Source organism: Urocitellus parryii, chromosome 5 (genome assembly GCF_045843805.1).
Source record: "Urocitellus parryii isolate mUroPar1 chromosome 5, mUroPar1.hap1, whole genome shotgun sequence".
Lineage (NCBI taxonomy): Eukaryota > Metazoa > Chordata > Mammalia > Rodentia > Sciuridae > Urocitellus > Urocitellus parryii.
The window spans coordinates 90,500,334-90,644,512 of NC_135535.1; the positions used below are offsets into that span (position 1 = coordinate 90,500,334).

The 144,179-nt window shown below is 37.3% G+C and overlaps 1 non-coding gene and 2 pseudogenes across 1 annotated transcript; 1 reads left to right on the top strand and 2 right to left on the bottom strand.

Moving 5' to 3' along the window:
• Positions 1–18,631: 18,631 nt before the first annotated feature.
• On the bottom strand, positions 18,632–18,738 carry LOC144255199 (U6 spliceosomal RNA). The gene has a single exon (XR_013343687.1). It is a non-coding gene; the product is annotated as a U6 spliceosomal RNA (small nuclear RNA).
• A 9,647-nt stretch (positions 18,739–28,385) lies between these two features.
• On the top strand, positions 28,386–115,120 carry LOC113185011 (alpha-1,6-mannosyl-glycoprotein 2-beta-N-acetylglucosaminyltransferase-like; annotated as a pseudogene).
• A 27,440-nt stretch (positions 115,121–142,560) lies between these two features.
• On the bottom strand, positions 142,561–143,092 carry LOC113185032 (stathmin-2 pseudogene; annotated as a pseudogene).
• Positions 143,093–144,179: the final 1,087 nt, after the last annotated feature.

A 144,179-nucleotide genomic window follows, 5' to 3' on the forward strand; every position in this document is an offset into this window, starting at 1 on the left:
CTAAATAAAAAAAAGTGCATGATCAAATCAATAAATGCAGAAAAAGCATTGACAAAACTAAATATCAATCAACTCTTCAAACTAGAAATAAAAGGGAACTTCCTCAACTGGACAAAGAATATCTGTAAAAATCCTACAGTTGACAACATGTTTAGTGGTAAAAACCTAGAAACTTTCAAACTAAGATCAGAAACAAGGCAATGATTTCACCTCTCATCACCCTTCTTCAATATCATATTGAAAGTACTAGCTAATGAAATAAGACAAGAAAACAAAAGGAATATATAAAAGCTGTGTGTGTTTGTGTGTGTATGTATGTATTTATGTGTATAAAGGGTGTGTGTGTGTGTGTGTATTATATATATATGTGTGTGTATTTTATATATATATATATATATATATATATATATATATATATATATATCCCTAAAGGAAGAAATAAAACTGTCCACAGATGACAGGATTATCTATGTAGAAAATCTGAAAGAATCAACAAAAATACTCATGGAGCTAATAAGTAATTACAGCAAGGTTGTAGGATACAAGTTAATATATAAAATCAATTGCTTTCTTACAGAAGCAATGAACAAGGGGAATTTAAAATTTGAAATGTAAAACATATTATTTACATTAGCACACACACAAAAGAAATGCTAGGTTTATCATTGTTGTAAACATGCACTGTGGTGCGGGATATTGATTAGAAAGGCTGTGCATGTTTACAGCAAGTGATACATGGAAATTCTCTCCCACTCAATTACTTTCCACTCAATTATGCACAAACCTAAAACTGACTTTAAAAAGAAGGTCTATTAAATGTAATAATTTTATTTAAAATGGCATCAAAAAGGGAAAATGCTTATAAATGTACATTTGTACACCAAAATGTAGAAAATATTTCTGAGAGAAAATAAAGAATTATTTAAAGAAAACTTAAATAAATGTGGAGAGACCATGCTAATGGATAAGAAGACTCTATGTTGTAAAGTCATTTTTCCCTAGTTAATCTAGATATTCAAGTCAATCCAAATCAAAATCCCCCACAGGTTTTCAAAAAAAGAAAAAAAAACAGCAATAAACTCATTCTAAAATTTTTAAGAAAATTTGAAAGAATAAGTATGGCCTAAAAAACCTTGAAAATATAATGATACTGAAGAACTCACTACTTGACTTTAATATTTATTCTAAAGATAAAATTATTAAGACAAAGGGGTATTGACATAAAGATGAATCAGCGGTTCCCAGTGTTTTTATTTGTCTCAGGACTCCTATACATTCTTGCAAATTATTAAAATAAAAAAGACCTTTTATTTTTATAGTTAAAATTATCAATATTTAGCATATTAGCAACTAAAAGTTTTCAAAGTCTTTTTAATTCATTAAATATAACAAACTATTTTTATGAAAAGTAACTAAAGACTCCAAAACAAAGAAAAATTCATAAGTAGCATTTACATTTTTTATAATCACTTTATTTTGCCAATCATTTTTTCAAGTAGTGATGGTATTTCATGGATGGGAGCATTTACCTCAGCTTACAAGTCACACAACTGCAAAAGAGCGTTTCCTCTGTTCTAGAGTTCTACAAATTACCTAATACCAGACTATCCCAAATCCCACCTTATATCCATTCTATTAAATCAAGTCCTATTAGAACACAGCCATGCTTGTTCATTTACATATTGTCTTTGGCTGCTTCATGCCCTGGTGGCAGGGATAAGGAGTCGTAACAGGTACTATGTGTTGTGCAAAGCTGCCTATCTGGTTTGCCACTGCTGCTCTAGACAGCCATCAGAGCTTCAGCATGTAATGGGTGTGCTTTATGCATACTTCCCATCTCATCAAATGGAAAATTTAAAAATTTAATGTACTGAAGATTCAGTTTCAATTCAATGAATAGTTTTCCTTGTCTCATTGTGGACTGCAGTGTGTGGTAGGAAGAAAAGGAAAATGAGCACAGATTAGGGCCAATTCCTGAATTCATGTGAAGGTACCACAACTTTACCCTCCATTGCTTTTACATCCCCAGGACAAATACTATCTGAAAAAAAAGCCAATAGTATCTTAGTGTTATTATGAAAATAGTTTATGCCTCACATAATCTCTGGAAGAATCTCAAGGACTTCCCACAAGTCTGTGGCCCATACTTTAAAAACCACTTTCATGGGCAAATAGATCAAACAAAATAAAAAATTAAGAAAGTTAAACACATTCAATTGATTTTCAAAGTACCAATGCAATTGTTAGAGGATAAGAAAGGTTTTTTTTAGTTTTGTTTTAAAACAATAAACCAATACAACCAGATACACACATAGGGGAAAAAATGACCTTTGGTCTTAACCTCATACCATAAACAAATAATTAATTTGACATAAATCATAAACCTGAATATAAAAGCTGATACTATAAAACTTCTAGAAGTGTCTGGGGTTGTAGCTCAGTGGAAGAGCATTCGATTCTCAGCACCACATATAAATAAATATAGGTCCATCGACAATTAAAAAACATTTTAAAAAAAACTTCTAGAAGAAAAATGGAATACCTTTATGATTGTTGACTAGTGACGATTTCTTAAAGAAAACCAAGAGAACCAATCATGAGAGAGTTATCCAGTCTTTTCTATAAAAATGTATATGCCATAACCTTCCTTTCTTCTCAGACATTGTAAGATACAACTGCGAAAATTAGCAGGGACCTAATTGAATGACCTGTGTGTCAGCAACTTATACTGAATCACCACCTAAAAGAATGGACCATTCTTCTCCACTGTCACCACCTCACCACAAGCTCGCAAGTCATAACAAGTCAGATCTAAAGCATGTCCCCTGTTACATTTAAAGAAACATATTTGAAGTTTCATTTTTAAACTTTAGACCAGAATCTTTACTTCTGATTTTAAGCAGATTGTATTCAAGAGTAGATCAATGACATGACCCGCTACATGGTGATAGTGATACATTGGAATAACTAATGTGAGAAGGGAGAGATGAAGTCACCAAAAAGGAAGCTGTAAATAAAATTATCACCAGAAGTATCTTACCACACACTAACAGCTACAGATAAAAAGCAATCCCTCTCCAGCATCGCTGTTAGTCTCACTGCCAACAGCACACATGCACACCACATGAGCAGGTGCAAGGATGATTCCCTGAGTCGCGTGATGGCTGTTTAGAACAGTAGTGAGCCCATTCCACACTGGAATTGCACATCTGTTATATACCTAGCATTTTATTATGGAAAATCTTTGCATTCATTTAACCCTTTTGGTGATGCATTCACTTAGTTAATGAATAATTTATGAATATTCATTAGTGACCTTATTTACATAGTGACTAAGCTATTACATACTACCGCCAATATTAAAAACCAGAACTCTCGATTAGCCATCACTCCTGTGTAACCATACTACCACAATGATTGATGTTCATAATATTCTAAAGTTACATGATTTCAAAGTTGCTTCTAGATTAAAGGAAGTAAATTCATCTCCAAATTAAATCTCAACTGAAAATTAAAATGGTAATGAGATAGCATCCTGGCCTATTAAGCTGGCAAAGATTAAGAGAAATGATGGAGGTATGAGGAAATGGGCCCCCTTATACACTGGTTAAGGAAACATAAATTAGTACAAACTTTTTAGAAAGTAGTTTGCCAAAATATATTAAAAGGTTCACAAAAAAATAAGCGCCAATATTTATACTGTGCTTATTATAAATTATAATTTATAAACTACTCTAAATGCTTTGCATCTATTAATTTATTGATACTTTAAAAATCCCTATGAGATAGGGATTACCATTAGCCCCATTTTCCAGATGAAGAAATAGCCTCTCAGAGATTAATTAACCTGTGCCAAGTCACAGCTGGCAAATGGTAGAGCCAGGATTTTAACACAGAAAAACAGCTTTCAAGATTTTGTGCATACCTATAATCCCAGTGGCTCTGGAGGCTGAGGCAGGAGGTTTCCAAGTTGAAAGCTGGCCTCAACAAAAGTGAGGTGCTAAGCAACTCAGTGAGACCCTATCTATAAATAAAATACAAAATAGGGATGGGGATGTGGCTCAGTGATTGAGTGCCTCTGAGTTCAATCTCTGGTACCAAAAAAAAAAAAAAAAAAAAAAAGGTTTTGCACTTGATAGTTACATTATATTGCATTTCAAAATGTGCAGATCTTCTAACTCCGATTTCTCTTCCAGGAATTTATTCTAAGGATATGATAAAAGATATGTACAAAAAAATGGTATCTAAAGGGATATTTATTATAGCATTAATATGAATAATAATAAATTTACAAATGTTCTAAATATTCTATTGTAAAGGTTTAAGGCCATTTTTAATACTTAATTGTCATAAAACAGAAAATGATTATGTATAAGCTCTTGTGCAGGTGTTTCAACATTTGCACTTCCCCATATTTCCCTCCTCTCTACACTTCTTTGCCTTTACTCTGTGCCAGAGATGCTAACGTCTATGGAAAGCATTACCTGAGCTTGCACCCGGGCCAACTGGATTCTACCAATTAGAAGACCAAGGGGACACTAGAAGGGAAGGAGAGAGAAAAAGAGCTGGAGGTCTGGCAATTTGCTTTCCTGTCTTACCCTGAGATTGTTGCAGCAGTAGGAGCCATTTTGGATTACAGTTCTGAGGTTGGGGATGGGGTGTCCAATGGCATTATTATTTCCCCAGACCCCCCAGGCTAAGGAGATAATAGGCCCCTACAATTAGTTTCCAAGCCTCTCAATTTCTCCGGTTGGCTCCTGTATCCCTGCCCACACTTACAAAAATCCCTTCATTGAGGTCTTCAGTGAACCTTCTGAATGGAATTTTGTTGCTCACAGAGGCTTTGTGAGGGGAGGGAGAGAGTAAGACAGAAAATATATTGTAGTTTAGAAAAAAAAAAAACATATGATAGAATATATAAGAAAAAATCTTCCAGTGTTTACCTTTGTGTAGTGACACTACATTTACTTTTAGTTTTTTCATAAACTTTGGGGAATGAGAGGACATTATTCAAATACTGGTTCAAAAACTTTGTGTTGATCTTATCAGACAAATCACACAGTGATTTATAACACAAAAATAATGTCTATCTCTTCAGGTTTTTATAGATATTAACTAAGATAATACACCTAAAGTACTCAGTGTATAGTAAGTGTTTGTGTGATGTCTTCTATTTATGATAGGATCATTTGTATGATAAAATTATATAATATATGTCAAAAGTACTGAAAATGCTGAAAAATTATCTAAGACTATGTAAATGTATAATTTGAAATTGTAATAAAAGAAAATAATTTCCCCACATAGTAAATAGTGATCTGAAATATTTTTTGGTAATTTGTTGAAATGACCATGAATCTTTGACTTACAATCATTTAGCATTTAGCATCTATGTGTATATATATATATATAATGAAGAGTAAGCCATTCTTAGCTTACCTAGTCAAGAACTAGAGCCATAGAAAACGGAATTTCTTCCAAGTACTGCAAAAGCAAGAAACTCGTGTGTTTTTGATGGATGTTAACTTGTAAGATTGTCACAATGGGGGTGATCACAAAGCACATTTCAATGCATTGGCAGAGATACAGTTGCTCTTTGGATAAGATATGAAATTTTAACTTCTCTTTGGAGCCCTTTACAATCAGACTTGCAAACTGCAAGAATTACAGATTCATGACATCTACCACCGAGATTTCAAAAGGACACCTGAAATCCCAGGTACTATGTGTCAGGGTTGGAATCCCTGCAGGCAGCCCTGAGAGGGAGAAATGTAAGCTGTGAGAGTGAAGCCAAAGCTGCAGAGGAGACCGCAGGGCGTTAGGGATGCCAGAAACATGGAATGTCTGCTTAGGAAAGCTGCAGGTAGTGAGGAGAGCCACCCAAGAGAGAGGCCATGTGGACCATGACTGGCAAGGCCACAGGACAGGGCTGCCTGAGCCCTCTGAGGCTCACCCCTCACCATTGCCACCACATGCCCAGATGCTAGACATGGAGCTACAGAATTTAATGTTTGTCCTGCTGGATTTCCATCTTGCTTTCATGACAGCCCATCTTTCTATACTCTTATTCCCTCCTTTTGGAATAAGAATGTTTCACTCTATGACATTTATGTTAGAAGTACGTAATTTGCTTCTTTATTTTTATAGGGGCTTTCAGCTAAGAGTTTGCTGGACGTCTCAGAGAAGACTTTGGACTTGGACATTTAGAAATACTAGAACTGTTAAGACTCTGGGGGACTCCTGGGACTGAATGCATTTTACGTTGTGAGATGGGCATGAGCCTTTGAGGGGCAGGGGTGGAATGCTATGGCATCATTTAGCCAAGAAAGGCCAACTCTGTGAATGGTAATTTTCTCCATTTATCTCACCAAAAATGAGCAACTGGGTGAAAGACTTTCAAAAAACCATAAGAAAAACAAATAAAATTAATAAGAATTCTTCCAAGCTGAAAGTCTGAAAAGAGCCAACACTATTGAAATGCCTGAAGCCAGACAGGGCCCAAGGAGTTCACAAGTTCATTCACTATAGGAAGCTGAAGGAAATGCAGCCAGACCTGCTGTCAGTTTAAAGAATATCACTGAAGCTTTGCAAAAATGATATATGTTCCCATTCAAACACTCCGAAAGCTATTGAACTTAATTTCCTTTTTAAACATGTACTTTGCTCTCCTCAGTTGCTGATGGATGAGGAAATGCTTTAACCCAGAGGCCATTTTTGGTTCAGTGACAAAGGTATTCACAAGCCGCAGACTTTTCCCACAAACATGAACTTACGTGTAAGATCTCAAAAGCCATTTTAAAAGTCTTCTCTTCTTTACTCATTTTCCTGTTCAAGAATCCAGCCATCTTCCCACTCTGTGAATTTCCTTCTTTATCAGGTGTCAGCTTTGTGCTGTTCTCATAAAATCTTTTAGATTATTATATAGCTCATCAAGACTGTGATACATTATTACTCTCCTTGAATCTCTTCATGAGAGTGCCTTGATTTTGCAGTCATTTCCAGCCTTCACATGCAACTGATTTATTACACAAACTTGAATTCATTCTGCAATATCAACCAAGCTCAATTCAGCAGGACACCCAAGACCTTCACACTTCACTTAATTTTCTGTCGTGGGAACCTCTTATCCAAAAATTAAAAAGTCATAGTTGCTTCAGGGCTGATTCTAAAAAAAATCTACTAGGGAAAAATAAAAATCAGCTTCCACTTTTGTATCTAGTAACTGGTAAAAACTAAATACTTCATCTTTCCCAGGGTAAGATGGTGAATCTCTTTGCATTATTTTCCTTGCTTAATGCTAGTTCAAGCAAGGTAGGTTAAAATGGAAAATTTCCATAAGTACTAAAATATTTTGAATGAACCCATGAGCACATATGCAGATACATACACAATGTCCAAGTGCATCATAGCATCTTCATTACAAACTACAGCAGAAGATAACGTAGCACATGGTCATTAATGACTTGTAAGAAAAATATCAGTTGAATGGAACCATTCTTCTCTAATTAGCTGTTAATGTGCTTTGGAGACCATTAGGATAAAGAAGCTCCTGGACTGAATATGAATATAATTTGATGAATTCTAATTATTGTTGTCATGATTGATTATTTTTCCTCCAGTTATATAAGCTGATTCATAGCTAGTTTCTGTTACTTCTTAACTGTATGTGATAATATGGCATGAACACCAACAAGAGGCCAGGCACATGACAGCCAACTATAAGAACAAAGAACTCTTGCCCTAATACAGAAATAAATAAGCAAATAAATAAATAAATAAGAGATTTCATTGCTTGTGCTCAAGGAGAATTTTTTCTTTCTAAAAGTTGTAAGCTGTAAAATATAAATTCAGCTTTCTTCAATTCCTAGCATAAATGCAAATACTTTAACTCCAAGGCATACTGACAAAAGGATTACCTTTTCACCATCATTTCTACCTCTCTGTAATACTAGGTTGCAATAAGCCAAAAAGAAATATTGACAATTTGGGTGCCAATTCACTTACTCCTTTTTGTGGTATTTGCTTAGACCATGCTCACATCCTGCTTCCATTACTCTCCTACCTGGTTGTTTAATCCAATTTTAAATGACTTGGGATAGTGTAAAATCCCACAGATACACTTGGTGAGTGAATGAATGAATGAACAGATCACAAATTATTAAGTAAAGAAAAATTGGATGGAAACTATTTAATATTTCACAGAACCAATCCCAGTAACTCATTACCTATCTAAACACTTTTAGTTTCTTTTTAACACTCCATGTTCAGTTATTAAAACACTGCTCTCTCTCTCTTAATAAGTTTAGGAACATCCAGAACACTCTACTTATTTTCTATACGATGTCCCTAGATTCATTTCTACTGCTTTATCCTAAGGGCCATGTTGAAACTAAGAGGAAAAAAATACTCAGTGTTTTAGCTACCTTTAACATCTCTACTTCAACATGATCTTGTATATTCATATTCCCTGGAAGCTGCTGCCCACACAGACTTCAGATTCTTATAGTGCAGCCAAGTGAGGAAGTGAATACGTGAGATAGAAAATCTTACTCTGAAAGCATTCATTGAGAAAAGCTTTCTACTGTGCCATGTATTATTAAGGTTCTGTTTTTAACTTCTGACTGCATTTAAAAAGCTTCTAAAAATCCTATCGTTTATTTTTATCTTTTCCATCTCAAGAAGATTTCATATAGAGAGCCAGTTGCTACAGCAATTTAAAAAAATGGGAACATGTTTCAAAAAGCTGAATCTGTGTACACATCCAATACTGAGAGTACTCTCCCATTCTCAGGTCTTTCCCATAGAGTACCACACAGACTGGGCCCTCACACCTGACTGCATTCTGTTACATGCCCCCACGCTTAGGAGGTAAGTTACCATGGTCTCAAATGCCAATTATTTTAAATCAAACTTGAATATAAATATTTCCAAATTACAAGGAGCAAGTAAGACCTGATTGGAGCCAAGATTAGTCCAGTGTTATACAACTAAGAGAACATTTTGCCAAGTCTAAAAAAGTGATATATATAAAGGGGTGTGTTTTCAGGCACACAGACATGCATACACATGCAGAAAATGCCTATGGAAAATCTATGCAAACAAAATGCCACTAGATTCTGAAAACTATTTTTTTAAAGTGATATCTTGATCAGTATCAGTTTCAAATGAGTTCTCTAAGATGTTGGAGATTATCAAGTTCTTTCTCTCAATGATGCCTGTGAGTATGCACATTCTAGCAAAATTGGCATCCTCTATGCACTCTGAAATGTCCAGTACCTGATCTGTTAATTTCAAGTATTGCACCTCTGACCCTACCAGGGAATTTAGGATAATAAAGAATCTGCTATATTTACTCCCATAACTACTTCAATGCAATTAAGCGATTTAAATGTACACATTATGTCATCTAAATGTGAAAACCCTACTTCCATGAAATGAGTGTTTTGAAAGATGTGATAAAGAAAAACTGATTTTAAAAATTAATAAGAATTTGGATTGAGACAAATACAAGTAAAGCAACACTAAAAATTTAGGAAAAATAAAAATTTAAAAAGATCTTGAACTCATATAACTCCAAAAAATGTGCTTAAGAGCTCACTATAAGGAATACAAAAGTAGAAACTATGGGCTATGAAAAATTACTTATCAAAAAATTTGAACTCCAATCAATAGATGCACATGGGCAGAAAAAGTTTGATACAACAAAATATCATTCATTGAACAAATGTCTACACTTGTGGATAGGCAGGTGGGGTAACAGAATGAGGTATTTATTATTTCTTTGGGTATACCTAGCTTTTTTTTTTTTTTTTGGTCATTTAGTCAACTTTGGGCCTTTATAGCTTTGGTAAGAGGGCTCTACTTCATGTAAAAGATATTTTAGAATTATACAACACCTATTGGTTTTAATAGCCACCCCCTATACCCTTCTTTTCAATAAAGATTATAGGTCTCATATAAAGTATTCCTCTGAAATTCTAATCTGGGCCAACCAAAGGCAGATCAATCTGTTTTGTTTTGTTTTTTTTTTTTGGGGGGGGGGTTCAGTTTGTTTGTTTGTTTGTACGAGGGATTGAACCCAGCAGTGTTTAACCATGGAGATACATCCCTAGCCTAGTCCTTTTTATATTTTTACTTTGAGACAGGGTAAGATGCTTAGGGCCTTGCTAAATTGCTGAGGCTGGGTTTGAACTTGTGATCCTCCTGCCTCAGCCTCCTGAGCCACTGGGATTACAGGAGAAGACCACCACCCCTGGCCAGATCAATCTCTTCACCATTGCTCTAGAGGGTGGAGGTACCACCAAGTTAGATTTATACACTTATGAAAGCAATGTAGACTGTTTCTTTAGATGGTTTTCCTTCTAGAAATTCTGTTAACTAAGACAAAGCTCTTGGTTTTCATCAGAACAAGCCCATGTCTCCTATCACTGTCTTACCACAGTAAGACTCCACTACACACACAACAGAAAAAAAAATTAATCTATCAATATCAAAGACTGGTAAGGATATGGAACAACAGGAATCCTCATATATGACAGAGGAAACATAAATTGGCATAATCATCATGAAAAAAACATGTAGCGGTATTTCTAAAACCTCACATATTCATTTTTTGATCTAGGAATTCCATTCCTACCAAAAATGTGTACATATGCTTATGTGTAAGAGTATTCACAGCAAAGAAGTCAAACTCAGGACGTCATAAGCATATGTTTTCTCGGATATGCAGAAGCTAGAGAGGAAAAAGGAAAAGAAAGGTGGGGGCAGATCTCCTAAAAATCCAAGGGAGATCCATAGAGAAAAGGAACCAAGGGGCAGGAGGAGGGGAGGAAGGGGAAGACGTGCTAGGAAGTGATATTGGCCAATTTATATTGTTACATTTTGTGCTTGTACAAATATGTAACAATGAATCCTATCATTGTCTATAGCTATCACACACCAATAAAAAAATGTGGAGAAAAAAAGAGGAAGCATAGCTGTGCTATCTGTCAGAACCCCAAACAGGATTCCCATAAATAGCACAAGGAATAAGTATATTGCACACTCACACAAGACAATGAGCAGGACTTGGCAGGCTCAGGTAATGAATGTTTTAGGCTTTGTGGGTCATATATGGTCTCTATGGCATGACTATCTAAAACCCGCATATATGTGAATTACATACATATTTTAGAATCCTTGAGAAATGTCAAAATTATCCTTGGCTTACAGGTTATACAAAACAGGTATGACTTCAGGGAGGAAAGTGCTGGTCCCTGTCCTAGAGTAACAAAGCAAATTATGTGACTCTGTGCAGGAATGTCATCACCGTAATGCTACGCAACAGAAAAGAAACACACAAAAAAGAGCAAACCCTGATGCCACTTACACAAAGTTCAAAGATAAAACCCATTTATCATGAAGGTGGCCTGAGCAGGGTGGTAGACATGGAGGAGGCTTGGAGAGGTGGGATACTCTTCCGTTTGATCTAGACTGTGAATATACTACCCAAATTTCGTTCACTTTGTAAAAATTCATAGATCTGCACACTTAATATCAATGTACTTTAAAATACTTATGTTTCCTTCAGTAAGAACTTACCAAAAACCCTAACAATTATCTTTACTATGGGACACTAAGAGGCATTTTGAAGTTTCTAAAAGAGTACAAAAATACATTTCCCAAAAGTTTAATCGCAGAATGTCTTCCCCCATAATGGCTCTCAAAACTAGTATGATTCTTTAAGAGAAAGAAAAAACTTGGGCTAGAACATAGAGTATGCAAAAGTACACCTGGAAGACAGGAAACAAAGTAATAGGCTGGGATCATGGAAGACCTTAAAAGCCATGTCTAATTTTAATTTGGATCTTGAGGGCAGCCCTAAAGGATTTTATGTGGGAGTGGGACCAGATCAGAGCCATGGGTTTAAAAGTAACACTGGCAGTTGTGTGGGAAGCAACTGGATGGTGGAGGAGAGGCATCCTGGAAAGGAAATGAGAAAATGAGGTCGAGGATTGGTGAGTGACTGCAGTCATCCCAGGAGGCCCAGGAAAGCCTGAATCAGAGCAGCAACCATGAAAATGAGACAACTGAAGAGGTTCAAGAAAAAAATACATGCACTGATTGGACAACAATGTCACTGACAAGGAATACACGTCACATGTTTTAAGAAATGTCCTTTCATTCTATAGTACCTATTGCCATTTGCTTCAAATCTGCAATTCTCCATTAACAGTAAATATAAAACACTGAAAGAAAGTTCGGGACATTCTACAAGGAGAGTTTAAAGAGGTAACTCAGTGGAAAATGGCCCTTGAGGGCTGGTCTCACAGTTACATGCATGCATAGCAATGTCTTTTCTTTTCTTTTCTTTCTTTTTTTTTTTATGGAAATGATGTTGACCTGAAACTACATTTGCAGAATGAGAATTGTTTCAACCTAGAATGCGTGTTGATCTGAGGGTGGTTAAGGAAGAGGCTGATAATGATTTGGGAGAAGACAAAATCTCCCCATTTGATCATCTCCAAGGCCTCAGCATTGCAATTAATTTGTAATGTAATAACAATACTTTGTGAAATCAGCAACTTTTCACATTTGTTATGTGTCACCTATGTGTGAAAGACAGTATTATCCATATGTAAATGTTTTAAAATGTTCCATTGGCTTTATTTAGAAAAAGAAGCTTGTACACACACACACACACACAAAAAAGGGGCAGGTGAAAAAAATCATGCATTATGCATGACTCTCTGTGATTGAAACTCATTTACATCTATGGTTTCTAGGCGAGATGTTAGCATGCATTCTGTGGCAAATTGAGGAATTGCCCCCCACACACACACACACCAGATGTATCTACTTGTAATCCCAGGCACTGTGAATGTTATTGTATGTATCAAAAGGGACTTTGTAGATAAGATCAAGATAAGGATCTTTAAGATGAAATGCTCCTAGATTTTCTGAGTGGATTCAATGTAATCACAATGTTCCTTACAAGAGGGTGATAGATGTGAGAATCAGGGAAGATGATGTGATGACAGTAGCAGAGATGGGAGTGATGTGCTCTGAGGATGACAAAAGGGGCCACAAATTAAGGACTACAGACAGCCAGTAAAAGCCAAAAAAAGCAAGGAAATGGATCTTTCCCTCCCAGCACCCAAAAGGAACCAGTGCTGTTGATACATTGGTTTTAGCCCACTATCACTAATTTTGGACTTCTGACCTCCCGATCTATAATGAAATTAATTTCTGTTGATTTAAGCTATGAAATGCGCAGTAATTTCTTATAACAGAATTAGAAAATTAATAGAGCATACTAGTGAAATGGTTATCAAACTTGGTAACGTTTTCGGGCAGCCTGTTAGAACTACAGGTCCTTGGACTTCAATTCCTAAAAATTCTAGTTCTCTAAGTCTGTGGTGAAACCCAGTAATCCAATTTCTTAAGGAGTTTTTCAGATAACCATGGTGCTGCAAGCCAGAGTACAAGTCAGAAGAAAGGTAATTGGAACAACTCACTGCCTGAAATTAGTTTGCCATGACAAACTACCCCAAACATGAAATCCGGAGGCCACAGAAACACATTCTCCTGCATTCAGGAGACCATGAGCCTGAGGTCAGTTTCACTGAGTCAAAACTAAGATGTGTGTGGGCCTCATTGCCCCCTGAGGCTCCAGGCGAGACTTTGTTCCTTGTCTCTCCTAGTTTCTGATGGCTGCCCACCCTCCCTAACTCTTTTGGGGATAAAGACAGTAGAGCTGAAGCACACTTTCCAAAGCACCCAAAACTAAAATCTTTTATATTCATATCCCTTTGTGACCCTTTGTGAATTATAATTAAACTATTAAAAAAAAAAAACAACCAGTCTCACTGAACTGTTCTGATGAATAATAGGACTATCTATGATAAGCAGGTAATTTGGGGATTATTGGAAGAAGTAAGTCCCTAGAACTCGGTAGCATTTTGATTATGAGATTATATGCTTCTTTTTAAAAACTGACTTCTCACGAGGGTGCTTCTGAATAAAAAAGTATTGCCAGCCAGGGGATCTTTATTAAATCTTTATTACCGCATGTAACCACACAGATTACAAGAGATGTTGGGTAGAAAGTTATTTTTTATGCAAAAGCATATTTCCAACTTAAATATATCCAAGATTCCTTTGTCCTTGTTTTTACCTCTAGGCAATCAAGAAATTTAGATCCCATAGTTCACTGATAAGAGTATTCTTGTCCTGTTTGGATATTTTAAAGCACTTCACCTATATAATCTGAAAGAGATCACAAGGAACATACAGAATTCAGACACTGGCCTAAGAAATGTATGTAGTGTGGTGATTATCCACAGAAATAATAACAAATGAAATAGATTAAAGAAAATAAGAGGGCAGATATTCCTATACAATGGGGCATAAGATCTGCCCAATTACTGATCCTTCGCCTTATCTCATACATTTTTATAACCCATTCCTTAAAAAAAAAAAATCAGATAGCTTCACTTCCTCTTACTATCCCTACTTCAAAATCTAAATAACCATCCTTTTAAAATAATCCATAACTTGGTTCTCAACAATCTAATTTTCATTTAGCAGGTCATAATTCCACCTGAATATCTTTCAAGCAGAAACACATCCACCCTTGACTACGACCACACTTTTAGTCTCCTCTGTCCCTTCAATATTAAGGTATTCTACAGCAGGACTATAAGGTATTATTCACTTATTTAACTTCAATCTGTACTGGCTTCAAATTGTGCCCCAAGCTACCAGCCCATGTTCTTTACAATCCACTGAGCAACAGAGAACAATGTTGACTAAGAACCACCTCATCGGAACCACCAAAGAAGCTTGCTGAAATGCAAATTCCAGGACCCCATCTCAGACCACTAAATATAATTTCTGGGAAAATAACCCAGGGATTTGCACTTTTCCTAAACATTTCAAATCATCTATTATCATATTAGTAAATTGGAATATGACTAGAAAGCCCTAACACTTAGAAAGACCCACTTTATGCATTCTCTTCTGCCCATAAATACCCCGGTTCTGAAGAGTTGAGGGCACTGTTTTGAAGGAATAAAGTAATTTCGGTTGGCACCCCACAGCTAAGCATCATCCACAGACCCCTATAACTCACACATATCTGTAGTAGACCCTTAAACACGGACTCCATTTGTTTTCTTAAATCCTATCCCATTTCATTCTTCCTTTTTCAATTACCATAACTCCCTTGTTTCTGGGAGAAACACCCTTGCAATTCATGGTTTGAGTTTTCCATTCCATTTCCTAGAGACTTCTTCATAATATCCGTATTCCAGTCCAGAAACCCCTTCCAGAAAGGCCAAGAGAGTGGTTCAGCAAAGAAAAATCAAATTTCTAAAGGATATATTATTTGCAAACATTTTTTTTGACAAATGGAACAAGGAAAAGTAGCAATTAACCTGCTGTGAAAATATTTTGGACCACAAAACGTACCAGCAGGACCTGATTTCCCCTTGGTTAGCACAGTAGAGAAGACTAGAAGGGGATTTTTCTTAGGGGATGAAAACTTGAGTTCAGTGTGGTGGGACCTTCTATCTGTAGAGATTTCCAGTTAATGTAACATGAGGACAATTGCATCTTGTTCTTTTGACTGAGAAAAATAGAGGTTTTTTCTTTTTCTCCCCCCACCCTCAAAAGGAGTTGAGTTTGTCCACCGCAGACAGCAACTCTACACAAACTGTCATTGACGGGAGGGTTGCTCTCCAGGCCCTTCATTCAGTGCCTTCTGAGCAAGACGCTGAGAAAGAAAACCCACTTGTAACTGGGACAGAGAAGCATTTTTCCTTAACACTGTGTAAAACTCCTGCGTTCAAGCTGTCTTAGTAAAGTGCTTCATGGCAGAACGTTGTCGGCCAACTTACATGGCATTTGGATTTGAAGTTATATGCCATTTGGGGAAGATTACTATAATTAGAAAAATGGCCTAATTACTTTTCTGGCAACGGCGAAGAGAGAGAACAGACTTTTCAGCTTATAGAGACAAGTCCTTGAGAAACCTCAAAAGGTTTTGGGATCCTGTTTGACAGGAAAGAACATCTCATCTGAACCTCTTGGATCTACTGAAAACCCGAGCTGGAAAGCCAAAACCACAAAAGAGGGAGAAGGAACAAGAAAAGAAAAAAAAACAGAAATAAAGAAAAAAATATGCCTTCCTATTTTTGAGTTTTGAAACAGAGATGACAGCGACGGTGCTTGTCACAGGGCAGGGCTGCATCTGCCCGTCCCTGTAGGAAGCACATATAGGAAACAGCAGAGTTGGGGGGAAACTTGGGCTTGGAGCCTGTTGATGGCTTTGTCTGTTTCAACTGTAAATAATACGACAACATTGCAACCACAGAGACCGGGGACAGCAGCTCCTGTTATTTTAGGTCTCAAGTTAACATTTATAATATAAAATCATACTAAGTCCCTCTTTTTCCTGTGTCGAGGAGGGAGACACCGCTGCACTGAATCAAACACCCCTTCTCCAGGCCTGGGTCTCACAGGACACTGCCTTTACCCAGAAGTAAAGGGGGAACAGCGAGCACTCTGTTCGAGAAAAATGACCCAGGACTTTCCCTAGTTAGCTTCTATTTCCTGAATTTAGCAATTGGAACACCTGCAGTAGATCAAATATGTCTTCACAAAAATACAATTTTAAACTGTCATGAATTTTATACATATATTATTTTAGATGGACGTAATTTTATTTATTTATTTTTTTATGCGGTGCTAAGGATTGAACCCAGTGCCTCACATGTGCTAGGCAGGCACTCTACCAGTAAGCCACCACCTCAGCCCTCGGTCATGAATTTTTAAAGGATATGAGGGTAAAGCCAGGATAGGGAAGCACCTTCAGATGGCATGGAGCAGGGAGAGGGGTGGGAGATGGCAGGGGACAAGTAAGAAGAATCAGTGACCACTGCTTTCAAGTCATGAGCTAATGAAAGTATTCCCTTGGTAAATGTGACTCTTGTTATGTTTCCTGTCACTAGTGATTGCTAACATATGCCCTCCCCTTCCGAGGTACTTTATCTAGCACAGAAAGGACAAGTTGGACTTTGGGCACACTAAGAATTAAACAGCAGCAAAGTCCTTCACCAGCCCCAGAGTCACGGTACAAAGGCCCCTTAGATGGAGAATTCCCAGGGTTTGCTTCCCATGTGATAGCCCTAAATGGACAATGCAAGCACCAATGTACATATATACATTTGTAAATAAATACTGATCAATATATACTCCCCCAAATAGTGACATTTGTATCCTTTTCCAATTTCAGCCTTCCCTTCAAAAATCATTGATCAAATTATCTCCTGCTTTATATCAACCAATTCACGTGATAATTTTAAGGCATGGCTGTTGTTCCAACCAGATTCTCATTGACTTTATTTTTTCTCCAGAGAAAAGGATTTTGCATATTATATAAAAAATATTAACTAAGTAAAGCCACTGCTCTTCCTTTGGTAATCATGAATTCCTCTGAAAGAAAGGGAAAATCTTCTGTAATTATAATGTCCTAGGTTTATCTTTCAAGTGTGTTATAAATGGTATCTGACTGAAATACAATATTTTTATGCAATTGTGAGATATAAAAGCATTGGTTAAGATTTATTTTTTTAATTTGCTCTAATTAGTTATACATGACAGTAGAATGCATTTTGACACGTGTACAAATGGAGCCCAAATTCTTCCTCTGTCTGAATATGGTACAGAGTCACACCATGTATAATTATACATGTATATAGGGTAATAATATCCATCTCATTCCACCATCCTTCCCATCCCCATATACCCCACATCCCCATACTCTCCTCACTCTCCTTTGGAAAATCCAAAATTCCTTTATTCTTATCTATCCCTCCCCCAGTGTGGATCAGCATCTGCTTATTAGAGAAAATATTTGGCCTTTGATTTTTTGGAATTGGCTTATTTTGCTTAGCATGATATTCTCCAGCTCCATCTATTTAATGGCAAATACCATAATTTCATTCTTCTTTATGGCTGAGTAATATTCCATTGTGTATATATACCACCTTTTCTTTATCCAGTCATCTGTTGAAGGGCACCTAGGTAGATTCCATAGTTTAGCTATTGTGAACTGAGCTGCTAGATACATTGATGTAGCTGTGTCACTATAGTATGCTGATTTTAAGTTCTTTGGGTATAAACCAAGGAGCAGGATAACAGGGTCAAATAGTGGTGCCAGTCCAAGTTTTCTGAGTGATCCCCATACTGCTTTCCATAGTGGTTGCACCAATTAGCAATCCCACCAGCAATGAGTTTACCTTTTTCTCCACATCTCTCCAACAATTATTGTTGCTTATATTCTTGATAACTGCCATTTTTTTTTGCTGGAGTGAGAGGCCATCTTAGAGAAGTTTTGATTTGCATTTCTCTAATTGCTAGAGATGATGAACATTTTTTTATATGTTTGGTGATTGATCATAGTTCTTCTTCTGTGAAGTGTCTATTCAGTTCCTTAATCCATTTATTGATTGGGTTATTTGTTTTTTTGGTGTTAAGTGTTTTGAGTACTTTATATATCCTGGAGATTAGAGCTCTTTCTGAGGTCTCTGTGGTAAAGATTTTCTCCCATTCTGTAGGCTCTCTCTTCACGTTATTGATTATTTCCTTTAAAAATATGGAACACTTCACAAATCTACACGTCCTCCTTGTACAGGGGCCATGCTAATCTTCCCTGTATGGTTCCAATTTTAAAATATGTGCTGCCAAAGCAAGCACAAGATTTATTTTCAATGGCAAGAATATAGACTTTGGTCTGGGGTTATGGCTCAGTGGTAGAGCACTTGCCTAGCACATGTGAAGCACTGGGTTTGATCCTTCGCATCATATAAGAATAAATAAAATAAAGTGATTCTGTTCATCTACAACTAAAAAAAATTAAAATAAAAGAATATAGACCTTTTTAATTGAGCCAATATAAAAAGATGGGTTATCATCCTGAGTCAATAATTTTGAAAACAAATTGTTATGGGCTGAATTGTGTCTCCTCGAAATTCATATGTTGAAGTCCTAACCTCTAGTCCTTCAGAATGTGACTGTATTTGGAGAGAAGGTCTTTCAGGAGGTGATTCAGTTAAAATGCGGCTGTTAGCATGGGCTCTAATCCAGTCCGACCGGTGTCCTTCTAAGAGAAGAACATTTGGACACACTGGACACAAAAGAGATACCGGGGTGCTTATCTCAGTGAGGACACAGTGAGAAAGCAGCCGTCTGATAGCCAGGAATAAAGACCTCAGGAGAAACCAAGCCTGCCATCACCAGAATCTCAGCCTTCTGAACTGTGAAAAAATTTCATTTCTGTTGTCACCTGGCCTGCAGCATTTTGTTATAGCAGCCACACTGATGCATAAATCATCCAGTAAGGGTAGTGATCTGGAAGCCAGACCCACAGTAAGAGCTGATGTAAAAGAGACAGTGAGTAATGAGGTCAGGAACACAAGAGTCAGGTTTTTGAGTCAAAGACAGACAAAGAAAATAAACATCCTGACTTCCCAGCTACGAATATTTCCTCCCTTGGACATGGATTCTGTTGAATGGAATGCCAGAGCCTATCAGCTTCATGGGGTGAAGGAAAGTTAAAAAAAAAAAAAAAAGCCATCAGGCCTGAAATTTACAAGATGTTGGCAGATGAGAGTATGATCTCTTGGTCTTTCAGGAGATTAGGTCAAAGGTGAGACAAGTTCTATTTAAGGTAGGACTAGAGACCTCACAATGATTGCACCAGGGACAGAAGCTGACAGAACTCACCTGGGAAGGAGAGAGAGGAAACCAAGAAGGAAAGTAAGTAAATACAAACCTGAGTAGACTGAAAAATACATAAACTTGACTGAGTTTGCTTCAAAGTTCATAGACTTCTTCAGCATCCGGAAAGAGAGCTCTCAGAAATTAAGGTGACTATAGAGACCTAACATGACATTTTCTCACTCTTGGGTCTATAACTGGGAAGTCTCTCACCTTGGCTAACCCTGAGCCTTACATGCAATGTTCACTCCACAAACACAAGTAATATGAGTGAATGTGTGAAGGATAAGTAAGAAACACCAATCTAGGATCTTTGCCAGTCACAGAGATGTTCAGACTAAAGAAAAATGAACTCAAATGAGTTGACGCTCTGTTTCTGATGTTATTCCTGCATTTTTTTTTTGAAAAGCATCCAATGACAGGCAGCAGACAAGACACGTGTTTGAAAGTTCAATCTCAGGCCGACACAGTCACCTGATACAGTAAGGTGATCACATATGTATTTGGGAAATAAATTAAAGATATCTTTATGTTGACATAAGTGTATGCAGATGTGTTCAGCAGAATTAGGACCTGTAGAACTAGTCTATGCAGCGACTGTGTCCAGCTTCCCTCCCCTTCTTACTCCCTCCCTCCCACCATCATTCCTACAATCCTGGTAGACTCTCCTCAGGCTGCATGCTCCCTTCAAATCATTGGGACCATCCTCTTATGTAGCTGGATCTTCAGATTGCAATTATTCTTAGACTCTGATACTTTGCTAGACTGAAAAAACTCCCCCCGACCCTCCAGGAAGCTATTTTTTGTATCAGTTGACATGATTTTTTCATTGTTCAAAGAACCAGACACTACTTGGCAAAGTATATAAGAAAGAAGAAAAGGTATGTTAACAAAGAAGCGAATAGGAAACATTCATTCGCTCCACACAGAGCCTCAGGTGCTAGTAACACCAGCTGTGTTACTTAGAATGTATGTTTCTGTGACAGGTGAAGAATTACTCCAAATATCCCAACAGAGCAACTTCTCTGAGCAAGAAAGTAGTCCAGGGATAGAGAGGGAATAGAAAGATAGACAAGACATGGCCTCTTTCCTTCAGGGCTCACAATCAAGAAAGATGACAAAGACACAATACTGTTAATACCAATCAGATGGTGACAGACGCCAGTCTAAGGCAGCCAAGTGTGCAGAGAGTTGAAGGAGGTAATAGATTGATTCCAAATGAGGATGAAGGAAAGGCTTTCCTGAGAAAATTGTATCCAAGTTTGTGAATCTTGCTTGATAGGACAAAACTCAATTTCCCTGAGAGACCTATTTTCACACTGGTGGTCTGAGATTCCTTGACCAGGCTGGTGAAAAGAACAAACAAGGCTTGTTGTCGGAGAAAATGCCCGTTTATTGAGGAACAGCTCTGCATATTTATAGAGCTGGACGTGGTTTGACAGTTATGACAGTTTAATGGTGGAAGGGCTTGACAGTTGGCATGGGGTGCTTTCTGATTGGTGGGTAAGGATCATGTGAGTCAGCAGGGCTAGTCTGATTGGTGGGTAAGGATCATGTGAGCCAGCAGGGCTCACCATTGGATGGCTCTTCTTTGGGGGGGGGATGGGGAAGTTAGTCTTTGGAGCCAGGGTGACTCCCAACACTGGTCAAACCAGAAAGTCTTCAGTTACAAAGGAAAAAAGCAGGATTGTCATGTTAACTTATCTTGATGCCTAATTCTTCTGAAATTAAAAACTCAGAAAGGCTTACACATCCAGGTTTATTACAAAGAAAGCCTCGGTGACTCATGAACAGTTTCCTTCCACTTATTTTTGAAAGTCAATTTTAACGGAAATATTACAAGATAAATACGAAGAGATGGCTTCAGGGCAGCATGCCTCAGAAGTCTGAAGCTGCCACTCTCAATCTGTCAGACATTGCCCACTGTCATTCCAAAGCCACCATTGACTTTTTATTTTATTTTATTTTGGTACCAGTTATGTACTATACTGTCACAGTTCATTGATTGTCATATGACACCGTGCTCACGCATGCACGCACACTGATGCAAGATTTAGATCTGAATGGAAAACAATGAACTTTAAATAATCATCCCAAGGATAGGTAACAGGTCTAATAAAGAATAGTCTTATTCTTCTTGCCTTGGGAATACACTGTAACTGTGAAATTACATAGGGATCCAGAGGATTCAGCTCCTGAAACTAAATACGCATATTTGGAATTGTTTGTGGAAGTCACCATGGCTACTCCTGGAGTTGCCTCGTCTTCCCAGAACCCTGTTTTCACACATGAAGGAGCACAACCACACCACCCACTGATTCCAAAATTTACACTGGCTCCCCATTCACTTACACATCTTCCCTAAATCACCTTCCTTGTTATTTTGAATTTTCTTTCTTGGAATTCCTCCAGTTCCCCTGAGATGCCTTCACCTCTGTCAGCTCATTCCTCACGCTGTGCCTTCGATATCAACCATCAAGATGTGGAAAGGACTGGTTTCCTGTTCTACCAGTAAGTCCCTGCAGTCAAGGCGGGTGCCATTTTCCTCAGACCAGTCCTTCCTGAATATCCCTGCCAAGATACTTTTCTCCCAAAGAGGTTCTTATGATGTCCCTGCTCCAAATCCATTTACAGTGAATTCATCACTGATTTAAACCCCCTCCAACTCTAGCATTTAAGCTTTTTCTACTACAATTGCTCCTGAGCCTTGATTTCAGTGTGTCTATACTCTGTTCTTCACACAACCATTAATTTTCCCAGCTCTGTTCTTTTGTTCATGCTATTCTCCAGCAATATCCTCCAAACTTTTTTTTTTTTGCTCCATTTAATTACAGTTAATTCTTGGTATTTGCAGCAGTTATTTTCTATATGTTACCTTGGACATCAAACTGGTGAATAATAAACCTTTGCTCTTAGGTAAATAAATATAGGGTTAGATTCATTCTAGCCTCTGATCAGAACATTTTTGTTGAGTTTTCAATAATATCCTTGTTCTATGTGTGTTCCTTTTTAAAGACAGTTTAATTTATTTTGTTGGTTCATTAATGTTGAATTCACAACCAGCATCACTATATCTGATGCCTAAGTGAAACATATCTGACACATTTTCTCCACATTGCATTTCCTAGCTTTCTTGTACTTAGGAACACTAGATAGCACTTCAATACTACACATGCAGGATGTTTTAAAACAAGAAAATCATCCATCAGCCAAGTACTGTGGTGCTCACCTGCAATCCCAGTGACTCAGGAGGCTGAGGCAGAAGGATTGCAAATTCAAAGGCAGCTTCAGCAACATAGTGAGGCCCTAAGCAACCGAGCAAGACTCTGTCTCAAAAAATAAAAAAAAAAGGGATGGGGATGTGGCTCAGTGGCTAAACACCTCTGGGTTCAATCCTTGGTACCAAAAAGAAATTATCACCAATAAAATGTACAGAAGTGCTAAACACATGGTGATAAGCAGGTTGCAAAGTGGATGCTTGTTTACAGTAGGACAGCAGTAGTGAGAAGGAAGAGAGTCATCTTGTTCCTCCCCAGCTGGGAATGTGTATAGGGTGAGGGGAAAACTTTCACCACTCTGCATGTGCCCACAAATGACTGCAAGTGTGTCGCAAGTATTGATATTGGTGTGATGAGTAAATGTTAGCAAATAGGAAATCACCAAATCATAAGGATTAACTGTATTATCCATTTGTTAAGAAAGCCATAGATTAGCAGAACTGGTTTCAAACTGGATGTGAGGCCTCCTTACTACTTGGATAAAAGTTATCCATCCCTCCAGGCCATACCATCCTCAGCTGGAAAAGGTAGTAATAATGTGAGACTCAAATAAGAGTTGATGTATATAAAATCCAACGGTTTCAATGAAGTTCTGTGTGAACAGGAGAGGATATGGAAGTCCATCATATTCTGCAACCATGTTATTGATCAGTTCATCTGATCACTCACTTCTCTGAATGTCTCTTTGCCACTTGATAGTCTCTTTCATATTTCATACTTCCTCAGTTGATACTGTTATTTGAAGTTTGGCTTCTCAACTACAGAAGGACAGAGACTGGCTATGAGTATCTTTGTCTCACTACCCGGCATCTGGAGCAGCTCTCCTTCCTAAATGAATGCATGAATGCAAAATCCACAAAGTCATCCCACCAATTTCTCTCACGACCCTGAGCAGGGGCATGTGGCTTACCCATGACAGCATTCCTCATCATGCCAGCCTACGGCTCTTAGCATCTGGCTGGCAGGCAATCTGACCAGCCAAGTTTTGAGACCTGCTTGTAAAAGAGCTAATCTCCCTGTAGATAAACCATCTGGCACTAAACCAAAGCCACTTATATACAAGCTAAGAAAGTTCACTCGACTGATAGCTTCTGTGCTTCCACTTTTGATGGAGACCAGCCCCAGTCATGCTAACCTCGGAAGAGCAAATCTTCTCACAGGGCACATGACCTGGAAAGACAAGCCAGATTTTGCCCCTTGTGAAATTGCTATGCAGTATTTTTGTTTTTGATTGCAGATATTTGATTTTATTAAACTGCCTCTGATTTAACACCCAAACATCCTGATATTCTTCTCTTTCCTAATAACTTATGCTGTTTTCATTCTCTTCCAACTCCCACTCACTGCAGCCCACAGTTTCACGTGATTCCATTATGGAAATAACCGGGGAGAGGAGAAAGGAGAAGTGATATTCAAAGGAAAGCCGTCTGTCTGGTGTTATAGGAGAGAATCACATCACACGGATAACTTGTGACGTGCTCTTGGCTGTTGGTCTATCCTTATACTTTCTTCATGATTTATTCAAGGGGCTCTGCTTTGTTTCACTTGCAAACTATTTTAACTTTGCTCTGGGTAAACAGAGTGTCACCAGATTTCCCGTCTTTCCTGGGTCATTTTTCCTGGTTATATAAATGTTTGTCTTAATCCTACTTCTTCCTCTGTACTTTTCAAAAAAAAAATTATGCTTCCAGTCTGCACAGGGTCAGTGTGCTAATTACCAAGTGAGGTGAAGACAAAAGAGCGTCCATATTCAGGGGCCAAATATCCAGGCTGCAATCTCCAAGCAATATCATCTTCTTTTTTTTTTTCCCTAACATTCACAGTTATCCATCCAGGCCCCTTTTACCCTCAAATGCCATTTCAGATTATTAACTGTCAGTTCCAAATGGGCTCAGAACAGAAAACGCTCCATGTTAAAGATTCCATAATGGCTGCTTCTGCTTTGTGGTTTTCAGAAGTGGGGGAGAGGGCAGTCAGGGGTGCTGATTTTTCAGCATGTTTTCTTCAGCCCCAAACTCATACATTAGGGGGAGAAGTCTAGGTTTGGTGTGAACGCACTACAGTTTTCCCACCATCCCCACTGTGTTGTATTTGGCAAGTGGTGTTCTGGAAGGGGAACAAGCGTTAAGCTCTGGCCATGACATAGTTTGTGATAAGCTTAACTGAATTCAAGAAGGAACCATCTATGCCAACTGTTCTTACACTCTTAACAATTCTCATGCACTCAAAGGAGGAAAAACTAACCCAAAGCCTACGTATTTCAATAGCAATTGGACATATAAACCATACTAATTAATTCTGCTACTATTCTGAAGTGATTTTAAAATTATAAACAATCCTCTGATAGTTTCCAGAGAGAAATATTTAGACTCAAATATTAACAATCAAAACAGGACAAAAAATTCCATTAAGGTTTTTTTTTTAATATCCCCATTTAACCCCAAAGTGAATAGAGAAACAGATTTTTTTTTTGCTGTAATCCAGTGTAGCTGAAATAAATCAGATATTAAATATTCTGTTTCTTTATAAGAACTGCTCAGGTTTTTCCTGAGCTTTACCACCAGAACTTTTCTGTTGGAAACACTTGATGGTAAAGACTCAAAATTCTATATCCTCAAATGTAGAGGCTTCCAAGTTTTCCTCAATAAGCACAGCCTACCTTTTGCTAAGGGAATAACTCCAGCTGTAAGGAGATGATTCATTCATGAGCAAGCAACCTACACATTCCATTTTATCTACAGTGGGGCTGACACATGGGGAAAAGAGAAAATGCCCAGAGAACCCGTCAGGATCATAGCAATGATATTTCAAATGACTTTAGAACATCTTAGAGCTAAGGCCAAATATCAAAAGAACTGGTAGAGCCCAACACCTACATAAAGTTAGTCATTCTACTTTTCATTTAGCACTGTAGTCACATGACTGGTTGCATATCTAAGAAATCCTCTTAGATGTAGGTAAGCAGACAGATCCTAACTCAAGTAGGACTTAATGGCTATAAGAAAGGTTGTGACTGGTCCTTAGATTGATCTCTAAGGCCCACTCCAGGTATCTTCAGAGTGATATTGGGAGGGACCCAACTGAAGTAAGTATGAAGGCAGAATGTCTTTGAGAACCTAATAACAATTATCAATCTGTTTCATTTTTTAGAAAATGGCAAGGATTATACTCACAATTTGGCAAACAATAAGAAGGCTTTTGAGTTCTATGGAATTCATCAGCAGAATCATAAAGATATATAAACCTCATAATAAGAATCCAAGAATAAAGGCATTTTCCCCAAGTAAACAGCACATATCATGGAATAAAGTAACTTCAAATTGTTTGAATCATTCATACACATTGCTTATTCTCTAACAATAAATTCTTGTTAAGTTCCTACTCTCAAAATGCCCTTAGTGGTATCAGGAGAATCTCAAAATTCAAGAGCAGGTTGGATAAGGGGCAACATATCACTTCACAGTAATAGTATTCTCAGAAACAAAGGATTTTGTTATTGATGTTCTGCTCAAATTTAACTTTTTATTCTAACTTTTTAAAGAAAGATTTATTTGAAATCTTCACAACCTCTGAAAGTTAGAAACGGACTAGCTCAGAAAAAGTAAGATTTGCTCAAAATCATATAGGTTACAAATCAGGGAGACTGAATGGAAACTAAATCTCTCAATCGCTTGTCAGCAAGCAATCAGACACATATAATTCAGATGCACACAGGCATATTCAAAGTGTGCTAAACCTTGCAGATGCAGAAATAAGGTGGGGTCTCCGTTTTCAAGATGCAGTGGACTCTAGTGAGAGAAACCTCAGACATAGACATATTCAAATATATGAGGTGATTCTCTACCAGGTAAAACAAACCTATGGGTCACCAGGATAGATCATGTCAGGGGCAAAGTCAGCCGTGGTTTTCTACCAAAAGTGACTTTTAATCTGGGCATTGAGCTATAGAGAAAACATTTACAGTCAGAACCAGGATAAAATTACTTTAACTACTCAGAAGCAATAAGACTGAATAACTACCTTAATATGTTCTAAACTACAGTTTTTCTCATGTGGAAAGTAGAAGTAATAATATCCACTTCACAGAATTGTGTGAGGATTGTTGATCCTTAAGAGAAACTGAGGCATATGGTGATTAAGAAACTGAGTTTATTTGGGCTGACCACATAAACTACAGTCTGCTGCACAGTTTCCAGTTTATTTGGAGGTAGCTGTAACTGTAGCCTGGTCTCTTGTGTCCTCTTGGCCTACTCTTTTGGGGTGCCTCAATTTGTCTTTATTTTAGTTTTTCCAAAAAACAAGATCTAACAGCATAATATTTGTAGACTTTCTTATCATAATATAACTGATCATTTGAATCAGGATACTTTGAGAATATAAATTATACTATTAAAAAATCCCACCAAGTGGGACTGCAAATTGGTGCAGCCAATTTGGAAGGCAGTATGGAGATTCCTTGGATATCTGGGAATGGAACCACCATTTGACCTAGCTATTCCTCTCCTCAGTCTATACCCAAAGGACTACAGCATACTACAGGGACACAGCCACATCAATGTTTATAGCTGCACAATTCACAATACCTAAAATGTGGAGCCAACGTAGATGTCCTTCAGTGGATGAATGGATAAAAAAACGTGGCATATATACATAATGGAATTTTACTCAGCATTAAAAAAAAGAACAAAATCATGGCATTTGCAGGTAAATGGATGGCGTTGGAGAAGATAATGCTAAGTGAAGTTAGCCAATCCCAGAAAAACAAATGCCAAATGTTTTCTCTGATATAAGGAGGCTGACTCATATGGGGCAGGAAGGGGGAGCATGGGAGGATTAGACAAATTCTAGATAGGGAAGAGGGATGGAAGGGAAAGGAGGGGGAAGGGGATTAGCAAGGATGGTGGAATGTGATGGACATCATTATACAAAGTACATGTATGAAGACTTGAATTGGTTGTCAACATACCTTATATACAAACAGAGATATAAAAAATTGTGGTATATATGTGTATTAAGAATTATAATGCAAAAAAGTACACATATAAAGGCATAGATTGGCGTGAACATACTTTATATACAGAGATATGAAAAATTGTGCTCTATATGTGTAATAAGAATTGTAATGCATTCCACTGCTGTCGTGTATTTAAAAAAATAAAATCAATAAAAGATTTTTTAAAAGATGACAATATTGGACAAAAAATTCACCTAAAAATATACATTACAGTGATATAAAAAAAATCCCACCAAGATTGCTACTGCTCTCTGATTCCACTGTTGCCAGGCTGAGATCACCTGGAGGTCTTCTTCCAGGTGCTGCTGCCACAGAAGACACCGCTGCCCTGGATGGAACTAAAGCTGACACTGCTGCTGACCCCTGGAGATGGCCTGGAGACAAAGCCGCCACAGCTCCAGTTGCAGCTGCCTGCCGCGGCAGCCACCACTACTGCTGACCTGCTGCCTGCTGCCAACAACCAACCACCACCACCACTACCACTGCTACCACAGCCAGAGAATTGTTTGGGGGGAGATTCCAGGTATGGTTTCACATGGCTGCACCCATATGGGGACACCAGCCAGGGTCTGGGGCCCAGGTTCCAGAAGGTTTACCACCACAAGAGCCTCTGTCTGGGGACTCCAGCTGGGACCTGCAGGTCCAGTGTGGGGGTGACTGTGGGTTTGCAGGAGCCTGGGGTCTTCCTGCTGAGAGTGCTGGTGGTCCTTGTCTTGCTGCTGCACCTCGGGTGCTCCTTTGCATGAGTGTATCCCTGGTGGTCTCTCTGCAAGTAGGAGCAGCATTGAAATATTGGGACTGCAGCATGGCTGAGCCTCAGGTATCTAAAGCCCAGATTGATGGGATAGAGACTGGGTTTGTGAGGGCTGATCTGGGTTTAGTGATCCTGAAAGATGTCGGAGACAGGGCTGAGAAACTGTTGAACACTGACAAAGACAGTTCAACTTTCCAGAATGATTTATTTTATTTTATTTCAATTTGCTAATCTCTCTACCATATTTGGAACAGGATGTTTTTTACACATCAGTGTGTGGAGGACAATGATATATGAATGGTGTTTTGCATTTTTATTGTTTTCTTATATCTTTAATTTTTTCTCTTTGTTTGTATTCTTCCTCTCTCTTGTCCATTTTCTTGGATTTTCTTTCCAACATTTCTCCAACCAATAGCCAATCTTTGTTGGCTCCTCTTCCACTCTTCCTATGAATTTTTACTCCTAGCTTCTCTCTTCCTCCCTTGCGAATACTGCATACTATACTACCTCTGTTCTCTCATCCACCATTTGAAATCGTAAATTGTTTTAACAAATATTCTGTTTGTACTATAGGTAGTTATTGAACTCCACTTTGGTTTAATACAAGAAAGCAGTAGGCACCTTAGTGGGAGCTATTAGGTACAAGACTATTGTTTACACTGGGTACTGTTGATATTGGTCTCACCATTAAAGGTGAAGTGCTGAAAACCTTCAGGGACGCTATAGGTCTACCGGGTAGAATTTATGCTGCCTTAGATCCATACTTCTAGATGGGAAAACACACTAACAACATGAAAAAAAGGGAATAAAGCACCCCAAACAAACCAAGATGCTTCAACAACAGAAGCCACTGATAACATACTAGAAGAAATGTCCAAGGAGGAGTTCAGATTGTACATAGTTAAATTGATATGTGAAGTAAAGGATAGTATAAGGAGTGAAATCAAAGAAAAAAATATAGGAAGTGAAAGACCACGTCAATAAAGAGTTAGAAATTGTGAAAAAAAAAACCCAGAAATTCTCGAAATGAAGGAATTAGTAAACCAAATTGTAAATTCAATAGAAAGTACCACCAACATACTAGACTACTTGGAAGACAGAAAATCAGACAATAAAGACAAATATATAATCTTGAAAGTAGAGTTGACCATGCAGAGAAGATGGTAAGAAACTTTGAACAGAATATCCAAAAATTATGGGATAACATGAAAAGACCAAATTTAAGAATTATCAGAATAGATGAATTATATCTTTTCAATGATATAATAGTAGAAAATTTCCCAAACCTAAAGAATGGAATGGAAAATCAAATACAAGAGGCTTACAGGACCCCAAATGTACAAAATTACAGCAGACCCACACCAAGACACATTAACTAACACACAGAATAAAGATAAAATCTTAAAGGCTATGAGAGAAAAAAACATCAAATTATGTACGGGGGAACCCAATTTGGATCTTCAATAACATAGCATCAATGCTATGTTATTGATTTCTCAACCCAGACCCTCAAAGCTAGGAGGTCCTGGAATAATACATTTCAAGCTCTAAAAGAAAATGATTCCAATCAAGAATTTTATATCCAGTAAAATTAAGTTTCAGATTTGAAGATGAAATTAAAACCTTCCAAGATAAACAAAAATTAAAAGAATTCACAACTAGAAAGCCTACACTACAGAGCATCCTCAACAAAAATATTCCATGAGAATTAAGTGGAAAAAAAAGTAAAAACCAGAAGAGGGAGGATCTACACTAAAGGGACATTCAACCAAATAAGAAACTAAGACCAATCAAAACCCAGAAATAAATCAAAATGACAGGGAATATAAATCATATCTCAATAATAACCTTGAATGTTAATGGCCTAAACTCATCAATCAAAAGACATAGATTGGCAGATTGGATTAAAAAGCAAGACCCAAGAATATGCTGTCTTCAAGAGACACACCTCATGGGCAAAGACATCCACAGGCTGAAGGTGAAAGTATGGGGAAAAACTTATGACTCAAGCAGGGGTTTCCACTCTCATCTCAGATAAAGTAGACTTTAAACCAAAGTTAATCAGAAGAGACAAAGAAGGACATTTCATACTTCTTAAGGGAAGTATATATAAGCAGGTATAACAATTATAAATATTTATGCCCCAAACAATGAAGCATCTATGTATATCAAACAAACTCTTCTCAATTTCAAGAGTCAAACAGACCACAATACAATAATACTGGGTGACTTTAACATACCTCTCTCACTACTGGACAGATCTTCCAAATAAAAACTAAATAAGAAAACTATAGAACTAAATAATACAATCAAAATTTAGACTTAACAGACATATATACAATACTTCATCCATCAATGAGCAAATATACTTTCTTCTCAGCAGCACAACAGCTCCTTCTCTAAAACAGACCATACCTTATGCCACAAAGCATCTCTTAGTAATTACAAAAAACAGAGTTAACACCCTACATTCTATCAGACTACAATGGAGTGAAATTAAAAATCAATGATAAAATAAAAAATAACAAATGGAGGCTAAATAATACAGTATTGAATGATGAATGGATAGTAGAAGAAATCAAGGATGAAATTTAAAAATTCTTAGAGGTAAATGAGAACACTGATACAACATAACAAAATCTCTGGAACACTATGAAGGCAGTACTAAGAGAAAAGTTTATTGCATTGAATGCATTCATTAAAAGAATAAAAAGTCAACAAATAAATGGCCTAACACTATATCTCAAAGCCCTAGAAAAAGAACAAATCAATACCAAAAGCAGTAGAAGATGGGAAAATCAGAGCTGAAATCAATGAAATCGAAACAAAACAAACAATTGATAAAAATTGACAAAACAAAAAGTTGGTTCTTTGAAAAAGTGAATAAAATAGATAAAGCCCTGGCCATGCTTATGAAGAGAAAATTCAAATTACTAAAATACAAGGTGAAGAAGGAAATACCACAACAGATATGTCTGAAATAAAGAAGATTAGAATTAGAAACTATTTTGAAAATTTATAATCCAATAAAATAGAAAATATCAAAGATATTGACAAATTTCTTGAGACATATGAACTACCCAAACTGAATGAGGAGGTCATACATGATTTAAACAGATCAATTACAAGTAATGAAATAGAAAATGACATCAAAAGTCTACCAACCAAGAAAAGCCCAGGACCAGATGGATTCTCAGCCAAGTCCAACAAAACTTTAAAAGAAGAACACCAAAAGTTCTCAAAGTATTCCATGAAATAGAAAAGGAGAGAACCCTTCCAAATTCATTCTATGAGGCTAGCTAGCATCACCCTGATACCAAAACCAGACAAAGACACATCATGGAAAGAAAACTTCAGACCAATATCTCTGATGATTATAGATGCAAAAATTATCAATAAAATTCTGGCAAATCACATGCAAAAACATATTTAAAAGAAAGTGCACCACAATCTAGTGGGGTTCATCCCAGGGATGCAGGGTTGGTTCAACATATGGAAATCAATAAACATAATTCATCATATTAATAGACTTAAAAACAAGAATCATATGATTATCTCAATAGAAGCAGAAAAAGCATTTGGCAAAATTCAGCACCTCTTCAAGTTCAAACACTAGAAAAACTAGGGATAGCAGGAACATACCTCAACATTGTAACAGCTATATATGTAAAACCCAAGGCCAGCATCATTTTAAATGGAGGAAAAATTGAAAGAATTCCCTCTAAAAACTGGAACAAGACAAGGTTGTCCTCTTTCACCACTTCTATTCAACATCATCCTTGAAACTCTAGCCAGAGCAATTAGACAAAAGAGAGAAATTAAGGGGATACAAATAGGTAAAGAAGAACTTAAACTATCGCTACTTACTGATGACATGATTCTATATCTATATAGAATATTCTATATTCTAGAATAAATGAATTCAGCAACGTAGCAGGATATAAAATCAACACCCATAAATCAAACACATTCTTATACATCAACAATGAATCCACTCAAAGAGAAATTAGGAAAACTATTCCTTCACAATAGCCTCAAAAAATAAAATAAAATACCTGGGAATCAATCTAACAAAAGAGGTGAAAGAGATCTACAATGAAAACTATAGAACACTAAAGAAAGAAATTGAGGAAAACCTTTGAAGATGAAAAGATCTCCCATGCTCCTGGATAGGCAGAATTAATATTGTCAAAATGGCCATACTATCAAAAGTGTTATACAGATTTAATGCAATTCCTATTAAAATCCCAATGACATTCTTCATAGAAATAGAAAAAACAATCATTAAATTTATTTGGAAAAATAAGAGACCCAGAATAGGTAAAGCAATCCTTAGCAAGAAAAGTGAAGTAGGAGGCATCACAATATCAGACTATACTACAGAGCTATAGTAACAAAAATAGCATGATATTGGCACCAACATAGACTTGTAGACCAATGGTACAGAATAGAGGACACAGAGAAAAACCCATATAAATACAGTTTTGTCATACTAGACAGAGGTGCCAAAAACATTCACTGGAGAAAAGATAGCCTATTCAACAAATGGTGCTGGCAAAACTGGAAATCCATATGTAGCAAAATAAAATTAAACCTCGATCTCCCACCCTGCACAAATATCAACTCAAAGTAGTTCAAAGACTTGGGCACTAGAACAGAGACCCTGTGCCTAATAGAAGAAAAAAATAGGCCTAGATCTTCACAATGTTGGCCCAGGATCTGACTTCCTTAACAAGACTCCTAAAGTGCAAGAAGTAAAATCAAGAATCAATAAATGAGATGGATTAAAATTAAAAAGCTGCTTCTCAGCAAAGGAAACAATCAATAATATGAGAAGAGAGCCTACAGATTGGGAGAAACTTTTTGCAACATGCACCTCAGATAGAGCATTAATTCCCAGGATATACAAAGAACACAAAAAACTTAACACCAAAAAAACTAATAACTCAATCAATAAATGGGCTAAGGAAATGAACAGACATTTCACAAAAGAAGAAATATAATCAATCAACAAATATATGAAAAAATGTCCAACATCTCCAGCAATTAAAGAAATGCAAATAAAAATTAGGATTTCCTCTCACTCCAGTTAGAATGGTAATTATCAAGAATACAAGCAACAATAAACGTTGGCGAGGATGTGGAGAAAAAGGTATACTTGTACATTGCTGGTGGGACTACAAATTGGTGCAACTACAGTATGATGATTCCTCAGAAAACTGGGAATGGAACCACCATTTGACCCAGCTATCCCACTCCTTGGTTTATACCCAAAGGACTTAAAATCAGCATACTACAATAATGCAGCCACATCAATGTTTCTAGTAGCTCAATTCATAATAGCTAAACTATGGAACCAACCTAGGTGTCCCTCAATAGATGAATGGATAAAGAAACTGTGGTATATATACTCAATGGAACATTACTCAGCTTAAAGAAGAGTGAAATTATGGCATTCGCCAGTAAATGGTTGGAGTTGGAGAATATTGTGCTAAGCAAAATAAGCCAATCCCACAAAACAAAAGTGCAAATTTTTTCTCTAATATGTGGATGTTAATTCACAATAAGATGGGGGGGGCACCAGAGAAGAACAGCATTACCTTAGATTAGGTAGAGGGAAGTGATGGGAGGGCAGGTAAGGAGATGTGGGTATAGGAAAGATAGAAGAATGAAACAGACATTATTACTTTATGTATATACGTGACTACTACATGACTAACATGATTCTCTAACAGATACACTCAGAAAAATAAAAAATTATATCCCACCCATGTATAATATATCAAAGTACATAAATGCATTCTACTGTCATGTATAACTAATTAAAAGAAATTTAAAAATTGATAATTAAAAAATCATACCAAGCCAGGTGTAATCCTAATGGCACACACCTGTAATCCTAATGGCTAGTGAGGCTGAGGCAGAAGGATCGCAAGTTCAAAACCAACCTCAGCCATGTAGTGACGAGGCCCTAAGCAATTCAGTGAGACCTTTCTCTAAATAAAATACAAAATAGGGCTGGGGATGTGGCTCGGTGGTCAAGTGCTCCTGAGTTGAATCCCTGGCACACACACAAAAAAATATTACACCCAAGACTAGAAGCATACACCTTGACTTTTGGTCAGTACCTTGCACATAGATAACATTCAAAATCTATAAGTACTTTCTTAGTTCCTTGATCTTGAAAAATGAACATTAATTTCCCAGACAAAGGAGAGGGGTAAAATCCTGTAACAGGCAAAGATAACTATGAACTAAAGAACAGTCCAATGTAAAATGGCATAAACAGGTGTGATATCACATAATTATAAAATGTTATGACCAGAAGAAACTGGATATCTTTAAATCCAAACATTTTTATTACTACATTGCAGTGATACATAATACTGGGGTTCATTTTGACATAATCATAAATGCAGATAACACAGTTTGCTCACTTTCAATCACTAGTACTTCTCCTTTCTGATCCCCTTCCTCCACTCTACTGATCTTCCTTCTATTTAATTTTTTTAGTTGGTGCATTCTAGTTATACACAAAGGTAGAATTCATTGTGGTGTATTAACATTTTATTTTATAGTGAAGCAAATGAATCTCCAAATGGTTAAATGACAGGGATATTTAGTTTCAATGTCAATACCAGCACCTGGGCTTCCTGAATGCTCACCCAGGGACCTCAACACTGTGATACCTACCCCTCATTTTAATAAAGATTTCTCCTAAATCAGAGCTGTCACAGAAACTTTAGAAAATCCATGACTCCCTCAACGGCTTTTCTCACAGTTCCTATGTTCTTACTATCTCAATCAGTAACGAATCAGTACCATCTTCAGGGAAGAGGAGTATAATTAGCAGATCCTTGAACACAAAGAGAAATTCTACTCTGTCATATGTTATTTATTGCTAAGTCAAGAAATGGATTATTCCTCATTTATTTATATAACACATTTCTTTGTATTTGGAGGTGTCATTCACAATAGATATGTTTTACAGAGAAAATAATTTAAGAATAGGTTTTTATGAATAATATACTTCATATAATGTTACTTCTCCCAATTGACAAAAATAACTCTCCAGTGCAGAAATTACCAATATTTTTTTCTGCATAGCACAAATTAACTAACTGAGATATATTCTAACATTAACAATAGAAAAATCTTTGGAAGATTTGTATTATTTTTTTCTCCAGAGTCTCCAAATTATTTGCATACTCTCCTGACATCACTCCCCAAATCTATATGTGTGCACTTGCATGCATGCACGCATACACACACATACAATCACACCATATTTTTCATAGCTCTGGGAATAAGTAAACTATGGAGAATGACTCTTCCTGAGAAATAAGCTGGATAAAGAGAGATTCCCATCTTTGTTTTCTTGTATGGTTGAGAACTTGCTCAAGAGTTTTCTCTCTACAAGTTTTACAGTCTCATGCCTGAAGAAGAGTTAGTGACTCAGTTCTTTGTGATTCTACAGTATTTGCACCTATCATTACCCTTAGCCTCGCCGTCTATTATAAATTGCTAAGGTCTCTGGTCAATATACTGTTCTCAGAGATGGTAGTAGGCTTTTTAGTGATCTGTAAACCTCATATTCTGGCACATAGTAGGGTTCAAGTAATCCCCCATGGAATGAATTACTTGAGGTACTTAAGGAACAACATATTAATACAAAATTATATCAAGAAATGTTTTTAGGACAAAGGAGATGATCCATATAAAAGCACATTTGAGTACTTTGGAAGAAAGGTGCTATAAAACCACAAGGCACTATCCTCCTTTATTGCACAGCAAATTTCTACAGTGCTTTCCTTAAATGGGACATGGTGGTCTGGAGTCCTAATGTGCCGGAAGCACTTGAGTTATTTGGTTTCCTGAATTCATCTTATTTTTTAAGGTCCTACACACAAGAATTTCTTATCTTACCTAGCTTGTTATTTTTAACCAAAGGAAAAAATATTTTAAAACTCAGGATAGAAAAAATGAGAGACATAAAAAAGCTAAGGACTGTAAAAGAAAATATTTAAGAGGTAAGATGGGATTGGGGAACTACCCAAATCAAGCCTCCTTTTAAAGGAACCACATGAAGATTCTAGGCTGTTGGATCTTGAAAGAATGCATGATATTCAAGAGAAATTTGCCTAAATACACGGTTTTAGGCTTTCACAAACATGACTCTGGTTGAAAGAAGAGACAAGTAATTGCCAGATGATGAGGGCAAAGAAGAATTGTGATGCAGACACGAGAGTTTAAATTTTACCTCCCATGATTTTTTACAAGTTATAAAAGCTGTCAGATTCAGTAAAACAATTGCTAGAGTTTATGTTCTTCAGCTGTTTTAATTTTTTATAGTCAAGTTGAATTTCACCTCTTGATCTACATATATTTTTTTTAATTCTTTATTACTGTGTTGTGCCAAAATACATAGCAAATTTCCCTGCACTAACAGTGGCCATTTAAATCCAAAAGCCTGTTCCTTAGAGCACCAATTATGATCACTGACTTCACAAATTCATAAAAAGATTTTACTGGCCATCTGTAATACTACTGCCACCCTATAAAAATTTTAAAAAATCACAATTCCAGCCTGTTGGTTGATTCATACACCAATATTAATTGATCATTAAATGCATTTGTTCTAAACCATCTCTCATGGTTTTATGAATTCCAAAATACACACTGAGATATTCAGAATAAATTATAAATATTAAACATTATACTCATATATTATTCATTTCTTATTATGGAGATAACTGAGGAGCACCCTGAGATGAGCAATGACTTCCAACGACAGATACCTTCAGCAAACATTTATTGAATCTCTATTACAGCTAATGTTAACTATTAACCACTAAAAGCAGCTTGTAAACTTGATTTTGGCCTCAAAGAGTTTCCATCACTGTACACCTTAAAGGATGTAGGCAGGGGGATCGAAACAGTTAAAATTCTCTGTCCCAAGAAGGAATCTTTGTTTTTATGTTAACATGTTTAAATAATGGCCAGCTTCCCCGATGGAGTATATTATGAGTTTACTTTTTACCCTCTTTTTGAAACAATTTGGCGATTGTCATATAAATGTGATTTCAGTGACCTTTTGCATGCAAACTTCTACTACACATAATGAAGGGCACCCCAGGGAACTGAGCATGGATACAAACATCTTCAGGCTGAAGAACATGGGACATGTGTTCTATTGGCTGGGGGCGGGGGGGAGAGAAAGAGAGAGAGAGAGAGAGAGAGAGAGAGAGAGAGAGAGATTGATTGATTTTGCCTTTCAAACTCTGGATTTTTTTTAATAGAGTAAACATTGCTATAGTTTGGATTTTAAATATCTCTCAAAGACCCATATGGTCAAAGGTTATTCCCTGAGTCAGCATCGTTGGGAGGTGATGGAAACTTAGAAGTGGGGCCTCCTGGGAGATCTTTCAGTCACTAGGGCCTGCCTTTGAAGGGGTAGTAGGACCCCAGATCCTTTCCCTTCCTCTCTTTATTTCCTAAGGGGAATGAATTTGCTCCACCGTGCACTCCCACTATGATGGGCTACCACAGGTCCTAAGTAATGGGCCGGCCATGGGCTGAAATCTCTAAAATTGTGAGCCAAAATAAACCTTTTCTCTTTATACATTGACTTATCAAGGTATTTGTTACAAACATTGTGGCATACCTACCTATCTACCATGTGCCCAATAAACCATAGCAAACACTCAAGACAAAATAATCAATGGAGTTGGAGCTGCAATTTAGTGGTAAATTGCATGCCCAGCATGCATGAGACCCCGGATTCTATTCCCAACACATACATACATACATATATACACACATACATACATACATGAAATAAGGGGCTGGGGAGATAGCTCAGTTGGTAGAGTGCTTGCCTTGCATACACAAGGCCCTGGGTTCAATTCCCAGCACCACACTAAATAAATAAATAAATGAATGAATGAATAAATAAATAAATAAATAAATAAATAAATAAATAAAATATGCCCTCAAGAAAATCTAGACTTCAGAGGGCTTATAAATAATAAAAGTCTAAAGAAGTTTCCAAAAACTGAATTGCCTGCATTTTTGTACTTGTCCTCTATCTCTTTCAGGGAACAGCCCCATTAACTACCTAGTCATTACAAGGATTATTATGGATTCATTCTTCTCCCTTAATCCAAACATTAAGTAGAGTGCAAGCTCTTTTGATTCCACCTTCTAAATTCCTTGCCACTAATTACCACTACTTCCACTAGGTCTCAAATCAGTTTTACTTTCCACCTGGAATGGTGTCATAATCTCTGTATTTGTCAGAACTACTATTTTAGCAGAAGGGATAGAAACCTAACTTAGTCTAGCCTAAGCAGAAGAAAAGAATGAGGAAGTGCAGATATTTTCTGAAAAAAAAAGGAAATTTGGGCATACCGTAAAATACAAAAAAAAAAAAAAATCATTGTGGGACCGAGTGCAATTAAGCATTTAAAAACCAGAAACTAGAAGTCCTTATCTGCTAATACCCTGTCTACCTGTTGTCTCTGTTTCAAATGTGCTATGGCCTTTTTCTGTCCCAGTGCACTGAGATTACCCAGATATCAGGAAAGAAGGCTCTATGGAGTTACATGTTGCCACCCCCACAAAAATGCATGTTCATCCAGAACTTGTAAATGTGACTTTAATTAGAAACAGTGTCTTTACAGATGTAATCCAATTAAGATGAGATCATTCTGAGTTAGGGTAGGCTCTATAATTTATTGACAAGCATCTGAATAAGAAGAGGACAATTTGGGTGCAGAGACCTAAAGGGAAAAGATGGTCAAGGGACAACAGGTAAATACTGGCTGATGGATCCAGCCAAGGAGTGCCAAGAATCACCAGCAGCTACACAAAACAAAGAAGGATGCAGCCCTCACACCTGCAGAGCACTGCCTCACCGAAACCTTGACTGGTGGTACTTTTGTACAAGAACCCTATGAGACTAATATCCAGGCTTCTATCACTTTCATTTAGGAATCCTAAAAGAGAAGGAATGACTTAGTCTTCCATGTCGGCATATTTAAAATTCTAACCCCAGAAACCGGTTGACATCAATTAAGTCACATGTGTGTTCCTGGGCCAGATCAGAATGCCTGGGGACAAGCAGGAATGGATACCAGCATCATTTAGGCCTAAGAAATACGTGCACCTACACAACCGAGGAGAAGAGGCAGGAAACAGTGGAACTTCCCCAAACACATATGGAGTAGGAGAGAAGCAGTTACTCAGAGAAAGAGGGAAAAATGCTGACCCCAAACAGGGGGAGGGATACTGAGCAAACATCTGACATCAACCTGGCCCTAAGTCATCTCTCTGCATCTTACCTTGTCTCTCCACCAATCCTCCCTCCACACCTCTTCTGACTAGTCTTCCCAAAGGTGTCTCTATTTGGGATCCCCAAATCCCTTCAATGTGCTGTTTAATTTTCATAGTAACACATATCATCACCAGGCTCCTGCCTCCAGTGTCACCTCCACCTGCCCCACACTTCATCCAGACAAAACCTCCTCCAGTTCTCTCCTCACTCTAGATCCTTCAAAGGCCCATCTCCTTGCTCTTCCTTGGAATGTTCTTTCCTCTTGTCTCCATTTCGTTGATCCTTTCATCCTTTAAGCTCACATTCAAGTGTCATCAGTAACCTGCTTCCCTACACATCACCTCAGTGCTCCAGCCTCAGCTCTGTAGCCTCAGCTCTCTCACCTGCAACACAAGGACTGGCCATTATTATTAACTTCCAGGGGAAATCTCTTCCAACCTTATTGTGCCTCCTGGCAACTGAAGGGTAAGTCTCTGATTTATATGGGGCTGACAAAACCATAGACATACATCAAATGACTCCTGACAAATTTCTATCTAACAATACAATGTTACAAAACTCTGAAATCTTAGCTTTGCCATAAATTAAAAATTAAGAAGTTAAGAGGAGTATTTATGCCACCGATAAAGGGGATATTGCAGAAGATCAAATAAAAAAAATCATGGAAAGAGGAAAGGAAGCTGCAATTTGCTGATGTGAGTGGAGGGCTCACATGTGCAAAGACCTGAGGACCCCCAGGAAACCTTCCCTTGGCCTCATTCTAGGACCTGGAGATCCCATACAACTCAATCCCTGGGCATCATCATTCAAATCCAGCTGTGACTGGAGAGGAAAATACAGTAAGCTAGGGCCATTCACTTATAGCACGGCACTGTTGTGATGTTTAACACGAGAGTGTATTTATTAACATAAGCTCTAGACTCAGACTGGCTTGGCTCAAATCTATGCTCTGCCATTACAATATGTGGTCTTGGGGAACTTATTTAAACTTCCAAAATTTCTCACCTGTAAAATTGGGATAATACCAGTACCTCATTCATAGGGTCAATAGGATTTAATGGTCTAAGACATACAAAACATGTAGACCAGAAGTTGACATATAATAAGTGTTAAGTAAACGTTTTAATGATGCTGTCTCTTGAATTTTAAGAGGACCACAGAGGACTAAAGGAAAGCTGAGAGTGAAGACACAAAGAACATGGGGCAGATCCCATGTAAGAGAGAGGCTGGCAGGATACCTAATGGAGAAGAGGGGTATGGATTCTAAACCTGGGCTCTGGGGCTGGCATCCATTGGGAACAAGCTGAATGACGGAAGTCTTGGTTATGTATTCAGAGTAGTCATTTTTCTGTTGTGGTCTTTTCTCAATATGGGAGTTCCTTTGGCCAAGTCTGAAAGTAGGATCTCACCTTCAATTTTTTTTTTAACTATTTCTTCATGTTAACTTGTAACAGGAAGGGGAAACTTTCAATGATACAACTCACAGATCCCCTATAATCCAGCAAAGAACAAATAAAACTTTCCTGCTGGGATGTGGTAATCCACCTCAATCCCCTGCACAGGATGGTGTGAGGGCCAACTCAATATGTCAGGGTTTCAATGACATTTCTGAAAACACAACCACACACACGATAAGAGATATCATTTTAGATGTGCTTATTACATTTGGGTTCTCCAGAGAAAAAGAATCAACAGGCTGTGTGTGTGAGAGAGGGAGAGAGAAAGTGGGGGGAGACAGACAGATTTTAAAGAGTTGGCTCATTAATTTGTGGGGACTAGCAAGTCCAAATTCTACTGGGTAAACCAGCTGGCTGGAGCCCCAGGGAAGAGTTGATATTTCATCTTGAGTCCAAAGGCAGTCTGCTGCCAGAATTCCGTCTTCCATGGGGAAGGTCAGTTTTTTTTTAAACTCAAGACTGTCCACAGACTAGATGAAGCACACCTGCATTACAGATGGCAAGCTGCTTTACTCAAAATATATTAAATGTTAATCTCAAGTAAAAAATACATATATCTTCACAGCAACTCCAGATCAGTGTTTGACCAAATATCTGGGGAGTATGACAGAGCCAAGTTGACATATAAAATTAATCATCACAGTTATCAATTAAATTTTTTTTCCAATTTCCAAGGAAATGTCATCACTTTAACCAACACATACTACAAATACTAGTTAGGTTAGAGTCTCTCTCCCTCTGAAACGTATACATAATAACTATTTCAGTTATAAATTTTTGTGTACTTTCTTCTTCTCTTTGTAAAATCAAGACCCACAATCCTAAATTCTCTAAGACCAGCATCAAAGGGCTCCAAACTCCATGTGCATGTAGAGATGTGTTATAGAGAACCCTTCCCCAGAGTCAGCTCCTAATTTGGTGTGGATTTATTTCTAAAATTAATTTAAAATAAATCCAAATGATGCAAATGGAATTCAAGACTTTATCGCTCTTAATCCATATTGAACTTAATATGCTGTGACTGAGGCACAAAATTTTAAGTACTAAGAACATAACAGATTCAATAAAATTAAAATCAGTCAAAATGATATTAATATCAAGGTGAGCAATGCACTGTATTTGTTTTTATATTACATATAAAACCATCTGGATATATCAGCACAAATTTAGAAATCACTGTTATACAAACTCAGAGAAGGTCCTCTAAAGTCTTTCATAATTTCAGATTTTCTATGTCAACAGCACCAACTAGCCCAAGCCCCTGAATTCTGTTGGTGTCAAATGCTTCTCACCTTTGTGTAGATACTATATATGTGACCTTTTCCCAAAGGGTTCTAATCATTTTAGGAAGACAAGAAAGAGATTGTAGTTCATCATTCCATGAAGTATATGAACTGTTCATCTGTCCATCCATTCAGCAACTATTTATTGGTATCTGCATACTGCCAGGTGCCAGAATTCACTGATGGATAGAACACATCTAAATTCTTCAAGCCCATATGGTAGTGGGGAAGAAAAGCCCTCCAGACCTACAGACTAACAGGAAAAGAAAATCAAGTATTAATTATTGTTTGGTGTGCTTCTTGGGAAATATACAAGTCATTGCTTTTCCTGACATATACAGGTCATTTTGGGAGTGACCAAGGAGGAGCAGAGAGAGAGAGAGGTAGACTAGAGAATCAGTCCATGTTTCCCTGAGGAAGTGTTGAGGCTGAGACTGAGGCTGAAAATGGGAAAAGAGGGAGCATTTCATAGCAGTGCAAGGCCTTTACCTTGGAAGCAATTTTGAAGCACAGAGAGTAGGCATGAAGCACAGCACATGGGTGGGAAGAGACAGGGTCCACCATTCCCGGCCTCACTGGGCCATCTTAACTTTGGAAAGGCAACTGAGGTCTAAAAGAGCCATGTAAGCTGGAACATATAAAAGACTTCTTTCCTCCACTCATTTAGGAGATTCAATCACTTGGGAAAATACTTATCTTCAAATATGGATACATTATATCCAACTTCTCTCCTTTATACTAATGTCCCAGATTTACAGAGATACTCTAAGTATCTGTAAATTATTGAAAACACATTTATAAAACATGATTTTTAAAAAAAAAAAACTAAGTATTCTCTCTGAACTATACTTACCATATAGGAAACCTTGAGAAAAGGAGAAAAGGGGCACAGAAGTTTTCAAATGCAACAGAATGCATTTCAACAAAAATCTTAAAGGTAGGATGAGATGCAAGACCAAACAAATTAAACAGTATCAATGGGCTCAACCACAGAAACACCTTTCCAGGATTTCTAAATGCACATTTTAGTTTAAAATAATATAAAGAACACTATTTTTTTCAATTAAGGCTTATTAGATACAACAAAATGAATCTACAGACATAATTATCAGGTATAAAATGCATGTGATATTCTGGAGGAGTCACAGACTACAGTACCAGTGAGCACATGGGACATATGTTAGGAACACTGAACACATTTGCATAAGAGTTTATGGGTATAGGGTCCAAACCATAATGCTATCAGAAGGAACTTGGTACAATAAACATGTGCTCCTTAGTTGTGAACTGGGTGATAGATCTTTTATTTTTGTTTTTGTTCCAGGGATTGAACTAAGGGACGCAACCACTAAGCCGCATTCCTAGCCCCTTTTAATTTTTATTTTGAGACAGGGTCTTTCTATGTTGCTTAGGGCCTCATTAAATTACTGAGGCTAGTTTTGAATTTGTAATCCTCCTGCCTCAGCCTCCCAAGGCACTGGGATTACAGATGTATACCACTGCATTGGCTCAGTGATTCATCTTTAGAAGAGAAAAGATGCCAGATTTTTTGGGTGTCTGCTCTTTTCTTCCCTATATCTTTCAGAATCCAGGAGCCAGAGCTCTGCATCTGAATATAAATAATTAGTTGGTATTTATTCCCATTGACTTGGATGTGAATGTCTCCATTTTTCTGTTGAGACAGAATACGAAATGTACTTTATGAGCTGACATTTGCAAGATGCATTGAAATCCTAAAACTAGGAATGTGGAGTGAGGGTTAGTTTCTCACCAGAAAATGACCTCTGAGGTCTCTTTGAGTACTGAGAGGCTTTGACGTGATCCATTTGTTGCACATCTATCATAACCAAGGACTAAGGTCAAGGCTGCAAGAGCAGGAAGCACTGGAATAGGTCAGACACCAAAATGGTGGGAAAGGAATGTGCTTTCAGCATCTTAAGTTAACAGTCAGTAAAATTCCACATATGTCTTAGGAGCAGAAAATAAAAATGGAAAGAAATTCATTTTCAAACACAAAATTGAATTGGAACAAGGCAGGGGGAGATCCATTTTGGGAGAAAAGACAGTCAACCCTGACTTTCAAGGGACCATAAATTAGTGAAGAAGAAAGAGGAAACAAGTTACTTTTTTACCATGAAAAGAATTGAATAGCCACAATTTCCTTCAAATCAAGAACAGATTTGCAGAGCCATCATTTGCCAGGAAGAGAGGACCACCTAAACTATCTAATTAGATGAGGGTCATTCAATCAGAGTAACTGATATTGCCTTAACTCTACATAATTCTCCAACCAAAACAAATCAATCCACAGAAACTTTCAGTGTTCTTAATTGATGGCAGCATTGTTGGCCTCGAACACACTTTTTTCTTTAGCACTTGAAAATGTTACTGAAGACTTTATTCGTTTTTAGATCTTTTTTAAACATACAAAATCTCCAAGCCAGACAATGTGAGAAGTAAAATTAAAAGATATACCGTCTGTAGCATTCTAAAAATACAGAAGATGTGTTTAAAGACCTTTGCTATTCTAAATTAAATCAATAGCAACAGATTTTTGAAGGAAAAAAATATAACAAAATTTAGGGCAGTAGCCCATAAAAATACACATACACACACACACACACACACACACACAAACACACATGCACACTACTATAGTTATTAAGCAAATTTTGCAAAGTTTCAGGGTATAAGATCAACCTGCAAACATCAGTTTTGTTTCTATACAGCAGCAATGAACAATACAAAGAGGAAATTAAGAACGAAATTTCACCAACAATGATCAAAATGACATTTGAGGTCCGACCAAAACGAGGTCCACTACTAATTGTGGAATTTTATGCAAATCATCTAATTACCCTTGTCCTCCATTTCCTCATCTATAAAAATGGGAATAAGTCGACACCTACTTACTTCATAGGATTATTGAGAATAAATCCATTAATGCATATCAATTGCTTAAAACAGTCACATGCATAGCGATCGCTTAACAAGTGTCAGCTACATACAATAAATTCTAAAATAAACAAGTACATAGAACAGTCATCTAAAAGCCCCCAAAGACTACATTATTCATCAATGTTTTCAGAGTTGGCTTTGGCATTTGGTGGATTTGTTTGGCTTTCATTATTTAGCTGTATTATTTCAGATCCCCATTGCTTCTGTACAGCGTGCTAGATTTTCTGAAGCCTGCCTTTGTCTCAATCACTTCCACATCTAGTCCTGTGATGTCCACCTTCTGAACAGCTCTCCAAACCAATCTCCCTTCCTCCGATCTTACCTCTAAGTATCCACTGGGGAGGATGTGTCAAATCAGATCATTCCCTGCCCTGACAGTCTCTCAAGCCTTCTGTACTAGATCTCTGCTCCCTCTCCAGTCCCATCACAAAATGGCTTTCAAAAAAACTGCTCTTCTTGCTGGTTCTCCCTCCCTAACCTCCATTCATGGAATTTTCTAAAGAATGCCTCTCTCAAATACTCGCCCTGTTTAATTAGTCCACATCGAATCTTTCTTTAAAATTTACGTCAGGAAACCTCTCCAGAATCATTTGACTCAAACCTACACTTTCCTGAAATGGCTATCTTTAGTTAAATAACACCCTCCAAACATCTCCAGAAAAATCACTTGCTATCACATTTTAAAGTTGTATGTGCTGTTTCCCCCACACTGTGATTTCCCTGGAAACAGCCTTGCTTGTTTATATTTGCATCACCCAGGATTGCATACTGCCTGGTACACAGTGCAAACAAGGATCCAGCTATTCTGAATAGCCATGGTGTCTCCAGGATAGAGTATGGCACATACCAGACAATAAATATTAAAAGGGAAGGAAGCAAGAAAGGAAAGGAGGAAGCAAAGAAGAACAGAGGGTATGGGAAAGTTTCTCAGAATAAATGCTCCTTCCATGGAGTCAGAAAGGACTCAGTCAAATGTATCCAGACATTTCAAGAAAAATGTTGCAGACACAAAATCATGGAGATAAGTGAGAATGGTTTAATTTGAGAAACTGCAAATATTTTGTCATAGCTGGAGAGCCAGGTAATAGGAGGTGACAAGCCTAGATAGGGAGCTCAGGGCTGTATTAGAGCCATATCACACTTGGGTATGATCCCATGGTCAGCCTAAGTCTTCTCCATTAGGTGGTAAACTCTATAGATCAAGGGCAAAGGTCGTATTGTTTCTTATCATACATAACACTGCTGTTATAAAACAAAGTTAATACTCGAAAATCATTTGACTTTTAGGTGTCTTAACTGCCATTCATGTGGTCGCTTCACTCTGACACATAGTCACTGATCTATTTATATAAGAGATTGGCATGATCATGTTTAAAACAAGTCACACTGGCAGCAGTACCAAAAACAAAGACGAAAAGGACTGGACTGGAACCAAGGACAGACAATGAATTGTATCCATACAAGCATTTTATAAGCATTTTCATTGTAGTCATAGTATTTCATTCAAAAGATATCAAAAACAAATATAAAATGTCAAACAACAGAACATTTTTTTAAAAGAAACTCTGTCCTTCCTTACTTTCTATCACATATAACATTTACTCTATCCAGAGTGGGGAAAAAAACACCCTATTCATTCCCTAAGATAGTCAATCTATATTTAGAGATACTGAAAAAAAAACCACCTTGCTGAATAGTTATTATTCATATTAATCATGTACATGTAAAGAGATGAGGGACCCTGTGGAAGACTTCTACTATTTTTAAAACTATTTAGAATGCCATGAAAAGTAAAGTAGCATGCTATAAGTTTGCAAGTAGACATACAAGCCACTGGAACAGAATGGAAAGTCCAAAAATTGGCCCAAATACATACTGCATTTCTACTAGTGGGCAAAAGATAGCTTTTTAAAAATACATGGTGCTATGAAAAGAAATCACTATTTGGAAGATGATGGAATTGGATCCAAGAAATTTAAATATATAAAATTTAAATATGCAAAAAATCTAAATTAAATATATAAAAGATCAAACCATAAAATTACTAGAAGAAAACATGGACAGAATCCTTTATAACTTTCAGCAGAGAAAAGGCTTTCTAATCAGCTGTCAAAATTCAAAATCCATTAAAGGAAAGTTGACAAATTTATTTCATAAAAAATAATAAGCTTCTACTAGATACTTTAAGAAAAAAAAAAAACAAGTAACAAAATGGAAACAAAATTATGTGACATCCCAGACAAAAATCTAATTTCTTTGATATATAAACAACTGGAAATTCCGAGGAAAGAACTAATATCTTTAAAACTATACAAAGATACTTGATATCATTCATACAAAATAAAAAACTTAAATTACAATAATATACTAATTCTCACCTATGAGAGGGTCAAAAGCCTGGCATTTGTTAACAAATGCTCCCAAAGCCAAGGGGAAAGAGGCACCCCCTACTTTGCTAATCAGCACATAATGATGCTCTTCAGAGACCCATTTGGTCATAACTATCACACTACCAAATGCATTTTCCCTCTACCCAGCCATCTCAGTTCTGGGAATGTATCCTACAGATAAACTTCCCACATGTTACATGGTACAAGTAGCCTGTTATTCACTACAGTTTTAATTACACAAGCAAAAAAAGAGAGAGAAATAACTCCAGTGTGTATCTGTATGAGACCAGTCATGTAAACAATGTTAGACCCACTTATCTCTTAGATACTAATATGAAAAGATGTCTACCATATATTAACTTAAAAATCAAGTTGGAAAAAGAAGTGATGAAATATGAATATAGTTAATCTTTGCTTATAGTTTTATATTAGAAGGATATATGAGAAACTAATAAAAGAAGATAAAGCAAGTAGAAAATGAACTTGTGAGAAACAGGCAAGAGTAAGACTTCTGTTATCTCTTTAATAATGAAGGTTTGGGGGATTCTTTTTTTAACCATATGAAACTATCACCTAATTAAAATATCTAAATCCTAAAGTGTCAATGGACAAACAAAATAATTGTCATGTTTTAAAACAACAGTAAAATGAATTTTAAAATATGGAAATCTGAGAACTCTTTAAAAAATAATGCTAGGGTGGTGAAAGATAGAGATAGATTTTGTATTTCAAACTCATCTATGACTCCTTCCTGTGACCTGACTCTTTCTACGGTGGCAGTTTCCTTGCAAAACAGTCCTCTATACCATTTCATCTGACCGCACCAGAGGGGTTGATAAACCTAGGGATCTTTACCATAGGCAACAAAGGAGCTGAGAAGCTGACCCAAGCTTGTCATTTTCATGCTTCACAATTTGTTCAAGCACAATTATGTAGTGTTTTCCTTTTTTTTAACTGATACACAAAAATATAAATATTGCATATATTAGTTAGGGGCTCTGAATTGTCCTGACAATATAAATAGCTTAACCTATTTAACCCGATTTAATCATCAGGTTAAAAATCAGGTTAAATAGGTTAAGCTCCTCACATATTTTTCATTTTGTGGTAAAAATATTCAAAATCCTTTGTTTTGTTTTTTGTTTTTTTAGCTTTTTGAAATGTACAGCACATTGTTGTTCTCGGTGGTCACCCACTGCACAGCAGCACATCAGAACTTCTTGTTCCTATCTAACTACAACTTGGTACCCATGGATCAGCCTCTCCCTATCCCCGCTCCTCTCCTAGTCTCTGGTCACCACCATTCTATTCCCACCTTCTATGAGGTTAACTTTTTAGATTTCACATGAGTGAGATCATGCAGTACTTATTTTCCTGTGCCTGGCTTACTTCCCTTACAAATGATTTCCAGTTACATCCATGTTGCCCCAAATGATAGGATTTCATTCATTTTTGTGGCTGAATATTAACCTAGTTATGTGCCTCATCTTCTTTGTCTATTCATCAACTGACAGACACTGAGCTTGTTTTTATTTCCTAGTTATTGTAACAGTGCTGTGATGGACATGGGAGTGCAGCTGCCCCTCCAACATACTGATTTGGTTTCCTTTGGATATATACACAGTAATGGGATTGTTGGATCATTCACTGCTATATGTTTAGTGCTGTATTTTTAGGGATCTCCATACCATTTTGCATAATGGCTAAATAGATTCATATTTGTATCCTCAGTGTGGAAGGCTTCCCTTTTTTCCACATCCTTTCCAGCACCTACTCTCTTTAGTCTTTTTGATAATTGCTGTTTTTACAGGGTGAAGTGATGATTAGTGATATTGAGAATTTTTTTCATGTACCTGTATATGAATTTGTATACCTTCTTTTAGAAATGTCTGTTTCAATCTATTGCCCATTTTTAAACTGTGCTACTTGTAGAATTTTGCTGTTGAGTTTTGGGAGCTCCTTATTAACTCTGGATATCTATCCCTTATTGGATGTATAACTTGCAAACATTTTATCCCATTGTGTAGGCTGTTTTGGTTTTGGGTTTTTTGGGGGTTTTTTGTTGTTGTTTTTTTGTTTTTTGCTCTGTTGTTTTCTTTGATGTGCCGAAGCTTTTTATTTCATGTAATCACATTTGTCTATTTTTCCTTTTGTTCCCTATGTTTTGGAGATTTTGCCCAAAAATCCTACCCATTCCAATATCCCAAAGTGCTTCCCCTATTTTCTTTTAGTAGTTTCAGGTCTTAAGACTTTAGTTCATTTCAAGTTGATTTTTGCATATAGGGAAAGAGAGGGGTCTAGTTTCATCCTTTCGATGTGGATATTCAGTTTTCCCAACTTCATTTATTAAAAAGACTGTCTTTCTCCAATGTGTGTTCTTATCACCTTTGTTGAAAATCAATTGCTGTAGATGTGTAGATCTTGGTGTACTTCTGTTCCAGTGGTTCATGTGTCAGTTTTTCAGCCAATACCATGTTCTTTCTGTGACCACAGCTTTAAAGTATGTTTTGAAGTCAGTTGGTATAAGACCTCCTGTTTTGTTCTTTGGCTCAAGATCGCTATTGAAGCTTGTGTGTGTGTGTGTGTGTGTGTGTGTGTGTGTGTGTGTGTGTGTTTCCAATTAACTTTGGAATTATTTTCTCTAGCCCTGTGGAGAATGTCATTGGTATTTTTTCCACATTTTTAATGGTACATAATGATGGGATTTGTTGTTACATATTTGTACATGCACATAATATCATTGACATTTTGATAGGAATTACATTGAATCTGTATGTCTGTGTTTTCCTCTAAAGGTATACATAATTATTGTTTCTAACTCATTATTTCTGCAGTTACAAAATTCCTCATACAAGTAGAAAAGAGAGAGAGAGAGAGAGAGACAAATGAAATTGGCTGAATCAAAAGCAATCAGGAAAATAGAGAGTGGAACTAGCTATTTCAAAAACTGATACAGGCAAACAATTTCCACAATACGAATGTGTCAAAACTGGTAACAGAAGCCAACCTGCTTTCCCCACAAAAGGGGTGGGGTGATATGAAATCTTTCTCCCTTAGGAAAACCTTTCCCACCAAACCATCCCAAACGATGGCAACAAATATACCAAATCTGCCAGTGCTAAAAAATGAAAGACAAATAAAGGAGGTGTTCAAAGGCAATCAGGCATTTGGGAAGAATAAGAAGGAATATTGAATGAGTTGGCCTGACCAAATTTAAAATGCTGAAGTAAGTAGACAAACTTGGAAATAAAAGAAAAGAAAACAGATGCTGAGAAGGTTATATTGAGGACATCTTAAGATATAGAATATTTTCTCGAAATTCTTACTTATATCACAAAGGGACAGTATCATATTGTCAAATTTATGGAATTGTTTCAATAAGAATACAGATCCCCCTTTGAAAGAAGGAAAACTGTGGCTTAGAAAAATGAATAAATTGCCTATAAATCAGTAAATGATGGAGCTGAGATTTCTAGAGCTTATGTTTTTCTCCATATTTTTTATTGGTGCAATATAATCATACATGATGGTGTGATTCGTTACATATTCAATATTATTTTTCACCACTAAACAATACCAGAACGTGGCAGAAGCAGATAACCAATGATGAGGAAGAAAACCATAGTTGCAGACTAAAAATTTTTAGCAACTGAGGGGTACTTTTCAGGTATGCAAATAGTCCCCCATGTCACACAGCACGTGTAAATTCTTACCTTTTAATACAATAGAAGTAATAGAAACAAGTCACGGAAGTTACTCTTCATGGTTGGCTTCCCACATACCAAGCTCTTTGCCTACACTGCCTCATTTCCTCTTCGCAACACTCTGTGATGTTAATGGTATCCTCATCTAAAGATTAAAAAAGAAAAATTGGAACTTAGAAAAGCTAAGAACTTACCCACATTCAATATCCAAGTAATAAAGCCAAAATTCAAACTTGACGCCTGAACACAGGCTTATCTTAGATAATAAAAAGTGTGAGGCTGAGACTTTACACTGTAGGGATAGAGTGCCTGAAAGTGAATCCTCTGAGCTGGACTACCCAAGGGCAATTACTAACCCTTCCAACCCCAATGCTTGGGTTACCTCATCTGTACCTTGAGGAGGATACTGGTACTTCACAGTGTTGTTATATGAATTGAGTAGCTAATATAACTAATATCCTTGAAGGCTTGCCTGCATGCAATATAATACATATCACAAGTATTAGCTAGGATTATGATGATGATGATGATGATGATGATATGATGATGATGTTATTGTTATCATTCACACTTTAGACTATCTTCCAACCACAAAACAATGAATTCTCCCAAGAGTTCTCTGAACCATTTGGAAAGGTTTAATTTATCTTCAATAAGCTTAACAGAAAAGAAAGTTTGCAGTACATTTCAGAAATTTTTTGACTAACAACATTTATGTGCTGAATGCAGTCTACCTTAATTATTCTAAAAAGTTATTATAAGAAACAATGAGTTACATAAATAAGTTACCATTGTTTGTGAGAACATTATTTGACTCATAATAGCGAAGGCCACGTACCAACATTTCATTGCATTTTTCTTCACACTTTTGATTGCAAAAAATGCAATTAATATTAGTTCTTTAAAAATTATAGTAACCTAATAGTGAAACATCCAAATTCTTTTAGAGCTTATCTTTATTATTGAAAAAAATCCTTCCATGCTAATCTCAAAAGTAAAATACCATAATAACCTAAGATTTCATTCATATTGAACTTAGATTCAAAAAAGAAATTATTGTTATTCCAGTCTGTATGTGTTATTTCCAAAGCATAGTGCAATGCCTTATGTGAAATCTAAACAAAACAGTAAGTGCTTACCTTGGGGATGGCAATAATTTTAAAGAAATATCCTATCACACTTGAATATAATCATTCAACCTCCAAAAAAATCTTAAAATTAAGCATGTTGGAAAAAGAATTCCAGATTGGTCCAGTTTCCCAGGAGGACCACTTCTCCAAATGTACGTAGATTGATGCTTTTTAATTAACTGCTTGCCTGATTTCAGATGGCACTTACATTTTCTGCACATAAAAATGCTTTCTTATTTCCTGTGCAGTACGTGTCAGACACACTTGTCTGTTTCGCCACAATGGAAAATTAAGTTGGAACATGCGTATCTTCAGAGACACGTAGAGGCCACAGAGAAATGGAGATGAGCAGAAATCAGACCTACTGTAATTGAATGGGGAAAAATTATGAATTTACTAGAGACAGGTATGTTCCCAGAGAAGAAAAATCAAGCTTATTATTTGTCCATTCTTAATTCAAGTACATGTGGACAGAAGCATATTGTTCTTTAAATTAGTAGGGAAAAAAAAAGGCAGAAGAAACTATTTGAAGTCTATAATAGCTTTTGACTCATGACAATAATGTGTTCATCCTTTATAACATAGAAACTCAATATAAGAGGAAGGTGTGGGTGAGCATGGGTGGGCTCTGTGCTCCCCTTGTGTTTTATTTTAGACTTCTCGCCCATCGGCATCTTCTAAGATTCCTAATATATAACACAGGGCAATCGCTGCCACCTTGAGAGGCTTCCTTATTCAATTAGTAAAATGCAACATTACAAAAAAGACTGCTGAGAAAAGACTGAAAAAATTGGGGAAAATGGGATAAAATAAATTTCTTAATTTATTTTTGCAATACATTCAAGGACTAAATTTTTGCAATACATTCAAGGGCTAAAAGTCTGCATGAAATAATGTTAAAAGAGTTTTGTTCAAGAAGATTTTGAAGTTATTTTATGACTACTATGTGCCTTGCTCAGTGCTACCTAACCTATATAACATCCTTTAGTAGATTCATAAGTACATATTTTTTCTCAGCTGAAAAATTCATATGAATGAATTTAATGATTAAGAAAAAATATGAGGGATCTATAAGGGCAGATGAGAATTGGAAAGGAGTTGGGCAGCACAGAATCACCCCCAGACCAAGATAGTTCAGCAGACTAGAGCCAAGGAAAGCAAAGTTTGACTGAGGAACAATGAATAAATTAGCCCAGATGACAAGGTCAACATTGGAAAAAGTACTTGAGATGAATTGAGCCATCTCTAACACCAGCTGCATAACTAGAAGCAAAGCACATAATAGCTCCAGGCGTCAGATTCTTCATGCTTAAAAGTGGCAGTTGGGGCAGGGGATGTGGCTTAGTGGTAGAGGGCTTGCCTAGCATGTACAACATCTGGGGTTCAATCCACAGCACCGGGGGGGGGGGGGAAACAGGAGCAACAATTGCTCTTGTCCTGATATCTATATCATGACAATGTTATTACAGTTAAGTTAAAAGATGTATATAGGCCGGGCACAGTTGTACACATCTGTAGTCCCAGCAGGTTGGGAAACTAAGACAGGAAGATTCTAAGTTCAAAGCCAGCCTCAGCAATTTAGTAAGGCCCTAAGCAACTTGGCAAGATCCTGTCTCAAAATACAAAATAAAAAGGGGCTGGGGGTGTTACTCAGTGGTTAAGCACCCCTGGGTTCAATCCCTGGTACCCATCAAAAAATAAAAGATGTATATAAAATATTCAGGGTTCTCCTGACACCCAGTAGGTGTTCAATCAATTATATTATTCAACTGGAGAATAATGGTGGAAATGTGAGAAGTGCTGGAAAAGTAGGTTGGGATTACATCATAATATAATCTGTCTAGCTGAAAGAACAGGTAAAAAGAAATATTCAAGGATGTTTGATCTCTCCAATAATCACAGAAATACATATTATAATAACAGATATGTTTTTACCATTAGATTGGGGGAAAATGTAAAAATATGTTTGCTAAGACATAAGAAAACAGGCATTTTCTTGCACAACAAATGGATACTCACGAGGACTGACAGATTTTTAGTAGATTAACAGTAGTGCCTATGCTCTTCCACCCAGCAATTATACCACAGAAATTTTAATTTACATGTATGAGAGTATAGCTGCCACCATAGTCCAACCACCATCATCTGGCTCATGACAACAGCCCTTTGCATTAGTCAACTAAGCTGCAATAATGAATGACTCTGATATCCTAATGGCCTAGAATAACACAGTACTTCTCGTCATGTTATGTGTAAGTGGATGCTTTACTTCAGACTGTGGCTCCTTTTCATATGCCTTCTCATTCCAGGATCCTGCTCTTCTTGTGGTCAAGAATAGAACCCAGAGGCTGAGCTCAGCCATCTTATCCTACTTAAAGCTCTTCATACCTCATATCTGCCCACAGTCATTGAAAAAGCAGGTCACATGGTCTAAGCTAGACAATTGTGCAGGTAGGTAGATGGCATGGAGGGGTAACCCTCCCACAGGGTGAAAATCAAATGGCAGCAAGTGGGGATATGTAATCCCCTTTTAGGAAAGACAGGAATAATTGAGAACAATCCTTAGAATCAGCCCATAACAAGTTGGCCTGCTTCCACTTGGCAACCAGAGTAATCCAATTAAAACAGGAATCTGGCTCTGTCACTTTCCAATAGCTATCAAAATCATTCAGGATAAAAACTAGACTTCACTGTAGCTTTAAAAACTCTGCATGGGCTGGGCCTAGAGGCACAGGTCTATAGTCTGAAGGGCTTGGGAGGCTGAAACAGGAGGTTCATGAGTTCAAAGCCAGCCTCAGCAATTTAGTGAGGCCCTAAGCAACTCTGCAAGACACTTTCTCTAAATAAAATATTAAAAAGGGCTGGGGATGTGTCTTAGTGAGTGGTTAAACACCCCTGGATTTAGTCCCCAGTACAAAAAAAAAAAAAACCTGCATGGTTTGACCTCCCCCCATCCCATTTTCTTTTGATCAAGCCCAACACCCCACCCCACCCCACAAAGTTCCTCTTTAGCCTCACTGGCTTCCCACCTGCCTTAGGGCCTTTGCACATACTAGACCCTCTGCCTGAAGGACTTTACATCCAGATAGGCCCTGATCTTACTTTTCATTCCTTTAGGTTTCATTCATGTGACAACGATTTCTACATTTAATAAGGCTGCACAGAAATACACACATGCCCCATGACTGTGTATCAAAAACTGATGAAATTTTAATAAAGTTCTATAGACTATGCCAAGGTCAATTTCCTCACATCTTACATTCTATGATTATGTAAGATATTATCATCAGGTAATCAGGGTGAAATGTACCTGCGACCTATTTGTAGTCTTTTGTGTTTTCTTGAGAGTCTATAATTATTTCAAAAAAAAAATTTAATGGGGGGAAAGAGTGGTGATCAATCACCTTGTTACATCATATAAAATGGCACCCCTTCCACTACCTAGTCCTTTACTCTGCTCTGTCCCTCTTCAGTGTCCTCTATCATGAGATGACAATTTTCTTGTTTTGCTGCAGGCAATACATTCACTGGATTATGTCTATTTCCATGACTAGAAAATAGATGCTGCGACAGCAGGGTTTTTGTTTTGCTCACTGTTGGTTTTCTGACACCAAGAGGACTACCTCACACCTACCTGGTACTCAATAAAGACCCACTACAGGAAATGAGTCCAGCAATCAAAACTGAGAATTATCTAAGTGCTCATAGTAAAGAAATAATTAAATTTTGATACACAGCAGAATGCCACAAAACTTAATGAATGGATCAGATCTATATATAACCATGTTGAAGAGCTCCATGATTGGTGAAACTAAGTTTCAGAAAGTTGGTATAAAGCGATCTCCATTAGTGAAGCAGAAATTCACCATAATGCTTACCAAGAACCCTAAAGGCAAATCCTGTTTCCATTTTTCGTTGGCGGGGGGCCTTGGACAAGCTACTTAATCTCATTTGCCTCACTTTCTTCATCTATAAAATCAAAATTATAATGCTATAGAAATGGAGTGGATGCACATAAAGCTCGTGACTCAATATAGTCCATAGTTAGAATGTGGTAAACATTTTGTTAGCTATGACTATAGTGTATGTATAAAATCCTGTAAGTATATATATGACTGAATCAATTTATAGATCAAGATTAGAAGGACACACAGAAAAGTGATAACAGTAGTGACCTAAGGAGAGATAAGCAGAGGGATAAGGGAATTTTTTTAATTAAAAAATCCCATAGTCTAAAAACCAAGTATAAATTATTTTAAAATACATAAACTAGTGCTTTCGTCCATAACTCTAGATGGATCGAGGATTAACTACATCGACTTTACCTAAAACCACAATGGAGTTTGCAGACCCAGGAGCCCACTCATGGCTGAAGCTAAAGCTGTCAGCCCCCAGGACCCTGCTCAGTGCTCCTAATTGTCCAGCAATCCTAACATGGGCTCTGGTGCTTATGGTGTGCTGAGAGTGTGATCCTAGAGCACAAATGTAGATAGACAGATATATCATCTCTCATCTCGGCCCATTAGGGAGTTTATTACATTGGGCCTCACACTATGAAAATCATTTCCAACTCAGAATTCTGTTAAGGACTCTTGCCACTCGCTGGCTTCCAGCAGCTGCTCAAGTGTTTGTTTTGTTTTGGGATATTTTTTTTTTTACTTTATTTATCTTTTGAAAAACATCTCAGCATTGTTTTAGTTTATAGCTCAAGCATATCACTTTACTTTTCCTGTTTTATGTCTACCATCCATCTTATCTTCAAGTTTTTTGCTTTTATTTCTGTCTTTTATTTTAAATCACATTTTTAAATCATTTTTGTTCCTTTTCTTATCAGCCTTTTTCCCTCTTTTTTCCCTATCAGATTTATTTATCATTATTTTTAAAAATATAATTCAGCCATTCCTTTTAATTTTTTTCTCTTAAGTCTTTCATCCATCTTATTTTAAAATCCTATAAATATTTTCATGTTTTTTCTAGATTTTTCTCTGGAATATTCAAATACTTTATCTTGTCTTTCAAATACTTACTGCTTGTTTTGCATTTTGTGAGATATTTACTTTCTCCTTGCCATCTCTTAAAATTTAGTTAGTACTTATGTCATGATCTGCATCTATGCAGGCCAGCAAGAAGCATGGGCAAAGTGGTGGTCACAGTAGACATCCACACCATGCCAGCAGGAGAGCCTGCAAACGTATTTTCCACTCTCCCTGGATCCCTTTCCAGTTCTACTTACCCTTTCCACTTTTACTTAGCAAAAGGCCTTCCTTTATAACTTTGTTTTCCAAATATCTTACTCTGGAATAGTCATGTCAGGGTATGTGCTGTCCCAACATCTTGTGAATTGCAATTGTGAAATTCAGATTCTGATTTTAAACTAAGGATTGTTTAAACTCAATGAAACCCTGTCTCTAAATAAAATACAAAATAGGGCTGGGGATGTGGCCCTGAGTTTAGTGCCCCGAGTTCAATCCCCAGGATAAAAAAAAAAAAATCAAATGAATATCAGCCACAGTGGTACACTTCTGTAATCCCATGGCTTCAGGGGCTGAGGTAGGAGGATCACAAGTTCAATTCATGCCTCCACAATTTAGCAAGGCCCTAAGCAACTTAGTGAGACTCTGTCCTAAAATTAAAATTAAGTTAAAAAAGAGCTAGGGCTATGGCATCCCTAGGTTCAACCTCCAGTACCAAAAAAAATTAAAAAATAAATTTAAAAAATAACATGAAAAGGACTGAGAATGTAGCTCAGTATTATAGTATTATAGTGCTTGCCTAGCATGCAGATGGCCATAGATTTGATCCCAAGCACTGGGAGGGAAAAAAAAAAAAAGATAATGCTCCATCAACTGAAGAGACTTATGTGATCCACCAAAGTTCTCACAATACAGCTGACTTTGGTTTCTCCTTCCCTGTTTCATTTCCCTAAAGAGAAACACAAAGTTATCCTGAGCAAACAACCTGCTTAGTTTTCTGGGCTGGAGTTATGATGTTGATTATTCCAGTTTCCTACAGTTTGTTTTTTTTTCCCCATTATGCCTCCTGTTCATTCTTTTAGTAACTTCTCCTACCTGAGGACCCAGCCTGCTGTTGCACAATTCCTATTATTTTATCCCCCCATCAGCCTTAGGAAATGATATTAGCCAAATATCCTGACTGAAGGTCTGAATTATCAGGCTCTTGCTATTCACTACACATGCCCACAGTAACATCCCCTTATTCAGCAGAATCACTAATGGAGGCACTTTGGGCCAGGTATCTTCTAGGCTTTGTCCATCCATACTGTAACCTGGCCCATTGGAGTTTGGTCTGCTCCAACAGCAAATTCAATTCTAGCTGATGCTGAGCTCCATGATGAAGCCTGCCTCTACATTTCATTACCAGGAATGCACCACCCTGTGAATGTGAATCCTCAGGAAGTGACTGCAAAGGAATTCCACAGCAAAGATACTCTTGGGTTAGTTTTTCTAATCACTTTTAATAGTAGATATCTGCTGTGAGAAATCTACTTGCCCCCATTCAGTGTTTAGGAACCTCCCTTTTTGTCCCTCCAGCTATAAAGAGGAGAGAGTAGTAACAGGGCCATTCTGGTAGCTGTCTGCTTCAGACATAACTGCTGCCCAGTTCATGCTCCACAAATATGTTCTTTCTGCTCAGTTTCTCAGCTTCCTGGCCCACACCTTGACACACCTGGCCCACCTGTGGTATCATGAGAACATAAGAATAATATTTTGTTTCATTTAATTTACACTCTAACAAGGAAGCATTTATTAAATAAAAGGCCTGGGTCTATTCCCCCAAAAAAGGATAGATTTTTTAAACTATACTGTTAGAAGAACTCATTAAAAGGAAGAAGTCTAATCAGGGGCTTCTCACAAGTTTTCCAGGAGAGGCATTCATGAAGCTCCTGAAAATTTACCACATTGTTAGAATTCAGGGAAGTGATCTCGGTCTTGGATCACAGAGAATGTAAATTGGCTGGCATGATTATGAGATCTTCAGAAAGTTTTTGCCAAATTCTCAAAGCAGAAATAAATATATCCCTTGCTGCCAAACCATGAAAATAAAATATTAAATGATAAAAAATATTCCACTGAAAATAAGCTTAGAGACAGAAACCAGCTACAACCAAAAGAGAAAGTTTGAAGATCCCTTCCAGGATCAGAGTAGATACCATTTAGAAAACATAACCAATACCAAATTATATTCACTACAAAATGTTTTCAATGGTTCCCAGAAACAAGCTCAGTAGCTTGCTATCTATCATTCCCTAAGTAGTTATTGCCTCTCAAACAAATGGAAAAATACAATGTCGAGGAGCAAAACATTCATGCTCAAAGATATTCTTCTTTAGTATTATTTAAAACATTTTCATCTGAAACCATCCAAATGACCCAAAATTATCACAATTAAGTAAGTGAATGATCAATGAAGTGAAATGTGAAATGGCAAATACACAATGAAAATTATTTTCTTCAATGAAAATTCTTTTTATAAATAGCTTTCAATAACTTTGACAAAGGAATGCTGACCTATAAGATCTTGTAACTATCCTCAACTTTTTGAAAATCTAATCCATCTGATACTAAATTTGTTTGGGTTTTTTTATTTGTTTGTTTGGTTTTTTTGTTTGTTTGTACCAGGATTTGAACCCAGGGGCACTCAACCACTGAGCCATGTCCCCAGATCTTTTTATATTTTATTTTGAGACAGGGTCTCACCAAGTTGCTTAGGGCCTCAATAAGTTTCTGAGGCTGGCTTTGAATTTGAGATCTCCTACCTCAGCCTCCCAAGCCACTGGGATTACAGGTGTGCGCCATCACACTTAGTTAAATTTCTAACATTTTTTAGACATTAAAAATAATACTATAAATAATAAATGGCTTGCAATAGCATAAAGAAATTATTTTTTACAATTTTAATCTTAAAGGGCAGGATAGGGCTGGTGTATTTAAGGATGAATCTGATCCCCAACACTACAAAAAGGCAGATGCAGAATTTTTAAAAAAAATTGAATAAAGCAGTGTATATATACTGACAAAGATTTTTTTAAAAAAGTAAATATATACAGGTAGGTGTAAAAACAGTGAAATGGAGCCCCAAAGTATCTCTTGCCTGTAGGAAAGGAGGCCACCACCTCATTCCCTGGCTGCTTACCTATAGAGCTACAAAATCTGTGGACCACAATGAATTATCATTGGAATAAAATTATGGCCTTTTTAAAGAAATATGTTTAGGGGGACACGGATGAGCTTGGATAGTTTTGCCCACCTCTGGACTAGAAATATCTTTGGATAGGTGTGCTTGAACACCTATTCAAATAAAGCAATCAGGGACACCATACAGTGTGTCTTAAGTGAGGAGACTTCACGTGCAGTCTCCCTAGGACCTCAGAGGCTATCAAGGACAACCCTGGAAATTCCTATGAAATTATGTGAAGAAGCAGGGAGGTAAAGACTTGAGCTATGAGCCTGCCATATTTTCCACTGGGAGAGAAGGTTGGCACTGCAGCCCTATCATGGAACCCAGATTGCCCCTCTTTTTGAAGCCCATACTTCCCAAGAACATCACACCATTGTTACAGAGGAAACATATGGAAGCCACCATCAGTGCACAGATCCAGACTGAGCTAATGCAAGGCCAGGCTCTCCTCCCAACATAGGCAACCTGTTATGTAACATAAAAATGCAATTTCTGCTGTCCATCCTCAGTTCCTCCAATGCACCTGCAGGACCCGTTAGAAACCCAAAAAGGGGAAGAAGTGATAACCCAGTGGCAACCACATCCCTGCATAATCCCGCCATCTCAAATCTCAAATGAGAAAAGGAAAAGTGCCTCTGGGGCCTAACGCTGGCTGGTGTTGGGGGGAAGGATTGTGTAAGAAATGAATGCTTCTCATTGGGCCAGACCACATATTTAAAAACTAAAAGTGACTGAAAATTATGGGATAGGTACAAAATATTGTTTAAATAACAAAAAGGAGAATTTCACCAGGACACTGCAGCAGTGATGGAGTTACAGTGTTGAACAAGCTAGTTATAAATTTCAAATGTGTTTTATACCATAATTATGTAGGGGTTTTCTATTTGTGTCTGTTTTGTGATTTTTCAGACTCTATAGCTAATCACTTTTAACTTGGTCAAATCAAGTATTTGGGGGATTCTGGATATAAATTGTAAGGGCTTGGGAGGGGGGGATGTGAGACCATGGGTTTTGATCCTTAGGTCTGTGGTATAGAGTGAGGGGAATATATGGCAAAGGATATGAATTATAAATTCTTGAGCCCCAGGGTCCTTGATCTACTCCTATTATTAGGGCCTTATTATTTTGTGAACATATTTGATTTCCCCCATTAAACAGCAACCTCTTGAGTATAGAGGTTTAAGTTTGATGATTCATTTTATCCCCAAGGTCCAACATGTGACTTGCATACAGAGGATACACAATAAATATTAATAGAATGAGATATTCATTCATGTATTTCACTACTATTTCAAAGTATTATAATTAAAAAGTCACTTAAATGTTTGTTAATGAATAGTGACATAAGTAATGGGCCATTCATTCTGGAATTATAACATGGAGACCCATGTCAGTCCCCACCTGTTGTACAGCAGTGGTTGACCAATACAGTTCTGTTAAATATTCACAATTCGATCCATACATGTGCCTTCCAACTTACTCTAAGTTGAGAAAAATATCATCAACTTATTTTAAATAAGGAAAATCTCAAGTTCAAGGAAATTAATTCTATTCTCAACTTTTTGAAAATCTAATCCATCTGATACTAAAACTCAAAAATGTTATTTATCCTCAGTTATTCTATAATGATTAATGATCACTATGGGAAAGTGTTCTGTATTATAAATTATCATCCGTATTACATCTGATAAAATTAAATACAAATGAGGAAAATAAGACTCATTTCTTAATCTCTTAGGTGGTAAATCACATTTACTCATGTTGACGAAGTACAGTTAACCAAATCAGTTGATATATATCCTGAAGGTCATCTAAAGGTTGTTCTATGAAATCTTTCATCACAATTTCTGAATGGAAATTTTACACACATAAAAACTAGGGTCAAAGTGTTATTTATGTTAATTGTATGAATAGCTATTTCATAATTCCATATATTAATAAAGAAAACTATTCAAAAATTCAGAGAAAAGCTTTACCCAGATGAAAAATCTAAAAGAAAAATGAATGTATAAAGCATCAATTGTTTTCTCACAATTAGATTTGCTCCAAATTTCAAACATCAATATTTTTATTAGTTTCTTCCCTAAAACATTATTAATCCCCCCTCCCAAGGACATGTAAAATATCTTATGTGATTGCAAATGTTATTATAAGCATAAATAAATAAATTTGGTCCAAAGAAGCAAGAAGTTGCATTAAATGTTTGTGTATGTCAATTGATGAAAATATCAGAAGTCTAAGAACCACATCAGGCCCCAACTCATAATTATAACAGAATGGTCCCATGTGAATGCTAATACATGTACAAAATTAAGTTCCATTTCTTTACAAAAAATATACATTTGATCACAGAAAGGATCAACAAAACTCTTTATAATGATGAATAATGTCTGGAGAAGAAAAAAAAATGTATGGAAAATTAAAGTCAACTAATATATATCCGCAATCTTTAACTGAAATTAAGCCATCCTAACTGAATGTTTAAGAATTGTGATTATAGTCTAAGCCTAATGTCTTTTCCACTTTTCTTTTTTATTTTTTTAAGGAGAGGTTAGTACAGTTGCTGATTTGGGCTTTTTTTGCTTTAAGCTTCCTGGCAGCTAAAAGAGAGTGGAAAATTCAAGAGTCTGTTACCTAACTTCACCAGTGGAATGATGACAGCACTTTCTTCAAAGAGACACTGTAGTATTATCCTGAGAAAAATGTGGTGAACGTCAAAAATACCAATGAATTTCTTCACAGAACTAGAAAAAATAATGGTCCTCAAATTCATTTGAAAGAAGAAAAGATCCAAATAGCCAAAGCAAATCAAGCCCAAAAAGCCATGCTTAAGGCATCACAATATCCAATTTCAAATTATACTACAGAGATATAACAAAACCTGCACAGTACTGGCATAAAAACAGACACATACACCAATGGAGAAAAATAGAAGATATAGGGACAAACCCACACAGACAGAGTCATCTGATCCTTGACAAAGGTGCCAAAAGCATACACTGGAGAAAAGACAGCCTTTTTAACAAATGATACCAGGAAATCTGGATATTCATATGTGGACAAATTAAACTAGACCCTTATCTCTCACCCTGCACAAAAATCAATTGAAAATGGATAAAAGATGTAGGACCTAGATCAGAAACTATGCAAGGGTGAAAACTCCAACATACAGGTACAGACAATGACTTCCTCAATAGGACCCCTACAGCTCAGAAAATACCACCCAGAATTAATCAATAGGATGGCATCAAATTCTAAAGCTTCTGTACAGCAAAGGAAACATTTAAGAACATGAAGAGAGAAACTATGAAATGGGAAAAAAAAATGTTTGTTGCTATTCCTCTGACAGAGGATCAACATCCAGATACAAAAAGAACTCAAAAAAACTGAACACCCAAAAAATAAATAACCCAATCAATAAATGGGAAAATGAACTAAACAGACACTTCTCAAAAAAGTATAAATGGCCAACATATGAAAAATGTTCAACTTCTTTAGCAATTAGAGAAATGCAAATCAAAACTACACCAAGATTTTTATCTCACTCCCGTTAGAATGTCAGCCATCAAGAATATAAATAACAATAAATATTCAAGAGTGTGAGCATTTATCCAGAAGAGTTAAAGCCATGAACAATGATCATCATGCTAAGTGAGCCAGACTCAGATGGCAAGGGTCACATGCTTTCTCTCATATGTGGAAGCGAGAGAAAAAAAGGGAAAAAGTATTTACGTGGGGGGGGGAGTGTAAATCTCATGAAAATAGAAGGGAGACACTATAAAGGAAGGAGACCAGAGGGAGGGAGGAGAGAAGGAAAAGGGGAGGGACTAGAGAATACAACTGATCAAATTATACTGTTATATTGTGTGCACGTATGACGCTATAACAACAAATCCCACTGTTAGGTATAATTATAACACACCAATAAAAAGGGAATGAAAGGTTCTTGGAAAGTACATTCATTACTGATGCTAAAAGTATCCTAGACAATATATTTCCTTAAATTTTAAAGCCTCTACCAATACAATGGTCTGGCCATAAGCCATTTTGGTCAAATACATAATCCCTTTTTGAGAAAAAATAATTAATTTGCCTATTTCATTATATAAAATGTTTTATATTATTTTACACCAAAAGCTGTGTATGAAATGCACATACACAGTGGATGAAATGCTTGGTATAGTCCCCGGACACTCAGGAGATATATGTTATCCACTATTACTATACAAAAAAAAAAATACAAATCATATTTCTCAAGGAAGACAGAGTTAATGCTAATACCAAATCCTGAAAGAAATTTCCTACATGGGTCATTGTATGGGGGACTTAAATAAGAGTCACTTCATTAAACTGGACTGCGGTAGAGACTGAAGTCCAAAGATAGTTTCCTCTTTCAGGGCGTGTTCATTATCCTGGTGCCAGGCACAGTGTCTTGTACATAATAAATACTCAAGTTTAATTGACCTTGCTACAAGGTAATTCTCTTCAATAAATAATCCTGGGTGTCAAAGCCTTCCCCTTTTTTGTCCACAGTCTGTAAAAATCTAAACTGTGACTGATGTGCTTTTCAATTCTTCCAACTGCCTTTCAAGGAAATAAATACATACATACATGCAGATGTTCCCAGTCTCTGCCATCTACCATAGTGGAGTACATCATCTGATCCCAGAGCGGAGGAAGGGAGGGAAGCAGAATATGAATGACAACTTCCCTATTGTCTTGCAAGTAGAATTCTTAAAAAAAAAAAAAAATCAGAGAATTTGAGTGAATCTCAACTCCCCGATTTTCCCTCGTGCCTCCCATTCTCTCTACAACCATGTTCAAATTCGCTATCCTTTTTCCTCCTTACACTCTTACACCCAACCACAGCCAGGTTTCGTGCCCACCAGCTGTCCTCTGAAATCACTGCAGCTTTGCCATCTCTCAACTATCTGCTAATTGCCAGATATTATGGAGACTTCAATGTATATATCTTTGACCACTCTGAAACATTCATATTTTGGAAATATGTCCTCTTTCTAAAACATATGTATTTTGGAAATGTTTTTAGATTTCCCCCCTAAAAAAAAACAAAATCTGGGAATCTATAATCTGCAAGTGGTATAGAAAACTTCAAGAGCATATAAATTCCTCTAAGGAACATTCAGGCAGCCATGGTATGAATTCCAAAACATTCTTTCAAGCCTACACATTTCTGTCATTTCTCTTCTAATGGCTTTCATTCTCACGGTTAGTCAGTATACACAGTATTTATGCTGAGCCAACCTCATATCAGATCTGACCTGCCCCTCAGGAATAACCAGTGGAAAACACTGGTCTAATAAAGTCAGTGGAAAGTTTGTAGACTTCTCCAAATTTTATCCACACTATTTATAGTCCAAGAAACAGAGTTAGAACATTTAGGGTAAAATGAGATTTACTGAATAAACCCCCATCCTTCACTGTCTTTAAAAAGTCTCGAGATAGAAAAGGCCCTCAGATTCCTCTAAAACACTTCACCATAAAGGTTACTACGACTTAACCATCACATATCAAAAATATAGTTTAACAAGAATCCTACATGAACAGATCAAAGGGCTAATCCTACAACCTATTTAAAAGAATAAGGGGAAAAAAAAAAGGGCTATTCCAAGAAATAACTTAGTAAACGCAGAAGTATTGTTTCAAGTATTTCCCATGTAGACGCAAGACCGATCTTTTCCATCTCTAACAGGCACAAAAACAAACTCATGGTAGTCGGCGAGGAGGTTTAGTTCAAATATTAGGAAGCCCCTTTTAACTGCAAGGTCACTCAAGCATTGCTAGCATTTACCCAAGGAGTTTACAGAATCTCCCTCCGAGGTTTTAAAGAATCGGTTAGACACTCATTTAAAGGAATTAGTTTAAGATAACTTTAATGTACTCTTTTGGCAGCAGAGCATCCAACCACAGATTGTTTTTCTATGACACGATTTCCTGGCTGGAAATTGAAGGTGGGAAAAAAAAAAATAACAGTGAGTTTGAAGTTGGGAGTTTTATTATTTAAATCATTTCCTCTTATTTAATGAGCTGCGAATTTCACCATTTATGGCATTTAAATATATTTGAGACTCTGGGATGTTTGTCATGCCCTTGCCAAATGGGATATACTTAATTTCTGACTAATTTATACTTAGCATTTCTCTGAAGCAGGCATAATGTCTGGGTTCTGGCTCCAGCTTTATAACTTCCAGACAAGTCAGAGAACCACAAGACAGCACAACCACAGTGGACTGACCTCTATTGTTCAAGGAGGGCTTGACTGGCCCAGACACTCTTTGATCCTTGAAATTAGTGTTCGAAGTCATACAGAGGCGGCATCTCTATGGTTTGGAAGCAGTTAACTTTTCCAACCGAAATATCTATGCCGTCAATTCTTGATTAACGGGGTCAATGAGGTGGAAAAAGGTAATGGCTACATTCCAAATCACGAATAAAGCAGTACTACAAGTAAACATGTTCATTCACTCCTAAGTTGTCCACGTTCTAGATTCATAATGAGAGTATATTATATAAAACAGTAAGGGGATACTGAGTTATAGAGTACTCGGAATGCACCTAGGTGGTCAGGGATACAGAGTGCAGAGTTCACAAGAAAGTGCTGGGCTATGCTACCCAGCCTTATTTTTTTGTTCCTTAAGAAGAATCTGTATGCAGAATTCTCTCTTACAGGACGCAGGAAAACAAGGTCATTTTAAATCTCCTATAATATTATAATTAAGCAACAAAGTATTTGTTGAGTAAATTATTAAATGGCTGGAACAGAGCACTACTTGAAGACAACTCCAAATGACAACATTCTAAGATTCATAAAATGCCTAGTAAGTGATATATTTATCTCTGAATTCCTCCTCTAGACACAGAGGCCTACTCCCATTGCTCCCCTCAGGAACCCCAGCCCAGAACTACAGGAAGAGGAAAGGATACTGCTGTGGGCAGGCACGTCCAGGCTCCTGCCATGGACTGGACCTTTCCAGGTCACAGACTAAAACTTAGGGGAGAGATGGCCAAAACATCATGGTCCTTGGTGCTTTCCCTCTGGAAAATATTCCAAAAGCAAAGCAAAAAAAAAAAAAAAACTAATTTTTGTTGTTGTTTTTAGAGGTAGGTGGAAAGAGAACAACACTAGACAGTCTTTGTTCATGAAGCAGGTGCCTGAGGTGTGGCTGACCCTCACACAGCAAGCAGGGGACAACCAGGCTTGGCATCCAAACGCCTGGGACCAAGCCCATCTACCCTTGAGCAAGTCTTTTATTTCTCCTAAGGCTCATCCTTCTCATTAAAAAGAAGAGGGGTGGGGAGAACAAAGAAGAAGGAAGGAAGAAAAGGAGAAGTCTCTATGACACCCACCTTTGGGCTTATCATGAGGGTAAAAAATTGTGTGAAAGTTCTTTGCAAAGTACAGAATCCTGTTGAAAACAAGGAATCACTATGTTAATTATTTGATCATCTTTGAAGAGTTATCAATTTGATATCCTCTTGAGTCTCACCTAATTCTGTCCCAAAATTCTCCTGGAAGTTGGAAGTAGAGCACTTTCTAACACAAAGTAAAGACATAATTATTAGAAAGACAAAGGGAGCTCTACATTCACCACACATAGACCACATATGAGCACTGTGCGCCACATACCAGACCCAGCACACAGCAGACCATTTGTTATCTATACATTACACAAACATCATCCATAATTTGTCCAATAACTTCTATGAAAAAGTGGAGAATTTTTATAAAAACTGAAGATCTAGTGATTATATAATTTATATCTTTCTATTGCCTACACTTTTTTTCTTTTTAGATGGGACTCAATTTTTTTTCTCTTTTACACTGTGGCATGATTATTTCCTTCCCTGGGATTTCTAAAAGAACATCTCATCTAATAATTGTTCTTTATCTGGAGAAAATAGAAAAAAAGAAGTTAATACTTATTGTACACCTATCATGTGGTAGGTCCTTTCAGATTACCCTATCAAGGCACTGGGGAAGCCTCATGCTTGCTGAGAAACTACCACACTCCCGCCACTCTAACAGGCTATTCCCATAGATCATCTCCATTCTGATAGCAATACAGAAAAATACCTATTTTTTATGTAAGAAAGGGGAGTGTCACTGAGGTTAAGACTCACCCAACATCACACAAACAGGTTTCGGATTTGGAATTCCAGCAACTGACTTTCTTTCTCATTCCAAACATGATTTAATATTAACCAGTTAATTTGTTTGGAAGAAATGAGGTTCACAAAATTTTCCCAGAATATACAATTATCTATAGAACAAACATAACCATGGATAGCAGTTTGAATCTTTCTCAAGGCCCAAATAATGATGGGGAAAATGAAAATATGGCAACAATCCTAAAAGAAGTTATCACATTTGACCCCATTTCCAAAATGTCTTTGGTTATATTTTCCTTGGATTTAGACTTGTGGAGCATTTCTTACATTTTTGTTAGAGGCAGATGCCTATTCTTTCTCAGGCTGGTTATTTTAAGAGCAAAGGAAAGATGCAGAATTTGAGAAGCAAAAAGTTCATGAATTAAAGAATTTTCAAAACCCCTTAGGTCTGTAATAACACTATTGGCAACAAGTCAGTCAAATATTATTTGTTGCATAAGTATGTTCTCAGCTTTAGGCAAAATGAAACCTCCAGAGAAGACTAGGCATCCTCTTTTAGTATTTTCTTGTACCCTTTACTTTTCCTATGTAGTCACTTATTGTCTTTCTGCCTCATGATATAAAAGCTAAGCTACATAAAACTACATAAAGCTACATACTACCCATCTGCCTTATTTCCTGATCTATATACTCAGGCTTTTCCATAGGAGATGATTCACGCACACACACACAAGGCATTTGCTAAACATCAACTGCATGAATGAGTGAACTAAAGGGTTTAGCAGTTGGCCATTGTTTTAGTCTATTTTTTCATATCTATGACCAAAAGACCTGACAAGAGCAATTTTAGAGGAGGAAAAGTTATTTGATGCTCACAGGTTTAGAAGTCTCAACCCATAGATGGCCAAATCCATTGCTCTGGGACATTGGTGAGCACATCATGGTGAAAGAGTACAGTGGAAGAAAGCAGAGCAGGACATGCAACAAGGAAGCAGAGAGCTTGGCTCACCAGGGAAAAAAAACAGAAATCCCACAGGCACATTCCCAATGACCCACCTCCTACCTGCCTACAGTTACCACCCAGCTAATCCCTGTCAGTGGATTAACAAACTGATTATATTTAGGCACTTATAACCCAATCATTTCACCTATGAACTGTCTTGCATTAATTATTTCACACATGCATTCTTTTGGGGACACCTAATATGTAAAGAATAGCAGCCATACAACTCACAGGTTAGTGTTTCCTAGAGGGACACCAACTCTTAGTAAATTTAAAGTATAAACAAAAGATCACCTGACTTTAATATTTTAAAATAATATTATATCGAGGATGTTGGAGGAAAGGCACACTCATACATTGCTGGTGGGACTGCAAATTAGTGTAACCAATCTGGAAAGCAGTGTGGAGATTCCTTAGAAAACTTGGAATGGAACCACCATTTGACCCAGCTCTCCCACTCCTCGGTCAATACCCAAAGGACTAAAAATCAGCATACCATAGTAATGCAGTCACATCAATATTCATAGCAGTTCAACTCACAATAGCTAAACTGTGGAAGCAATCTAAGATGCCCTTCAATCGATGAATGGACAAAGAAACTGTGGTATATACACAATGGACTATTATTACTCAACATTAAAAGAGAATAAAATTATGACATCTGCAGGTAAATGGATGGAGTTGGAGAATATCATGCTAAGTGAAGTAAGCCAATCCCAAAAAAACGAAGGCCGAATGTTCTCTCTTATAAGTGGATGCTGAACCGTAATGAGAGGGACATGGGGAAAATGGAGGAGCTTTGAGGGGCAAAGGGGAGGGAGGAGTGGGAAGGAGGCATGGTGGAGTGAGATGAACACCATTACCCTAGGTACATGTACTGCACATATGGTGAAATACTACATCATGCACAACCAGAGAAATGAAAAGTTGTACGGCAATTGTGTATAATGAATCAAAATGCATTCTGCTATTATACACGCCTAATTAAAATTAGTTAATTTAAAAAGAAAGAAAAAATAAATATTGCACATGTTTGTTTTATCAGAATGTTTTCTGTGGCCTTTCTGCCTACAAAATTAAAGCCAAACTCTCCAAATTGATCTTATTCATAAATAAAAGAACAGCCTGCTGTCATACCTGCATCATGCCATTTCTACTCTCGTCCAAAGCCATGTTCATTCCCAAAGATAAGATTTTCCCTTGCATGCCCAGAATTTTTTAAGATTTTTATTTGTTTTAATTAGTTATACATGACAATAGAATGCATTTTGACATATTGTACACAAATGGAGCACAACTTCTCATTCCTCTGGCTGTACATGGTGCAGAGTCACTCCAGTAGTCACTCCAGAATATAGGGTAATAATGTGAGTCTCATTCTACTTTCTTCCCAATCCCACAGCCCTACCCTTCCCCTTGCCTAACCCCACTTTTCTCCACACAAACCAAAATTCCTTCATTCTCCCTACACTCCCTGCCCTACTATGGATCTGCTTATCAGGGAAAACATTTGGCTTTTGGTTTTTAGGGACTGGCTTATTTCACTTGGCATGATGTTCTTTAGTTCCATCCATTTACCTACAAATGCCATAATTTCATTCTTCTTTAAGGCTGAGTAATATTCCATTGTGCATATGTACCACATTTTCTTTACCCACTCATCTGTTGAAGAGCATGTAGGTTGGTTCCATAGTTTAGCTATTATGATTTGAGCATGCTCATAATTTTTCCAACTTGCATTTCCCAGTGAACAGCTATACCTGTCTGGTTCTATCTTCTACCAGTTATTAATCACTAACATGCCAAATGCAAATTAGTAAAAAGTAACCATCTTGAAGCAAGAAATAAAATAAAATCACACAATGTAAAAAACAAAAATAATAAGAAACTCTGGTTAGAATTAGATAGCTCTAGGGAAAAAGAATGAATTTCTAATCCTCCCCTCCTCGGTGATTAGCATTATTTTAATTATAGAAGATGTAACTTTATAAAGGTAAACTTTTAATTAGGCTTATTATTCTAGAATCATACATACATATGGAAATCATTCTCTTTCCAAAACACTCATTTCCTTAATAGTGCCTCTGTTGCCCTTCATAGAAGACTGTCTTCTCTCAACCTTCTCTCATTCACATTGGCAGGACACCTTCTCTGCAACATCCTTTGCAGACTAAGCCTTTCTGTCCCAAAATGGTAGTGTCTCTTTTCCTGAACTTTCCTCTATAAGTGAATATCTATGGTCATAATTCATTCAGGATTTTTCACTTAATGAGATTTACTGCCTCTGTTTAAAATGGCAACACACATTACTTAAACTTCCATGGACAGACAGACTAATGGTCTGTGAAACATATTTTCATACGAATTCAAGATATAAAAATTAATTACCCTTTGTGTGATCTTTGGCCCATGGCTCCAAAAAGTTTTTTCAATGTATTTTAGTAAGACATGCTCAACTAGAATTCTCCTTTCTTGAGAGTTTTCTTCTGGTAGTTTTGGGGCTTCCTTTCTCATTGTGAAATGGCATCTCTACTCTTTAATGAGTAGTGGCAAATCATATTATGGAGATGAAACTTCCCCTCTGCGAATTTCAAAGATCTGTTAAGGTACCAATTCCCAAGTTCAAACTTCTTCTATCAGTGAAGTTAATAATATGATTATTATATTTTAGGTTCTTTAATAATGACAAAGAATTTACTTTTATACTTTTGCTATGAAATATAACATCTTTTTTTAATTTTTTATTTGTTGTAATTAGTTATACATGACAGTAGAATGCACATAGATACTTTGATATATCATACACATATGGGATATAATATCTCATTTTCTGAGTATACATATTGTAGAATCACATTGGTCATATAATCACATACATATATACAGTAATAATGTCCATTTCATTCTACTATCTTTCTTATCCCCACATCCCCTGCCTTCCCCTCCTTTCACTTCCCTCTACCTAATCTAAGGTAACCTATTCTTTTTTTTTTGCATAACAATTCTTAATACACATATATACCACAATTTTTGTATCTATTTATATATAAAGTATGTTGACACTCCATTCAAGTCTTCATACATGTATTTTGGATAATGTTGTCCATCACATTTCACCATCTTGCTAATCCCCTGCCCCCTCCCTTTCCCTCCCACCCCTCTGCCCTGTCTAGAATTCATCTATTCCTCCCATGCTCCCCCTCCCAACCCCACTATGAGTCAACCTCCTTATATCAGAGAAAACATTCAGGTATTTGTTTTGGGGGGATTGGCTGGCTTCACTTAGCATTTATCTTCTCCAATGCTATCCATTTGCCTGCAAATGCCATGTTTTGTTCTATTTCATTGCTGAGTAAAATTCCACTGTGATATATGCCACATTTTAAAATCCATTCATCCACTGAAGGGCATCTAGGTTGGCTCCACAGTTTAGCTATTGTGAATTGTGCTGCTATAAACATTGATGTGGCTGTGTCCCTGTAGTATACTGTTTTTAAGTCCTTTAGGAAATATATCATCTTAATAAAAGAGGACACTAATTGTTCACCTTTTAGAGAGAAACAATAAATGATCATCTTTGAACTCACTACCCACCTTAAGAGACAGAGCTTTGCTGGTAACTTATATGTTCCTGTGGGCACATTCCCACCTCCTTCTCCCTGTCTCCTCTCCCTAATCCCACCCCAGGTAACTTTATAGTAGCCAGATAATTTTATATTAATTATTCTCTTGCTTTCTTATAGGTTTACCACATATTTGTCAATTTATCAAAATAATTTTCTTTATATAAAGTCTTTAGGACTTTATAAAATGGGAACATACTTTATGGATTCATTAGTGATTTTTCTGTCCAAAATGTGTTTGAGATTCAAGAGTAATATGTGTAGCTAAATTTATTAATTTTCACTAATATGTAATGTTCTAGAATATGAGTATGCCATAATCTATCCACATTTTTAATGCTTGTCAATTTCACAAGAATGAAGGTATCTCAATAATTAGCATTTCAGATTATTAATGCACTCGAGCATCTTTTTTAGGTGGTTATGAGCCATTAGCATTTTCTCTTTTGCAAAATTATTTTATAGGCATTTTTGCCTATTTTTCTACTTTTTTCATCTTTTTGTTGATATGCTCCTATTTATTGATATAAGCTATGCTTTCATGTTATACTATCAATCAAAAGCATAACGAGTGTGATTAGATTTATAAATCTTTTCCCTTGTGCTTTATACAGGTTGTTTCTTGTTTAAGAATTCCCCTGCCTTGACATCATAATGACATTCTTCTACATCATGTCTTCTAAAATTTTATAGTTTTGCCTTTTACACTTAATTCATTAATTAATAGATATTATTTATTTATGAGATAAGGTAGAGATCTTTTTATATATCATTAAGCATGTAACCCCCACAATTTTTAGAAAAATCTGTCCTTTCCTCACTGATCTGCAAAGGCACTACATCCATCAAACACCACGGGTCATGTGTGCTCTGGTCTCTCTCTAGTCCCGAGTTCTCCATTCCATATCTGTGTCACTCTCACACTCTATAACTACATTTTCATAGTCCATACATCTCCATAATTATAAAACTTTCAATCTCATTTCAAGATACGTCAAATCTGGGACTTTCTTACATTATAGATAAATATATGTGGACACATTATCTTGCAATACTGAAACTTTCTCTGTGTAAATGACATATCTCTCCACAGGTTAGAATAGTTTTGATATCTTTAATAGAAAGTTAATGGCTTTTTTTCATAAAGACCTTGCACATTTTTTGTTTGGTTAATTCCCAGGAACATCACTTTTACTAATATTATAAGTGGTAAATCTACACAAATAATGTTATTTAGACATACAATAGGTTCTTAGAAATGAAATTCTACTAAAGTATAACATACATACATAAAAATACAAAACTCATAATTGTACAATCCAATGGATTATCACAAAGTAAATTTTCCCATATGACAACTCACACAAAAATTGGACTATAATAGTACCCTAGAAGCCCTCAGGGATAAGACCACTATCAACTTCTTCCTCAAAGATAACCATTTTCTATCACCGATTCCCATCACCACGACTGTCACCTGGTTCTCAGTGCTACATGAGTAGAATCACGTATTATATACAATTTTGTGCATCTCCTTTATCTCAACCTTTATGTTTGGGAGATTTGTCCATGTTATTTCATACACCTTTAGTTCATTCTTTTCCATTTCTTATGGTATTACACTGTCCATACATGAATATAATTTAATTATTCATTCTCCTGATAGCAGATATTTAAATCTTTTCCAAGTTTTGGTTATTACCAATAAAACTCCTGTGCACACTCTTATATATGTATATATGTCTTTGTGACAATATGCGTATAAATGTATGTTGTCTATTACAAATACAGCTGTTGTGAACAGTTTTGTTATGATTTGTTTGCAGTATCAGGGATGAAATGTAGGACCTCACACATGATAGGCAAGCTCTCTACACTGAGCTACAATCCCAGCCCCTATATATCCACCTACCTACCTATTTATTTATTTATTTATTTATGATAGGACCCAAGTTTGCCCAGGCTGGCCTTAAACTTGTGATACTTCTGCTTCAGTCTCCCAAATAACTGGGATTACAGATGTGTGCCATTATTTTAGTCAGCTTTTTCAATACTGTGACTAAAAGACCCAACCAGAACAACTATAGAGGAGGAAGTTTATTTGGGAGCTCATGGTTTCAGAGGTCTCAGTCCATGGCCAGTTGGCTCTATTCCTTAGGGCTTAAGATCAGGCTGAACATCCTGGTGGATGAGTGTGGCACAGGGAAGCAGATCATAATGATCAGAGAGCAAAGAGAGAGATCTCCACTTGCCACATACAAATATAAACCCAAAAGCCATGTCCCCAATGCCCCACCTCCTCTAGTCAGAGCCCCTGCGTCTTCAATTACCACTCAATTGATCCCACCAGTTGATTAATTCACTGGTTGGGTTAACGCTCTTACAACCCAACCATTTCCACTCTGAACCCTCTGGCCATATCTCACATGTGAGCTTTTGAAGGACATCTCACATCCAAGCCAGAATATTTAACCCCAAAACTCACACTCATCTGGCAATTCAAAGCATACTTAGTTCATCTAATCCTCCCATGCTCCCCCTCCCAACCCCACTATGAGTCAACCTCCTTATATCAGAGAAAACATTCAGGTATTTGTTTCAAACATTCAGGTATTCCCAAGAGTCCCCATAGACTCAACAATTCTGAAATTGTTCAAAGTTGAGGCTCAAGGTGATCCCACATTGTGAGCTCCTATAAAAGAAAAGCAATTTACAAGTATCCAATATATAATAGTACAGAGTAAACATTTCCATTCAGAAAAATAGGGGCATATAAAGAAGAGATGGGACCAAAACAAGACCAAATCCAACTGGGCTTATGTAGTCAACATTCCTGGCAGCTGCTATGAACATTCTTACATACATGAATATACATACTCAGGAAGAGTTGCTAAGTCAAAGTGTGTTCATGTTATTTTTAGTGAATGACTCCAATTTCCCATAAAAAGTACAAAATTTTACATTCTCTCAGTGTAAAAGCTCCACTTGCTCTACAGCCTCTTCAGTACTTGGTATTACCAATCTTTCTAACCATCTGGCAGATGCTTTAAAGTACCTTACTGCAATATTAATTTGCACTTCCCTGATCACTAATGAGTTAGAATATCTTTTTATACTTATCAACTAGTTGGATATAAAGAGTTTATAAAGAGTTTGCTCAAATACATTGCCCAATTTTTCTGTCTTTGTCTTACTGCTCTGTAGGGGTTCTTAATGCCCAGGCTACAGGCCCTGTCAGTTGTAGGCATTGCTGACATTATTTTTCCACTGTGTGGCATGCCTCTTTGCTAAGTGATATTTTGGGGGCCCAGATACACCCATACTGGCCTGTGAGGGTTCCAGGTTCTCAGCAGGCCCAGTTCACCCCTTTCCTGGCAGAGCAGACACCCGCTAGAGCCTAGCCTCTGGCACAGGACCACCCCTTCCAACCAGCAGACCACTGAGAGAGGTCAAGCCCAGGGTCCCAGATCCACCCACACCAACTTGCACAGAACCCAGATCCAGGATGCAGTAGCATTCAGTGAGAAACACCTTCAGGGTCTGGAAGCCCAACATCAAGGTAAGGTACACAGAATCTGCATGGGTACTGCAAGAATATAGGAAAGAAATTGTAATATCTCAGATCCACACTGCAAGAAAGGAAGATACATAGACAACATGAAAAAACAAGGGAGGAAAGTGCCCCAAATAAAACAGGACACTATAATGACAGAACCCACAGACAGCAAAGTTGATGGAATGTCAGAGAAGGAGTTCAGAAGGTTCATAATTAAAATGATCTGTGAGTTAAAGAATGACCAAAATGAGCAAATACAGGCAAAAATTGATCAAACAAAGAGTTAAGAGAGCAAATACAGGTAGCAAAACATTACTTCAAGAGAGAGAGAGACTCTGAAAAAAAAAACAGAAATCCTTGAAATGAAGGATACAATAAATCAAATAAAAAACTCAATGGAAAGCATAACCAACAGACTAGATCACTTGGAAGAAAGAACATCAAATAATGAAGACAAAATATACAATCAGGAAAATAAAGTTGATCACACAGTGAAGTAGTAAGAAACCATGAACAGAACATCCAAGAATTATGAGACAGCATCAGAAGACCAAATCTAAGAGTTATTGGGATAGAGAAAGGCACAGAGTTTCAAACCAAAGGAATGTACAGTCTCTTCAATGAGATAATATCGGAAAATTTCCCAAGCATGAACAAACTGGAAAACCAAACAGAAGAGGCTTATAGGACACCAAATGTACAAAATTACAACAGATCTACACAAAGGCACATTATAATGAAAATGCCTAGCATTCAGAATAAGGATAGAATTTTAAAAGCTGCAAGAGAGGATTCAGATCACATACAGGAGGAGACCAATTCGTATCTCAGTAGATTTTTCAACACAGACCCTCAAATCCAGGAGATTGTGGAACAACATAACAAAGCTCTGAAAGAAAATGGATGCCAACCAAGAATCTTAATCCAGCAAAACTAAGCTTTATATTTGATGATGAAATAAAAACCTTCCATGATAAACAAAAGTTAAAAGAATTTACAACTAGAAAGCCTGTACTTCAGAACATTCTCAGCAAAATATTCCAAGAAGAGGAAATGAAAATCAATGATGAAAATCAGCAGAGGGAGGCATTACACTAAAGGAAAATCTAATCAGAGGAGAAACTAAGTCACATTAAATACCAAAAATAAACAATATGTATATTGTTTATATATATTGGGAATATAATATATATTGTTTATATATACTGGGAATATAAATCATGTCTCAATAATAATCCTGAATATTAATGGCCTAAACTCACCAATAGACTAGCAGATTGGATCCAAAAAAGACCCAACAATATGCTGCCTCCAAAAGACTCATCTCATAGAAAAAGACATCCACAGACTGAAGGTGAAGGGTTAGGAAAAATCATACCACTCACATGGACTGCGGAAGCAAACAGGGGCTTCCATCCTCATATCAAGTAAAGTAGACTTCAAATTAAAGTCAATCAAAAAGGATAAAGAAGAACACTACATACTGCTCAAAGGAACCATACACCAACAAGACTTAAAAATTATAATTATATATGCCCCAAACAATGGAGCATCTACGCTCAAACAAACTCACTCTTCTCAAGCTCTAGAGTCAAATAGGCCACAACACAATAATTTGGGGTAATTTAACATACTCTTTCACCAGAGGATAGATCTTCCAACCAAAAGCTGAACAAAGAAACTAGAGGACTCAATAATACAATCAATAACTTAGACTTAACTGACATATATGGAATATTTTATCCTTCAACAAGAGAATACACTTTATTCTCAGCAGCACATGGATCCTTCTCTAAAATGAACCATATACTATGCCACAAAGCAACTTTTAGCAAATAAAAAAAAAAGTAGAGATACTACCTTGCATTCTATCGGATCATAATGGGATGAAATTGGAAATCAATGATAAAATAAGAAATAAAATCCACTCAAACACCTGGAGACTAAATAATGTGCTACTGAATGAACAATGGTTTGCAGAAGACATCAAGGAGGAGATTTAAAATTTTTAGAGGTGAATGAGAACACAGATACACCACATTGAAATCTCTGGGACAATATGAAAGCAGTTCTAAGAGGAAAGTTTATTGTATGGAGTTCATTCCTTAAAAGGAGGAAAAGTCAACAAATAAATGACTTAACATTACATATTAAAGCCCTAGAAAAAGAAGAACAAATCAACACCAAAAGCAGAAGACAGAAAATAATTAAAATCAGAGCTGAAATCAATTAAATTTAAAAGAAAGAAATATTTGAAAAAAATTGACAAAACAAAAAGTTGGTTCTTTGAAAAAATAAATAAAATTGACAGACCCTTAGCCATGCTAACAAAGAGAAGGAGAGAGAAAACTCCAATCACTAACATATGTGATAAAAAAGGAAATACCGCAACAGACACTACAGAAATACAGAAGATAATTAGAAATTATTTTGAAAACTTGTATATTTAATAAAATAGAAAATAGTGAAGGCATCAACAAATTTCTCGAGTCATACAATTTGCCCAAGTTGAATCAGGAAGATATATACAATTTAAACAGATCAATTTCAAGTGATGAAATAGCAGACGCCATCAAAAGTCTACCAACCAAGAAAAGCCCAGGACCGGATGGATATACAGCCGAGTTCTACAAGACCTTTAAAGAAGAACTAATAACAGTACTCTCCAATTTATTTCAGGAAATAGAAAAAGAGGAAGCACTTACAAACTCATTCTATGAGGCCAATTTCACTCTGATTCCAAAATCAGGCAAAGACACATCAAAAAAAGAAAACTTCAGACCAATATCTCTAATGAACATAGATGCAAAAATTCTCAATAAAATTCTGGCACATCAAATACAAAAACATATCAAAAGATTTTGCAACACAATCAAGTGGGATTCATCCCAGGGATGCAAGGTTAGTTCAGCATATGAAAATCAATAAATGTAATTTATCACATCAATAGACTTAAAGAATCATGAACATCTCAACAGATGCAGAAAAAGCATTTGACAAAATACAACACCCCTTTATGTTCAAAACACTAGAAAAACTAGGGATAACAGAAACATATCAACATCATAAAGGCTATCTATGCTAAGCCCCAGGCCAACAACATTCTAAATGGAGAAAATTGAAGGCATTCCCTCTAAAAACTGGAACAATACAGGGATGCCTTCTTTTACCACTTCTACTTAACATAGTTCTTGAAACACTGGCCAGAGCAATTAGACAGACAAAAGAAATTAAAGGGATACACACAGGAAAATAAGAACTCAAATTGGCACTATTTGCTAATGATATGATTCTATACCAAGAAGACCCTAAAAGTTCCACCAGAAAACTTCTAGAACTAGTAAATGAATTCAGCAAAGTTGCAGGATATAAAATCAACACCATAAATCAAAAGCATTTCTGTTTATCAGTGATAAATCCTCAGAAATGGAAATGAGGGAAACTACCCCATTTACAATAACCTCAAAAAAAAATAAAATACTTGGGAATCAACTTAACAAAAGAGGTGAAAGATTTATATAATAAAAATTAAAGAACCCTAAAGAAAGAAGTCAAAGAAGACCTTAGAAGATGGAAAGATCTCCCTCTAAAATCTGGAACAAGACAAGGATGCCCTCTCTTACCACTTCTATTCAACATAGTTCTTGAAATACTGGCCAGAGCAATTAGACGGACAAAAGAAATTAAAGGAATAACTATAAGAAAAGAAGAACTTAAACTAGCACTCTTTGCTGATGATATGATTCTATACCTAGAAGACCCAAAAAAAACTCTACCAAGAAACTTCTAGAACTAGTAAATGAATTCAGCAAAGTGGAAGGATATAAAATCAACATTCATAAATCAAAGGCATTTCTGTATATCAGTGACAAATCCTTTGAAAATGAAATGAGAAAAACTATTCCATTCACAATATCCTCAAAAAATGAAATACTTGGAAATCAACCTAACAAAAGAGGTGAAAGATCTTTACAATGAAAACTATAGAACCCTAAAGAGAGAAATAGAAGAAGACCTTAGAAGATGGAAAAATCTACCTTGCTCATGGATAGGCAGAATTAATATTATTAAAATGACCATACTACCAAAGCACTATACAGGTTCAATGCAATTCCAATCAAAATCCCAATGGCATTCCTCACAGAAATAGAAAAAGCAATCATGAAATTCATCTGGAAAAATAAGAGACCCAGAAGAGCTAAAGCAATTCTAAGCAGGAAGAGTGAAGCACATGGCATCACTGTACCAGACCTTAAACTGTACTACAGAGCAAGAGTCACAAAAACAGCATGGTATTGGCACCAAAACAGACTGGTAGACCAATGGTACAGAATAGAGAACACAGAAACTAACCCACAAAATTACAATTATCTTATATTAGACAAAGGTGCCTAGAACCTGCATTGGAGAAAAGATAGCCTCTTCAACAAATGGTGCTGGGAAAACTGGAAATCCATATGCAACAAAATAAAATTAAACCCACCATTGTTTTCACATCATCAAAATTATTTCACCTCTATCCAAGAAACGCTATCATATAAATTAGTGAACATTTTAGAAGCTAGAGAGGAAAAAGGAAAAAAAAACTGGGGGAATCTCAATAAAATCAACAGGAAATCAGTAGAATAGAGGAAAGGGACAAAAGGGAGGGAGGACAGGAAGGAAAGGGGAAGTACTTCAAAATGATATTGGCCAAATTATATTGTTGTATTGTGTGCATGTATGACTATGTAACCACAAATCTCACCATTTGTATCATTATGTAATTATGTGCATTACACAATTACAATGCACCAATAAAATATGAAAAAAAGAAGATGGAAAGATCTACCTTGCTCTTGGATAGGCAGAATTAATATTATCAAAATGACCATACTTCCAAAAGCACTATACAGATTTAATGCAATTCTGATAAAAATCCCAGTGACATTCCTCATAGAAATAGAAAAAACAATCATGAAATTAATCTGGAAAAATAAGAAACCCAGAATAGCTAAAGCAATCCTTAGCAGGAAGAGTGAAGCAGGTGGCATCACTATACCAGACCTTAAACTATACTACAGAGCAAGAGAAACAAAAACAGCATGGTATTGGCACCAAAATAGGCCAGTAGACCAATGGTACAGAATAGAGAACACAGAGACTAACCCACAAAATTACAATTATCTTATATTAGACAAAGGTGCCAAAAACATGCATTGGAAAAAGGATAGCCTCTTCAACAAAAATGGTGCTGGGAAAACTGGAAATCCATATACAACAAAATGAAATTAAACTCCTATCTCTCACTATGCACAAAACTCAACTCAAAGTGGATCAAGGACCTAGGAATAAAACCAGAGACCCTGCATCTAACAGAAGAAAAAGTAATCCCTAATCTCCTTCATGTGGGATTAGGCCCCAACTTCCTTAATAAGACTCCTTTGGCGCGAGAATTAAAATGAAGAATCAATAAATGGGATGGACTCAAACTAAAAAAGTTTCTTCTCAGCTAAAGAAACAATCTGTGAGGTGAATAGAAAGCCTACATTTTGGGAGCAAATTTTTACCCCTCACACATCAGATAGAACACTAATCTCTAGGGTATATAAAGAACTCAAAAAGCTAAACATCAAAAAATAAGAAAGAAACAACAATAATTGTTGGCAAGGATGTGGGGGAAAAGGTACACTCATACACTGCTGGTGGGACTGCAAATTGGTGCAGCCAATATGGAAAGCAGTATGGAGATTCCTTGGAAAACTGGGAATGAAACCACCATTTGACCCAGCTGTCCCTCTCCTCGGTCTATACCCAAAGGACCTAAAATCAGCATACTACAGGGACACAGCCACATCAATGTTTACAGCAGCACAATTCACAGTAGCTAAACGGTGGAACCAACCTAGATGCCCTTCAATAGATAAATGGATTTTTTTTTAAGTGGCATAGATACACAATGGAATATTACTCAGCAATAAAAGAGAATAAAACCATGGCATTTGCAGGTAAATGGATGGAGTAAGAGAAGATAATGCTAAGTGAAGTTAGCCAATCCCAAAAAAATAAATGCCAAATGTTTTCTTTGATATAAGGAGGCTGATTCATAGTGGGATAGGGAGAGGGAGCTTGGGAGGAATAAACGAACTCTGGATAAGGCAGAGGGGTTGGACGGGAAGTGAGGGGGCATGGGGTAATTAATGATGGTGGAATGTGATGATCATTATTATGCAAAGTTCAGGTATGAAGACACAAATTGGTGTGAATATACTATGTATACAACCAGAGATATGAAAAATTCTGCTCTATGTGCATAATAAGAATTGTAAGGTATTCCACTATCATATAAAAAATGATATTTTTGCTAAACAGAAGTTCTCCATTTTTATATTGGGCAGCTTATTAATTTTTTTTACAGTTAGGATTTTCTGTTTACCTTTTCATAAATCATCCCCTACCCCCAGACATGAATATATTCTGCAATGTTATCTTCTAGAAACTTTGTTTTATTATTCACACAACCAGATTCTACTTCCAACTGATTTTGGGGAAGCATGTGGAATAGAGCTAAAGCATTCTTTTTTTCCACCTAATTAATTCAGAACAATTTATTTAAAAGCTTGGCTCATTCACATTCTCTGCAGTGTCACATTTGCCATAAATTAGAAGTAGGTCAATTTCTGAGATTTCTGCTTTGCCCTACTGATCTATTTTCCTAGTCTTACATAAATAATATATCATAGTAATTAACTGAGGATTAAACTCAATCTTGGTATCCAGTCATATAAGTCTTCCAAATTTTGTGGTTCTTGTATGAGAGAATCTAACATTTTTTAAATTTTATCATCAATTTACAAATATACAAACCACATACAATATTATGAGAATTTTAATTGAGATTGCATTTGGACAAAGCAATATATTCACAATACAGAGTCTTCTAAACCATGAATTTATCAGAACTTTCCTCTATTTAGATCTTCTTTCATTTTTCTCCAGAATTATTGATAGTTTTCTATGTAAAATATCAGCCTCTCTTTCATTAGATTTAGTCGTAAGTATCTGATTTTTTAATTATAATTGGTATTTTAAAATCTCAGTTTCTAATTGTTGGTATTTAGAAACACATAAATTTTTATGATGACATTAAAAAATTACTTTGTTAAATTCACTGAACAATCTAATAGCTTATCTAGAGATATTTTGATTTTTTAATGTAAATAATTATCCCCTGTGAAAACTGACAGTTGTATTTCTTCTTATGTCTTTGTTTTTCTTATACTTTATATTGCCTATGAGGTATGCCAAAATGGAAAAACAAAAACAAAAAAAAGGCAGGTTTTCTGTTATTACATTCTTTGTTCAAAGACCCCCATTCATCCATCCTTCCCCGACTCCCACTTAAAGTTGTTCAACCGTATGTCCTGACGGATCTGGAATAGGACCACTCACTGCAACTACTCCTTCTATGCAATCCACATCCAAGCCTCCTCACTTTCTGCTATGTTGATCTACAAGTCGATTACCAATAGCTAATACCTCTTGCTCATTTATGAGACAGATAGTAAAATCAAGGGAAAATTTGAAAAAAAAATATCTAGACTTAACTCACTGCACTTGTTTTTAGTTACTTGCTTTTAGATGATTTTAAAAATCACTAATTTTAGAGGTCATGGAGTTGAGCAATGTATGCTTAGTCTCCCACCAGCTTTGCTGTAGATAACACCTCTGACATACGGGTCAAGATGATAACTGTTGCCTATGTTACTTTTCGGGGAATTGAAGGTCACACCCATGAGAATCTTTGTCCTAAGACTGAGCCTGGTAGGTCTGAAGGTACTGCCTCTATATTGAACCAGAGTTTCCTGCATTGCTTTGCTTCAGTTTCTTGGTAAACTCAATCCATTGATCTTAAAATGTATCACAAAAATATGTTTTCCAAAATATGATTTCCAATTTTCCTCATTGTAAACATGATAAAGTTTACTGTAGATAATTGGAAAAATGGCACTTGGTATTAATATTCACTAGACAATAGTTTTAAAATCAATGTACAGATGTTTAAAGTTTCAACTGAGATCCTTCTTCCAATAAGGAGCAGAACAAGGTGAAAAGTTATTCAAATAATCCAAGAATCAGGAAAAAAAATACCCTACTTTGAAAGTAAATGAAAATTGAGTATTAGAGATTTGAAATGATTTTTTGCATTGTTTTTAACACCTTGGTGATATTATTTTGACTATTTTTATCCTTACGTAGAATTATTGGCAAGTAACACACAGAAAAGTTACAAAAGTTAAACAAAATGCACAATGAATTATCACTAAATAAACACATGTCTTTCTGGTCAAGGAACAGAACATTGGCAGCACCACAGAAATCCAGAGGGGGATTTTTTTTTTTAATTTTTCAGAGAATTGTCTTACACTTCAACTCAAGCCTAGAAATAGGTATTTTAAAAGGCTGGGAACAGGGACAAGAAGCTGGCCAAATAGCATTTGCAATAAAGTAACTGTTACTGGGATTTATCAGGGCAAAGAATGCAGGAGTGTTGAGTATGAGTGTTTCTCTTAAACCAAATAGGGTTTCACATGAGAGAAAGGACCCTATGGGGAACTTGAGACACTCAGAGCACCCACAAGAAATATGAACAAGCATCAACAAAAAGAAGTGAGAACTTTTATTCCTTGGGATGATGAAAGAAGTGACCAACTAAATAGAAATGCATTTGCCCATGTCAGAGGAATTGCGATGTGTGTCTCACCTACATATATGGCTGTGCATGTATTGGTCTATTTTCCATTACTATAACAAAATACATGAGGCTGAAAATTTATAAAGGGACAATAAATGGTTATTTCACTCCTGGTTATAGAAGTTCAAGGCCATGGCTAGTATCAATTCAGCTCTGATGAGGACCTCATGGTGGATGGTATCAGAATGAGAACATGTGCAAGAGGGAGAGATCAAATTGTGAGACAGGGATCCAGAGCAATAGGAGGAGTCACGCCTGCTCCTTTTATAGCATGCTTTTTACAGTAACTAACTCAAGGTCCCCATAGAACCACCTTAGTCCTTCTTGAGGGCAGAACCCCCACCACCTCTCACTAGGTTCAACTTCTTTGAAGTCCTGCACCTCTTAACATAGCCACACTAGAGGCCAAATTTCCAACACATGATTCCTTGGGGCACACACTCAAATGGTATGCCAACTACTGCAGTACTCATGCCAGGAAAGATCAGCTTTAATGCCTACCATGTCATGCATGTCACCATTACTGCCACAGTTCCAATCAAGGAACATTTTCTGCCCCAGGGCCCTACTCCCTCCCCACCCACCAACATAAACATGTCAGAATAAGGTAGCAAGTGAAGGAAGGAGGAACTAGAGGCTAGCTGGCTATGAAAGGAAAAGCCCTTGACATAGCCAACTGTTGCCACCACTCTAGCAGCACGAGGCTCCCAGCCTGCAGTAGCCCTGAATGGCAGGAGGGGAGAAGCTCTGGCTTTAAACCAAGTCTCACCTTTGAATGCAGACGTGGCTCTCACAGAAACCAGACACTTTACTTTTGGGGTCCAGACTTAGTTAATTAAGATCGACCAAAAATTCATTTCATTGCACATCAGGAGTAAGAGCAGAACCCACGTCCCTGAATATACATAAAGGAACAGTGAAGGCAATGCAACAGTGGCAAAAGCCTATAATCCTAGCAGCTCAAGAGGCCGAGGCAAGCGGATTGCGAGTTCAAAGCCAGCCTCAGCAAAAAGTGAGTCACTAAGCAACTCAACTCAGTGAGGCTCTGTCTCTAAATAAAATACAAAATAGGGCTGGAGATGTGGCTCAGTGGTCAAGTGCCCCCGAGTTCAATCCCTAGTACCAAAAAAAGAAAAAAGAAAAAAAAAGGAACAGTGAAATAGCAAAAATAATTGCATCATCTGATTCACTGAGGTCAATAACTAAGTATAGTATTATTCTTATTATAAGAGTAGATTTAAGTCAGGGGAAGGAAAATACCACACAATATCCATATATTTGCTGTGATTTGAACTCCCGGGGTCCCCGAGTAGAATCTACAGTTATGTAAGAGGATACTGGTGAAGTAGCTCCTGGACTATAATTTTTTAAATGTTTATAAAAATAGCCTTCTCTATTTCAACATTGTAAGTGGGGAAAACAATCCTCACACCCCCATGTCACTTGGCAAAACACTACGAGACTGTATGACGTATGTATAGCAATAATGAGGAGGAACACCTGTGGACCAGGCCTCCTGGTTACCGCTCAGACCCAGAGCACACACATCTGCTCTTTGCTTTGGTGCCCCGCCATACTTTGCTATGCAGCCTCCATAAAGCACACAGTGAAGAATTCATCCAAGAAAGTGTCTTTCCTGGACTCAGATTGCTTGTACTTGTCCTAGTGATTCTTGGAGCACTGCATCATATCAAAAAAAAAGCAGGATTGTTAGCATAAATGAAAAGTCATTCAAAATAATCAAAAACGTAACTTTCTTCCTTTGTTTACAGCCTGCACTGTATGATTTGAAACTCGGTGATTATAAAAGAAGAGGAAATTATCAAATGCCAGAAACATGCTGTCAATTAACTCCTACAAGCAGAAGTAGATTAAAATAGGGTTCTTAAATATCAAAGCTGGTACTTGGCTTCGATTTAATACGTTTTTATAGCTCTAAAACTTAAAAACCGAAGAAATAGAAAAAAATCATCCTCCAAATCTTTATTCATTGACCAATTAATCAAAATTTAAAGTTCTATTCTCAATGCAATATTTGTGTACCTATCTTTATTAAGGGATCCTTGTTCATAATCAAAAGGTATCTGTGTTAGTTACTGTGACAAAATACCCAAGGAAAACAATTTAAAGAGGACAGACTTATTTTGGCTCACAGTTTCAGAGACTTAAGTCCATGGTCAGCCAGTTTCATTGTTTCTGGATTTGAGGTGAGGCAGAATACCATGGCAGGGAGGGTGCAGCAGAGCAGTAAGGAAGGATGGAGGGAGGGAAGGGGAGAGAGAGCATATGTGGAAGGACCAGGGACAAAACGTGCCCTTCCAAAGCATACTCCAAGGGATCTACTCCATCCAGTAGGCCCAACTCCTACAGTTTACACCACCCCACAGTAATGCCATCAAACTATAAATCCATCAATGGATTGATCCACTAATGAGGCCAGGGCCCTCATGATGCAATCCCTTCCCAAAGAACCTACCTCTGAACATTGCTGCACTGCGGACCAAACCTTCAACACATGGAGAACATTCTGGTCCAAACCACAAAAGTATTAGAGTCAAAGCACAGTGGGCACATGCCTTTAATCCCAGCAACTGGGGAGGTGGGGCAGAAGGATCACAAATTCCAGACTAGTCTCAGCAATTTAGTGAGATCTCAGCAAGTTAAAACTAAAAAAATGAAATAAAAAGAATAGATAGAGCTCAATGATAAAGATTCCCTGGATTCAATTCCTCACTGAATTTTTTGCCCTCATCCCCCAAAAGTAGAATCAGAGTCTGAAAGAACCTTAAAAATCATTTTCTTCCCTCTCATTTTCCACACAGGGATAATAAAGACCCAGAGAGAGAAAGTGTCTTGCACAGAGTTGCCTAACTAATCAGTTGTGAAGGTATGTCTAGAACTCTGATATCCTTTATATTATACTACAGAGTTTCCAACTATGTTCTCCATAAACTCTGGGCTCTCCAGAGAAGGCTCAAAGGCTCCTTAAAAAAAAAAAAAAAAAAAAAAAAAAAAGGAAGAAAGATTTTTAGCGTTTTTCTGCAGAACACCAGACTCCCTTCTCCTTTCCCTCATTCATTCATTCATTCATTTTTCAGTACTAAGAGTTGAACCCAGGTACACTCTACCACCGAGTTAAATTCCCAGCCCTATTTACTTACGTTGAAATGTGACTTTTTTTGCTAAAATGCCCTTAAACTTGCAATTCTTCTGCCTCGGGCTCTCTAGTAGCTGGGACAGAGGCATGTGCCATGAGGTCCCACTTTTCCCCATTTCAAACTCAGCAATTCCACTTTAATATGTATTACATTTTGGGTTCTATGTTAGATTTCATTTAAGGAATGTTTAGCTAAAATAATTTGAAAAGCATTGCTTACTATAAGCATCATTTAATTTTCAGGGGTTTTGTTTTGTTTTGTTTTTAGTTGTAGTTGAACACAATATCTTTATTTTATTTATCTATTTTTATTTGGTACTGAGGATCGAACCCAGGGCCTCACACATGCTAGGCGAGTGCTCTACTATTGAGCCACAACTCCAGCCCCAAATTTTCAGGGTTTTTTTGTTTGTTTGTTTGAAAAGGCGCTATAAATAGCCAAATTAATGAAATCAGCCTAGGCTCAGACTGATGTCTATGATTAACAAATGGCTGGATGAATAAAATATGACATCTATATACAATAGAATTTTATTCGGCCATAAAAAGAATGAAATTATGTCATTAGCAGGAAAATGGATAGAACTTGAGCGCATTATGTGAAACAAAATAAGCAAAACTCAGAAAGTACAGGGTAATATGTTTCTCTCATATATGAAAGTTAGAGAGGAAAAAAGAAAAAAATGATGGGGTAGAATCTCATGAAAATCAAGGGGAGATCAGTAGAGGGAGATGGGAGATACTGGGCAACAAGATGGACCAAATTATATTGTTATATTGTGGGCATATATGAGTATGACAACAAACCCCACTATTATGTATAATTATAATGTACCAATTAAAAATATTACCAAAAATGCACTATGAATCAAAAGAATAAATATCAGCATGATTTAGCATCTTATTGGGTTCCACAAGATAAACTTGAACTGCTACAACAAAAACAACACACATCAATTAAACAGTCCCTCCCAAAGGATACAACTTACAAATCAATCACAAACTGGATGTAAGTTAGAGCTTGGTTGGATACTTTCAGCCATATCATGGACTGTTGTCTCCCTTTGTTTTATTTCACAGAAGAAAACCATTGAAAGAAAATGTATTTAGAACATGATCCCATGTTCGAGAGTTAAAAAACAAAGATCAACATGTATATATCTGGCATTTCCATAAAAAGCAGGCAAGTTATGTTGGGGGTATCAGCTATTGTCATAATCCTGTCCTATCTGGAAACTGCATATCAGAACACTTTTGCTCAAATATATTTACCCCTATATCTAGTTGCTTCAAAGTTGCAATCTCTGATACTCGTGGAGAAAAATATATATTCCAGCAAGACCCAAAATTCCCTTACCATATCAACTGATTTTCTAGTTAACCAAAAGAAAATGATGGCTAAAGGTGATGAAGCTAAAAAAATCAAAATAAAGAAATGTACTCTACCTCAATAGTACTGATTCTTCCAAGGATACGATGAAAACACATAAATCAAGATGAGTAGAATCTGAATACAAAATAGATTAGTACAGAGAGTTCACCATGTGTCTGAGGCCAAAGAGGCAGTGATACGTTTTATTTTCCATATGAGAATCTGAGTTTTTGTTAACTTTCTGGCTCAGTTCCCTTGGTAACCTAATGAAAGCCTATTTTTCAAGGCAACTTTGCTTCTGGTAAAAATGATGTCTAATTAGACTGCATCTGGCTGGGAAAACAATAAATATCTTATGGAAGCCCTACTTTTGGACCCCCCTGAGGGCACCGACTCTTGTGACCAGCCATTTCCCAAAGGAAACTTTGAAAGCCGTGCCCATGGAATTGTTCCAAGGAGCAGTGGCTCCCGTTAAGAGGTAATTAAACCAAGGCAGAGTCCTACCCACCCAGCCCAGATCTCGTCTCCTGTCACCTGAGCTATTACACAGAGAAACAGCAACTCCAGGTGCTGTTATGTTAACTGACTCCAGGATTCTCCCTGAAGTAGAGCCCCTGGTGTCACCCTGACAACAAGTCAGGACCCCTGCAAGGAGGACAGGCTGGTGCCAAGTCGGCAATGGTAGCTTTGTGAGCCTAAAAGTTTCACTGAATGTTAGGAGAAACCTTAGTGGACACTGCAGCTCCAGACAGAAAGAAACAGGGAGATTATGAATGAGGCTCATGGACTCTTAGAATTTGAGGAGAGTCAGTCCAAACTATTGTCCTACACAGGAACTTCCCCCACAAGAGCACTAGAAATAATCACCTTTGTCTTCAGGGAAAACAATACCAGTACCTATATACCAGGTGATGCTGCAATAACAAACTCAGAATTCAGTGGTCCACAGTACCATTCCTTTCTTGCTCACAATAGTAAAAGTCCATCATGGATGAGCAACCTGAGGCTACACTACATCTGGTATTGAGTCGAGGACCTAGAATGAAGGAGCAGCTTCTCTCTGAACAGTGCCAGTTAGATTGACAGAGAAAAAAGACATGGAAAACCATGAGTCAGCATTTCCACTCAGGTTTCATTGGCCAGAACAATTCACATAGCAAACCTGAAATCAAGGAGGATGGGGAAATGCCATCCACACACAAGGGGTGACAAAGAATATTTTTTAATATAACCTACCTCAAAATTATAGGACCCTATGAGGGCTTGCACAATCTCATCCTTATATTCAGCCATAGTCTACCTCCTTGTACCCTTCACCAGTCGGCCCTAAGTCTGTCCTCTGGTTTGACAATGTCTACGTTTTCTTCCCTTCAATAAATCTATACATTAATTGAGATCCACATGAGTACCTGATACCATCCTAAAAAGGATATGAAGAATATATTACAAAAAGGATATGAAGACCAAGAATGGTCCTACCTTCAAGCATGTCATGGGAGACAGACGTGAATGTCTATAACTTTCAAATGAACAAAATTACAACTTCCACAAGATACAGAGAAGAACAAGTGATTACATCAGAGAAAGGTGGTGTGTCCGGACCAACCTCCTCACTTATTTCAACTATTATATTTTGCCGTGACTTCCATACTCTTCTGTTCCTCTGGTCAATACTTTTCTTGTGGTATGTTTCCTGAAACAAAGATAATAAGACGACAATCTTGATCTGACCTGATCTGTGTAGAACAGACATACAAAGGCAGAAGCTAAAGTTCAGATGTTGAGTGTCCTCCAAACACCCATGTGTTAAAGGCTTGGTCCCTGGGTAGGGAAACCTTTAGAAGGTGGGGCCTTGTGGGAGGCCCTTAGGTCATGAGGGGCATGCCCTTCAAGGGGATTGCAGGACCCTGGCCTCTTCCTCTTCTGCTTTCTGGCCATGAGGTGAGCAGTTTGCCCTGTCACACATTCCTCCTACCATTGCCATCCAGCACCCCCACCGGGGGCCTAAAAGTGACAAATCCACCTGATCGTGGACTAGAACCTCTAAAACCATGAGCTAAAATAAACTTTTTCTCTTGATAAGTTAATTGGCTCATTTTTTATTACAGGGATGGAAAGCTGATAACACAGCAAGCTAACTCTGTGAGTCTTTCTTAATCACTCATAAAAGCTGTTCACCCATACTGACATTATGGGTGAAATAGACAATCGTCTTTTTCAATTATGTAAATATTTGGCCACCTTAACCCATATCTTATGTTATTGGTTTTGTATTTGATTTACCATTTCAGCCTAGCAAAATCAGCAGATGCTTCTAATAGACAATGTATTTGTGATACCTCCTTGTTTGGGTGCCTTACTGTGGTCAACCTGCCATCGCAACCCTTCACCCACATCACAGAGAAGAAATTGTGGAACTCAATAATATGCGCAAGAGAGGCCTATAACTAGATTATAGGCCACTATAGTTAAGTTAACCAGCTTAACTTCCTGGATCATTTTGGTACATCGCTGCTATAGAATAATTACCAATATATAATAATCATCCAAACTGTTGCCTAGCCTACAGTACTCCAAATTCTCCTCAGGCTATCCAAAGAAATTCTGTCAAATAACGATGTTCAAAATGACATCTGTAAGTTGTGAGATATGGGATATTTCCCCCACTGGTTGGAATTGAAGAGACAAGGGACAAGGGTGAATGAAGAGGTGTGATGTTCCTCAGGAAACAAGAGCAGCCCCCAGCTCAGGCAACATCCATGGTGAGGGGTGTGGTTTCACATTCTGGGAGAACACGTGAGAATGACTTAGGATGCCATCAGTGCCAGTCAGAATCTCAAAAGTCACAATTTCAAATGCCATAATTCCAAATGTTAAAGGTCAAAATCCCTAAAGGATGTAGGATGTGTCAAAATGCATTCTACTGTCATGTATAACTAATTAGAACAAATTTTTAAAATCCCTAAGGTATAAAATCCCAAGATCCTCATCCCAAAAGAGTAAACTTCTGAATGCTAAACTCCTAAATGCCAAATCCCCCAAACTGTAATCCCCTTGGATAAAGGCTGGAGAAGAGGAGTAGAAAACTGAATTCTGGGGACGGGATGGGTCACACTACACAGCAACAAGCAAAACTTCAGTTTAAAAATGTGCCATTTGTCTGTATTGACATTTCTCTAGCTAATGAATTCCTAGGAGCTTTTGCTTCATAAAAGCTATATTTGCCTGAAGGTGGCACAAAGCTACTGACCGATTCAAAAATAATTGTGTGCACAGTAGGATAAGAAGACACACACTAATATTGCCATCTAATCACTAGTATTGTTTCTTGTGGTCTATATATGAGCACATGTGGAATAGATTTCCACATACCCAAAACAACATGCAGCCCAGCACAGAAGAAAGAGGGATGTTCATGTTGGTGAACACTGAAACACAAGAATTCCAAAACAGCAGCACCACCTAGGAAACTAATGTGAATGTACTCTTCAAGGAGAGCCATTTCCTAACAGGAAAGAAAAAAGTAACTATTTATTGTAATGCAAGAATTCAAAACATAGTTGATAATCATCAAAGTCAGCCATTATGGATTATTTCCATGCAATTGCCTATAATCCATCCCTGTAAAATACTTTTTATAATTTCCTCTTGGTGTGTGTGGGAGGGGGGTAGTTTTATTTTGATTTTCCCTTTTTTTGTCTTTCTTTTTAATTTTATTCCTCAATATTTTCAATTGCCAGGATTATGTTTTGCAGTTCACTACATTATGCATTTCATCTTTGCATAATTTCCAATACTGGAGGTATAAATTCTGTAAAGACTTTTAGAGTCCCAATTCATTTTAGGCACGTTTTTGCAAAATTTTACTCTGCAAATTGCTTTATCACAATGTTGAATTTATGTGTAAGAATTGGTGTATGTAAAAATGTTGAAACTGCCTTAGCAAATGAAGAAACGTCCTTTTTGTACATCTGCATTTATGAAAGACAAAATTTTTTGCGATCTCTGCACTTCAGGCAATTGCATATGCAGTGCTGACCCACGGCAGTTTTAAATCAATCTCATCAAAAGACTTAGGTTGTTCCCAGTATTGCCAAAATAAAAAAGTCTTAGGTTGTTTATCACAGTATTTCAGAAGACTGCAATTATAAAGCAGGATGCATACAATTACCAACTATAGTGACCTGCATTTAAATATTTAACTTTTGACCTATTTCTTTAAGAATATAATTCATTTGCTATACACCCAGGTATACTGGCAGTATACCTGGGTGTATATGTTTGCAAAAATATGTATGTTCTTATTGTATATTCATTATGTAAAATGACATATAAACTATTCTGTCATATTTAAATATGTTTTTCAACTTGGAATGGAACCATCATTTGACCCAGTTATCCCACTCCTTGGTATATACCCAAAGGACTTCAAATCAGCATACTACAGAGGCATGGACACATTCATGCTTATAGCAGCTCAATTCATAATAGCTAAGCTATGAAGCCAACCTAGGTGCCCTTCAACAGATGAAAGGACAAAGAAAATATGGTATTAATACACAATGGAATATTATTCGTCCATAAAAACCAATGACCTTATGACTTTTGCCAGTAAATGGATGGATCTGGAGAATATCATGCTAAGTGAAATATGACAATCCCAAAAAATTAAAGGCTTAATTAAAATTAAAATTAATTAAAATTAAAGAGTTCTCTCTGTTACGAGAATGCTAACACACCAAAAGGGAGATAGGAGAATAGAAGTTCACTGGACTAGACAAAGGAGAATGAAGGAAAGGGAGAGGGGATGAAAATAGGAAAGTCAGTAGGATAAATCAGACATATAACTTTCCTATGTTCATACATGAATACACCACCATGAAACTCCACATCATGTACAACCACAAGAATGGGATCCTAATTAGAATAAGTTATACTCCATTATGTATAATATGTCAAAATACACTCTACTGTCATGAATATCTAAAAAGAATTTTCAAATAATATATACTTTTTTCAAATAAAACTTCTTTTAAAAATCTAAATAAATGTCTTTTACATATTTAAAATTATTTTTTCCACAATTATATTTTCAGGTTTTTGATCTTTTGGGACTTTAGACTTCAGGTATTTTAATCTTTTAGAATTTCAAGATTCAGGATTATGGCATTTGGAACAATGTCCTTCAGGATTATGCCACATCTAATTTTTCTATCCTCATTTTCTCACCCACACTTTGATGTAGATGCTATCACTATAAACCTGAGGGTTAGAACTCCAGGTTTTATTGTATGTGTTCTTCACATATCCATACTTATTCTTTTTTTAAAAAAACATCTTACTGAGATAATTCACATAGCATACAATTCACCCATTTAAAGTGCATGAGTCAATGAGTTTTAGTATATTTATAGGGTTTTGTAACAATCTCCATAATCAATTTTAGAATATTTTCACAACCCCAAAAAGAAACCCTCACTGTCACACCCCAGATTCTACCCTGTGTTCCAGCTCTGAACAAACACTAATTCTGTTTCTATGGATTTGCCTATAATAGATATTTCACATAAATGGAAACATAATGTATGGTCCTTTGTGGCTGACTTCTTCCACTGAGCATGTTTTCAAGGTTCATCCATGTTGTAACAGGTAGCAGTACTTCACTTCTTTTTGTGATTGCACTCTATTCTGTCATATGGCTATGCCACATTTTGCTTACCCATTCATCCACTGATGGGCATCTGGGTTGCTTCCATCTCTCGGCTATGATGAATATTGCTGCTACAAACATTCAAGTATGCGTTTTTATGTGAACATATGTTTTCATTTCTCTTGGGCATACAACCAGGAGTGGGTTTGCTGAGTCATATGGTAACTCAGTGTTAAATCATTTGAGGAACTGCCAGTCCATTTTTCAAATTGGCTCAACCACCTTACATTCCTATCAGGGTTCTGATATCTCATATCCTCTCTGGCACTTGTCATTTGTAATTTCATATGCTTATTTTTTAATGATCCCTTTTTCCTTCTTAAAAGGGCTTAAGAATTTTTTTCCCAGGATTATCAAATCCTTTACCTCTTCCATTGTATAATTTTTTCCCTATTTTTAGAGCAATAGAGTAATTGCCTTTGTCACTCTCTTGCCATTGTTCCCATTCTCCAAATTTGCTCAAATATCACCATTTGTCACTTTAATTGAGGGAATCAAAAGACTGGGTGTCCACTTGTGTCTTTTTCTCCCACATTGAGAAGAAAGTTTTTATGAAAATAACCCCCTCCCAGTGCAGATGCTTTCTTTAGAAAAAGAATAAATTTTAGTTATTTTCCATTAATTCATTTTTCAGTTCCCCATATTATTCTTATGTTGGATTGTAAGTAATACATCATGAAATACTAAATCAACATTGTAAGAGAAGAGATTATATAATCACAAAGTTGATAAGGCATATTAATTGATAAGTGGTGTCTATTATTTTAAATACAGGATTTATCATTTTGAAATGATTCATCTATTCTAATAAATAATTATTTCCCAGTTTTAAAAATCAAAGACAGGTTTTAAACAGAAATATTTTTAACACTATATTTAGTTTTTTTGTTGTTTTTGTTATTTGTTTGGTTTGGTTTGCCTTGGTTTTTTGGTTTACACCAAAATTTATTGAATAATTCTGATAATTTTTAAAACATGAGTTTTATTATTCTAATCCAGTTTTATGACTTTATAAACTCCCAAATTAAGTGACACTTTGAATCAAAATATTCAATTACCTCCTCCTTTTGCTGGTAATCTGAGAGCTAAAACTTTAAATGAACTTATGAAAAATATTAACTTAAGTAAAGGCATCATGTCACGTTGTTCTGGCAGCGGGCATGGTCAACCTTTGTCAGAATGGAGAACGGAGAAGAGTTATGAGGTGAGAAGCTATATAAGAAATCCCAACAACTCCAACTTCCTTTGGAGATAAATATTACCTGAATGAGTTCATTATTGAAATTTTCCTTAATTTCCAGAACATTCAACACCTTTATATTCAAAATACAAATATTAAAATATTTTATTAACACATATAATTGTTATTATTTGTCATTTTGTTATCTAATTCAAACCCAAGCCACTCCTTATTTTAGCATGCTTAATTAAAGTTGTCTATAAATCTCAACTACACTCGCAAGGCTTCTCATTTTTCTTGGTTGAGTAATTAATAAATATAAATATTAGGGCAAATGCCTAAACCTAATTCTACTCACTTTTTGCTAAATTCAAGTCCCATCCAGTCCTCTGAATTAATCCTCTAGAAAGGAAGAGAAAGCATCTTTTGTGTTCTGGGTGCTAACTTAAAGTAAGGAAAAGGGCTTTGGGAGTAGCCAGCCACCGCATGGTCTTGTAGGTATCTTTTTACAGAAGCCTCTAAGGTAGGAACATCTCTACGGGGACATCTAGTGGCCGACAGGAATCAATGTGTTATTGGCTCCTTGACAAGGATGAAACCTTATGTTTGCTCTATCTTCAAATATCAGGTGAAAAAAATCTTGAAATCTGAATAATGCCCATTTTACAGTATTCATAACAGCAACTGGTCAAAAAAATGAAAAGCAAATTATTTGAACTCTATCTTTTTTCCACAATAACAAAAAGCTAGGCTTAGAGAGTCAAGTTCATACCCTCCACTTTTCTGTTTGTTCGAGCCATAGAAGTTAAAGACTTTTACCAAAATTAATTTTTCTGGAAACATAAAAAGCTACAATGAACTAATTCCCTTTATATTGTAGAACATTAGTTTTAATAGCATTACTTTCCAAAGCAGTATAGTCATAATAAAAAAAAGCTAATAGAAAACTAATTATCTATATCATAACTGAAATCATTAAAATGGAATAACAATGACTCTTAAATAACCTATTCAGTTTCCTTCAGATATTTTTATGTTCCTCCTTTATAGGAATCATTTTGCTTCTTTCTTTTAAATGAGATGGAATGTTAACTTACTTCAGAGCAAATACCATTTTTCCCCACTCACCTGACCTCCTGCTGGAGTAGAAAACACAAAACAGCCTTCCAGGCATTCAGGTGTTCCTGGAGAGCTGGGGAGCAAAAGGCAGGAAAAGAGGGAGCAATGTGTTCTTGCTCGAAAAAGTGGTGCATAATTGAGGACAAGATCTACAATGTTTTGATATTAAATTAATTACTAACTTTCATTATGTCAACAGACTAACTGGGGATCCTGCTCAAGGCTGCACTCCAGAATGGATACTTGATGGGTGAAGCATGTTTGTTTTTACCTCACCTTCAACACAGGAATTATCCTTCACCATCAGGGGAATCCAGCCTGCAACACCTCTGGCTCCCTCTGTGCACAATTTTTCTAGTCCCAATGCCCATCTTTTTTCCTAAGAATTACACTTCACCACATTTCCCTACTCTTACTGATATTAAAGAAAACTAATATTATAATGGTCAATCCACACTCACAGATTTATTAAAACACTCAGATTGGATTTGTGTTACCCAGTTATTAGGCAATCTTCATATGTTCATTTTTGTGGACACCTTGTTTCTGACTAGCCAAAGAGGTCTGAGAGCGGGGCAGGATGGTGTACACCTCTAATCCCAGCATCTCTGGAGGCTGAGGCAGGAGCATCTCAAGTTCAAAGCCAGCCTCATCAACTTAGCAAGGCCCTAAACAACTCAGTGAGACCCTGTCTCTAAATAAAATACAAAAAAGGGCTGGTGATGTGGCTCAGTGCTTAAGTGCCTCTGGGTTCAAGCCCTGGTATCAAAAAAAAAATCTATTTCCTCTGGACTACTCAGCATTTACCATTGATAACAATAATTTGGCATTGATATTTATTGGGAAAGCCTGAAATTGCTGAATATCATATTCCACCCACTCTCAGATCATAAGTTGATCTTATTTATACACAACTCAGATATCAAAAATGTATAGTGTGATGGTAAACATACTTATACATTTAAGAACAAAAGCTTATTCCTTAGCTAAAAAGCTATGAAGGCGGTAAAGGCATATACAGTGGTTACAAGGATCCAGATGGGGAAGATTGGGAAAGTGTGCTACATTCTAATAAATTTTAACACATAGAGAATGATAGTTGAGAAAATTGTAAATAATCACTTGAATAGGAAATATACATTTCTCAATCTTTCTTTCCTATGTCTTTTCCCCCAAAATATCCTGTCTACAATTTATCTTAGACTTCAATGGAACAATACCAATTATAGACAGAATTTTTAAAAAATTTGCAATCAAAGGTCAGGCTACATTTGGGACACATTTAGGCTGACATGTCATTACTATATGAATTTACTGGAAGGAGCAAATTAGGATATGCTTAGAGAAGTCTGGAGCTGGAGGAATTGTGTAAACTTATGGTTTTTTAAATTTATTTTTATTTATTCTAATTTGTTATATATGACAGGAGAATGCAACTCAATTCATATTACACAAATAGAGCACAATTTTTCATGTCTGGTTGTACACGAAGTAGAGTCACACCATTCATGTTTTCATACATGTACTTAGGGTAATGATGTTTGTCTCATTGCACCATCTTTCCTACCCAAATCCCCCTCCCCCTCCCTCCCCTTCCCTCCCCTTTGCCCTATCTAGAGTTGATGTATTCCTCACATGCTACCCCCCATCCCCATTATGAATCAACCACCTTATATCCGAGAAAACATGTGGCATTTGGTTTTTTGGGATTGGCTTACTTCACTTAGCATTATATTCTCCAACTCTATTTACCTGCAAATGCCATGATTTTATTCTCTTTTACTGCTGAGTCAATATTCCATTGTGTATATATACCCCATTTTCTTTATCCATTCATCGCTGAAGGATATCTAGGTTGGTTACACAATTTAGCTATTGTGTATTGTGCTGCTAAAAACATTGATGTGACTGCCTCCCTAAAGTTTGCTGTTTTTAAGTCCTTTAGATCCATTTGTTTAGATATATATAAATTTAAAAATTTACATAAAAAGTTATGACAGCATAATGGATTACAATTCTTATTACACATATAGAGCACAATTTTTCATCTTTGATTGTATACATAGTATATTCACACCAATTCATGTCTTCATACATGTATTTTAGTAATGATCATCACATTCCACCATCATTAATTACCCCATGCCCCCTTCCTTCCCCTCCAACCGCTCTGCACTATCTATAGTTCATCTATTCCTCCCATGCTGTCCCCTCCCAATCCCACTATGAATCAGCCTCCTTATAAGATAGAAAACATTTGTCATTTGGTTTTTTGGAATTGGCTAACTTCACTTACCATTATCTTCTATAACTCCATCCATTTACTTGCAAATGCCATGATTTTATTCTATTTTATTACTGAGTAGTATTCCATTGTGTATACATGCCACTTTGTTTTTATCCATTCATCTATTGAAGGACATCTAAGTTGGTTCCACAGTTTAGCTATTGTGAATTGTGCTGCTATAAACATTGATGTGGCTGTGTCCCTGTAGTATGCTGTTTTTAAGTCCTTTGGGTATAGACCGAGGAGAGGGACAGCTGGGTCAAATGGTGGTTTCATTCCCAATTTTCCCAGGGATGCAAGTTTGGTTCAACATAGAGAAATCAATAAATGTAATTCATCACATCAATAGACTTAAAGAAAAGAATCATATGATCATCTCAATAGATGCAAGAAAAGCATTTGACAAAATACAGCACCTCTGTATGTTCAAAACACTAGAAAAACTAGGGATAACAGGAACATATCTCAACATCATAAAGGCTATCTGTGCTAAGCCCCAGGCCAACATCATCCTAAATAGAGAAAAATTGAAGGCACTCCCTCTAAAACCTGGAACAAAACAGGAAAGCCCTCTTTCACCACTTCTATTTAACATAGTTCTTGTATAGATATATCTACACATATATATGGAAATAAGATATGAATATTTATTACATTTATTTTGTTTAAAATCTTCTCACTGAGAGGTCTAATAGCAATGACACCTCAATAGTAATAAGTACACCAAGTGTGCAGACCTTGGTTTCTAATTACCATTCTCCAGCAAAAGACACTAAGTCTCATTGGGGAAATAGCCATTTATAGACAAAGTGAAGTAGGAAAAGTACATGATGATCCTGGAATATTAAGGCTCCCTGAAGAAATGGCTGAGTATTGACAGAATTGAAGTAGTAAAAGGAACAAGATAAACCTGCTGTGTCTTGCTGTGCTAGAGATTGAGGATGTGCAGAAAAATGGTGGAGACAATATCAAAAGGACATAGAATCCAGCTTGAACAAACTTCTGGTTCAACTGGGAGAAGTTTGAGCATCATAACAAATAAAGAAAATAATGGATTATAACCAAATAAAAGAGGAAAAAAACATACTTAGATACAGGAAAGTTTTGATGAGGGAAGAAAGAGATATTTTGCATAATATTAAAGTGTCAGCCCCACAAAATATTTATTACAAAGAGAAATAGTAACTTTAAAGTATCATCTGGAGAGTACCACTTTAATCAAGAGGTGAAGATAAATATCATCAGTAATGGACAAATCAGAATCACATGCCGTAAGATAGGAAGCAGTGAGAAGAACTTAACATCACTTTGTCATGTTCCCACAAGACTCATAACTGAGTCTAATCCTGAGGAAGCATCTAATCCTGAGGAACCAAAAGTAATTGATGTTCATCAAATTATTTGGCCTAAACTTTAAAGTCAAGGTAAGCCTAAAGAACTGTTCCAAAGTGAAGGGAGCTAAATAAGTATGGCGACTAATACAGTGAGCCATTCTCCTGGATTCTTTTGCTATCAAGGGCACGACCAGGACAACTGATGAAACTTTCCTGGATTCTGAGGAATATACCATAGTAATGTATCCATGTAAATATCCTGATTGGTGATCAAATGTGTTTATGTAGAAGAATGTCCTTTTAATTAGAAATGAAATTAATGTCCTTGTTAGTTATGTGAAAGTACTCAGGAGTGAGCAACATAATACCAAAAGCTTCAGAAAAGGAATTGGTTCTAATACTGTATTTCCAATTTTTTATGCTTATTCTAAAATTTTAAGAATTATATGTATGAATATCTAAAATTTGGGTAAAGCTGTTTTCAAAATATTCATATAAGAACTTCAAACCAACTTTCTACAAAGGTTCCTTGAATTTACTATTTGGTTAGAAAACTTATCACCCTGTAACTATGTATAAAGCAGTACAATATTTTTTTTTCTATTTGATATGATTCACTCAACAAGTTGTTGAGTGAATGAGTCCATTTAGGGAAAGTAATAAGGACCCAGGAGAGAATAAGACAGGCAATGTCTGATTCTTACTGGGTTTACATTCTGCTGAGGAAATAGACAATAAACAAGATAACTTCAGATGGCGGTCCTGACATGCAGAAAATAAAACAAGATAATATGAGAGAAAGTGGATGAGGTGGGATAGGGTATGGCTTTGTGGGCCTTTTTGAGAAGTTGGGGTTTTATTCTAAGGGCAGTAGAAGTTACTATAATACATGTTGGAATTGTTTGGGAAGAAGAAGAAATAATGAAAAGAAAGAAATGGGATAACCATTGAAACATAATGAAATAGACAGGGATATAATTTGAATTTCATAATATTACAAAAGACTTTTATAAGATATGTGGTTTGGGGTTGAGCAGATTCTATGTATTTGAACAAACTTCTGTCTACTTTAGTACATGACTCTAACCTTGGCAAGAATAAAGTAAGTAGATGTCTGTGAGACTGGTTAAACTAAACACAAAACAAATCTAGGCAAAAGTGAAAATGGAAAAAGGACTATTTTTTTTCCTGCTACATATTAATTATGCAGAATGGTTGGTTTCGCTGTGGTATGTTGCAAGCATATCACATTACCTGATCAGGTCTACTCCCCAGCAACCCTTATGCTCCCCTCTTCCCTCCCCAAATCCTTCCTCTACCCTAACTTAGCCTCAGGAATGACTCTTTTTGATATATACTTGTTTAGTAAAAATGGTTGCTCTCCCAGGGAGAGGGAGAAAAAAGAAGGAAAGGAGAAATACCAGGGAATGATATTTGGCAAATTATATTGTTATATTGTGTGCATGTAAGAATATGTTAACAACAAATTCCACCACTATATGCAACTGTAATGAACCAATAACAAAATGTGGAAAAATAAAACTATTTTAATTCTCCAACAACAACAACAAAAAAGACATGGTCCCTCTCTCCTGGTGGAAGAAGTGGTATTAACATTAGTGTCCATTTAAAAGAAATGTAAATTGACTTAAAATAAATACAAATTTGACATTTCAAGCAAGAAATGACAAAGTATTTATAACTGTAAAAAAAAAAAAAAGGAAATCAGATGTCAGGAAATACCAAAATCCTGAATTTTGCATGTTGAGTTAGAGTAGAGCAAGAGAGAGCTTAAAGACCTGAGAGTATCAGCTTCCACACTCTGGAAATTTAATTAGTGCATACCACCACTACTGTCTCAGAGGACATGTTATCAGATTTGACTAAAACCTGGAAAAATCTGGAGCCCATTCTAACACACAAACTTCATAATGTCAAGCCGTCCACCCAGATTGACTTCCCTTCTGAAAGCAGAGATCTTTGAAGATGAAGGGACGCAGAATGGACAAGTTTTTTGTTTTTTATTTGTTCCTGAACTTATCTTACCTGCTTAAAGCAGTTTCCATAAAGAGTTCAATTGTCATGAATTTCCTCCTAGGAAGTTTCACAAACATGGAATATTGACTCCTATAACCAGATATGAGAAGCCAGCCCCAAGATAAAAAAAAATTAAATTAAAAAAAAACATTGTCTCGAAAGTATGATATTTCCCATATATTCTTCTAAGGGTTCATTTTTTCTTCCTAAAAAATCACTTGTTTTCCCATCAGTGCTATTCTCTCCTTCTCCTCCCCTACTAGGATGGGAGAATAAGTTCCAATCACCTCCTCCAGTCAGTTTTCTGTGAACTTCTACACGTGTATCTGGACAAAAATCTGGTTCTTTTTTTTGGGGGGGGTGGTTTTGTTTGTTTTTTGGCTATTTGTTTTTGTCAATAATTCACAGGCTTCCAATAACTAAACCTAAGAGGGTAGAGGAAAAGGTTTTCTTCCCTGACAGAAAATGAATTCCTTTTATAAAAAGGAATCTGGCCTCATAAGTTTCTCCCAAATAAAGAACAAAATCTACTCACCCTGTTATTCTTGCAGTAAAAATAGGATTTATAATTATAGATTATAAATTACAAATTATAGATTATTTCATACGCCAACCAAATTCTATGAAGAATTTTAAGTTACACAACAAAAATACATACAACCAAATAATGATAATACATTCCTGGGAAAGACTGAGGCATGGGTGGGGAGGAAGTAAAGCCAGTACTCGGATCATATGGATCATACGTGCCATTTAATTGATTTTTTTCTTTCTCAGGTAGTTTAAAGGAAAAGAAAATTATGGTTGATTTTTGTTGTTAAAAATGAGAAATGAATAACAATTCTCTACTTAGAGATAAATCAGAATTTTTCACCATGGACTTTCTTAATGGAGCACCAAGCCATGGGGGAGGCCATGTCATTGATACCTTCCTACTGTCAACCCCTCCAAGAATAACATAACAGCTCAGTGGGCATAGTGAGGGGAATTAATTCATAAGCACTTTTTCCTGTCTTGCTGGTGTGACTCAGCTTCCTAAAGTTCTATCATCCCTGGTGAAACTAAGCTATAGAGTTCAACAGAAGCACCTCACAATATGGTAAGTCATATATTTGTTACATTTTCAAAAAATATACAGGCTGAGCATCACTAATCTAAAAATCGAAAATCCAAAGTGCTCTCAAACCCAAAAATCTTTAAGCACTACCATGACACCACAATTGGAGAATTCCACATGTGACCTCATGTAACAGATAATAGTCAAAATGCAGGCACACTAAAAATATTATACAAAATGACTTTCAGGCTATGTGTGTAAGGCATATATGAAACAAAAATGAAATTTTCGTTCAGACTTGAATCCAATCCCCAAGATATCTCATTACATATATGAAAATATTCCAAAATCTTTTTTATATCTGAAAAACTTCTGATCCTAAGCATTTTGAATAAGGGACACTCAACCTGTATATATAAATGATAAGTCCTGTAGCCAAACAGTTCAAAACAAAGTTTTTGTGTTTTTATTTTATTGGTTACTTTAAGTTTGTTTTATTTTGTTTCCTTTCTTGATTGGTATCTATGACCACAAAGGTGCAATTAAGATGAGAGAGGAGGAAAAATTTTAAAAAAGAGTTTGAGGCCAAGAAAATGACCAGCTCCGGCTCTCAAAATACATGGTCTTTGAAAAGTTATTTACCTTCTGTGCCCCATTCCTACAATATCTAAAGTATCTGAAATATAACCATGGGAAAAGTTATACAAAGAAATGTCAAGAACTAAGGGAAGTGTGCCCCCATCATCCTTAGCCACCACTAATCCACACTTGTCAGGAGGACCTGAGCTACGTTCCTGACACAGCAGAGCTCATGAACAATGAGCAACTGATTGCAGTTCATTTGAGAGAGTGCCCTTCCTAGAAACTTACAAGGAAGAATTAGAAGGGAAAAAAGAAAGATATTGTCCTTAAGATTCAAAGCATTAGTTTCCAGAAGATAAGGAATGTGGACTGTTCAACAGTTAGTTCTGTTTTGATTGCTGCAAAGGACAAGGATCTCAACAATCAAGAAAAGAAAGAAAAAAAATTTAGCAGGCAATTTTGTCCCTGTGTTTAAAGTAGAGCTGCAAAACTTATTTTTCTTTCTCTAATCATTTCTAGGAAGTGATTTCTCTTGGTCTGCCTTTTAGTGATGCAATGTAGAAAACTGTGTCATTGTCATTTGAAGACTGGATGAACAGTTAGTCATGGACCAATTAGTCAGTCAACCAGTTAGTAGTCCTGGGAAAAAGAGATCACTTTAAGGAAAACCAGTGAAATGAGTTGCTTCCTTTTTAAAGAGAGTGATAAAGTAACATGGTTCAAAGTAGGAATCTGGAGTCAAAATTCCTGGTTTGCAAGATGACTTTTGTTTCCTTATCCACAAAATAGGGATAACAGGTTATTTTAGAGATTAAATAGCATAACTAATGTAATATGCTTAGAATCGATCTGCTATAAGCCAGCACTCTTTAGTGTTCATTGCAATGATAATACCTTTAGCAGAATGGCTTGTGGTTACCAAGCCAGTGAGATAGTCCTACAAGATAACTACTGAGAAACAGTGAAGGAGAAGCTTCTGTGACATTGTCTAAGCTGGACTCAGATATTCATTAATTTCTACTCCCAAGGAATATTTTTATGCAATATATTCTCCCAAAAAAATGTTTTACTCTGAAAAATTCATTTTGACATTTCAAACACAGCTTAAATTTACTTTAACTAGCTAAAGAACATCCCATTTTCCATAAACACATTTTAAAAAAATAATTAAAAGAAACAATGAGATTCCATATGGAGAAAGAAGACAATGAAAATGTGTTCATGATCTGAGCTTCATAAATTATAGTTGGAATGTTTGTACAGCTGTGCTGTTTAATTGGTTTACTATCTGCCCAGAATTATGAGCAATACAAGTGGAAGATTGCTAGACTATTCTTTTTACTTCATGGGAATTTAAGGGAAAATGTGTTGCAGAAGCAGTTTAGTTTATAGATGGAGATAATTGGTTTACCTTGAGTTCAGCACACAAGGTGATAAAGTAGAAAGCTCCAGAACACAGAAATAGGAACTTCTGCAAATTCTATATGTATCAAGAATGTCGGCATTGTATCTAGAAAAGGATGCAATGAAAGTTCATAAGATCAGACAATAAAAAACACTAGGGGAAAAAAATAGGAGTGTGTTTATAGTTCCCATGATTTAACCCAATTCCTTTTGCTATGTAATCTTCAGCCATTTCACCCAGCTCAAGTCCTCCTGAGAACTCTTTGACTCTAATTTCCCAAAACAAATCATCCCTCCACTGAACTTGACAATTTTCAGGAACTTCACCTTCCAGATATTGACAGGTGTGCCATGTCTCTATTTCTCCTGAGAATAACATAGCATACCCACCTCTCAGTCCTTGTGTTTCTATATTCAGGGAAGGAAGGGGATGAGGGAGTTCAAAACAGAAAGACCATTCACAGATAGAGGTATAGCAAAATGGCTATAGGATTTTGAGTGACTATCTGGGTTCAACTCCTAACTCTGTTACCAACAGGATCACTTCGGGCAAATAATAAATGTTCTCTGAGCCTTAACCTCCTCGGTTGTAAAGTAGAACTAATAACAATACCCATGGATGTCCAGATCTTTTGTATACTCTAATACGGTGTCAGTTTAATTGTCACAATGATCATTTGATAAGGTTTCTAAGAACCGTGTTTTACCTACTTCAAAAAGACAGGAGCCGGTATTTTCTCATCTCTTTTATACACATCAATTTCTTGAGAAGTGTCTTTGAAGCGTGCTCAGGAAAAACACTGAACTGTAAGCTGGGTTTTTTTGACTTTCATGAGTCATTTAGTCTTTCTGATACCAGTTTCCTCAGCCCAGAAATTTATTTTCTCACATAACAGGAAGTCCAGAGGCAGCAGAGGTTTCAGGGTTAATTGATTCTAGGACTTGAAGATGTATCTGAAATCTTTTCTCTCCCCTGTTGTCCAAAGCATCCACTTCATCCCAAGGCTGGTCACAAGAGGACAGCCAACAGCTACTGGAGCCACGTTGCCCTGAGGGTGAATGTGATCTTTGCCTCCAGGAAGGAACCAATCACAGCCACCAGGAGAAGTGCCTCAGCACATTGATTGGCTGAGGCACATAGTTCTCTATCACAATGTTGATTCAGAATCTCCCAGGAAGTATTTTTTTAAATGTCCACATCCCACGCCCCAGAGATTCTGATTCAGTTCTGCCTAGGGTGGAGCTGGGGAGTCTGTTTTTTTAAAAAGTTCTCCAAATGACTTCAGCAGACAAAGATGAGAAATGTCACTTCAGAGTAATTAGGATATACCCCTAAAGCTGGGGGCAGGTAGAGGGTTAGAAGGCAGCCAGGAAGTGGATACCGTGATGGATATAGCTACAGAGTATATACCCCTTTATATGGATATATACATTCATATTTGCATATTATGTTCAAAAGTTAAGAAAGTTAATGCTTTTATTGGCTACTAAAGAAGAATCATGGCAAACAGAATAAACGGAAGAGCTAACAACAGAGTGAAGTGCCAAAGACTAAAGTCCCTTTTTGTTAATCTCAGATAAACATTCCTGCAGAAACTTCTAAGATTAGACAAAAATGTCTAGGAAAAAACAAGGAGCTCAAAACGGCCAAAGTTAAGGAGCATATGCTCCAGAGATCAAAGTAAAATTGTCATTCAGGAATCTGAACAGATAAGAAAATAGATATTGGATCTCGGGGGACCATGAGGTGACAGTGATCTGAGCAGAAGCTATTTCTATTAGGCAGGTAACCAACTCAAGAGGGTACACAGCTTAGAATCCATAGAAGACAACCACTGTGAAAATGAGTAGTAGTAAAATGGATACAAGAAAAAGCAATTACAGGTGCCCTTTAAGTCTAACAGGGCACCTTCATTTCATAGAAGCAAAGAAAAGAAAACTAACTTCTCCCAAAACACAGTGAAACAGATAGATGAACTGCACGAGACCTCTGAATAGGCAGTACTTCTCATTATCAGGCCTTTAGCAGAATTTTTCTTGCCATGCACAAGCCTCATAATATTGCACATCAAACATTTGTGTTCTAGCCAACAGGAATTAAAAGCATGAAGCATTAACAACTCAAAACTACCCCAGATAACAAATATGTGATATATGAGGGATGGGGGGAAATGTAGGACAGGGATTCCAATACAAATCAAGAATGAGATATAAGAGAAGTAGTGACATAAATGTTTTATCAAAATGGTATTAGTGAGGTCAACTATGATATCTGAATGTGGCAATTTAAGAAATCTTGAGCATGTAAGCAGAGCCCCCCAGTTCTGGCAGAGTTACAAACAGGAAGCCCTTGTGCAAATGTTGTGTGACAATGTCCCTCTGGGAAAAGCATGGGTATCATCAAAAAGCAGCACAGTAGTCTGGTCTAAAGAAGCAATTCGTTCATTTCTCATTGCTTCCACCACACTCCTTTTAATTCTTTTGGAGTCAAATCATCAATAGATTCTATCTGGCAGCCATTGGTAAAACAACTTTCCCACCTGCACCATTAAACATAAATGAGAAGCAGAAAGCTCTCCCATCTAAATTGGAATCCTTATCTTTTAGGAGAGTTCTAACTCCTGTCTTAGAATTGCATCTACCATAAGTCTTGTAAAAGTTGTCAATAATTGCCATTCTCATTCAGAGCTCAATATTATGTATTCTTTATCTTTACAAGGGGAAAGGTGACAGGAGTTTGAAATGAGGAAGTTTGATTCATTAAAAAATGGTATAAAAAATTTAAAAAACTTTAAAAATGGCATGGCTTTGAAAACAAGAGAAATGAAAGCAAAAACAAGATAATATTTGTTAAAATTTAACAATATCCATAAGAGCCTATGTTTAACCAGACATCACAGTAAGGACTAAGATCATGGAGGTGGTCTATTGACCAACTTCTAAAGAGGCAATTAGTGGGCTGGGGCTGTGGTTCAGTGGTAGAGCACTGGCCTGGCCTAGCATGTGTGAGGCACTGGGTTCGATTTGCAGCACTGCATATAAAGAAATAAAATAAATGGTCCATTAACTACTAAAAAAAAAAAAAGAGGTGATTAGTATAAATTGGTGACCAAAGCTTGGGAAGGTGATATGGGAAAAGGTATTTGAGCTGAAATCATAGCTCATGAAAATTCTGTGTATAGTACTTTGATGGAATGGAAAGATGAAGGAATGAAAAATGGTAGATGTAAATTTAAGTTAGTACATGTGTCATTTACTCCTTCCAAAATTTTACATGATTTTCAAATTTGTAAATCTATGTACTTTCAAGTTGTTAACATACCCTATGGCATTAAGCCATGGAACCATATGTCAAACTTTGGCTCCAAATTTATGTCTTGTAAGAAGCCTTCCTTCCTCAAATCATTCTGTAGCTGTCTCCTCTTGGTGCACATAAAGTTTGAGCTATTTAGTATAATGTCATAGCTGCATTTCGGGGAGTGAAACTCATAGTCTCATCCCAGTTGTACTTATTTCCAGACTCTGAAACTCACAAGTTGTGTGATCCTAGATTTTCTCTAGAATAAATCCTTAAAAGCCTGGTCACAGTTCCTGACTCAGGAAAGTAGACAGTAAAGGTTATTATTTCTAGCTTCATTATTTTAAGTTCTCCATTTCAGATTTTATATATATATATATATATATATATATATATATATATATATATATATACACACACACACACACACACACACACACACATATATACATACACACACACACACACACACATACATATTTTTTCTCAATAAATGTCTATTGAATGATTACCTGCATAAATAAACTCAAATGCATGGAAATAGGAATGAACTTGAATATCTTAGCTTAAAAATTTAGTCAAATGTTAGGAATTCCAAACATTATAGTATCAGAAATTCTGGACATTTTTCTTTATTGATGCATTACATAATAGCAGGACTCATTATACAATATTTGTATATGTACATAATTTGGTTGACCTTATTCCCCAATACTTTCACTTTCCCACCATTCTTCCACCACCTCCATCTGCTTGCTGAGCATTTTTCTTACATTGTGCTGCTCTAGTAAGATCATATTAAAAGGGTCACATTGGCATGCCTAAGCCCATGAACTTTAAGATCTAATGTGCTCCAGGTTCATTTATGCGCCTCTGACCTTCAAACATCCACAATTTCTCTCCAAATAAGATATAAGGAATTGGTGGATAACCATTTTAGGGTAGAAACACAAGAACAGAAGACTATGACATATAAACTTTATGATAAATCTGATTTTCTAGCCAGGCCATCTCTTCCCCAGAAGGAAGGAAGAGGAGATTCAGCCACATACACAGAGGCGCACATTTATAAAGCACATGCAGGGTGGTGTTTCCCTCCATGATCTCTAGTCTCAGGCTGCCATACACCTATTTTATACTCATCCTGAGGTACGTAAACAAAGCCAACATGTCATGCACCTAAAGTTAGTCTGTGTGGCCAACTTCTTAAGGGTTTTAGTGGCACTTCTTTTCGAGTCCATAGCTCTGTGGCTGACAGTCCTTGGCGATGACAATCTGCCATGACTTTGGACAGATCTTCTTCCTATGCCTACCATTTTGCTCAACTTCCCATAAAGATCTTTTGCTGTATTTTTTAAGCAATAAAATATAATGATTAAGTTTCCTAGAAGCCTAACAGAATCCTCAGCTTAAAATATATCTTGTTGCCTAGGCGCAGTGGTGCACACTTGTAATCCCAGTAGCTTGGGAGGCTGAGATAGAAATATCGAAAGTTCAAAGCTAGCCTCAGCAAAAGCGAGGTGCTAAGCAACTCAGTGAGACCCTGCCCCTAAATAAAATAAAAAATAAGGATGGGGGATGTGCTAAGCAACTCAGTGAGACTCTGTCTCTCAATAAAATACAAAATAGGGATAGGAATGTGGCTCAGTGGTCAGGTCAACTGCCCCTGAATTCATTCCCCAGTACAAAAAAAAAAAATTTATATACAAATATGTGTGTGTATATGTGTGTGTGTGTGTGTGTGTGTGTGTGTGTGTGTGTTTAGCCATCCTGCTTTAAAAAAAAAAAAACTATAGCACTATACAGAAAACCATTCCTTTTCCTTTCAACATAGTTCTAATGAAAATAAGACCCACGGAATGCTGCCCCAATGTTAGAGTCAATCACTGGTTCTTCTGCTTAAGAAGTCAGTGACTGTTGGGGGAGAGGGAAGCTTTTTCTTCAACAGCACAACACTTTGCAGTCATTATTTCATTTAATTCCATTGCCTCCCCGAGGCTTAGCACAACATCCCTTAAAATCTATGATAATTGTCAAAGTAATTTAGATTTAACAGGACTTATCTCTAACAGAGCTGGGGGGGGGGGTGGAGGAAAGCAATGAGCATTAAGGTACCAAAATCTCTTTCTAGGGCTGGGGATGTGGCTCAAGCGGTAGCGCGCTCGTCTGGCATGCGTGCGGCCCGGGTTCGATCCTCAGCACCACATACCAACAAAGATGTTGTGTCCACCGAGAACTAAAAAAATAAATAAATATTAAAAAAAAAATTAAAAAAAAAATCTCTTTCTAAAAATATTAACAGAGCTGGAATCCAAATGGTATTCCTTATCATCTCTTCATACACCTTCTGCAAATGTTGACTCCAAAGACTCTCCTGCCAGTTTTCTTCTATTTTCTTTTGAGAGCAAACTTGCTACAAACTGTAAAGATATGTTATCATTGGCACACAGGCGATTAATTTTCATGAATAAAAAGTAGTGGTAGCATTTAAAAATATTAATATATGTTGAAACAGATGGAATGAATAGTCTTTCCAATTATGAATCATCCAAACTCACTCTCTATACACCCTTCACATAAAGTTGAAATGGGTCATTATAGTCATTCAGTGAACTGGTTTAAATATGGTTTTTAGGCAATAGCATGCTGGTAAGTGCCATTTGTAGTTTTTGCCTCCTTGTCAACAGTCCCACCGTGGCTGATCCCAGGCTACCAACATGATGGTTGGAAAGAGAAGCTCATTGTTGGAAAGAGAAATAAACAAGCCACTCCCACAGGCTGCTACATACTCATCAGGGCTGAGGTAGAAGATAAAGCACATGTCCAAAATCCAGCTGTTTACATCAATATTCAAGGAAGTAAAATTAAAATAGCATATCAGAAATTATGTTTTTTCAGACTGGGGTTGTGGCTCAGTGGTAGAGCACTTACCTCGAATGCATGAGGCATCAGGTTTGATCCACAGCACCTCACAAAAGTTTATATAAAAAAAAAAAAAAAGAAGTGAGAGCCTGCGGCTTCGTCCTCTGGAGCAGCAATGGGCGACAAAGGAAGAACGAAGCCCTTGCCCCGCCGTTGCTGGACGTCGAGCCCGCGTGGGGCGCGGGAGGCCGGGGTGGGGACATCCCGCGGTGTCGGTGGGCATCCGCAGGGCGGCTCCACCGGTCCCCGCGGTCCCGCAGCCGGAGGCGGACAACCTTACCGGTCCCTCGTGTACCAGCTGAACTTTGATCAGACGCTGAGGAATGTAGATAAGGCTGGCACCTGGACTCCCCGGGAGCTGGTGCTGGTGGTCCAGGTGCATAACCGGCCGGAATACCTCAGACTGCTACTGGACTCACTTCGGAAAGCCCAGGGCATTGACAACGCCCTCGTCATTTTTAGCCATGACTTCTGGTCGACAGAGATCAATAATTTGATCGCTGGGGTGGATTTCTGCCCTGTTCTTCAGGTGTTCTTTCCTTTCAGCATTCAGTTGTACCCCAACGAGTTTCCGGGGAGTGATCCTAGAGATTGCCCTAGAGACCTGCAGAAGAATGCAGCTTTGAAATTGGGGGGTATTAATGCTGAGTATCCTGACTCCTTCGGCCATTACCGAGAGGCCAAATTCTCCCAAACCAAACATCATTGGTGGTGGAAGCTGCATTTCGTATGGGAAAGGGTCAAAGTTCTTCGAGATTATACTGGCCTTATACTCTTCCTAGAAGAGGACCACTACTTAGCTCCAGACTTTTACCATGTCTTCAAAAAAAATGTGGAAATTGAAGGAGCAAGAGTGCCCTGAGTGTGATGTTATCTCACTGGGGACCTATACTGCCAGTCGTAATTTCCATGGCATTGCTGACAAGGTAGATGTGAAAACTTGGAAATCCACAGAGCACAATATGGGTTTAGCCTTGACCCGGGATGCATATCAGAAGCTGATTGAGTGCACAGACACTTTCTGTACCTATGATGATTATAACTGGGACTGGACTCTTCAATATTTGACTGTATCTTGTCTTCCAAAATTCTGGAAAGTACTGGTTCCTCAAGCTCCTAGGATTTTTCATGCTGGAGACTGTGGAATGCATCACAAGAAAACATGTAGGCCTTCCACCCAGAGTGCCCAAATTGAGTTACTCTTAAATAATAACAAACAGTACATGTTTCCAGAAACTTTAACTATCAGTGAAAAGTTTACTGTGGTAGCTATTTCCCCACCTAGGAAAAATGGAGGGTGGGGAGATATTAGGGACCATGAACTCTGTAAAAGTTATAGAAGGCTGCAGTGAACAAAAAGTCAATACAAAAGCAAAAGTGACAGTCTTCTATTTCTGATATTTGTCTCAACAGGATATACAACTGAATAAAAGATTTAGGAACTGGTTTCTGCTTTAATACAAAAAAAAATTTTTTCTTGTAAAAGGTGTCCAAATATATAATAATCTTTTCCAGTTATATCTGATGAAGATGTAAAACAAGTTTTCATTTTGGGAGTTGAATTTTAAAGCCCAGTCTGTCTCTGTTAAAAGTAATGATTATTGTTAATTGATATGAGGGAAGAGGGAAAGTTTTATTTAAATTGCATCTGTTAATCTTTTTATCTGAAACTTTGTATACTTTTCCACTTTCAAAAACTTATTTTAAGTACAGCAAATTTAAAATTGATAGCAGTAAAAAAGTGTTACAATGAAATCACAAGAGTATTAATGGAACAACTCAGTTTCACTCTTGACACAGTTATTAGGAAGGGATTGCTTCACTGGTTGAATAATTCAAAAGTTATATTTGCTAAACACCCTGTCAGAACAGAAATTTTCAGTATTACTGATTCCTGTATATTGTGTTAAGATTTGCCTGTGCTTTGGAACCTTCATAGAACACACTTTCTTTTGGAATATATTTGATTGATAAGCAAGTTTATACATTGTTTTCACCTCAGTGTAGAAATACAATGGATTTGATTTTTTTTTCTTTTAGTGTACCAAAATAAAATACTCATTTTTGCATAAAAAAAGAAGTGAAATTTTGTTTTAATTATGTTTTTCCTTGCTTCACAAATGTGACAAGCACACTTCATGGGAATGTTCTCTAGGAGTTTACCTTTATTTCAAATCCTAGTCTAGGAGACATGTTTGAGAATAGCTAAATTAAGAGGGGGAGATTCAGTTATCTGGATGATATCTTAATAGCCCACATTAGTATTATTACTGACGAGACAAAGCACTTAGCATAAATTAACCCAGGGAATTCTCAAGGATCCCTAAGGAGTAAGTAGGCAGTAAATGTGAATTCTGTTTTATAGGCAGCTAAAGGTCTCTGAGACGATAAGAAATCAAGTTCAGCAATAGAACATTAAGCAGCAATAAACATTTTCAGCTGCATAGAAGAGGCCCTCTCCCCTGGGAAAAGCTGCTTCCTATTCACCCCCTACCCTCCAGTCTTAGTACACTGACAGTTGTTCCCAGTCAACTCAACCCATTTTTCACCCAGCAGGAGCTCGGGACCTGGTTAATATAAACCGTTAGAAGCAGCAGCCCCTGAATGCTGAGGTTCCTTTCACTTCTTCCCATATTGTCACCAATCCTAACAACTTTTGGATAGGAGAAAATGTAGCCTTATGAAACAGACTATATTATTGAAAAAAATAACATTTTTCTTATCCCTCTTGCAACAAATTCATTTTCTGAAAGAAATTTTTTTTCCCTCTTTTCTCAGATGTTCTTTTGTGTCCTAAAATCCCAGGGAGAAAAGTAATCAATCATTCTTAGTTTCAGACCCAGTAAAGTAGGTTAAGTGATGTGATCTCAAAGGAAGAAAGCACGGCAGGTTTTGTTCCACTGGGGCCTGAAGAAAGCTGGATTTCCAAAAGCAGGAAGTAGGAACGGTAGACTCTGGAGTGGTGTTAGATGGTGGGAAAAGACACTGCACCCTGTTCCCCACAGCACCTAGGAAGCAGCAGTGCTCCTGTGTGGGTGTCTGGAACCCTGTAGAGGTTGGAGGCCCAGATCACCCCCATGGAAGAAATGAGCAGTAGTGGGTAACCACCTTCAAATGGACCCCACATGCTTAACCACAAACTTCTCAGCAACTCTCCACTAGAATGGAGAACAGCCCTGGTCCAATACCCTGGTTCATTTAAATCCTTTGGCTCTTTGGCCATTCCATACTAAAGTAGAGATTATCTCCTGAAAAAAATAAATAAATAAAACAACTTGAGTTTGGATGTCCTACTAACCAGGCAAATTGAATGACCCTTATTTCATTTAATTCATAACAGTAAAGAAATGAGAAGCTTTTTGTGCCTGAGTATCATACTGAAAAACTTGAGAGTCCCTTTATCTTAGCAGGAAGGGCTTCTTATAACACAGACACCTGCTTTAATCATCCCATACTTGTGTGAAAATGCTCCCTGGGTCCTCTGCAAACCCTGAGCTAGCTAGCTCAGGGTTCTGAAACTTTTGGAATACTCTAATTAAATTAAATTTGATTAAAGATGTATGCTGCATCCCTCTTTAAATTACTAATCACTATGGGAAAAGACTTTTTTTGCCATACTTTTATGCCTGGATTGGCTATTTAGATATAGCTAAGAAAATGTTTCTAGAATCTTAGCAGCACTGTACAGAAACTTTGTGAAGAGAAGCCAAAGTAGACAAAGAATAACAAAGAAATCAGTCTCCACCAATAAGCTTAGTAGTCAAATCTCCCTACCTTCCACTCCACCTGGGACAATGGCAGAGGACTAGGTCATTACAAAGCATAGGGTTATTATAGCCTCTTTGTTCTGAAGATAGTGAGTCTCATTTCTGCTTTTCATTGAAAGCAGGTATCTCTACCACCAAATTAGACTATTAGAAGTTGAACTTCAATGGGACTTCACTTCTTCATCTAAAGATGAGTTGAGTGTTCAACTAGATAATCTCTAAGATTCCTTACAACACTAAAATTTTGATTCCAAGAGATATTATAAAATCCCAAAACAAAGGAAGAAAAGGGGTATTGTTCTCATCCTATTGTCCACCCAGCTGGATTGATCAGATTAAGATTCAGAGTTTATAAATAAGGAAGAAAAGACACTGATATAATATGAAACTAGCATTTGCAGGAAGAGCATTTTTCCTCCATATGGATCTTTAACTATTTCACGTGCTAACAAATCATTGAACAGACTATCTATAGAAATTGTTTTGTCCACTCATCCATTTTTCTCTTTGACAGTAAAAATAACTTTATTGCTTTGTTATAAAACTGTTTGAATAAAAATAGGGAAATGCAATTCTCAACAGTTTCTGGGATCTATGTGAGAACTCATCTCAGGCCAAACTGCTCTTCTTAGAAGCACAAAGGTAACAGTGCCACCTGCTGGTCTGAGTGCCTTCATAACCTCACAAAGGAACTTCTGAGTCTACACCCTGCTTTGGTGAAAACTGAGCTTTTAAATCACTTGATATGCCGAACCTAAATAGAAAAAAAAAAAAATCATTTGTTCAAATGTTGAAAATATTTCAAATATTCTTGTATACTTTGTGTATTACTGAATTAAATACTTTTTGTGGGGGGACTGGAGATTGAACCCAGAGGTGCTTAACCACTGAGCAATATCCCCAGCCTTTTTATTTTTATGTTTTTTTATTTTAAGGCAGGGTCTCACTAAGTTGCTGAGTCTGGTTTTGAACTTGGGTTCCTTATGCCTCAGCCTCCTGCATCATTGGGATTACTTGGCATGCCTCACCACGCCTGCCTAAAGTATTTATTTTAACAACATTTTATGATATTTGCCATATCACAAAGTCATAAACCCATTGGGTCCAAGAGTAAGCAGATAGTGTCTTTTTCTAAAAGCTTCTGACACGGCTGGAATATTTAGAGTTTTTAAACAGAAAGAAATAGTGTCAATCAAAGGCATCCTCAGCTTGACGGCATCAGCCCGAGTGGCAGATCCATCAACACAGTTCAATTAAGGAAGAAAAGAAACATTTAATATGAAAAGGCATAGACCAGACTTATGGTAACCACAACTTCTGCCTCCATGCTGATGTCCATGGCAGACAATGAAGCACTTGCTGACTCGCTCCTTCACAAGTGTTGCCACATCGACATCTAGGCCACCAAGAGCACTTATTCTTCTCCTCTGACCCACCCCCACACCCCACCCTCTCCTTCAGAGATGATTCTCTTTTAAGAGGAATCCCCATGACTGTGGAGCTGCTCAGGGAACATTTCACATAAAAACAAAGAATTTCAGTTACTTTGGTGCAATAAGTCTGAGGTGACTACAGGAAAACTTCCTCCATGGCTTAAAATGTTGGATAATTGTCAAGCACAATCCTGGATGGACACCTGAGGGGGTTTGTAAGACAACTGGAGTGGTTTTTATTCAAAAAAAGTATATGAAATCTCCTTCTTAGAAAACATTTAACTGGAAAAAAAAACTATTCTAAATAAACGAGGTTCAATATTACCAAGAAGCCAAGAGCTGGACTAGCACAGTGTTTAAAGGCCCTTGGCATAGTATAAAGATATTCTCTTCACCATTAGTTGATTCTTGGCATTAAAGTTCTTGTAATATCACATAATGCCATGCTGGGAGGTTATATAGAAAAACGAATTATTAAAATATTAAATCAAGAAAAAACTAGTGTACTAGAATTGAACTTGGGCATTGGCAAAAGCCAATGTGTATAAAAATAGAACACACTATTCCCTGTTGTTCTTTTGTTCCTAGATGATGTTTCCTCTGTAAAATTGAATGGATAATGAGTAAACCATCCCTAGAATTACACCCAATCTATATGTTGAACTAAAACTATTTCATGAGGAAAAGGGTCATCTGAGTTAGTATGGTGACATGTTTTCAGACCTTTTCCCAGGATGCGTGGATGCAGTTGCCTGAAGCTCTCAGTTTCTGGTTCTCAGAGAATATCTTTAGGTCAGTTTGTGTGACTCCAAACTTACCAAAGTACTAATGACAGAGTTCTGAGCCATAGCCACAAGACTGCAGGAAACCAGTCACGAGTTTACACCAAGTTAATGACAGTGGACAACTTGGAGGAAATTAATTCGTGTAAAACATGACACTCTTTATATCTAACATGGAAAACACCATACATCAAATGCTGTAACATTCAGACCAATGTGGAGAGTTCAGATTTATATACATTTCACACACACACACACACACACACACACACACACACATCCACATATTACTTTGTTTTTCATGATACTGAGATAGAACATTTTAGAATTTGTAAAATAACCTATTCCAGAGGAATGGTTACTTTAACTGGGTGTAACAAAGGCATAGTTAGAAACATGTTTTCTTTTATTCAAAGGTAATGTCTTTAATGTCCGACTATCTTAGATTAAAATAAACACTTCAATCATTTCCCAGAAAAGTAATTTCCCAAGGAAATGATGAGTATTCCATTTGGTTTTGGGGTGCTACACTTTGGAGCTTATAATATACTCTGAATCATATCAAAACCCTTTTACTTTGAATTTAAAAATGTCCTATATATTGTTTTCAACTGCATGTTGAAGAATTTAAGAAAATTGTCCAAAAGAGATGATTGAGTCTATCATGTCAACTTTACCCTAGTCATATATATAATGACAGTTCCATCCATCACCCAAACAAAGGCAAACAAAACTAAGGACAAGTCTTTCTCATGGCTAGTCTAAATATTCCAACCTCTCCTTTGCCTCCAACCTACCATCCAAAGCAGCACACACTCGCTCTGCCTTGCTTCCTACCCATGACCAATTCACTGTCCATCTATGCTCTCTCACCAGGACATGGAAAAGTGTATCTAAGAACACTTTTCTGAGGGTCTATAGTGATAGAGCACTACCTGGCATGCACGAGGCCCTGTGTTTGATCACCAGCACCATTTAAAAAAAAAAAATTGTTCATACCCTGTGATAGGTCACAAAAAAGTTATGGGAATGCCCCAGATATTTCTGTTTATACCTTGATATTATTACTTTATTCAATATTTTAAACTCTTACCTTGTGCTTGTGCTAGGACAAAACACATTTGAGGTAGATACATGGAGAAATATGTGGAACAAATTGTAATTCCTACCTTAGTGTTATGTATGTGGTAAAAAGCAAAGCAGAAAGCTGTCAGATTCATCTGAGTAGAAGTTTGCTACTATAAACTATGTGTTCACATTCATCTTTCAATGACCTTGAAAGTACTTTTGGGTCATTTTTCTAGCCTTCATTATGTTCTCTTCCCACTCTCAGCACACTTGATATAACCTAAAATACAGAAGAGATATTCATACTGTGGTATTTTGTTATTTTTAAATAATACAAAATAGCATGAATTAGATGGCTGGACTACAGAGCTGGTAACACCCTCCCCTCCTGCCACACAACTACTGCTTTGGGATGACTGGTGGAGATTTCTCATGTTTGTGGCAATCCAGCATCTTTTGAACATTTTTCTGACCCTGAACATTTTCATACCTTGCCCCATCTCTTCAGTGTGGAAGCTGGAACCCCAACTTTGTTTGCTGCTGGACGAAAGCAGGTGATTCAACCGACCATGACCTCCGTCTGGAAGGTAGTGACATGAGAAAGCCCATGAACACATGAACCATCTTTTAGTAAGCTTGACAGCAGATTCATCCGGCTTTTTTTTTTTTTTAGGATCAGCCACCCCAGAACTTCTGGAATCCAGTCCCAAGTGTCAGAGGAAATTGCAGTGACCAGTAAAACAATGTGAACACTAAGTGGTGGCCAGTTGGCATCTTTGCTGGAATAGCGACAAGATCTGTTTGGGGTGTTGTTTCTGTTTTATATTAGCAGAGCCAGACACCTGGAGATTCCTTGATGAGCCAGATACATTTTAAGGAAGTTCTTTGGCTGCATAGTTGAACTAAGGTGGATTTTCAGTATTTAAACAGACATGCTTCCAGTGCCGCTGAGTGTGGAGGAAGCCTTCCCTGGTGATCCCAGGGCACTACTACCTGCCCCTCAGGGATGCAGAACAGGCAGGAGTGGTTGCTAGTCTCCCAGCTGCTTGCTATCCCACCTCTCCAACTGTGAAACACTTAGCTCCATAAGCTGAGGAAGCTTCTGGAGCAAGCTACATTTCTTTGCCTCTGGGTATATATAAGACCTTTCATTCCCTCCCTTCAAATCTGAGCACTCCACAGTATTTTCTTCTCCCTAAAGTGACTGTCTTCTAACCCTAAACCAGTTCTCTCTACAGACATTTTTCCCGTTCAATGGTGATGATTTTGATAGTTATGTTCTAAAATATTTTTGAAAAATCTTTTTCTTCTTTCTTTTTTGGTACCAGGGATTGAACTCAGGGACACTCAACTACTGAGCCGAATACCCAGTCATTTTTTGTATTCTACTTAGAGACAGGGTCTCACTGAGTTGCTTAGTGCCTCACTAACTTGCTGAGACTGGCTTTGAACTCGTGATCCTCCTGCCTCATCTTCCTGAGCCGCTGGGATTACGGGTGTGCACCACCAGCAGTTTTTGAAAATCTTAGTATGATATTTTAACTTCCCCTTTTAACTCTTAATAGATCTGATCATTTCACTTAGAGGGGAAAAAAACCAACAGAAAAATCATATTACATTTTTCCTAATGGAATTAACCTGTTAACATTTTTTCAGGGAATCTATTCATTGTTATAGATTCTACCAGTCTCTCTGACACCTAGTTGGAATAATACCTTTAGTAATTTTTTTTTCACTGTATATTTTAAAAATCAAAAATACCTTAGTATTTTTATCTATAAACAGAAATCTCTGAAGGTCATCACTTTTCTAAAAGCTTAGGTATGCAGGTGCAGAAACATACATATAGACTAATGTGTTCATGGAACACTTGAAATTCATAATTCATCAACACAGTACTGAAATTTGCTTTTTTATACCATGTATAAAGGAGACATCACTAAACAAAGTGGAATAAAAGAAAACAGAGGCAGGGATTATACTAATGGACACAACAAATTATGAAGACCCTGAACAGCCTCCATTCATGTATAAATGCTATTAGGTCAAGCCAGCAGCATCTCATTTCACAACGAGAATAATGCAGATTGGAAGAACCCATTCTGATATTCCATGTTAGAGTTTATAATCTAGCAACCACTTCACAGATACTTGGTTTTAAACTCCTGTGGATTGACAAATCTCTTGTCCTCTGCTTTCCTGTTTGAGTTTGCAATACGTTCAAATTTACCAGTGAAACCTAGGAAAAATTCAAGTGATAGGAATTGATCACGATACTCAAAAAGGACATGCTCCTCTGTGGGCCATGGACACATACTTTCCACTGGACTGGGGAGATATAGGTGTGAATGTTAAGCCTCATGTGTGGGGAAAAAAAGTACAGACTCATATTTGACCTCAGGCTCTAAGAGAAGAATAGCATTAGGACATGCCACAAATTTCTCTAAGCAATTCACAAGTATGTCATTTAATCCTACAACAATGCTCACATAAATGCTCATAAACTCATTTTACACACAAGGTACATAGAGGTTAAGTCACTTCCACAAGTTCATACAGTTAATAACATTGAAGTTGGGCCTCAAACTTAGCCTAAGCCCAGAGCCTATGCTTTATTTGATTTACCATGTTGTCTCCCTATTTTCCCTACTGGGTCCTTGAAATTATTTGGTATTCTATATTATAGACTTCTAATTCAAGGTGTGAGCAGGAAGAAGGGGAATGCTTGGAAAATATCTAACATAAATCAGTTTTCTTCCTCTGCAACTTGAGTGATGTTATTATCCTAAATAAAAATTGTGAACCTATTGTACTCAAATATTGGTAAATACATATCCTGGCAAAATATGCTTCCAGCTGTTTGAGCTAATTCTTTTCTTGTTTTGAGCTGGCTTTTTCAGAGCATTAGTGCTATTTTTAACTGTGTTTCCATTTGCATCATCAACATAGACTGAACAAGAGGCCATTGCTTTAGCAATCAACCAACTCTGAATAATTAGCCACTTGATTCAACATAAAATGTATTTCACCTGCAGTACATACAATTGAGGATTTCTGAATTATGCTTACAAGGCTCATCAAGCTGCCCTGTGCTGCAATCAATAACGCATAGACACACTTGACTCTCAGTAACCTCTTGTTCTGGGTATAATATATTCTCTACAGATTGTTTCCTGATCTCTAGAGTCTAGAGAGTAATTGCAATTATTCTCCCCCCATCAACAGACTTCCTAAAGTAAGGAAAACATCACTTCCAGGAGTCTCCATTAATTCAACAAGCAGGTATCAGTGCCTACTTCATAGTCCAGGTGATGGAATGCAGCACCCATAAATAGATTCTGTCCTGAAGGAGGTCAAAATACTTTAAAAATAGACTAGGAAGTCAAATGTTGTATCATGATAAACATTACAATTAAGAAAGCAAAAGACATTATGAGAGTGCAGAGGAGGCATTCAGAGGAGGGATAATGAGAGAGTAAAAATTGCTCCTTGGAGTTCGATAAGGAAAGGTTTCCAGAGTGAAGGGCACTTGAACCACATTTTAAAGAGTGAGAATGTTTTAGCAATGGATAAGGGAATTCAAAGCTCAGAGAACATAATCAACGATAAACAGCCCTTAGAAATTGTATCAAATGGCAAACAAGATGCAGGTTGGTGATTGAATGATGGTGTGCTTACAGACGTGGGGAGGCTGAACAGAAGACTGAATAAATGAAACCCCACTAAAGTAAACAGACTAAAAGAGAATAAGAAAACAGGGATCCTAGGACAATGATTATGCAATGGCTGCAACAGCAAATGAGAGATGCTAACAAAATTTTAGAAGATGGAAAGCAAATGGATGAATATGAAATGACAGAAAGCAGAGTTCTGTCACCAGCTGACCACGCTGGCAAGTAAATAAACCACACAGACACAGAAATACCTTTTTCTGGCATCATGGATGACTTGAGGTGTCAGCTCCCATGATGGAAGGCAAGGGAGTAAGGGAAGCAAGAGGCAAGAGAGAGCACACCCTGAACCCCTCTATTTATTTAGGGGAAAAACATGTGATAGAAAGTTCCACCCAAATAAGGCAAGGGATTAGGTTTTGAAGGGTGGGGGTCTTGCTTGGTGATGTCTTGTGGTCCCCAGATTGACAACTTGGAAAGCCACACCCATCTCAGGTGCTGTGTGGGATCACAGGCAAGGCAGGAGGAAAGGCACACATCTGTCCCACAGCCAATCAGGCAGCAATGTCAGACCAGTCCCCTCCTAGGCTCAAACACGCATAGCTCACACAAACACCCATGGATGGCTCATGACAGAGTGCATAGAGGGGAGGAAGGAAGAGGACCTGAGATCAGTGCACTGCAGAATCCCAGAAAGGCCTAGAGGCAAAGAGTTACTAGGAAAAAAGGGAATAAGGGCTGAGGCAGGAACCTCCCCTGCACCTTGGGAAAAGATGAGATATTGACTCAGGAGAAAAGGCACAGTGGAACTGGAATAGTCCTCAAAAGGCTCTGGAAAAAAGCACACAAGCCACACTCCCAGCTCCACACCCACAGAAGGCTTCACAGAGCAATCCGGGCGCCCTTTATTGCTGAGCCTATGGGATTTCAGAAGCCTTCTCAGAATTGCACTCCCAGTATCCACTACCAAAAAGCCTCATTTAAAAATTAATCCATCTTCCCTGATGTCAAACAAAAGACTACAACCACAGGCTGGGCCCTGAGGAACAGGAACTTCAGCTCCATGTGAATCTGGTGAGTATCATGAACTCATTTTAAACAAATAAAGGAGTGGCATGGAAGTCTGCATGCTGAACAGCAACAGCCCTGGGTTTCCAGAACACCGGCAGCCAGACCTACAACCCCAGGCAAGAGTTGAAAGGACTCCTCTCTGGAGAAATCAACTGGAACAAGTAAAAGACTGTGATACTTAAACTGTCAGGAGATTGGTCCAACTTTGAGTCACAAGAGCAGGACAACCCAGGCAGAAGGTACAGCTGGTGCAGATGCAGAACCATGAAGGAGTGTGGCAAGCGTAAGGAGCAGCAAGAAGCTCAGTATTTGACAAGTGCCCAAGTCCCAGGTCTGCGGAACCTGCTTTCCTGATCTGGAGCCTTGTAACTGTCTAACCATCCACTGTTTGACACACCATCATCCGTCCTCCTCCATGCAGCCATGATAGTTTCAGAGAACAGATGTGGCTGCATCTCCACTCACCTCTGTATTAAAATCCCCTCAGATAAATCACTGCCCTTAAAATAAATACCAGTACTTCATATGATGCACAAGCCCCACAGGGTTAACCTGACTCTCCTGCCTATTCGGTACCATGCACCCCCATCCCCACCCTAAACAATTTTCTGTTCTGCTCCCCTCCACCATCATGGAGGCTGCCTATCATCCATGAGAAACCTCACCCTTATTCTTTACCTAGCTAATGTTTTTTCATCCTTTAGGTCTCAGATTTTTTTAATATTTAGTTACAGATGGACACAATACCTTATTTCATTTATGTTTTTAATGTGGTGCTGAGGATAGAATCCAGTGCCTCACACATGCTAGGCAAGCACTCTACCACTGAGCCACAACCCCAGCCCAAGGTCCCAGTTTCAATGCCACTCGCTTGAGAAGCCACCCATGAGCCCTCCTATGCCTTTGGAGCACCAACACTTACCAATGCTGTGATTTTATGTGTCGAAGCACCTGTTGTTTCAAAGTCTTTCTCTCCTGCCAGACAGCAAGCTCCATGAGTTCAGAAAAAAATAAATAAAGTTTCTTTTTTGTTTTCCTAATACAATGCATAACACACAGGGGCACTCAATAAATATTTAATTTGGTTGGCTTATATCTTTACCCTTAGTAAATACTTCATATAAGCATACTTTCTAAGAGTTTACTTTCATTTTAAATAAATTAATATAAACAGATAAGAAATAACACTTGGCAAACAGTATGACATATTTCAATAGCCATTTAAATTTCAGAATTATTTCATCATTTCCCAGGAAATTTGCAAAGCATTATTGAATAAATGGTCACATCGCTTCCTTAAATTACATGCAGCTGGAAATCCTGCTGGCTCCAAAAATAAGAAAATAAGAGATCTTTTCTCCCCCTTGAATTGGATTTGCAGTGTGCATTTCAAAAATATTATGATCCTTATTGTCATCAGCATCGTTTCAAGAGTCATTAAGAATCACATTATCATTTAGCTAACTGCCTGGAACCCTCTTATTTCCCACCTCTAAGTATACCTTCCATCTACCAAGTTTTAAATTAAGACCACAGAGCTACTCTGGCATCCTGGATGAAGCAACAACATCCATAAAACACCATTTGCTCCATTTCTTTCCTTATTTCCCCTTAAGTAAAAACAGTACTATGGAGAAATGGGCACTTTCATGGCGATACATGATCAGGAGCATCCTCTTAGAAAAAGAGTAATGCTCAGTGCTGGCCTTTTAGTTCTTTGTGGATCCAGCCAAACACAGGAACAATGGTGCCTTGAAATGAAAACATTACCTAAATCACACAATCTATTTTTTTTGGGGGGGTGGAGGTGGGGGGTTAAAGGGATTTAACTCAGGACACTCAACCACCCCAGCCCTCTTTTGTATTTTATTTAGAGACAGGGTCTCACTGAGTTGCTTAGCACCTCGCTTTTGCTGAGGCTGGCTTTGAACTCACCATCCTCCTACCTCAGCCTTCTGAGCCACTGGGATTACAGGCATGCATGACAGCACCTGGCTAAAGCGTACAATCTTTTAACAGACAAATCCAAAGAGAAACCAAGTTTAATTGGTGTGCTGTTTTTCTTTTATTTTGCAGTTACAAATGAAGATTCTTAGATATCAAATGTACCTTAGGCAAATCTGGGAACATACATACACACTCACATACTACCTGCCAAATATTACCCGAAGCTCCTTAGCACCTCATACCTTCAACATACATTTCCACCTACAATTCCTCAGGCCTTGTGATTCACCCGACTTAGATCTTACCCAGCTTCCCCTGCAGGAAAAAAATATGTAGCCTTGGCCTCAGTCAGACCTGGACATGTATTTTCTCAGTCTATGCTTCAACCTGTACCCTCCAGCCAAAAAGGTTACTGCTATTTATCTCGTAAACTAATTGGTGTTGAGATACAAATGAAAAATTATGAGGTTACATGTTCCTTATGCCATATACATTTGAAATGTATCAACGAGATCCAGAAATTGAAGATCCTTCAAGTTAAATAACCACATGGGAACTTTGGGCACAGGAAAGTCCCCGAAGGAAATCAGCCTAGAAGGGGAGACCATCTATTCCATCTGTGCATTTGTATCCACTTTTTAAAATATCTAATTAGTAGGAAACAACATAAAAATGATAAGAATCCATTCTAACTGCCTGGATTCTGTTCAGTTTAGTAATTTAACTGATGCGGTGCCTGGACATGGTCTCAGCTTTCAAGGATCTTATAGTCTGGGTTAGACACATAAGTCTAAAAGTCAAAGGCTCTATAGCTTAGATTCCACTAGATCACAAGCTCCATCCCCATGAACTCTTTGGGTGATTATGAGTCCAGTGTCTTTCACAATACTCAATAAATATTTGGTGAATGAATGAATTCTATTAGTATGATCTACCAAATGATTAGCTCTATCTTGGCTCACTTGGGAATGACAATACTTACTTTGTAAGACTTTTGTGTGTATGACATCAGACAATGTGTGTAGAAGCTCCTACAAGTGCTTCCTTTTCCCAATTAGGTAGACTGCACTCATCATGATACCAGAAACAATGGAAGAGAGGGATAGTGTAGTCAGCCTTCAAGCATTTAAAACAGAAGTAGCTTCTCTTAGCAAAGAGAGCTTACAACACATAATTTAAATATAAATAATGCCTTATATATCAGCACATGGACTAAGAAAGGAGACAGGACAGCAGGTTTGGAACAATCTACTTTAAGGGAACTAGAAATCAACTATGGTCTCACTAAATAGCTAACCAGGGAGGGAGTTAAAATAGTAAAAGACTTGACTGACTTTAACTTCAGAAATCCCACCATAATCTCAACATGGTGATTTGGCATCAAGTGTGGTATCTGATCATTAAAATGGGCATGATAGCACAATATTGCCAAGGATGCAGAACATTGTGTTTTGTCCCCAACTCTCACACTGCTAACAAGTCACTAATCAATTGTTTACCGGTTATCTTTAAAATGATCTGACCAATCGAAGAGTTATATAAGACTAGTAAATGTGGAACACAGAGAACAAAAATGAAATAAACAGTAGTATCCATGGCTGTGCCTAATTTCACAATGTGTCTTCATTTCTACCATATGACTTAAGTATCCTTCTCCAGTGTGTATAATCATGTGTGGTAATCAGTATATTTGGCATATGACCTACTGTTTGACCTTTGATTCTTCCTTCCAGTTCTTCAGTTACAGCACACAACAAGAACAAGGTAAACAAATCATTAAGCTATATGCTTCATCAGAAAATACATCCACTTTAATACATTAAAGAAGTACCTACTGTGTCCAGGAACTAGTCTGACACAAAGATGAATAAGATTTTGTGAAAGAGATGGACATGGGAACAATTTCTCCAAAGCATACAAAGTGTGACCATTGTAGAACAAAGTGGAATAGAAGTGTAGCTACAGTGCAAGTCAGCAAAAGCATCATGGAAGTGGTGACATTCTAGTTCAATATTAAAGAATCAACAGAATGCTTTTCTGACTTGCAGATGATAAAGGAAGGCCTTCTAGGAAACAAGTGGGTCAAAGACATGATTGACAGGGAAATGCAAATCATCTCACTCCGATTAGAATGGCAGTCATCAATAATACAAATAATAATAAATGCTGGGAGGATGTGGGGGGAAAGGAACAATTATACACTGTTGGTGGGATTCTTAATTAGTACAACCACTATGGAAATAAGTATGGAGGTTCCTCAAAAGACTAGGGATGGAACCTCTGTATGAACCAGGTGTACAATTCCTCAGTATTTACCCAAAGAACTCAAATCAGCATACTATAGTGCTAACATGTTTACCATGTTTATAGCAGTGCAATTCACAATAGTCAAGTTGTGGAACCAGCCTAAGTATCTGCCAATGGATGAATGGATAAAGAAAATAAAGTTCATATATACACAGTGGAGTTTTATGCAGCCATACAGAGTGAAATTCTGTCATTTGCAGGTAAAGAATGGAACTATAAAACATCATGCTAAGTAAAATAAGCCAGATCCAGAAAGTCAAGGGTTGTGTTTCATCTTATACACCAAAACTAGAGAAAATAAAAAGAAAATTGAAGAAAGACCAGCAGAAGATGGGGATCAGGAGGAGGGAGTTGGGGAGGAAAAGGAGAGATAGTAGGCAATGTAATTGACCAAATTATATGATATGTATGAATATATCACAATGAATCCTACTATTTTGTATAATTATAATACACTATTTTTTTAAACATGACATGCATTAACCAAACTAATTTTGAGAATAGTAAGCAATGTGTCCAGATGGACAGATAAACAGATACAACTAGAGGGTAGATTAAGGTAGAATCATAGATGTCTTATATTAATTCATAAACAAGTATTTACCAGGCACTTACTATGTCCTAAAAATCATCCTAAGTGTTTCAGGTACAGCATGAACATGGCAGACAAGATCCCTGCCCCAGATTCTAGTATTTGCCAGGCTGAGGAATTCGGAATTTCATTTAAGGATGCAGAGTTCCACAGGGAATGTGACACAAGCGGTGGTATACACCTGTAATCCCAGGGGCTTAGGAAGCTCCGGCAAGAGGATCACAAGTTCAAAGTCAACTTCAGCAACTTAGCAAGGCCGTAAGCAACTTTGTGAGACTCTGTCTCTAAAATATTAAAAGGAATGGGGATGTGACTCAGTGGTTAAGTATCCTAGGGTTCAATCAAAAATAATAATAATGGACTGCAACCGGAGAAACTGGACATGGTAGGATCAATGTCCCCGTTTCTGCCATCTTCCATGAAACATCATACATGTGTCTTTATTGGTAATTGCAGAGAATTTTCCTTCCAAAATATCATCATGGCTTGACTAAGTGAGTTCTCAAGAATGATGTTAATTTGTTCTCCAACCTTAACAAATTGGTACACCAAGAACATATTTTTGTTGGATCCACAACTTGTTGCACCACGAGCATCTCTTAGTCATCCTGACTCATTTCCTGAACCTTCAATTGCTTCAAGGAAAGCTCATTTAATTCAAAGTTGAGACAGGATCATAAAGACTGATTCCACCTGTAAGAGAATACTAAAGCTCAATCTCAAGAGGACCTTCTCAAGAAAAAGATGAGCCAACACACACACAGTGTCGCAAAGAAAAGAACTTAATTTTCCTCCACCAATCCATCCTTTCCAAATCAGTAAGGACTTTGAGGATTTATGAACTCTACTATTCATTTCATATATATCCAAGAGTCCCAAAGATTGCCCAAAGCCCTGGAATTATTCTAAGAAGACCCAAGGAATTCATTCATTTTATATGAAACTTCGCACATTTATTATTTCATTTAATCCATGTAACAACCTCAAGAATTAGGCAAATCCAACATAATCAGACCCACTTTAAAGATGGAAACACTAAACTCAAGAGACACCAAGACTCTGACCCAAAGGTGCATGCTAGTGAATAGCCCAGTCATAACCTGAGGGCAGCCTTTGACTTCTGAGCCCCCTTCTTTACCTCTGTGTTCTCTCTTCAGCCATCCATCACCGTCCCTCTGCCTCTGTGTCTCTCCCCTATTGTGCCTACACAGCTACATATCAATCCTTTGCTCTCTTAAAGGTTAACCCAGCCTTCCTAAAACCATTAGTCTCATTTCCAGAGTCCAGACAAAGCCATCCTGCTAAACACATTTCAAATCTCTTCTTCTCCTTAATGATCCTTTCATCCTCCTCACCAGCCTCCTCAGAGTTCCAGAGAAGTTGAACCCTAGCAACACACATTGACCTTGGTAGGATTCAGGCTATTTTTAAGTCAAGACTGACTGGCTGACATATTCAGGCAGCAGAGAGAGCCAGTGAGACGCCAAACTGAGTATCCACCCTGGAAATGAACAAAAATGGGAGGCAGGCTGGCTGGTTCAGTGTCCCTTCGGATTTATAATAAATTGTGGGAGAGAACTTGGTGAATTAGCAGTGACTCCATGCCAGGAATGCTTTGCCTCAGCCAATCCTGGAACTTACTCTGCTAAACCTAGGCCACCTGAGGTTTTTCAAATATATGACTTTCACATCAAATCCACAGAGCTCAGCCACAGCTGCCAAGAACAGGCCTAGAGAGCAAGCACATTGGCAGGCTGCTGCTGCTGCCGGTCCCACTGCAGAGTCACAAGAGGGGAGAGGCAGCTTGTGGAAGAGGGAAAGTCTCCCAAGTAGGAGTCAGGAATCCTAAATTCCTTACCACTTGATCCACGTGACATTGAGAAGGTCACTAGAAATATCCTGTGGCCTCAGCCACGGGCTGTGCAGCCCTTGCCATTAACCTCTCCAGAGACTCCTTCAGCCTTAGCCATGGAGAATTCCCTCACCCAAAGTCATGCCCTTCTAAGGTCAGCCACATCCAATCGTCATCAGTCTTAAAAGAAATGAAAAGGTTGGCCCAAGGCTACACATCTCTGGCAGGCCTTTTTAGCCCCGGAGCTTCTGACAGTCAGTTGAGGCTGCCAGGCTGGGCCTCCATCAAGCTGGATTCCTCCTCCTACCCCATCTTGCTTCTTCCACCTCTCTTCCAAGGTTTTACCCCCAGGGAATTCCCCAATTCACATTCCAACAACAAACACAGTGTCAGAGTGTGCATCCAGTAGGAATGAACACACAACACTGATACATAAATACCTCTGACACTATTGTAAATGCCAATAAAATGACACCTCCAATAAGAATCCTCTATAAACAAAGTTCCCTTATGAAAGTTAAGAAATCTTCACAAGCCATGAAAAGTTACATGGTTAAGAGTTGTGGGGCTACACAAGACCTCTGCTAAGTTCCTAAAAGACAAAGAACAAATATTATTATTATTATTATTATTATTATTATTATTATTATTATTATTAAGGCTTCTGCTTCCTTTTCTTCACAAGAGAAATGAAAAAGAAAAAAACGTGAATGCAATTATGGAAGCAGAGATGCATGTCTTCTCCCTGGGAAGCTCTGTCTTTCTTTGCAGTTCCATCAGATACGGGCCCCATATTACCTTAAGTACCTAAGGACTTCCTGCCCCCTTAGGACCTTCCACATAAATAGGAAAACAAAATGATGCAAAATTCTGTAACTGTTTCCGATTTACTATGGAGATTCTCTTTGTTAGTTGTCTGTTTATTACAATGAGCTCTGAATTAAGTTCCCAGATCCCCTTCAGGACTGAAGGATTTATTCCCCAGTATTATAGTTTAGATGTGAGGTGTCCCCCAAAAGCTCATGTGTGATACAGTGCAAGAAAGTTTAAAGGCAAAATTGAGTGAGGAGAGCCTTAGGGCGATGAGTGAATTAATCCCCTGATGGAGATTAACGGAGAGGTAACCAGGCAGGTAAGATGTGTCTGGAGGAGGTGGGTCCCTGGGGGCATGCCTTTGGGTTTATGTTTTGTCCTTGTCAGATGGCTTTAAGAAGCAGAGAGGGAGAGAGTGCCATGTTCCCAGCTGCTTCCTCTACCACCCACTTCTGCCATGATGTTCTCTAATTAACCTAGTGTCTCAATGAATGGAGCCAGCCCTCTATGGACTGAGACCTCTGAAGCCATGAGCCTGTAAATAAACTTTTCCTCCTATAATTGTTCTGGAAAATCGCCCTCAGCTCTTAGCCCTCTCTAGGAATTGCCCTCAGCCAAAGATGGCTTCATCACCCATGAACACAACCCCATAAAATGATCCAAGAAGTTTAATGGTCTCCTCAGGACAACTCTGAAAGGCCATCCCAGCTTCTGGGATCCCTACAAAGTTGGCTACAAGTATGTGGAGTCTGAACCATAGCCCAGCTTCTCCTTCTGCTCAATCCTTCCTCTGATTTGTCCACAAAATAATAAGTTGTAAAACTTAATAAGTTTCCTGCATACTAGCATCTGTCCCAGAGTCAGTTTCAGATAGTACCAATAGCCCTCTGAAAATGAAGGTGCTTAGATGGAATTTTGGTGGTTGAATATTGTCGGGCTGACTGGCTAAGAACCCGTCACCGACAGTGGATCCCTGAAAGCTCCAGGTCCTCCACTGACATCCTTTACAACATGTGCCAGCAAGAACCAACACAGGACACTGGATTCTAAGGAAGATGGTTCAACGTGGAGAGTGCAACTGGTTACTTTCACCAGTGTTGAACTGGACAATATACCAATGGAGAGAAATATATCAGGTTTTTGAGAATATGAGAGAAATATAAACTCCAAGGAAAACAGAATTAGATGATTGATGTTCTTGAGAAAAACAATGAAAATCATTCATCAAAAGCTAAGTTGAAAAACAAAGCTAAATTTAAGTGTTAGTGGGACTATAATTAGTACCACTCTGGAAAACAGAGTGGAGATTCCTCAAAAAACTAGGACTAGAACCACCAGATGAACCACATATCCTACTCCTCAGTATTTATATGTGAAAAAGAACTAAAATCAGCATACTGAAACAGTAGTCACTTCGATGTTTATAGCAACACAATTTACAATAGCCAAATTATGGAATCAACCCAGATTTCAATCAATAGACAAGAAAATGTGGTATATATACACAATACAGTTTTACTTAGCCATGAAGAATGGAAATATGGTATTTGCTGGTAAATCGATGAAATCAGAGAACATCATGCTAAGTGAAATAAGCCAGATTCATAAAAAATAAAGAATGAGGAGGTTGGGGATGTGGCTCAAGCAGTAATATGCTCACCTGGCATACACGGGGTGCTGGGTTCGATTCTCAGCACCGTATAAAAATAAAGATGTTGTATCCACCAAAAACTAAAAAATAAATATTAAAAAATTCTCTCTCTCCTCTCTCTAAAAAAATAAATAAATAAAAAATAAAGAATGAAATACTTTCTCTCATATGTGGAAGCTAGAGCAAAATAAAGGAAAGAAGGCAATAGGGAAGGGGACATCATAATATAAGGAGAAGATCAGTGGAGTAGAACAAGGAGAATGAAAGGGAGAGTGGAAGGATCGGAAAGGGGAGGAAATATGGAATGAATCTAATATGATAATGTTTTATACATATGTAAACGTACCAAAGGTAATTTTACCTTTATGTACATGTAGAGAGAACCAATCATAAATAATAAATAAAGGAATGAAAAGAAAATCAGTAGAGTAGAGGAAGGAAAATAGGGGAAGGGAAGAGAGGAGAAAAAGCTAGGGAGAATAAGGATTTAAATCAAATTCCTTGCATGTATGAATTTGTCAAAATGAATCCAAATACTATGTATAATTATATTGCTCTAAAAAGAAAACAAAGTTGATATTCACTTTCAGTTGTGCAAGATAAAAGTCAGTCCTAGAGTTCTGCTATACAATATTGTACCTATAGTTAAGAATACTGTATTAACTTAAAATTTTGCTAAGGATAGATCTAATGTTAAGAGTTCTTTACATTTTATAAAAAAAAAATTTTTAAATCCATGGCAAGGGAGCTAAGTGCTGAAGTTACTTATACTTTCCAATTTCAAAAGTATTACAAACAAATGGTAGTCAAAACAGTGTAGTACTGTCAAAAAGATGTACATATCAATGGAGTCCATAAATAAACCCATGCACTCACAGCAGATTGGATTTGTACTATTGTAAAAAAAAAATCAATCAATAGAGAAGAATATTCAATGCAGCAGGTGTGTTGGGACGATTGGGGATCCTCAAACATAAGAACAGAATCAGACCCATATATGAAAACTAAATCCAGATGAATCAAATTCTTAAATTTAAAAACCAAAACTATAAAGCTCTTAGAAGGAAACAGAGGCAGGTCTTGACAATCTTAGGTTTGGCAATGGTGTCTTAAATGGGAACCCACAACAACATGGGCAACAAAAGAAAAATAGAAAAATTAAATTTCATTAAAACTTAGAACTTTTGTGCCTCAAACTATTCTATCAGAAGAGAATAAAAAGACGATTCACAGACATGGAGAAAATATCTTCAAGTCACATATCCGAGAAGGGTTTAATATCCAAAGAATACCTACAACTCAACAACAACAAAAAAAAAAAAACAGCCCAAATAAAAGATGGGCAAAGGGCTTGAATAGACATTTTAAAGAAAATATACAAATGGACAATAAGTACATGCTATTCATCACTGGTCATTGGAGAACTGCAAATCAAAACTATTTCATACCACTTAGCACCCACTAAAATAACCTTAATTTTTTTAAAAAGCAGATAATAGCAACTATTGACCATGATATGGAAAAACTCTAACGCTCGTAGATTGCTTTTGGGGATGTAAAATCATGCAGGTGTTTTGGAAAACGGTCTGCATTTCCTCAAAAAGTCACAAACAGTGTTACAATATGATTCAGCAGTTCTACTGATACACCCAAGAGAACTGAAAACATACTCAAATAAAAAACAAAACCCACCACATCTTGGCCAATGTTCACAGCAGCATTATTCACAATAGCCAAAAATTAGAAACAACTTAAATGACTGACAACTGATGAATGTGTAAATAAAACATACTATATTCATATAGTACAAAATTATCCAATCATAAAAATAAAGAATTGACATAATCTTTGTGGATAAACCTTGAAAATATTATCCTGAGTGAAAAAAGTCAAACACAAAAGGCCATATATTGTATGAAAACATTTATATGTAATGCCCAGAAAGGGAAATCTGTACACACACAAACTAGATTAGTGTTTTTTAGGAATTGAAAGGAGGAAGCCCTGACAATCAACCACTAATATACTTAGCGTTTCTTTCTGGGGTGATAAAAATACTTTGGAATTAAGTAGTGGAGATAGTTATACAACTTTTGGAACAAAATAGATTTATAGAATTGTATACATGTAAAGGGTAAATTTTATGTTATATTAATTGAATCTCAATTTTAAAAAGCATGGTTTAAGGAAAAAATAAGTGTGAAAGTCAAAGGATATCTTCGACAGAAACTTATCAAAAGAGAATTTTATTTGTGGATGTGTAACCAATGTGATTCTGCAATCTGCATTTGGGGTAAAATTGGGAGTTCATAACCCACTTCAATCTAATGTATGAAATATGATATGTCAAGAGCTTTGTAATGTTGTGAACAAGCAATAAAAAAAATAAAATTAAAAAAAAAGAGAGAATTTTATCTCCTAATGCTGGAGGACAGAGAAATCTAAGAATAGGCCAGTACTTAGCATACTTCAAAAAAAAAAAAAAAGTTAAATGCCCAACACAGGGAAATCTGCTAAATTCAATGCTGTGATTGGCAAAGATTGGAAATCTAAGATAGATGCACGTCATCTAGACTGATGTACTATGTACCCCAAATTCCTCTGACTTCAAGTCTTCAGAAGCGGCCTACTCCTCACTGTTAAAGACAGATGCTTCCTCTTTGCTCAAAGACAACATGGAAGCCTACCTCTTGCAATAAACAAGTATCTCCATTTCATGATCTTCCCCCACTGTCCCTCCTATAAATCAATAAAGTCAAAGTCATTTCCCATCCAGAGAAGAGCTAGGTGTGGTAAAGGAGAAAAGATGGCACCCCAAAGGAATTTCAACAGCCAGGAGCCAGGAGAATAAATATAGCAATCAATGGAGGGCAGGTGGAGACTGTGGAGAGCATTTTGAAGAGTTTACCTATGCTGGTTTGCTTTGTCTAGGATATAAGAATTAAGATCCTGGAAGTGCCCTTCAATGTAGTGTTAAGGTGCTGCCAATAGAGTTGTTAGATACTTACAGAAAGCAATGGTCCACACTTAGTAAAGTAGGTTTGTCAGAACTCTCATGGCAGACAGTAGAAGAAGACAGGATGCTAGAGTAGATAAAACTACAAGTCAAATAACCCACCAGATAACTTTTCTCCTTAGAAAGATACAAGTATTTTCTCCTTAGAAAGACCAAAGGAATAAAATATTTGGTCAGAGTGGCAACAGCATCACTGAGAAGCCAGGTGGTGGCACTCATCCACAGATCAGGAGAGATGGTTCAAGATGATGTTGCAAAATTAGGTTCATTAGTAGCAATGAGAAAGATATGATCCCAAAAGAATAGAGGTCAGGTGGTAGTGATCCTGTATCAAAGTGGATAATTGTCATAATTAGTGGCAAATTAGGGAGGCACAATGGGGAGGGTTAATAAAATAAGCATTTCTCAGAGCAAAGTATAAAGAAGGTCAACAAGTGCATTATTCACTCTGTACAACCAAAAATAAATAGATAATAAGATGAAGGAACAGACAGACACTGGGGGCAGCCACCCCCAGGAAAAACACACAATTCCTTAACCTGTTTTTCAACTCAAAAACTATGCACTGAAGCAGAGTCTGGGGCTCCAGGAGGAAGGACTGTGAAACAAAATGTAAAAGGTGATGGATGATTCCCCTAGTCTTTCCACAAAGTAGCTTCAAACACTTATATATTGAAGGGAATATATATTGGGGGAAAGGAAATATATATTGATGAAAGGAAAACATTGAAATAGTTAGAGAACCACAGGGTGGGGTCTGAAATGACACTAGTACCCAGGGAATCATAGCATTGTCGTTGCATTCTGTTAGGGATGGGATGGTCTCTGGGCCAGCTAATAAATGCAATCATGGCCCACTTAAGGGTCCAATGAGTGCATGGACTCGCATAATAGTCATTTCTCTATCCTCAAAAACACAAGGTATTTAGTAGTTTGAAGAGCCAACATTGGTTCCTTCACCTAAAGAGCAAGCACTATTGAAGTGAGGAATAAAGGATCAAGGGAAAACCCCTTCACTTCCTTGCCCACTCCTTGGCCAAGTGTCACACTCTTGGGAGAATGGCAGAGACTGGTGCATTCTAAAGGCTCACAGGGGTCATGGTTCCCAGCATCATCTTCCTTTAATTCTAAAGGAATTAAAGTCTAATTCCTTCAGATGCTAAAGAAATCCTGAAGATTGGCAAACTCAACAAAATTGTAGCCCTGATTTCAACTGTCATGCTATTATATGATATAATATCTGCCATCGGGGCTGGGGATGTGGCTTAAGAGGTAGCGCGCTCGCCTGGCATGAGTGCGGCCCGGGTTCGATCTTCAGCACCACATACCAACAAAGATGTTGTGTCCGCCGAGAACTAAAAAAAAAAAAATACTTAAAAAAATTTCTCTCTCTCTCTCTCTCCCTCTCTCTCTCTCTCTCTCTCAAAATAATAATAATAATAATATCTGCCATCAATGTGGTACCTGTATTCTTTTCCATTCTTATCTGATAGAATCAGAAATTCTCATTCATTCAGAATGGACCCTAGTATATACTTACCATCATGTTCCAGAAATGTTCCAGGAAGTGGTACATCCACAATTGGGAGCAAGAGGACCAATGGAACATTACTAGTGCCCCCAGAGGCCCCTGTCATCCACCACTGTTACTAGAGCTTCAGTTCCTCTTATGGTTGCATGGTTGTCCTATACGACCACTGATGGAAGAATAAACCTTGCATTTGGCTCACACATGGTCAGCTAACTATAGGAGTAAAGAAAAAACAGGTTGCAACTGCCTAATAGGATAACTTTTAAAGATAGAAATGAAGGGAAATCCTAATGGGCAGAGCTACAGGCAGTATATCTAGTTGTATAGTTTTTGTTGAAAGAGAGTAGACAGTAGCAAATGCCTTGACCCATTGGTAAAATGGCTGATAGCAGAAAAATTGAAGGATAGAGAGGAAAAGGCATGTGGATATACTTATGGGAAGGGGCATGATGTGTAAATATCCTTGCATTGACCATTAATGCCTTCCAGAGAACATCCAACATAGAAAAGAATTCAACCACCAAAGCAAGACTCAATCAACCAGCTAATAATCAGCCAGCGTATCACTGGCCAGGCCAGTGTTGGATTATAGGTGCAAAAATTAAGTAGCCATAGTGGAAAGAGACTACGAAAGTGTCAGTAAGATGCCTCCCATTCGTTGGGGCAGACCTGATCACTACTACCACAAAACGTGGAACTGCCTACCAGTATTGAACACCATTCCTCAAAGAAACTCCAGGCAATTGAGAGACAATCGACTACATTGAACTCCTCCCACTTTGGAAGGAACACCTGATCTGAGCAGACAAATACTATGAGCATAGGTTTGACTTCTCTGCCTACAGGGCATCAGCCACTACCACCATATGAGGGTTTTCAGTATATTCAAACCTCTGCTCCAGAACTCCACATAATTCACTTTATAACAAAATCAGTTAAGCAATGAGTTCTGCCATCCCACCACAAACCAGACCACTCAAAAGCAGCCAGACCAACAGAGCCAACCAAACAGGCTGTTAAAGTCAGAGCTTTTCAGAGACAAGACTCTGAAAGGATAGGACCCCATCTGTGAGGACACACTGTATGGTTCGAAGCAGTGACCATGACACTCTGTGTCTGAAAGGAAGATCGGGTGTCTGGGAGGGAAGGGGTTGAGATAGCTCCTCTCATGGAACTGGTATTTCTTAGCCTTACAACTCTGGTTTCCATAGGTTTACAGGTTCCAGACTTCCAAAGGAGACCCAACAGTTTTCAATCTACCCTCGATACCCAAGCATTTGGGGGCCCTTATGCGAAGGAAGCAATATGCAAAGAGAGCAGTTACCATCCTTTCAAGTCTAGTTGTCCCTGACCACCAGGAGGAAGTAGGACAGCACGGAATATAATAAGTACCCAAGCGATCCAGTGGGGCATCGCTGAATATTCTTTGGCTCAAATTGATGAGGAATAAAGAGCTGGGGATATAGCTTAGTAGTAGAGTTCTTGCCTAGCCTAGCACGTGTGAGGCGAGGGTTCAATCCACAGTACCCCAAAAAGGTGGGGGAGAGTTCATTGATGAAAGCAGCACTAAGCCAGGAAGGGACATGCTGATTAGGAACTCAGATATCTCAGAATGGGGGTCCGAGCACCCCAAAGTTTAAGCCACTTAGCCCAGAGAAGGTGGAAGCGGAGGGTGAAAGGAAACTGTAATGGAAAACAGAGGAAGGAGCTGATGACTGTCAATTGTCACTCAAGCCAAGCTTAGTAATAGGGACCCCAGTTCACCCAACTAACTTACCTCTGATAAGCTCCCCTTCCTCACGGAAGTGGCCAGCACAGTCCTGGAGGATCTGCTTTCAGAATTTACACAAAGAAGAGGGTCAGAGCAGCAGAAGGAGCAGGACAAAGCCCATGCTGAGACGGGATGCCTGGTCTCCGCTGGCCTGTAGACTCATCCTGCCCCTGCTGACGGAAGTGCTTCCACCTAACAGCCCTCAGCTGAAGAGAGCTTCCTTGCCCAATGTCACACGCTCTTACCAAGGGCTGCCTGCAGCAGTGATAGATCAACATGGCCTTATAACAGCCTGCCGCCCTCCTCAATGTAGGAAACGTGCACCCTTAGCCATGGCATCCGTGGAGAGGGATTAACAGAGGAAGGAGTTGATGACTATCAATTATCAATCAATAGCTCTTTTTGCGCAATCCCACTGCCTTCTCTTCACCACAGGTGTTCCTCCTGAAAGCAACTCCAAAAATCTTCCTGCTTGCAAATGTATGCCTCAGAGTTTGATATCTGGGAGGCCTGACCTACAAAGTTTATAATGATACCAAAATAGAAAGAAAAGATTCCAGACAACCTTGCATTTTAAGTTTCTTATCACTAGATTAAGGTTATTTGGGATCATATCTTAATACTGCTAAATTATCTTTTAACCATCCTGATTAACATATTATCAAACATCCCCAAAGAAAATTGGAGAACTTATCCTATGTTTTTCAAGTCTCCAAAAGGCTGTTTTTAATCTCAATAAATGACCTCACTTCACAGAAATCAAGGCTGAGCATTATGTCTTTTAACCTCCTTCCTCCCTCTCCTAAATTTCTTTGTGTACTCACACATACTTTGTTCCCTTCTTCCTTTCTCAGGTAATAAAATGTCTCTTTCCATGCTAAGGTTAATTCTTATTACTTAGTTCTTTACCCTACGGTTTCCTGAATTCTCCAAAGTGGTATTTTATCAAAGTCTTTAATCTCTTCATCTGAAAGTTTCCTTCCTTTTAGTTTATTAATATCTAAAACATTATTCCATCAAAATCTTTAATCTCTCCATATAAAAGTTTCTTTCCTTTTAGTCTATAAATACCATTGCCTGTTTAAAGAATAAAAACAGAAACAAAATCTTGGGGTCTATTTTTTTTTTCCTTAACATGCATATTTTTCTCCTATTCTTCACCACTAAACAGGGGTGAAGTCTGTAATCACAATATGTCATTTTGAGTCCTCAGTAAACTGCAGTCTGGAGTCTATGCCCACATCTACTAAACTGCCCCTCTGTAAAGGCACTGGTGACTTCCTGATAGGCAAGCCCAGTGGCTTTTCCTCAGTCCTCTCCCTTTTCAGCCACTCCATGATATTTTGCATCATTTGGACTTGTATTATTTTTTCCCACATTTTTTATTCTGTTTTGGTTTTGATAATTAGTTCTTCTTAAACTATGTCATACATTTCCCATTACTGATATCACATGGCCCATTATAGTACAGGCAGGGGGATTTACTTTTGGTGGACCACGCTTCTATACCTTCTATAATGTTAGCCGGTCACTCCAGCCTGGAGTTCCTTGTTCCTGGCACCTCCAACACATGCTTCTCCTTTTTCTGCAGATACTTAATAGTAGCAGCTAGTTAGCCTCAAAGTTTTTCTTAATGTGTTCCATTTTCAAGGTCAGTTTTTGTTTCACCATCTTGCTGAAGTTGTTGTTTTCCTCCAAAGCCTCCGAGGGACTTTTTTGCTCTTGTTCTTTCTTCTCTCTTAATTGCTTCAGCACTTGGGCCTCCTGAGACTTTCTTTCCTCTGCAGCCTCTACTTTTTCCTGGACCTCCTCCAGGACAGGGTTTTCTCCCTTGGAGAAACAAGAATTCTTTAGACTTCTAAGATAGGAGATGGTGGCATTAAGATCAGCTCAAATGCCTGGCTGGGGGCAGACCTGCTGATTTGCTTCAATTCCGTATTATCTTCAGTGTAGATGTCAATCTTGCAAATTCTTGGTGGAAGCAATTCAAGCCAGGGACAGCGTGGACAACCCCTTCATCTACTCCTTGTAGACTATTGCCATTTCAGCCATTGTGGGGGACGTGCCCATGCTGAGCAGTGGTGAAGGCAAAGCCTCCAGCTAGAGCAGCAGAGAGAGCAACAGGAAACTCTGACCTGGTTATTCTTAAAACTCTCCTGATTACATCTTCCAAGAAGCTGTTCTGCCCAGATTCCTATAAAACTCCTTAACCATATTTTCTTAGTTTCTAACCACCCACTATAGCCACTCCTAATATTCTGTTCTTAATTTCTTTCCAACTATAATCTTCCTCTACTTTAGTAAATCCATTTTTTTCCCATCTTGAACTACAAAAATGATGATTCTCAAATGAAATTCCCATTTGGATAGTTTCTCTTTAGCTCTAAAACACATTTTTACCATGTAGTAATATGTTAATTACTAACAGCAAAATAAATGTTTTATTGTGAATCTTTCTATCCCCAGGTACTAAGTATTCATGCTAAATGTGTGTTAAACATGCTCAACATCTTTTCATGGTAATTTTATTAAGATAATAACATAGATTTTTATCCTTTGATGTAGAGTACTATAATGACAGATTTACTGATAGCTGGTTGTTTTTCTGTTCTTGAAATAAATTCTACTTAAAATGTTGTATTTTTTACACTAGTAGATAGAATTTGTTCAAGATTTCTAAATCAACATGCACAAGTGAAATTGACTCACACATTTTATTGGAACTATCTTCAGGGGTTTTGTGTTAGGGTTATTCTTTTCCTGTGCTCTGAAAAATTTTATAGAACATAAAAAGTAGCTGTTTCATAACAATGCCAAAGATGAGTCTAGAACTCTTTTTAATTTCTGCCGTAGTCTGGCTGGGCCAAAAAACCAAGAGGTGACAAGCAACCTGAAGGTTGAATCGGGAACTACTTTATTGCGAGTGAACTCAGCAGGAACTGAGTGAGAACTCAAAGTAGCGGGCACCTGAGATAGCAGGAGACGCTTCTCTGCAGGACAGCAGAGGTACATATACCCAACTAATTACACATAGCTTAACTTAATTAACATCATCTAGATACAGCAGTCAGTCATTAAGGAATCCTCATCATCTTAATGACTCGCTGGTGTTACTTCACAAACCACTCCTCCTGGCAAA